Source organism: Oenanthe melanoleuca, chromosome 3 (genome assembly GCF_029582105.1).
Source record: "Oenanthe melanoleuca isolate GR-GAL-2019-014 chromosome 3, OMel1.0, whole genome shotgun sequence".
NCBI lineage: Eukaryota > Metazoa > Chordata > Aves > Passeriformes > Muscicapidae > Oenanthe > Oenanthe melanoleuca.
Genome location: NC_079336.1, coordinates 56,105,051 through 56,249,229, shown reverse-complemented (window position 1 = coordinate 56,249,229; position 144,179 = coordinate 56,105,051). Strand labels below are relative to the sequence as shown.

At 38.7% G+C, this 144,179-nt stretch overlaps 3 protein-coding genes across 6 annotated transcripts; all 3 read left to right on the top strand.

Moving 5' to 3' along the window:
* The first annotated feature begins 54,327 nt into the window (after window positions 1-54,327).
* RGS17 (regulator of G protein signaling 17) lies at window positions 54,328-108,008 on the top strand. 2 transcript variants are annotated; one of them, XM_056488008.1, is made up of 5 exons: window positions 54,328-54,608; window positions 95,199-95,342; window positions 102,475-102,564; window positions 104,390-104,624; window positions 107,664-108,008. In XM_056488008.1, exons 2-5 carry the CDS (start codon window positions 95,224-95,226, stop codon window positions 107,850-107,852), a joined length of 633 nt encoding a protein of 210 aa, XP_056343983.1. In that variant the 5' UTR covers window positions 54,328-54,608; window positions 95,199-95,223; the 3' UTR covers window positions 107,853-108,008. The 2 variants fall into 2 exon arrangements, with proteins under 2 accessions (XP_056343983.1, XP_056343984.1); XM_056488009.1 differs by having other exon boundaries at window positions 54,498-54,608; window positions 102,487-102,564.
* Window positions 108,009-114,044: 6,036 nt separating this feature from the next.
* Window positions 114,045-125,059, top strand: MTRF1L (mitochondrial translation release factor 1 like). 3 transcript variants are annotated; one of them, XM_056488004.1, is made up of 7 exons: window positions 114,045-114,536; window positions 115,791-115,870; window positions 117,048-117,231; window positions 120,712-120,875; window positions 121,789-121,906; window positions 123,650-123,786; window positions 124,396-125,059. In XM_056488004.1, exons 1-7 carry the CDS (start codon window positions 114,275-114,277, stop codon window positions 124,609-124,611), a joined length of 1,161 nt encoding a protein of 386 aa, XP_056343979.1. In that variant the 5' UTR covers window positions 114,045-114,274; the 3' UTR covers window positions 124,612-125,059. The 3 variants fall into 3 exon arrangements, with proteins under 3 accessions (XP_056343979.1, XP_056343982.1, XP_056343980.1); XM_056488007.1 differs by having other exon boundaries at window positions 114,456-114,536; window positions 115,730-115,870; window positions 117,073-117,231; XM_056488005.1 differs by having other exon boundaries at window positions 114,456-114,536; window positions 115,730-115,870.
* A 1,627-nt stretch (window positions 125,060-126,686) lies between these two features.
* FBXO5 (F-box protein 5) lies at window positions 126,687-132,394 on the top strand. Its single transcript, XM_056487360.1, has 5 exons — window positions 126,687-126,738; window positions 128,588-129,324; window positions 129,603-129,693; window positions 130,411-130,572; window positions 131,653-132,394. The coding sequence occupies exons 2-5, from the start codon at window positions 128,603-128,605 to the stop codon at window positions 131,902-131,904; spliced, it is 1,227 nt and encodes a 408-aa protein (XP_056343335.1). The 5' UTR covers window positions 126,687-126,738; window positions 128,588-128,602; the 3' UTR covers window positions 131,905-132,394.
* The last annotated feature ends 11,785 nt before the right edge of the window (window positions 132,395-144,179 follow it).

Genomic DNA, 144,179 nt, shown 5'->3' with positions numbered 1-144,179 from the left:
GCTGCAGGGATAGATGCACAATTTCCAGGCTTACAGTGAGCCAAGTTGCTACAATTCTGTGTCACTAGTGTCACTGAATAAATACCTATCACAAATAAAACAGCAAAAGAAGACACTTATAACCACTAAAATGAGTTTTACAGTCCTTTTTTTTTTTTTTTCCTTGAAGAGGGGAAAAAGCATATTAGTTGCAATGTGAGAAATTATGGGGTAATTCCTCTCGGTCGTCACTTATTGAAGCAACAAGGGAAAATTCAAGAGTGAGCAGAGGGTCAGTAGCAATAAGAGCAGGAACAGTCTCCTCCTTTGTCATGGTCATGTAGGCTGTTTAGAAAGGCTAAAGGGCAGGCCAGTCATCCACAAATACTTTGAACAGTTATATCGAACTGTTTACATCTAGTGGGATAACACTGAAATATCCTTTCAATATCTATTGTAAGGTAAAGAATGACAGCAGGACTAAATTTATTTTTAGTTTCAGAAGTATGAGGTGTCTCATTTTTGTTGCATAATTTTGATATTTCAATTTGCAAGGATAAAGAGCTCAGGTAGGAAAGAGGAAAACAAAAGAAACATTCATACACATCCACAGCCAGGACTGCATAGGTCACAGATTTGTCCTTATGGGTTCCTTCCCACTCAGCTTATTCTGTCATTCTGTGATTTTCCACCATGAGGCTGATGTGAAAAAACACCAACTAAACACAAGGACCAAAGTATATTTGTGGTGCGCTTCTTTCTCTCCTTCAGCCTCTGTTTCTCTCTTGTCCAACTTCTGTGGCACAATTTACACTTCTCAGTCCACTTTGGTGTCTTTGTTATCAGCTGAAGCTGGTATCTCAAGCTCTGATCCTGGACAGAGTGAGTTTGAGGGAAATACCAAAAATTTCAGATTTGTATGAAAACTACAGAAACACCATTAGAAAGTCCAAGACTGCTCTTACCCAGCTTTGAATTCACTTTTTTTCCCCATTACAAATAAAAATACTTTACAATTGATGGGATAGAGAAGAGAACGTGTTTCTCTCAGTGATGCAGAGATCACTTTCTTTTCTTTTATGTTACTAACACATTCACAAGATCTAGAAATGTTAAAGACAGATAACTAAATTGTTTGCTTCCCTACTATCGTTTTGTTCTGATATTGCTCTTTGATAAGCACTGCTTCAGAGCATAAGGACCATTTGTTACCCAATTTTCCAGTCTAAGACACAATACATACACCTATGAGAAAAAGAAATTCATCTAGTAAAATGCAGTTCAGCATAATTTTAAAGGATAAGATGATAAAAAGTTTTGGAACAAAACTCAAATGAAATAAACATTTCAATACAATCAAAAATCTTTTCTGCAGCACAGTTTCAGCTTCTCAAAACCTCAAGACAATGTATATTTAGGAATGTTAGTGTGTTGTTGATTGAGATCTTCAAACTTTCCTTAAGCAGTAAAGAAGGCATTAAACAATATTTATGATTGAAGATATATTATAATGTTGAAGCCTTTGGAATATTATATAGATAACATTCTCTGCCCCTCATTAAATAATATTTGACTTTGAATATGATTTCCTGTCTCTGTCCTCTTTGCATGCCCTAAAAAAAGTCGATATTGAAAAGATGACCACAGCTGTAACTACAGCAAAATATGTGGGCACAACAGCTTCTCTATAGCTACACACACACAAGTTCACACCCCTTCAATTTTACAAAGACAGAAGACACGTTGAAAACTGTGTGCATGCTAAAATGTAATGCCAAGTTTAGGTATTATTTTTGTTCTTATTCTTTAATAGCACGATACAAACTCTAGGGAAAAAAAAAAAAAGCTATTTTGTCTTTTGCTCATAATTACAAAACAAACAATAAAAATCTACTTTGAGAAGTGTTTCAGAAACTAGATTTAGGAGCATGACATTGTCACCAACTCACACAATACTCAAGAAAACACAGTTCATATCTACTAATAATGAAGTAAGTTACATTGTGTTTGTATTGGCAGTGCTGGCAAATGGACAAAGCTTTTTTTTTAATAACCATTTTGACTTGTCATGGATGTCTAGATGGAATTTACTTCTTGTTTTTTATTTCCTTGATAATTTAGGATTTTGGAGGCTTCAGATAGATAATCTTGTTTTATAAGGATATTCACCCAAACACTTCACGTATCTTCAATGACTTTGTTTATGAGAATCTTGTGGCTGGAATCAATATCTGCCTGTGTATTTGACTAAATGTGCAGATGCAGGCATCTAATTAACTGTAGTGTTTATCAGACATTCAAACAGCCAAGTTCTCCTCAGAAAAATATCATTTGATAGTTATAACATGGGCTTTGCTTTGGCATAGAACAAAGCACTGCTTGGCATTTTTTTAAGGCATGGCTCATCTTATTGTGTGGTTGTGTGAAACACAACCTTCTATGTGAGGAACACAGTTTCTCTTAGTGAGAGTGGCTCCCTCTGGGACACAAAGCCCATGTATCACTAACTCTGTACTCTTCTCCCCTTCCTTCCCTTAAACTAAATTGCTGAATTAATAACATATTTCTTAAAATGCTTGATCACTCTTTTTCTGTCTCCTTCACCCAGGAGGAAAATATCCCCTCAACTTTGCCAAGCTGTTGCTAAAGGACATTTGAAGAAATACATGAAGTCAACACACTATACAAAAGTGCTCTACATTTCACTTTCTCTGTTCCTGTGGTCACACTGGACTCAAGAGACAGGTGTGGCAAGCAGGTCTGACTTCACTCCTTACACCTGCTGCATCTTGTTCTGTGACTTCCCCACTGACCACTCTCAAGAGAGACAAAATCCTCTAACTTGCCTTTCACTTCCCAAGGACCTCTCACAGTGACACTCATTTACCAGGTCAAACAGACTTATCCTTTCTTCCTTGCTTTTTTCCCCCCTCACAATACAGGAATTCAAATGAGTCTCATTTTGCATGTGAAGATTAGAGTTTTATTCCAAAATGCTACAACACTGTGCCAAGAACCATCTCTGTGGCGATTCAAGGGAAGAAGACCTATGTGATTTCTTCTCCTCAGGAAGAATTAATACAGTCATTTGAAGTTAACAGCTGTGTAAAATTAGGAAGGCCTTTAATGTCTGTGAAAAGCAGGAATTCCTTGCTGTTCTTGACCTTTTAGTGATCTTCATGCCATGAAACTTAAAACAAAATATTTCATTAAAAACTACCACAGCTATGACCCAGAGAAAATTGAGTTACTCTGTTTTCTCGACAACCGGGTCTCAGAATCAGCAGCAGGAGAAAAGTAATTCAATGAAATAATGGACTGCATACAGAGTCTTAAAAAAAAATGCTGCTCTCTGACAAAAATAAATCCATTTATCAGTCAAGGAATCAGGATGTTCTTCAGAAGGCAATTGTAACTCCTTTACTAACAACAATGAACCATGGAAGAAAGGGACCATTAACTCCCACTTGTGAAGACATTAAGACAAAAAACTGCATCAATGGATAGATCCCTCCCCTGGGCTTCCACACAGCCCTCTGTTTTCATCTATTATCAGCAGCTAATTGAGACTTGTATCACTCTACAGCCTAAAAAAGTTTATAATAGTTCCAGAAAACCTCTTCCCTGATGCTAGAGCTCAGATGGTCCCCTGCGACTAAACACGTTGCCTTGGAGAAGTGTTTTGGAAAGGACTTAGCACTTTCATTATCACAATTGCAATTACATGTTCCTGATCTACATATTGCCAAGATAAGTACTTTATCTAGACTGCTATTATCCACATATCTGCCAAACTACTACATATGAGTCCTTGCAAGCTAAAGTAAATGAGTGCAGAAAAAAAGCGAATTATCATGTTCCAGGTCAATGCCCTGTAACAAGGAACTGCTGTAGCTTCTTGTCTCAGCAAACACCTTAGCTCATTTCCCTTGCTGCAAAAAGAGCCTGACTGTGTAATGCAGAAAATGCACCAGGGGATATTAAACTACCAGTAATGTTGAAAATAATCATTGCAAAGCTAAAGTCAGCAACCACTCCTAAAACTGTTCTAGAAAAATTTGCAGAAAATGCTGAAGATTTGGGCAGCTTACCTTGTACGAATTTCAATGAGTAGCTTCTTTCTTAAAAGAGGACAGTTTACCCCCATTAACATATTTTAAGGGCTAACCAAGTTTTTTTTTTTAGTTTTTTTTTTTTTTTTTAATTTTAGGTTATATTACTTTGTTTACACTGCTAGAACCTTTTTGTAATGTTCTAAGCCTCAACATGAACTACTCATACATACATGAATCTGTTATTTCAGCACTCTTCTTCGGATTAAATATATTTCTACTGATGTGTCCTCCTTTCCTCTTCATCCTTAATTGCCCTCCTTGAAATAGATCCTGAAACATAATGAAAATTGAACCTCAGCTTTTATTTCCCTGGGAAAAACAATAAACTTAAAGCTGCTGTTAATAACAGCTATTCTGTTCTCTTCTTTATTGTTGTAGATCTCAGGTGCTTCTGACATCTAAGTACTGATTTATTTTTTTGCCATATGTTAGCAGGATAGTATCCATTTTCACCCTTTTCTTGCATAACTCATATTAATCTTGTTCAAAACAGTGCCAAATGTCTTTTGGCATTTATTTTACTTTGTGTCATTTAGGGCTCTGTTGGTGGATGGCATTTGACTAACACATCACTATTCGTACTCTAAGCAGCTGTTTAATTTCCAAATTCCAACTGGCATTCTTGTTCATTCTACAGCAAAAGTCTAGTAGACTGCATTACTGAATTCATTACTTTTATTTTACTCCAATTCTGATGGCTGTCCAATTATGTAGAATTTTGATTATCACGTACTGATGATATCTTCCACATTTGCATCATCATAGTTATTAATACCTTTCTGTTTTTAATAGATTAAAGGCAGCATTTACTATTAGTTAGCTCATTTAAGTCAGTTCACTTTTCCTCTCTTCCTGGGTGAATCTAGTCTCACTTTTCACCTCAAATGATACTCTATATGTAGTGTATCTTCTACTACTAGAAGAAAATGCAGGGAAAGGCTTGATCCATCTTCATCAATGCCTATATTTCTATTTCTATGTTTTATAAGAGAACAGGATTTAAAGTCCTATTCAAACATCAGCAAAGAATTGGGATCAGCCTGGCTTTTTTTTTGAACAGCAGCCCTTTTCTTCTTCTAATTCTATTTGCTTCAGGAGAAGTAAATTTGTAAATTTGCTTTTACAAGAAAAACTAAATTTAGGTGTTTTTCATGCTGAAGCTCCTCTGCTCTCTCAGTAAATTTGGAAATTCTTCACAAAGTTTGTACTCTCATGAAAATATATCAAGTTTCTCTCCATTAGAGTGTTTGTAGAAAGAGCAAAGACCTGTACTTTATGATAAATGTGACACAGCTGTCTGCTGAAACAACTATACAGAAATAATCCACTGAGAATGCAAAGCAAAATCTTCGAAAATCAGACTCTAGAAGGATTAATCCTAAACAATGACTGAGCAATTCAATTATTAATGGGCCAGAAATTTGCATTCTGACTACAGCACAAGCATTTTTGCTCATCTAGACATTTTCATAAGGCACGCTGGATCAATGTTACAGTCCATTCCTTCTAATTTCAGCTCATCACACAAGAGAGTCAAGAGCTTTTTTTAAAAAATTATCTCAATGTATTTTTTATCATATGCTCTCATTTAAACTCAATAGTTGGAGCAAATAGCAGTACAACCTTTTGCTGCAGGAACAGGAATATCCAGATAAAGGCCAGTATGATGGAGGGAGGCAGGTTATCTTTCAATTGGCCTTTACTGTTTCATCAATGTGCCTAAAGCCATGAAGCTGCATCAGATTACATAGTTGTGCTGAGCAAGGGCCTGACAGCATGTTCATCAAACTAATTGGCTCCACTCTGTGGAAAATCTAAAATGACATTGGCTTTAAAAATACATTTTAGCATAAACTGACACATTTATGAAGAGCACTCCACATACTTATAGTTTTCAGGCATTTGTTTTGTATAGTTTGGAATCCTTTGGGGTTTTTTAAGTTGTTGCTTTCCTTTTTTTATTTTTTTTTTGTGTCCCAAATGTGTTGGGAGGTAAACATGCATGAAAGGCAGCCACTGAAAATCTTGTTCCAAAACCACATAGTTTGACAAAAATCTTGACAAAAAGCAGGAAAGTTTGAACAAAAGGGAAAAAAACCAAGATTTTAAAAACCTGCTTTTCATTAGATCTGGGGAAATGTTTTGGGTTTGGGTTTTTTTTCAATATTTTAAATCAATTGAATTAAGATATTTTTGTCCCTCGTAACACAGCTGACTTACTGCTAGTTTGAAATTGGGAGCATGGAACATACTCAACCCTTTTCAACCTGCCATTACCTAACCACTGAGGGTTCTTCACATGCCACCAAGAGAGAGCTAACATTTAATCTCCTCCTCAGCTGTTTCAATCTCTAGGAAGGAAGGAAGGAAGGAAGGAAGGAAGGAAGGAAGGAAGGAAGGAAGGAAGGAAGGAAGGAAGGAAGGAAGGAAGGATTATTAAATTATTTGAACTGGAAATTTATAATCTGAATTCCCTTATGAATAATACCTGGCTGTGTCACTGAGCTAACAGTGCCAGCACTCATGTTTTTTCTAGTTAGTTATTAAATGTGCTTTTACTCAAATGTGCTGTATGTCCTGACCCAAGAAATGCAAATGTCCAGACATTTTGTCTTTGTAAATTAAAAGAAAACAGTAAGAGAAGGAGACTGAGTTAAAAATTTCAAATAATTTAATAAGATTAGCTGCACATTCCTTCCATGATCAATTCTGCATTTCAAATAAAAACAAGTCATTGTGTGGAAACTCACAAAAGGACAACAAGCTTGCCTTCTCTTGCAGCAAGGTGTGTAGCATTGCTAGCAAAATGATCAGAAACAGTTCTCTGCATTTTTTTCTGTGCCTTGGCCACAGAAAAAAAGCCTGTAAGAATCAAACCTAGAGCACAAGAAATAGTTCAGTAGCATGACAGATATACTGGTACACTCTGGTGATTTCCTCCTCCATGGAAAACACAGAAAGAAAATACTGGAATATAAGTGTGCCCTTATTCATGCACACTCCCAAGGCTTAGCAGCCTCTCCTCTACAGAATAAAAAAAAAAATAAATAATGTAAGATCACCTTTGTTCTCTCATTCCAAATTCAAGATTAGTAGTAAAGGAGAATCAGACAGAGGTAGGTACTTACCATAGCTTCTTCTCCTGAGTATCAAGAATCTACTGGTATTAAAGGATTGTCTGGGAGATAAGAGGTTTGTATGTTCAATATATTGTCACCTCACTGTAAATAAATATCAGCTTTTGCAAGGATTTAACTCCAGACATTTCTGAACACCAGTCTGTATGTTGCCTGGAGTAAGTCAGCAGTGGCTTATCAGTAACTTCTGAATGATATCTCATGGATATGAGATCAGCTCTAAGTCAGTAAGCACCACATAATTTGATCAGTTATCATTGTATATATTTTTGTGTTTTATTATATTGAATGTATTTCTTCTGAATGCAGCCATTGTGATCTACCCTTGGTTCATAATTACAGGACATTTTTCTCTGTGCTTCACAGATGAGAATGTTTCAAAAATATAATGAGTTCTTAATATCACATTTAAATTTATTTATCATAAATTAATATTAAACCTATTTTTAAAAATTGATCTTTCCCTTTATTGCATATTTTTTAGCATTTTTTGTAATATTTATCATAAATGGCTGTTTCCCAAGGTTAAAAACTGCACAGGGGCCTCTTCCAAAAAGTACTGCACTGCTCATTGGGTTTCTGTGTCAATTTTTAATGTCAAAACTTTATGGTTTCTATCTTTCTTTCACTTATTTTGTTGTTGCTTTTTTGATTTTTTTTTTAACTAAAAAGGTATACCTTTCATATTTTCCTGTATTTTTACAATCTTGTCAAATTAACACAGGTCTTTGAGACTATACCATGTTCTGATTCAAATTACTTTTGTCACATAACTTCACATGAAAATCCTTTCAGTGCAGAATATCTAGATATATCTGTGACAGGTTTCACATATGTGATTGTTGCTCTTCATACACCATTGCATTTAAACCTCTTTGGGTATTTTTTTACTCATCACATGATCTGTCTTGAACAGCTGTCCAAGGTTGGCTGCTGTTCTATTTCTTTGTAAAGAAATCCACTGGGCTTTATGTCCAAAGGTGTTAAATCTTATGAAATGCCTTGAGGACAGCTGGTACCACACCACCTTGGTAGCATTGACACTGTCTAGAGAAAAACATGAAGAAAAATATTTTAGAGTCAATTACGATTTACTCAGCTGTTGCTAAAGTCTAACTTAAAAAAAGCAAAGTTTCATAAATTATTTTGGCAACGATTCTCCCTATTTTTGATCTACCAAAGCATCTCCAAAAACTCTCAGAGGCTGAGCAAACTCCATTGCCATTGGACACTACAGGCACTGCCTTTTTCTGGAAATGATGACGTGCCCTGATGGAGTCTTCAGGGTCTTTGAGCAATCCAAAACCAGGTTAGTGAAAAGGAAGGTGGAAAGATGCCATTTTCAGGAGTAATGAATCAGAAAAGAAAAAAAGCATTCTAAGTTGTATTCTTTATTCTTATCATTTCTTCAGTCTCTTCAATAGGGTATGCAGTCTCAGTGGAAAAGGGCAAAGACACATTCCCAGTATGGTCAAAGAATTGGACTAGCATGAGAATGCAAGGAAAAAAACCCAAAACTAGTGCAGAGACTTGAAGTTCAGGACCTCTACAAGGGCATATGTAGGATATAAGGTTAAAAAGGAACTTCTGAACTGGGGCAATACAAGAGTGCTGCTGTGTTTTTTTAATCATACAAGAGTTTGTTTATCAATACTCGAAAAAATGAGAACTAGATATTAATGATGGGCAGGAGAGAACAGAATATTTTTCGCAGTTTTATTTCCATTAAAAACATGAAGGAGGAGTAGATAGATAAAGTAATGCCCAAGAGAAATGGTGTGACTTTGAGGAACATGTGGCACCATGTAAGAGCTTTCATGAAGTCAGAAGCAAGGAAATGGATAACAAATTGTGACTAAAGCAGGCAAGCCACCAGATTCACCTTTTATGCCTATTCCAGTTTTGATGTGTGTAACAATGCACTGAGCTACAATGGTCAACAGACTCACAAACTCACCAAAAGCCTGAGTCTAGCTTGATAAATATATGGTGTTTTCACTTGAACACCTTTTCTCGTTTTAAAATTGTCTTAATTTATTGACATCTGGTTTTTTTTGTTCTTGTTGTGATTTTTCTTGCTATGGGAAGTTCAGCAATTTTGAAAACGAGACCCCAAGTTTTCAGTCTTTTTCCTTCTTAACATCAATGAGACTTATTCAGATAGCAAATAATTCTGTTAACATTTATACACATCCATGTGTATAAATGTTTGCAGTATCAATGTCTAGATATGAAAATAAAGGGTGCATATCAATTTTCCATCTACTGACTTCTAGTGCCTTTCAGAAACCTGAGATACCAAGCCTGGCCTGCAGTGTGGCTCCATAAAAGCCAAATTTTCTTGTGGTTGTATCTGGCAGCTCTGTGCTGATATCTTGAGTATCTAAAGATGCTGTATTGATTTTTGGCTGGGATATAGTTAATTCTTTTTTCATAGTAGCTAGCATGGAACTGTGTTTTCAATTTGTGCTGAAAATAGTGTGGATAACACAGGGATTTTTTTTTAGTCATTGCTGAGAAGTGCTTGAACCCATTTTTTGCAAGAGTCTGATTTATTTCCATTAGTTAATAACTGTTTTGTTATTATTCACCACTTAGAATTCCAATTTTAGTTCAGCACAGTCATCCATGGAATATAGAAAACATGGTTTTATTTGTTTTGTTAAGCTAAAAAATAATAGCAAAACAAAACAAAGCATAAAGTAGTTTTAGAAATAAACCACTCACAGAAAAGTATTTTTATCTTCATTCATATTTTTAAAGCTTCATTAAAGGTACCAACTTTCAATTTTTCACAGTTACTCACATTCTATCAGGAGCTAGATTAGCACTGCTTCATATCCTTTCAGATTACCCTTAACATCAGCAGTTGCAGCCTTTGTGCCCTTACAGTTCATAGCAGTTGGTTCCTAATGATTTTTTACTTCCTCAGGCTTCAAATCTTTACATGCTGATAAATAATGCATTTCTTTTCATTTTGTATTTTGGGTGCTGTAATTGATAATTGACATCTTTGTAATAAAATTGGTTCTTTCTCCATGGGCACAATTTCCATTGCAGAGACAAATGAGATGCTGTCAGGCTACAGAGTCTAAAAGGAGGATGTACATCCTTTTAGGCAGAGCAGCAGTTTCAGAACAGAAGCTATTCAAATAAGAGTTTGTAATGAGCTTCCTGAAGCTGGACTTTCCTCACCCTTGGTGCATGAACTTGCTTTGGACATTGTTTGTTGCTGGGTGGAGGGATGTGTCCTACTGTCAGATCCTGAATAAGTGAGGTCCTCTGTAAGTGATAAATTTAAGCCTAAATACCAGATAAATTTGAACTTCAAGAATAAGAGAAAGATGGTCTCTAAAACCTTTGCATTTATCTAAAGCCTCTGGTACAACATGGAAGCCATACCCATTGACTGAGAAAAAAAAAAAAAAGCCTTCTTTAAAGAACAGAACTCGAACTGTAGCTAGTTGATTCTTGTTCACAATGACTTGTAAACATTTATGGATGTCTTAGTGAAAGTGCTTGGTAACTCCATGTTTCAGAGTAACTTTACATCAAATTCTTTTACAACCAAAATATATTGAGACTGCACAATGAATCACAATAGCAGCACAAAATAGGCTAAAGGTGAGCCATAGAAAAGATGCATCCTATACTCTGATTGAGACAAGAGGAAGAGCACTGATTTGCCTCGTTCTACCATTCTCTCTGTATGGGCAGGAAAATAATTGCCACTGATGCTGTACTCCCTCTTTAAATGGTCTTAAAGTTTGGTTTTCTGAGGGAAAAGGGGGCCATAATGGTTTTCTAAGGTAAAGGGAGATAATAAAGACTAGATATGTTAACAGCTCTGCACAAAGCACCATTGCTATTTCTTAATTTTGTTTTAATATCAAGATTACTATGACTCATGATTTCTGCTTCACCCAAGTATCACTTGACATCTCCTTGTCTTTCATACAGTACTTTACATGAAGTATAGAGAGCTATGTCTTAAAACAGGGTGTGCTGCCTTTGTAAAGAGTTTTTTTCCACCCACTTTTTGCACACTGAGAAATAGAACATGAAAGCAGCTTAAACAACCCTGCATTACAGTGAGTCAGTGAGCACAAAGTTTCTTGGTGTCACTCTGTATAAGTATATATCTTTCTGAAATGCATCACTGCTGACTTTTGAATGACTTTCAAAAAGTACTGTTTTGTTCCTGTCAAGAATTTATCAAAAAACAGAACTGAAAGAGTAGTTGTAGGTCAGAAGTTCAGCTCCTGCCTCTGCAGAAGGTGACAAAGCCCCAGGTCCAAATGAATATTTGCAATGTACATTGACTTTAGACAGAATCTTAACATGAAATTGAATTTCCAGTGCTCAAATCTCTCATACATCTGGTATCTGTACTCTATAATGCCAGTGCTAAAGTTCCCAGCCACCTTAGGATCTTTACCTTTTGGTGTCTAAAGTGCAGACATCTCTTGACACCTTTTCAACCCCCCTGTCCCACCAAGAACCTGATGCTGTTCATAATATTTCAGGATTCAGGTTGAAGACAGCACTCTTAGGGAACATTTCATGAGACAAGTACAATACACAGCATCATCTTTCTTTTGCTGCAGCACTTCAAGGACTGATGGAAGGCCACATGGAAGACTGGCATCCAACCTGGTTTACAGCTTCAAGGTGACTCTCACTGCTAAGGAGATAATTAATGGTGCATTTATTTGATTGTTTGTGGGGTGGGAAATTCTGTTCAAATATTTCTTCAAATGTATATATTCAGAACATCACAAAATAAAATATTGGACCATTGGAGTCCCAAAGAATTTCAAATGATACATGTTTGAGGTGAGTGACTGGCATTTGCTCTAATTTGGAGTAAACTATACACCAATCCTTGTGGAATTTTCATGGGACATAGGCCTCATTCAAGTTGTAAGGATAGCTGAGCCAAGCTGATGCTTTCTGGATTCCCTGCAGGATTTTATCCCTGGGTTGCTTTGCAGGGAGAGGGTGATGAAGCAGGATATTCCATTTCACTGGAGGAGCCCTCCAGCCACATTTGGGGGAGGGAGGCAGCACTTTCAGCATGTCACTGATGTGGGTCAGAAAGCTTCCAGCATCACATCCCACTTGTGGCTTCTGAAATGCAAAGTATCAGGCTTTGGTTTTTAGAGGCATAAGCACAGACATCTGGCATCTGTCCACTCACAAAAACAAAGCTGGGCCCTGAGAGAGAGGGGCCTCAGGACAAACACAGGATGATTGAACATGCAGTCTAACATTTCATCTGTGACTGTTTCTATGAAAAACTGTATGAAACTCTTGCTGACATTGGTTTCAAAAGGATTAGCAGCATGATTATACTGACTAGAGAATTAATTAATCACTGACATTTGTCAAAAAAGTCATTGAAATTCTATTACTTCATTATTAGCATAATGAAGAGATTGTGTTTGCCCTCTCTGGCAATCAATCAAGCATCTGGGATGCACTCCAGTGTCAAGGAACTAAATGTAAAACCAGAAAGTATTTGATTTTGAAAAGGGGTTATTTTACTTGTTTGATGGATGCCACACACTATTTTTCAACAGTTAAGTATTTATTTTTGTCTTTCAGATGATAGCTGATAAAGGTCAGAGATCACAGATGGCAAACTGAAATGGTTTACCTACATGAAGGAGTAATTTGAGCTAGTGATATACAGGGTAAAACTAGTAATTCCTCCATGACTTTCTATCAGTATGTCTCAGGGTGTTTTATTACAGAGATCAGTATCCTTCCTCCCTGTTTATCAGTGATAAAAGAGACAAGAGAAGTGAAATGATGTGCCCTTAGATAAGTAACAAAAATAAGACCTGAAATCAGCACTCCTGAGTTCACTGCTCTGTCATCCGAGTAAATTGAGTCACTGCAATTTTCAAAATAAAGGGATGGGTTTGTCCCTCACTCACTACTAAAGAAAAAAAGTGTTACTTTATCACAGCACACAACAACATAAACATAGAAACCAGTATCTCATAAATGTGCTGTTTGGCTGCCAGCTAAGCTAAATACCTTCAGTCAGCAGCAAGGCAGAATCATCAGGGTGATTTCTTCTCTTGCTGTCTGGATGCAGACACAGTTACCATCTGCTGCTAACCCTCTCCTTGAATCACAATGCACATGTACTTAAGGCATAGCCAGGCAGCAAATCCTCCAACTCGAGGTCAGCAGTTGCTTCATCTGCTGAATAGCAAAGGCTCAAATGATCCTGCCCAACAGCATTCCCCAAGCATTCAATTGAAACTCTTTCCCACATATCAAGATTTCAGCAGGACCTTGTATTTTTTCACATAGCAGTATGATATAATTTATTTTTCTGGTCCCTCAGACACATGGAAAATCAGTGAAAACTTGAACAGAAAATAGCAGCTGGAGCTCCTTTACAAGGACCATTCGGATTAGTTTCAGGGCTGGTGTCTCTTTTCTCAATCTATGCTGACTGTGATGGCAGCAAAGATTTATAGTTTAGATATCTTTTTTGCTTCAACAGTTATATTGAGATGTAATTCAGGTGGTGGACAGGATGATAAAACTCAGCTTACCAATAAAGGAGGATAGAACAGATTAAATTTTTGACATGGCTCAATTTTGGCTTAAAATCAGATAATTTATGATTCAACATGACTAAAAATGACAAACTCTCAGATTTCTTTAAGGGCATAAGAGTAAACATCTTCTAGTACTGACAGGGTTTGCAGGGTTCAAACTTAAATTTTGAAATATCTATATCTGTGTAGATAGATGATAGATAGATAGATAGATAGATAGATAGATAGATAGATAGATAGATGGATGGATAGATAGATGATAGATTAGATAGATAGATAGATAGATAGATAGATAGATAGATAGATAGATAGATAATAGATGTGTGTGTGTGTGTGTGTGTGTATACATTCTATGTAAGACAGAAAGAATGGTTACATCATTATGAGAAATTTTGGTTTTTTCTTCCTAAGATATATTTGTAAATATATATATATAAAGATATGGAGATAGAGAGTCTTCTCCTAAGACTTTTGCAAAGATTTCTGGGCCTTTTTGAATATAGCAAAAAATACCCATGGCCTTCTGGATGACTTTGAACAAACTTTTTTTTTTTTGGTTCTGTTTTTCCCATTCTAAAATAGGGGAAACAATACCATCTCTGTCTGCAGAGCATGAGTGTGTACATCCACTGAGGTGGAAGGTATTTGTATCACTGGGATAACCACTTTGCTGAGCCACAGCCTTTCCAGCTCTGGGTAAAACAGCAGTTGCTGTCTCACACTGGCAGAAGCCTACTGCACTGTGCTAACAGTACTGAACAAAAATCTGCAGGAAGAGATTATGGCAATGGCATGGCTGAGCAGCAAACACTGGAACAAATCCTGTTTGATGGCCACGTAAGTGTTCAGGCAGAAGCAGCAGCCAGACAGCAATCCTGGGAATTTCAAGGCCCATTTCAGCAGCTCCTGGTAGCTCAGCTCTTCAGGCAGCTGGGATGGATGTCAGAGCTGGTTCTCTCTGAGGAGGGGTGGCAGCTGCTACAGCACCCATAGCTGAGCACAGCCCTGGAGCTGGGCCAGCAGCGTGGGCAGCAGGTACAGCAGCCAGTGTGGCTTGTCCCAGAGCAAGACTGGCAGCTCAGGGCAGCCTGGCAAATTATGGCTGACAGCAGGATGTGTGCTACTGCAGAGTGGTGTGCTGGGTACTTACCAGTCCTCAATTACTTGTGCAGCCTCTCTGCTGACTCACACTCGTGCTCATTCTGCCCTTGGCATGACATCTGATGCAGGTTGTCCCTTCCCCTAATGGTCTTTTTGTCCTCCTTCTCCCATTAGCACAGCTTAACCCTTGACTGAGTTTTGCAGGTTGCTTTAGTATGGTTTTCACTTCTGCAGTTTCATGACAAACAGAGGTCCCTATAGCCTGGTGGTGAAGAGGATTTTTACTACATTTGACCATTGCACAGTTCCGTCAACAAACAGAGATCTGCACCACCAGAAACTGATGTGAAGAAAGGATGAAATGGAGACCTAGTACAAGTTAATTTTACTGTTAGACTAAATATTATTTAAGCATTTCACATTTGCTTAAGCGTTTCCTTTGAATTCTAACTTTGCATTTCAGTTTCAAGCCATGAAATTATTTTTGTAACGCATTCAAAAGCAAGTAAGTAAATAAGCTTTCAAGTAAAGAAAGCAGAAAAAAATAACCCTTTTGTATTTCCAGCTTCTCAGGGAAAATTAGTCATTTCCTATTCAAAACCCCAAGTTTTATAGTTTTTCATTTTTACAAAATAAAATGCCAATTCTTTAAAAAAATCCAAAACGTATTCCAAAACAGAGTGATCACAGTAGTGATGAAAGTGAAGGGGGAATATTGCACATGATACAGCCCCAAGTTAACTACCCACTCATTAGAAACTGAGCAAATTTTCTTGTGGATAGCTGTAGTTACCCTGTGGTTATTGCTATCACTGCAATCCAACATCCTTATTAAACCCCATCTACCCACACTGCCAAATGGTCTGTGGTGGTAGTACATGTGATATACATAAACTTGAACTGTGAAGACCAATGCTACTTTTGGAAGAGATTTTATCTGTGTCTGCAGAGATTTAAAGGCTCTCCTTGTGAGCCTCTTCCCCTATTTCTACAAATGGTCATCAAAAATTATATTTCATACACTTATTTTAAAAATAGACATGTTTATTTACTATTTGTATTTGGTTTCAGTGTTATTGGTACTGGACTTCCTACTGCAGGATATCTAATAAAATCCTTGGAAAGACACTGCTGCCATCACCAATGGGTAAAAGATATGGTGTCCTGGGCAAGACCTAAGTTTCACTAAGTCATTCTTCTTGCTATTCACATCTTATTTTAATTTACTGCTTAACCCAGTATTTATTCTTCTTTGTTCAGAAATAAGGAAATGTTGTTGTCTTATGTTCTATATCATCAGTCTTGAAATAATTACAGGTTACCCAGCTACTGGCACTGGAACATATCCAGTGAGATATTTATGAAAGTTAGTTAGGGTTACCCTGAAACTGGGAGGTATTTTCCTTCTCTACTCCCATCAAGATGTTCAAACATTCAGCTTTAAAAGAGAGCATCACCAAAAAAAACCAAAAAAAAACCAAAACAAAACAAAACAAAACAAAACAAAAAAAAAACAAAAAAAAAAAAAAAAACAAAAAAAAAAAAAAAAAAAACAAAAAAAAAAAAAACACTTTATTTCTGTGCTTGTTATTCCCTGTTTGATAATTTTCCCTAAGATGTTTCTGCATTATTTTTCCACATCTAATTAAAATGTTTCTAAACCATTATTTTGCTTTGTAAACAATCACAAGCTACAAATTCTCAAAGCTTCTACTCAGAAAAATATGTTCTTTAGCTTCCTTCAGCTTTTCTTTTCCTTGTAGGCTTATTCACACCTTTATAGAGTTTAAGAAATTAAGTGAGACCCCATTCCATGCTCTAAAACTTGAAACAAACATAGCTAATTTTGTATCAATGCAACCACTTTATTGTCTCTTAAAATCTGAGCTTCTCTCTGGAAAAAAAATTAAGCACCAATTCTGTGAAAGAAAGATTTGCCAAAAATGAACACTTACTTAATATACATGTTTTTTATTCTTTTTTCTATATACTCTGAAGGATCATTTTAAAGTCACTGTATACCTCCAAATTAGTCTCTACTAAATGAGATATTGGATTTCAAATCTAATGTATCAGCTGTATACAGCTTTGATGTATCAGTGACATTTAGGCTTTGTTCATATGAATGATATTCTAAGTCTGTAATTCAGAAAATTCTCTGCTATTCTAGAGATAAATACAGGCTATTTTATCCATCTCTAAATTCTTATCTTATTTATCTCTATTTTTTGCTATGTATATATTTTGTCCCATTTCCATCTACCACAGGACAAAAAGATCTCATGACTATTGGAAGAAAAAAACACTTTCTTGTTTTTTTTTTTTATCAAACAAAACAGAAAGAAATACAACACAGCAACACTTCTAAGAGATGTGCCTTGCTTCGACACATTGAAACTGTCTGTAAAGTTTCCATCAGCTCCATACAGAACACACCTGGGACTTCTGACTCTGTGTCAGATAGTTGTGTCCAAGGGCTGGCCTTTGGGAAATCATACTGATTTATCTGATTGCTTTATCAGTTCGTGAAGAGGCTTGAAAGCCCCAAATCTCCATTATCCTCTCTGCTATATTCCATGAGATAAAGCTTCTTATGACAAGAATCATTTCACCTTCCTTTTCTTTTTAAAGAATCCAGAGCATTTTGGAAAGCTATAGAAACTATAGCAGATCAGCCACTTAGAGATATTGTCTTCTCCTTGGTTGCTTGCCAATCCTGTAGAGCAACCATATCTCTGAAGATTAATGTCTGAAATTCAAATACTTCTCAGTAATTTTCATCTGGACAGGTCCTGATTTTGTTGGACTCTTATGTTTCAAGTTTCTAGATTATCACCTCTCCAGGCTCTATCCAGTTATTTTATTTGCTTGATTTATTATAGACAGGGAATTCACACTGAATTCAGGCTGAGAACAAGTTTTTCTATAAATGTAATTTCATATTTTCATTTAATCTTCTGCTTTTTCTTTTGTGTTTCTCAGCTGTAGTTTCAAAAATATGAGCTTGCAAGCTCCCCAGTAGTCATTCAATAAAATCATAAGCCTTTTTTCTGTCAGAAATCTGCTGCTGAGACACAATTTAAGCACTGCCTTTTGCTGCAGAGATGAAAGGGAAGAATAGGAACTTGAAAATAGAACTCAAAGACAATACAAACACCAATGATCTTTATAAAAGGTAAAGGGAATAAAAAACCAAAAATAGACAGCTAGTAAAACAATAAAGATATGCTATGGATTTAAACTTGACCTATCCCTTAAAGACAGAATGTCTGTAAATTACAACAAAGGCTTTATTTCTCAGTCACCTAGTGAAGGATTATCCATCCAAAAGATGGAGTTTATTAATTCTCCAGTCATAACCAAGTGACACCTTCAGTTTGTCAGAGAAGGTGTAGAGCTGGACAGCACAAAGAGGTTCTATTTTGTAGGTATTTTTCTCCATAGCCCTGTGTGGGTAACTAAACTGGAATTAAAATACAAACAAACAAACAAATAAAATGTTATTTTATTTCCTGGTAAAGATTTGTAGAACACAATGAAACTTGATTTTTTTTCTTTATAGAGTTTGGATCCTTATATATTTACAATTTATAGTTATATATTAATAAAGAGCCTTTTGATCTTTATAGCCCTTGCAAAGGGAAAGTTATGGATACTCCTCAGTTGCTGGTATAACTAAAAAAAAGCTGGCATTTGTTGAACACCAACAGGAGCTTCATCAGACATTTAAGTTATCAAGTCCAAAATATGTCCTTGTCAATTGAAATATATTTCATGGACTCAGTGGGGCTTTTTGTCTTTTTCAATAGATATATTAATCCATTTACCCATTCTAATTACAGAACTCTCATTTCTATTCCTATTGATCTGAGCAGCAATTTCCCCATCAGATTTAATGGTGAAGTACAAAACTACAGAATCTCATCAGAATTAAGTGCCTTGATGCAACAGCTTTTATAAATTTATGTGGGTCAAGTATGGCAGGCACAACACCAGGGTCACAGATTCTCTTTCTAATGAAGCTGCATTTTTCATGTTTCTACTCAAAATTGTTCTACATGTTGGATTCACACCGTTTTCCTGTGACTACTTTGTCCCAACTTCTCAGGTCCTGGGTTACTTTAGAAACAAAAAAATATAAAAAAACAAACATAATAATCACATTTACAGAGGGAGGGTTTTTTTTTTTCAAAATCTCCAATATGTGAATTGTAGCATATGTAAAACATACCTAAGCATCAACATTTGTTTTAAGTGTGTTTAGTGTGAAATATATATTCCTTCAAGTGTTCTGTATACCTTATTCTATGTACCTTTTCTACTATATGCCTTAGTATTTGGGCTTGGGTATTTGGGCTTGGTATATAGCATTGCCTAATCAAGTCTATCACTTGCATTATATCACCATGCTGATGGCACCTTGATTTTCAAAGGATTTCCAAATTGAAATTGTACATATTAATCATATAGATTTATAAATGTAATTTATGATTTTGATGGCTGTTTATGATAATCTTGTACATCTCTGGGCATTTTTAACATCTTCCTTTTAGTCTGAGAAATTATGCTGTCACATGCCTATTCATGTCTATTTTTGTAGATGTCATTACTATGTTCTTTTTGAACATTATTCTCTAACTCAATGGAAGGCAGAGAAGCAGCAGATATGAAAGGCCCACATCATCCAGAAAACATGTACATACCTAGAGGTATCTAAAACACACAGTGGATTGAGTAATTTGCTTCAGGAATTCAGTGCACAGTAGCTAAATGGCTGCAATCCTGATTTTGCTAAAACCTAAAGGTAATTAATTAAAAACCCAAACATTAAGAAGTTTTAAAACAATCCTTGAAAGAGAAAGAGATTTCTGGGATGTTTGAAATTATGCATATCAAATGATGCATAATAACAACCAAAAAAAATGAAACAAAAATCCCACACAGAAAATATTTTGTATTGGTACCTTGTAATTGATAATTGGCATCAATCTGTCATTGTCTGCAATTTTGAAAAAAATTCCCAGGGAACAAATTTCTCCATAGTGAAACAGAGGAACATATTGTCTTCTGTCTCCTGGAGCACCACATACTTGAAACTTTCAGAAAAAGCTTCCTGGGTGGATCAGGCTGATCCAATATCACAGTCTCTGAACCAGTATTGGAATTGCAGCTTGATCTCTGATTATGTAATTTGCAGAATAAATTGACTTTGGCAACTTAAGAAGGTCCTGTCCTTCCCCTCCTTCCCCCAATATTTGATGTCTTTTCCTTACACCCATTCAATACCTTGCATTGGACAATTGATTTTGCAGGTCATTCAGAAAACACCCAATTTCTATTTGATTTTTAGAGGACTGTGCAAAATTAACTTCTGAATCCAATGTAACTTTTCAAATTTATAAAATAGTTCATGTTTGAAAGTACCTATGGATTTCATCTTGTCCAATTCCCTACACATATAAGCAGAATTCATGCTGCTACACATTGTCTGGAGAGATGCTGGACAGTGCTGCTGAGAGCTCCTGTCTCTTTGAAAAATTTTCCCTGTCAAGTTCATGTCGTGCATCACCTTTTCTTGAAGAGGTGATGCAGAAAGAACATTAGTCTGAAATACTTTAAACACGATCAGAGAATTTCTTGTGTTTCCACCGTCAGAGCAAATTTCCTTCAGTTTTTTGCCCCTTGTACCGAGTGCACTAGATAGAGGATGAGATTGATTTCATCCCCACATGCCTTGAGCACCAGCAGGGTAGCAAGGCCAAGTCAGATTTCTATTGACATATCTCCTTTCTCTTCTGAAAAAATTAGCACATGCTTGTCCCATGCTGAAATATCTGAGATACTTTCTGCAAGCCTGTCAATGTAAATTAAGTTGCTTTGATGGGAATCTCATTAGCACCCGCTGTTCTTTGAAGTGCTAGCACTTAGAGATTGTGGCCATCAAAACAATGCAGAACCACTCTTTCCTCACTGTTCTGCATCCCATATGCACCAGAGTAAAGAAAATGCAATATGAAATAAAATGCTATCACTGGTTTCATCCCCTTAAGCTCATCCAGATAGACTGCTTTGCTTCATCTTGTTGTGCCCCTTCTTCATTTATGGGGAGCATAATAGCATAAGACTTTGACCAAAGATGTTCTTGCTGGATAAATTGGTACCTCAAGGCCATATCCTCATACTGTTTATGTAAATTGAAATCCAAAATTATCCTATGAATGTTAGTGAGATTTAAATATGCTGCTTGTTTTTGCCTTGCTTTTACCAGTGTATTTAATTCTAAAACATCTTTATAATACGCAATAAAAAAATCACTCTGGTGTGCTCTTTTCCAGGCTCCATTGCTTTGTTTTTCATGGCAGTTTTTCCTTTTGGTTAGATTATCCAACTACTTGTGTATTTCCCCAGGGAAGGAGGCTCAGGGTCAGCTGCCTGCAGCTGGGCTTTTCTCATGGATCTACATGGAAAACCTGCTCTCCCAAACACAGCAGCACACTGAGGGATGCTTGCACAAATGTAAATGAGAACTAAATGCATGATGCACTGAATAATAGCTTAAGCAACACTTTATTCTTTGCTGTTAGCTTGTGCAGTGGGTCTGTCTGGAGGAGCATCAGTAGCAAATGCCTGTTAGACTGATGGATAAAATATGTAGTGTTTTAGTGCCTTCTTGTGCTGATGCCTAGAAGTGCAGGTAAGTGAAACGATGAATTTTGCTCTGCTCAGACACAATAAAGGAACAAACTGCTGCTACATTTTTCAGGTCTTTGCTGATAATACCCAATAACCTCAAATTTCTCAGATAAATAGATTTTTTTTTCTTCAGGGATATAAAAGCATTTTAACTCAGTCAGCACAGCAGCCACTGTAATAGTCAGCTCAAAGAACCCAAACAAACCAATTTTATACTAAAAATGCCTGTGCTGAAAAATGGTGCTGGAAAGGCATGATGCTACAGGAGTTGCTCTTGTGGAGTCCTTCAGACCCCACGAGTGTCTTGCTCAGAGTTGTACCCAAAGTAAGTCACTTGGAAAACCCTCCCTTTGCTGTGAGCTGGATATTTCAGGTCAGGGGTGTCCATGAATAGAATTTAGGCAAACTTCAAACCCACATAATCATGTGAGGGGAAAGAGTGGAAGCAAGTTAGAAGGACTAAGGAAAGGGGAGCTGAACTGAATGCATAATGTCACCACATTGCTCCTGAAAACCAAAGGGCAGCACCATTTCCCCCAGTAGGTCAGGATGCAGCACTTCATCCTCTCCTTGGGCATAACCATGACAGCTCCCAGCCTAGCTCCCTGCTTCCAGAGAAAGAACAAAACACCTTCACCTTCTTTCTGTCTGTCCAGATAACTGGGAAATGCAGAGAAGTTAGAGTTTTGCAGACTCATGCTTTCTTTGCAATATGAAAGCAAACGACTGCTTCCCTCAAATCCCTACCTTCTGGGCTCAGTATCCAGTCAGGTTTCACTCAAGGGTATAATCAAAAGGCTTAAGAAACAGATGGCAAGTAAGATTACCAAATCCATTCTCTTTGTAACCTACTTTGAAATTTTCAGGCTACACATCAACAATGTCGTGTCATTGTTCAAGAATTGTTTATAGTCTGCAAATGTATGTTTCTGCCTTTCTTATTATGGAATTTTCCATTTTCTCCTGAAATATGTGGCAGGGAAAAACAGTTGTGTTATGACAACACATCTGTCTGAGGTATAAGTCTGCTACATACTGCATAAAATAATACGAACTAAATTATAGAAAAGAAAATTCATAGAGAATCTGGAAACATAGATCAAATGCATGGTCTGTTAATCTCTGGAACTTGCTCGAAGAAAATCCCAGAGGAAATTCCAGCTCTTGAATCACTTTGAATGCAGTGGCATTTCAGAAAGTAGATTGCTAACATGTTGAAGATTGCTGAGGCTCAATTACCTCACAGGCCTATATTCTCAAGATGCCCCCGACAGCTGTCAGCCCTGAACACTCAGCCTGAGAGCTAAGGTACAGGCTTGATTATTTCCACTTTGCACACTGTCACCAGCCATAAAGATGGTCCCATGTGAGTTATGTCCCCAGAGACACCTGTGTCAGTTCTATGGCTTTGCACAGGGGCAGTTGATGGAGGCATTGGAAATCTTTCTTCTGCTGATCCATGAGACTTAATGGATCCTACAGATCAACTTCCCTCCATGTGGCCTCCCAGGGTCACAAGAAACAAACAAACAAACAAAAAAAAAAACCAGGAACACAGGGCCAGGGGTTTTGGTTTGGCAAAGTTTTATTAATTATTTTAGTTAGCCAAGAAAACATTTATCTTTTCATTAAAAAACAGCAAAAGGAATGAACTGCATTTCTGTGTGGTAAAATGAAACTATTTTTACAGAGCCACTAAAAATTACTCTAAATAAAATATCCTATGATCTTGCTTCACAGGAAATAATAATTTGTTCTCAGGAGATAGATATGAAAGACTTAATGCACATTTCCAAATCTAATTACTAATAAGTTCTCTACCAGTCCAGGATGTATTTCAGAAGATGTTTATAAAAACCTTATTTTTAATGACTGCACTTATTTCATTGAGAGTATTCTGTCACTAGTTTACCACCAGAACTCCAGCTAGCTAATTAACTAAAGCCTCTTTCAACAACAACATAAAGTACCAATCCATTTGGGTCACTGTGTGAAATAAAATTTCTGTGGAAATGCCTTTGTTCAAATGCAGAAATATGCTTCAGCCTGGAGCCAGTTTTCCTCAGGTCAAGACATCAGCTGATGTCAGTTTGAAGCAAGTCATTTTATTTTGCAGCAAAATGGAAAAAGATGTCAGTCATATTAACAGAATGATTCTCTTCCTGCTCCAAATAAAGGCCCAGCTACTGGCAATGCATTTCACTACTAATATTCTTAGCATTTTCTTCACCTCCTTTTTCCACCACAATAAGAAGTGGTTTCAAAAACAGGACTCAATCAACCACATTTTAACAAGTTTCAATGGAAGAAGTCCCTTTTGCCATTTTGATTCTCAACATATGTTTACACTACTATGAGGGCAACAAAGAAAAATTAAGAACTTACCATTTCAGATGCATCCTTACTCAAGATTATAGAAAAATTCAGAAGAGAAATAACATGTTGTCTGCTATTGACCAAGATCATTCTTAGAAAAGTCTGCAGTAGTTTGTTCATCTTAATTATATAAATATATATATATATACAAAGGACTGGCTATTAACCAGGTATGAGTACTCTGAGTAATCTTGCATTCCAACCCAGTAGAGGGCATTGCAAGTATATGCTCAAAAGCAAAGCCAGAGCTTTCCTACATCATCATTTGAGCTGCTAATTAATTAGAAAGAACAAGTAATATTCTCCCTCCTACAAAAAGAAGAGGCAGGCTATGGAGAAGAAGGGCATGCAGCATTCTCCCTGTGTGTTGTAGTTAGCATTGGATGCAAATTAAAGCAAAGTAAGTAATTCTTAAGCATAAGAAAAAGTCTTCTAAGTGCAAGGACAGTTCAGCATCAGAGTAGACTTCCTGAATATGGGATGTTTATCACAGGAGGTCTCTAAGAATTTATTAGGCAGAAGTCTGTAAGGAATGGGTTAGAGATCCCCCTTGGGAACAGTGTGGAATAAGCAAACTCTTGAGATCCCTTGCAGCCATGTTTCCTACTACTGGCTCCAGTACTAAGTGGTTTCTCAGCCACACCATAAACATTTCTTAAATAGGCTCTCAAAATAACCTCTACTTCTGGTTTTAGAGAGGAGTGCTGTCCCTTAGTAACAGAATGAGTATTACATCACATTAGAGAGACATCTCTATATAGGTGAAGAATAGTACCCATTACAGAAATGACATTTGATCTCTGTGCATACTTAGGTCAATAGGGTCACATTAAGTTTATGGTTACAAGTGGCAGTCAAGAAATTATTTTTAAAGAAAACAGAAAAGTACACAGCTAGGAAATGTATTAAAATTGATTTCATCAAAGGTTTTCTTGTTTAATCCTTTTTCTATGAAGTGCAAATTATACCTGACAGTTTAATAAAAAATTTCAAAAGGAGACAAGAATATCCTAATATTACTTTTTCTTTCAACCTGTACTTGTCCATGGGATTGCCCTGACTGAGGTGAAGGACCTTCAAAGTCTGGAAAAAAAAATTATTCTGTGCAGAATAATCTTAAAGAATCTTCTGGAAGTGTCACAACCACAACCCAAAGCCAAAACTTAGCAAAGTGGAATGGCAATCAAAATAGATATAAAATGATATATGCTATACTTAAATCATGGAGAAAATCAACCCTCCTAAAGCAGAATTGGAAAGAATAGAGGAAAATATATTTTGCATTTACACCTGGGAAAAGTCTGTTCTTCGATTTTGTGCTCTTTTTGCTTGTTGATATTCAGAAAGCCACAAATGTAGGCACAGTGGCAAAACAGGAGGAGACCTGAGGCTCAGAGTAAGATAAACTGAACAAGTGGATAGGAGAAAGTAAAGGGAAAATGAAGAAAACAGCAGGAGATGGAAAGCACAGGAAAGTATCTGGGCTCACTTTAATTTACACTATTCTAGAAGGTGCTCAAGCCCCTGAGGGAAACAGTAAAAGGGATTCATTATAACAGGTATAGCTTATTAATCTAGCCTTGGAAGAAAAATTGATTTTTCTTAAAGAGGAAGGAAAAAGTGGTTTACAGAAACATATCTCCATGGAATACAATTCACACATGGAAATTAGTGCTGCAGGCTATTCTACTGGAAAACTCTGCATGGAAAAAAAAAGTTCTGTTAAAAAGGTCAGCTTTGAAGCTTAGTCTGGTATAGACAACACTGTGATAGTTACCTGTGTTTTCCTTCATACTGTGAAGTATATAATAGTTATCAGCTATGCTTTTGAAGAGAATTATACAACATGTGACACAATAATATGCAAAATATTTGTGTTTCTGGAGCATTCCTCCACCAAGGGAAGAGATCAGCAAACTTAGAGGAACCTGGGACAGAAGCAGTAGTAGTAATGTCTTTGCAAACTTTTTCTTTGTTTACCATTCAATAATAGAATGTTTAGCATTGGCAGGGAACTTGAAATTCTGACCTGTTTCCCATGGGCAACAACACCCTCCTCTAGACTATGCCCAAAGCCCATGAAGCCTCACCAGGAGCTCTTTCAGGGATGGGGCATTCACAGCTTCTCTGGGCAGCCTGCTCTAGTGTCTGGGGATCTGTATTGCAGAAAGTGGTGTTCATCATATATGAATAACTTAAATTATTTGGGCATATCCCTTCACTGTTCAGGCCATTCAAGACAGTTATATCCCCTATTTTTAGACATATATATGTGGGAACCTAGTCTGAAATAGTTCTAGTTCTCACACCAGTCCAGAGAAGGAGATAGGCAGAGATTCTCATTCAGTCCTAAAACTGGTGGCTAAAACACAAGCAAAGCCTTTCAGCAGATGCCCTAATTCCTCAAAAGACTCTAGGGAGAGCTACAAGTGTTTTAGATCAGATAATTAACTTTTAGGCAGTTATAGAATCACAGAATTAAAGAATGGGAAAGTTTGGAAGGGACCACAGTGGGTCATCTGGTCCAATCTCCCTGCTCAAGCAGGGACATCCTAGAGCAGAAGGCACAGCATTGTGTCCAGATTGTTCTTGACTATCCCCAGTGAGGAAGACTCCACAACATCTCTGGACAATCTGTTCCAGTGCATGGTCACTCACACAGTAAAGCTCTTCCTCATGTTTCCTATTGTCCTATTGCTTGCCACCACAAAGAAAAACCTGGGCCCATCCTCTTGACAACATTCTTTCAGAAATTCATAGACATTAATGAATTCTTCTCTCAGTTTGCTCTTCTCCAGGTTAAAAAGGTCAAGTTCCTTCAGCCTTTCCTTGTAAGAGAGATGCTCCAGTCCCTTCATCATCCTCATTGCCCTCTGCTGGATCTGCTCCAAGTGCTCCATGTCTCTCTTATGCTGAGGAGCCCAGATCTGCACACAGCTCTCCCTCACCAGGGCTGAGCAGAGGGGCAGGATCACCTCCCTTAACCTGCTGGCAATGCTCTTCCTCAAGCACCCCAGGATGCCATTGGCCTTCTTGGCCCCCAGGACACTCTGCTGGCTCATGGACAGCTTGTTGTCCACCAGCACCCCCAGGTCCTTCCCTGCAGAGCTGCTCCCCAGCAGCTCAGCCCCAGTCTGTCCTGGTGCTGGGGTTGTCCTTGCTCAGGGCAGGACCCTGCATTGGCCTTTGTTGAACTCCAGACAGTTCTTCTCTGCCCCTCTCTGCCCACCAAGGTCCTTCTGAAGGGCTGCACAGAGCTCTGGGCCATCAGCTGCTTCTGCCAGCTTTGTGCCATCAGCAAACTCTCCAAGGAGGCAACTGTCCCTTTGTCCAAGTCACTAATATTAGTTGAATTCAAGTTAAGCAACACTGTGCCCAGTATAAAATATTGCAGGACACCACTATTGACAGATGTCCAACTAAACCCTGTGCCACTGATCATGACCATCTGGGATCTGCTGTATTTCAGTTAATTCCTAATCCACCCCACTGACCACCCATCCAGTCCACACTCCCTGAGTTGGCCAGTCTGGATATTGTGAGAGACAGTGCTGACAGCATTGGTGAAGTCAAGGTAAACAGTATCCACTGCTCTTCTTTCATCCACCAAGGTATTTGTTTCATTTTAGGAGGCAATAATGTTCATTAAGTGTGATTTATTTAGTGAATCCATACTGACTGCTCCTGATCACCTTTTTGTTCTTCAAGTGGTTAGAGATGGCCTCCAGAATGAGGCACTCCATCTCCTTTCCAGGGATTGAGGTGAGGCTGACTTTTTCTGGGTCCTCCTTGCCCTCTTTGAAGACCAGAGTGACATTTGCTTTCTTCCAATCCTCAAGCACCTCTCCTGACTGCCACAACATTTTAGATATGATTGTGAGTGGCCTCAATATAGCATCTACCAACCCTCTCAACACTTGTGGATGCATCTCATCACACAGACTTGTGGATATCAGGTTTGACCAGGCATTCTCTAACCTAATCCTCCAGACCAAGGGAATCTTCCTTCTGACATTCCTTTACCCTGGTTGTCTGGGTCAGAGGTTCCTGAGAGCTGGTATTGTCAATGAAAAACAATGAAAAAAACCCCAATCAGTAACTCTGCCTTCCCTGCATCCTCTGTCACCAAGGTTCCCCTTCATTTAGTAATGAGTCCATGTAATCTTTTGTTTCCCACTTGTTATTGATGTATTTGAAAAAGCCCTTTTTCTTGTCCTTGACATCCTTGGCCCAGTTTAAATCCAGAGAGGCCTTGGCCTTTGTTGTCTCATTTCTACTTACTCTGACAGCCTTTCTGTATTGCTTCCAAGTGGCCTGACCCTGCTTCCATCTCCTGTGTGTTCTTTGCTTATGCCTGTGTAACAACAGGAGCTCTTTATTCATCTTGTCCCCTTTGCCCAAGTCCTTGCTCATCAGGATGCAACATTCCTGAGGCTAAAGGAAGGGACTCTTGGATATCAACATACCGTTCTTCCTTGTGGTGCCTGTTCCCATAGGATTCTTCCAAGAAAAATTAAATAATTAAATTAAATTCAATTAGATCTCCAATTAAATGAAGATTAATCACTCCTTTAAGGTCACATTCTCCTTAGACACTGAATTCAATTTGATATATTTATTATAATATACAATGCTATGCACCTATATTTAATATATAACATACATACAGCTATACTATTTATATATGCACTATATAGCAGCTCCAATAAGAGAGAACTCTAACTCTAGCCCAGTGACATTTCATCTACTGTGCAAAAGTCAGGGAGATTGGGTGTTCAGGCTGAAGAAGCTACTTCATGTGGCTGTGCACGTGTGCACCCACTCGAGTTCTATGCAGAAAACAAGGTAACCTTGACTTCACTGCTTTCCTTGCAAGGATGCTTAGTTGAAGATGGTTGTTTCTTTTCACCATGACTCTAACAGTGTGGTAATCCCAATTAATACAGGGAAAGGAATAGAGGGACTTAGACAATTCATGCCATGACAATGACAAACAAAGGGATGACCTGTCCGTGGTGCTAAGTGCTAATGTGTGCTGCGGATGAGGCATTCAAGAGATATGGCACTTTCAGGAGTTGATCATGCTTCTGCCTGATTCTGAGTTCCTAAATGTGATCATGCAACATTTTATTGCATCTGTGAGCACACCTGTCTAATGACAATGATAATAATGACCAGCCCTACTTCCCTTTTGAAAAAGCCAAGTCCTACTTGTCAAAGCACTTTAAAAGTTTGCAGAAGATATTCTGAAAAGTTCCTGATATTCTACAGATGTTAAATGACCCCTACTCCATTCACTTTTGAACACAGTGTCCAATAGGATTACTTGATCACAAAACGAAGAAGGGTGTAGAAAAAGGAGAGAGGGGAAAAAATTGAAATTAGGCTCTCTCACAATTTGAATTTAGATCTGTCCCTAGATTAAAACTGGTCATTTATTAAAAAAAAATAAAATAAAATAAAAAACTTAATCAAGCAGAATAACCATAGTAACCATACCTCTGCTTCTCTCAGGAGGATAAGAGATATCACATTTACTGAAACCTTTCACTTTGTTTCAAGCATAACACCCACAGGAATATTTTATTCATTTTTAGTTATTTAACCAAAATCCACTGAGGACCAGAAACCAAAAAAAAAAAAAAAAAAGGTCCTTTGAAATCTTTTAGGAATTTAATTTTGCTCATTTTGTATGAAAGGCAACAACCCACCATGAGAATGGCAGCATATAAGAGTACATTACACCATAAGGAAAGGGGTTAATATATGAGCAGAAAGAGACCTAAAGTGTTTTCACCTGAGCCTACTTGCTAATCTACTCAAAAAAAAAAAAAAAAGCTTTTAACGCTTTTTGAGTTAATTTTCACTCAGCTTTAGTTGTAGCTTTGCTCAGCTTTGTAAGACACTTGAACAATTAGAGATAAATTTTATAAAAGTATGCTTGCCTTCCTTGGAAAAATGCTGCTCTTGATACTTGCAAGAACCTCTACACATTTAACTCCTCTTGAGAATCTCAATGGGTGCAAATCTGCATATTTTCATACTCAGATACTTGTGTGAACTTGCATCATAACTGAATTTTCCAAACCTGAAGGAACTTTTCTTAAAGGGACAGATTACGAGTATCAAGTGTTCAGTGTGAATAAGTGATTATTTTTATTTACTATCTTGTCCAGATCCTCCCATTCTTTTCTCCCTTCTGATTAAATATTTAAAAATTGTTAAGCAATTATTGTTGATTTAGAGGAAAACGGGCTTGTATAGTAGTCATGATAATTAGAAGATTTCATTCTAGAATACCAGGAAAGCTTTGGCACTACATGCACATATTTCTATAAATGAGAATTATACACAGGTAATTTTTAAGTCCCTATCATAGTGTCTCATATGACCCAAAAAGAAACCTTTAAAGTTCAGGACATTACAGCTACTGATTCAGGAGCCAAATAAGCATGTTGTACTTGGTGAAGTAAGCCAATTTTCATGGTCTTGTTATCTAAGGAATTCTTCTGTGTGACCCATTAAAAAACTTTCTCAATATTTAAAAGTATCAGGAGGAGAGTATATCGAGATCACTTAGAAATCTTGATGGAATGTTGTAAGGTAACTAGGGCTGGATTTCAAGAGCATCTCCATTGTGTCTACAGCTGAGGACTTGCTGAGATCATCAGAGAATTACAAGTACTCTATGGTACAGTTTTATAGCATGATAAACACTCTATGAAATAGTTTTAATTGGCACATTCCTTTACTTAAACATACTCAGTTGGAAGTGATCATGTTGTAATTTCTAAGACACATTTTCTAACCAGACAACTCTTTTCAGTGTTGTTAAAAAGGTGATGTACAGATAATCCTATCTGCCTCAATTTTGGCTAAGGAACTGTAGCTTTAGCCTGAAATATTTTCTTTTTAGATGGTAATAAACTAGGAAGTCTTATGTTTCTGTGGCAATTGTTAATTACTGTGAATATGTTGTGTTAAATAGTTTAGTCTTAAATTGGTCACAAGTTTTGTTAAATATGTGAGTTAATATCTCAGTTTTTATTTTATTTTCTTTTCTAAAATGTATATTTTAGATTTTTTTGTTTTTTCAAACAGATAAATTTCCACTTATTTCTATGACTAAGTGCTTCATGTATTGAAATAGGCAGTAATTTTCATAATTCTGGTGGCATTAACATCACTACTTGAGGCAATACATTTCAGAAAGTGTCTTGAAAGAGATGAGTTTCCACTAAACAATTATTTTTCTAGAATTTCGCAATAAAATTATTGAGAGAATTTATCTGCTTTTCTAATGGTAGCAATTAAGTCAATATGAGTCACATGAGAAAAAAATGGTTTACAGTTCTTAAGAATAATGGCCTGAAACTCTGGAGAGAGACATTTTCCCACTTAACACGGAATTATAATATAGTATAATAGTAGGCTTAGAATGTCTTAAGGATCTGGCCCAGAACTTTAATAATTATAAATGCTGATTTTTCAGTAGTCTTAGAAGAAAAGCAAATGCCAAAGATTTAAAAGAAAAGCAAAGTTCTTCCAATAACTGAGAAGTAGAAATGGAAATTTTCTGCCTAGTGATGGGGACTTTCAATGATTTTGTTCATGAAAACAAAATGGAACTGTTCAATCTGGACTGAGTTAATAAAAAAGGTTAGCAGATCAATAAATGTGATTCATTAAAAAAAAAAAATACAAGTTTTTATTATACCAGTTAATTTCCAAGAAAAGGGGTTAGAACTAGAAATCTTATCCCTGTATTTAGTAGTGATATGGTTGAAATACTGTTCTGTCCTCATTTTTTGACAGTTGCACTGTAAGGAAAGAATATTGCTTCATTGTGAGAAACTTAGATCCACAAAGATGGTTAAAGGACTATGAAACAAGCATTTTCACCAAGGATTAAGAAAAAATGGAATTAGGAGAGATAATACTATCACAGAGTAAAATTACCTATAGGCATTTAATAATAATGTTTAAAATAAATGGCAATAAATAATCATAATAGCAGAATGAGATATAGCAAAGCTTGGTGAAGAGGAAGCTGGAGAAATTCACAAACATGCAATAAAGAAAGTATCAAGAAATCTCTGAGCAGTTGTATTCTATTATTCATCACAGTAATTTATCCATAAAAGATATCTGTTCTGGTTGCAAACACATTAGTTACAGCATATAAATTGCTTTCATTTCATGGAATGCAGCATCATACTGTGCCTTTATCAACTAAGTCAATGAGAGTTCCAAAGTATCTCAGCTAATGTTGGACAGGGTCTACCCACAAAGTAAACTCTGTTGCATAAGGAAGGAGGAAATGGGATTAAATGGGATTTCACATTCTCATTTTTATAACATACATATGTATCCTAACTTCTGTCTTACACTCTCCAGCTGTATGATAATACTTTGTGCTTGCACAGTGCTTGACATGAAAGCACTGATGTTTGCCCCATTCACGCCACTAAACCCTCCCCTGAAGGTAGTAGGTGACTGTCTAGTCTATTGAATGACTCGTTTGGCCCAACAGATTGATTTTATTGACAAACCACCCACTTGCACAACAGTTGTCATTATCCTGAAGCCATATAGGGCAATTAACCAGTTTATAGCTTTTATAAATAAATGTGTCTCTATTATAAATTTGTGTGGTATTCTTATCATTGCAGGTGACACCAATTTAGAAGGTTAAATTCTATTTTCAAAAGTCCTTTACATTTTAAACCCCAAAGAAATTTAAATCTCCAAGAGTCACTAACACAACAGAGATACTCTGCAGTAAATACTATTACTTAGTAACTGAAATATCATACATGACTCTTGAAAATACTGCCAGGCCAGCTGAATCACTCTGGCAATATCAAGGGTGTAGAAACCATGATACTAAATTCTGATTTTCAATATAATAGTGAATGTTTATATATGAAGTGTCTGGTTCTCCAGTAACAGTAACTTGTCTTAAAACTATTCTTCAAACTGTAGAAAAGTTTGGAATTCTATGAAGTTCATGAACTGTATTTACTAAAACTTAAGGATTTGGTTCAGGGAATGCAAAAAAGAAATTTCTGTGTGATCTCATGAAGAACCATGGTTTTACATATCTGTAAGAAACCAGTGTTTGTAATTATCAAGTCCCCTATTGAACAGATGTGCAGTGTAATATTCTCATCTCTTCCATGTAGGAATTATGCCCACTTCTAAGTAACTTGCTGGTCTTCTCAGTCTCATTTCTCAAACAGCAAAGGCCACACTCTGATGTCCCTATCATTAGATTTGCATTTTAAGGATACTTCATAGCACTGCAGAGAAAGTGCCTGAAGACCATAGGACAGTCCTTGTCATTGATAAACTCATTACATCTAGCATTAAAAGATGCATTGATTAACTTCTAAAAAAATAAAGGAACAAATAAAAGAAGTCCTGGTACTGTGGATTGGATTGCAATCATAATGAGAAATACTTTCAGAGGAAGAATAACACTGCCTCAAGAGAAGCATATCAGATCACTGCTGATTGTGCATCTGTGGGTACATGCTGTTACCATCACCATACAGAGGGTATCTGAGTCACCTTCACTGGTGTGCTTCTCTGCTGAAGCAACCTTCCAGAGAACACAGAGAATAAATTGCTGGTTATGTAAAATTGTGCAGAGCTCCCCTGAAATGAGGAGCTCAGCCTGCTCAGGTAACCTGCCAGTGCCCCTGCCCTTGGTTCCCTGAGCTTCCATTGAGATCTTTGGAATAAGAGTTTGTGGAGAGGCATTCAGTCCAGTAATGCTGTTTTGGCATGATGAGGTTAATGATAATGGGGGCCTGAGACTGAGAGCTCCCTTACTGCACAGTTTGTGAGGTTTCAGAAGTTTTGTGCATATTATATCATCATGAAAGTAAAGCCTTCAGAAGATTCACTAAAAAAAAAAAAAAAAAAAAAAAAAAGGAATCATAGTGATGGCTCTACTTATGATCAAAAGGTTCATTTTTTCATACAAATTTTCTTCTTTCCCCTGGGAACAGACTGGAGACTACATGCTGAACTGCAAAGGAGTTTTCCCTTGAATATGTTACCAAAATCAGTGTCTCTAAAGACATTTTGTTTTCCATAGAACAGTGTTTAAAGATAAAAAAATAACATTTTCTGAAAGTTGTTTTGCCTGTTCACTTGATGAATTAGGCAATAGTCTTAGATACTTGGATAGCACAAAGCTCTAGATATGTCATGACTCTAATTAGCTAAAACAGAAAAATGTATGTAGAATTTCATAAGATTATGTTTTTAATTACTTCAGAGATAAAACAATATCAACTACATCCCTCTTTTTGGATTACCAACATCATTCAAGACTATCTGTCTTGCAATTAATTTCCAGAATTCTCAGAGGTAAAAACCTCAAATGAGATCCCTCAACTCTGTTTGGAGGTATGCTTATTCACCTGAAAATACTTCATCAGAGCCATTAGATTTTCCATGTGTTCCTTTTTCCTTATCTGCTTCTTTAAAATAGCCTGCTGTGGTTGGAAGTGACTGACAAATACAAATGAACTGGGTTTGTGTTTGTCATGATTTAACCCTAGATGGCAACTAAAAACTTGCTTACTCATTTTCCCCAGGTGGGATGGGGAGAGCAATTGGAAAAAAAAAAAAAAGGTAAAACCCATGGGTTGCGATAAGAGCAGTTTAAGAACTGAAATACGATCAAATGAAATGCAAGAATAATAGTAATTATAATATGAGTGGGTAATCAATCTTAGATCATACACACATTCAAAATTAATATTCAGTCTCAGATTGTTGAAAATATGTAGCAATATATGTATAGTAATTTGCAGTGATAATTTGGTAAAGAGGTAAAATTCAATTTTAAAGGAAGACATCTGAAAATATATTTAGGTTGCTTTTGTCAGAAGTCAACCATCAGGAAAGTTGGATCTTTCAGCAAGAAGAAAATTTGCTCTGAAATTTCTGCTCTCACAGAAATCAAATTAATGCCTATTATTTCTTTTGCCCATCCCATGCAATGTCATTACCACAATCTTTTCTACTGCATTGGTAAAATCTTTCTAGTAAACTGATAATTTTCCATGCTATTCTGAACAACTACAAAAGAACGTGTGATCAACCTTTGTACCAAATTGATCGGAAATTCATAATACAAATAGATTTTAATTAGTTCTTTCAATAGTCTATTTCTGAAATTTGCTACAGATAATCAGCCACTATACTGATGTAGACCAGCAATAATTAGCATTCAGCTTTCTGGCACTAATCACCGGAACCATGGCTTGCTTCGTAATATTCAGGGCAGTCCTTGAAAATAATGTGATAAAGCACTCAAGAGCGTTCAACCAATTAACGTGCTTGGATGAGTGAGCTTTCCAAGCCATCTGATTTTAAAAGTGGATGCCTCATGCTGTGGAATATTGTCTCTGCTGAATTTCCAAAAGACTGTTCCATTAAATAATGGGGCTGGAGAAGAAAACTGGAATCAGAATATATTAACCTGAAATGAAACTCTACTAGCTGGTCAAAGACAATGGATGCCACTCGAAAAAGAAAAAAAAAAAAAGAAAAAAAAAGAAAAAGAAAAAGAAAAAGAGACAAAACAAGGGGGTGAAAAAAAAGTAGTGTCTGGCAGAAAATGGTCTAGTTGTACTGGTGATTTTTTCATTCCATTTCAAAAGCCAGATTTGCATTATGATAGCAAGCATATAATGGGTAGGTAAATTATGGTTATGTTACTATGAGAATTAACCTTTCAGAATGTTTTGTGGAATCAAGAGGGTTACATTCTCTGTGTTGCTTTGCTTATGATTTAAGCTATTCAGCAGTTTCCAAATGCCATGTGCTTCTTAATTTTTTTTAAAACATTCAAATTTCATTGAGAAAACATTCCATAAGTTTCAGGAAAAATTCCAACATGTTCACAACATCTAAAAGCAGGTGAAAAGTCCTTTTGGTTAATACGTGCCATTAAACAAAAAAAATAGCTGTGTTTTCTGTGTCAGCTAAATTTGCACACAGCACTCTAAAAATATATCTGTTATGCAAAGTCATGCTGTTAATCAAAACCTGCAAATTATGATCTGTTTATACTCAGTTTTTTATTTAATTTGCTAGCAAAGTATCTGATCTATACATTTGTCTTCATTAAGTTTGTAATCTACTAATAACATAGTACTTAGCTAGAAAGAATCTCAATTAAAATACAATTTTAGTATTTTTTTCCTAAAGTGCCTGTAAATTGCTAATCTATGCTTTAATAGGGGAAAATGAGATCTATAGCATATTATTAAGAAAAAAATAGCAATTTTAATCTAGATGATAGAAAAAAACCATTTATTTGATGATACATTTGAAATAACATTATTTCTATGTTTTCTATGTTACATTTTAATAAGCTGTATGCAACTGTGAACTGCATTATTAAGTCCCTCCCATACTCATATGCCTTCATTTTCATGCAAAGAAAATATAAATACATGTCAGGGAGAGGAGCAACTGCAGAACACCTTGAAAATTACATCTGAACACAAGCCTGTAGACCCATCCATGAAGAGAATATTTTTTTCCTATGTTGACAAGTGAAAAGTTTCTAATAATACTTTGGTTAAAAGCTCCAGTATGCTTGCTGCATTTTCAGCATGAGTTGCTCTGACCAGCAGCATTTCCTTTAGTCTTTCTGCCCCTAATATGACATCTGAATTTCAAGAACTGTCTTTAATGTTAGGCAAGAGCCTGTTAGACAGGCTTCATCTTGTGGGAATCACAACATACAGGAACCCAGAATGCCTAAGTTGTATTCCCCAAATACATACACAAAGCTGAGCACTGATAGCTCTCACTATGGCTGTTGTGTCCACCACTGAATTGAATTAGCTGCAAAATTTCCTTAAAAAACAAAATAAACCCAAACAAGCAAACACAGGAAAAACAAACCCAAAAATACGTACACAATTAAAAAAAAAAAAAAAACAAAAAACCAAAAGTGCTAAAATTGAGTGGCAGCAATGGCTGGGAGGAGCTAGTATGTGAGATGCCTACATAGAGTTCTTTCAATAGATTTTGTCTTTCAGATATGGGGAAGGTCATTTTTTGCTTCTAAAAACCTCAATAGCTGCTGTGAAAAATAATTGAGATTAAACTGTCAAGGAGCTCCCTGAGATGTAGGAGATCAAGGAAAATGTGCTGAACATTTCCCATGTCCTGAAGACTAAATCTTGCAAGAAGTTAAGAAGAAGTTAAGTTGTGCATGCTCTTTCCTGAGCCCTTTTTGTGCTCACTCCTGCAGACCAAGGGGGGGAATGTGGTATGATGTCTCCTCAGTTCCCAACATAGTTCTCATTAATTTCTGTCCCTCATATGCACTTGTGAAAAAGAGAAACACATGGGTCTCCTTTCCTACTTTAATCATCCCAATCAAGTAATTCCTTTGATCAACATCACAAACCACAGTACACTGTATATTTTAGAGCAAATAGGAGAAAGGTGTGCTGTAGATTGATAGTCAAATGACACATAAAAGATCTGGAGCACAGATCAAAGAGGAGAATGTTGTGTTTGGGCTTCTCAGTTGTGTTTTACTGTATTACTTATGTCTTTGGTTCAGAGCAAGGGTTCTGAAAACAGGCTGACTCAACGAGCTTCTAGGGGAAAACTCACTTTCTGTTGGCTATTCAGAGAGCTATCATGCCAAACTTTTATTGACTCTGTTTTCTAGTGTGATTACAAAACAGCTGAAGAGGCATGAAAACATATATCCACACAAGGAATATCCAAAACCTTTATTGTGCTTTGGGTCAAACAACATCATTTTTCAGCCCATTAAGTCCATATAAATTGCTTCCATTATCATGGTGCTTATATATGGCTTCCATTATCATGCTCTCTCTGGCGAGACATGGAAGTTCTGCTATCCCCTTCACAGATGGGAGACCTGAGTACCTAAAGTTCAAGATCAACAATGAGCTTCTTTTGACCAATTCCCTCTACAAGATATGCTATGCCCTGAAAGCACCTCACATCAGCTCCCATTCTGTCTCTGAACATACAAATCAGCAAGTCTTTTCCTATCACATGGTTATCTCTTAGCAATTAGTCCTTTTTAACCTCTCTGAAAATTAATAGCATGGGTCTATTGTTCAGTTCTGTTCCTTCCAAAGCACTTCAAGTGTTAATTTATGCATGTGAGTATTGAGTTTTTCAAGTTGGTTTTTCTTTATTTTTAATTGTTACTATTGCTCTGGTAGGGGTGACATAAACACTTTTTTTTTTTTTTTTCCTTAATAAACACAGAATCACAGAATGGGTGAGAGTGAAAGGGACCACATTTGGTCATTTGGTTCAAGCTCCCTACTCAAGCAGGGTCATCCTAGAACACGTGGCACAGGATTGAGTCCCGATGGCTCCTGAGTATCTCCAGTGGGGAAAATCCACACTCTCTGGACAATCTGTTCCAGTGCTCAGACACCCACACAGTTTAGAAGCTCTTCCTCCTATTCAGGTGTAACTTCCTGTGCACCAGCTTCTGTCTGTTTCCTCATCCTTTTGCTTGCCAGCACAAAGAAGAGCCTGGAAATATCCTCTTGACAACATTCCTTCAGACATTCATAGACATTGATGAATTCTTTTCTCCAGGCTGAGCAGGTCAAGTTCCTTCAGCCTTTCCTTGTAAGAGAGATGCTCCAGTCCCTTCATCATCTTCACTGTCCTCTGTTGGATCTGCTCCAAGGGCTCCATGCCCCTCATGTCCTGAGAATCCCAGATCTGGACACAGCTCTCCAGATGAGGCCTCACCAGGGCTGAGCAGAGGGGCAGGATCACCTCCCTTAACCTGCTGGCAATGCTCTTCCTCAAGCACCCCAGGATGCCATTGGCCTTCTTGGCCCCCAGGACACTCTGCTGGCTCATGGACAGCTTGTTGTCCACCAGCACCCCCAGGTCCTTCTCTGCAGAGCTGCTCCCCAGCAGCTCAGCCCCAGCCTGTCCTTGTGCTGGGGTTGTTCTTGCTCAGGGCAGGACCCTGCATTGGCCTTTGCTGAACTCCAGACAGTTCTTCTCTGCCCCTCTCTGCCCACCAAGGTCCTTCTGAAGGGCTGAACAGAGCTCTGGGCCATCAGCTGCTCCTGCCAGCTTTGTGTGTCAGTGAAATCTCCAAGGAGGCAACTGTCCCTTTGTCCAAGTCACTGATGAGTATGTTAAGCAATCATGTGCACAGTATTGAATCTTGGTGAGCACCACTAGTGACCCTGTGCCACTGATTGTGACACTCTGAGATTTGCTGTGTTTTATTTCTCAGTAATTCTGTGCTTTCTTCCTCTTTTTTATATTTTAAAATCTACTGGCACAGATCTCCCACTGATATATGCAAAATTAACCAATGAAATAAAGTATTTACCAAAAAACAAACTTTGGTGTGCACATCATGGATCTCAAGAAATCTGTCTGTGGCTCTGGCTGGGTAGCTATACAAATGGCTGGCAAATAAAGAGCCATCAGACACTTCCCTTTCCTTGGTTTTTAGGAGTGGTCTACAACCCAAGGCACATACCTATTCAGTAAAAGAGAAGTGCAGGCACTTCTTCCTGTGCTTCTGTTTCTCAGATTGAGGTTTCGGAACGCTTACAGTGGCACAAGTAACTTATGCCAAGTTACAGTGGTTGTTTGTATTGTGATCATCAGGGTGCAAGGCAGGACTGGATGGTGATTCTCAGAATTAAAAACTCTCCTTTTCGTTGGAGTACTCAGTAAAGAATGAATAGCTAATTAGTAATTTGCCTTGGTGTTGTACGGTCAATGTAACTACCCTTGGGTTTGTCACTTCACTCAATTGGCAAATAATGGGCAAAAAAGCCTTGTGGGTTTTTTTGTTTTTTTTTCTTCCCTAATCCATTTCAAAGCCTTGAGCTCTTACACAGAGCTTTTTGGCATATCTGAATGCCTTTGTCTGGTCTGCTCTCAGAGAATGATTTCATGGGGTCATCCTTTCTACTGGGGTTTACAGAGACTTCATATGCTGGTAACAAGATGTGTCCTTCTTGAGATTTGTATCTGCTGATGATTGAGCAAATGCTTGTGAAGGTGAGATACCAGCATGCTCATCACCTTCTACTAAGCATATTTCTATATTTCACCAAGGCTTTGTAAGTACTTGGTATAGAAACAGCTCTATTTATTGGAGGTGCTTGTTCCCCAGCCTCCTGGGACTGTGCCCAGTTGCAATCACAGCAGTTCCTTCCTGTCCCTTTGATGCAGCATTTGCTTTTTGAATCCCTGCTGCTTTCACTCATTTTTCTCAGTCTGCTTTTTGGCTTGATTTCTGAAGGTACTGGGGCTCTTTCAGGGACAAAGCTTTAATAGGGAGCGCAAGTTTCTCCCAACTCACGGTTTTGTTAATTCATAGTGCTAAAGTTTGAGCTATTTAATAGCTCAAACAACCTCTACAAGGACTGCAGAGAACTGCAAGGACTACATCAAATAAAGGATCCACTACATAATGCCTAGGAGAAGTCAGCTCTAATAACCAAGAAACCGAACCCTGTTTATTTCTCGGTTTCTCTCCTTACTCCCTTAAATTACTGCAGGGGTTTAAAGAGTTTCAGGCTCTGGAGGAGGCACTTGGTCCTTGCAGGATGAAACTATTAGAAGTCAATTGCCTTCCATCAAAAACTGTTAAGAGCATCACTATTTAAAAAAATGAATGGACTCTTGTATTCACTTTCATGGTCCAAGAAGACTAAGATGCAGATGGCAAATCTGACATTAACACCAAAACTGAATAGGCTGTAAAATGTTTTGATTTAGCCTGTCCAAGCTGTTTTATATAGTTACAAAGCTTGTTTTTACATTTTATTTATCATAAAATTGGCAGAGGTGTTATAGCTCAACACATAGATGTTAGAAAACAGCTGGCATTTTTCTATGTACACAGGGGGAGAATGAAGATATAAAACCCAAACTGAGAGCAGAAGGCATTGAATCTAGTATTTTATCCCTAAAGTTAGTGTGGCTAAGTTCTAGCAAAATATGTACTCCAAGTATATCTGCTGTACCTGCAGTGATTTATTTTCCTTTACATAACTCTTTTAAACCAACTTATTTCCTTTTTTTATAAGCACAACATGTGGGAGCTCAAGATTTCACAAACAAATCTACTCTGAATTAATAGCAGGATTAAAGTTAAGTGTAAATGTTTTTAACAGACTCAGCATTCTTATTATTCTATATGTGAGCATTGTTATATCCTCATTCTTGGTTAAGAGACTTACCTTAATGCTTTTTTAAATGGAAACAATACTCATTTCCTTTCAACATATCCTACCTTCATAGGATCAAGTTTATAGTCTTACTCCAATGAAGTCTAGTAGAAAAAGGATCCAAGTTAATTTTAGGAACTGTCAGACAAAATTTGCCCTCAGTTAGACCCTATGGACTTTTCTGAGAGTAAGAGGGTGGCACAAGAATCAAAATTACTCTGCTGTCCTTTCCTATTCATACTGCGCCAATCATCACAGCATCTGAACACTTTCCCAAATTACGACTAAACAAAGAAAACTAATGAAGACTAGTGATGGGAAATTTCCTCTCTGTTCCTCCTCAACAGAGAAAAGTTATGTGAATGTTGTGTAGGAGGAATGTTGTGATGATCACATAAACAAAAAAGGTAAATGTATATTTTAAAAATAAAGAGAAAAAACAGTAGACATGATTATTTACTGCCTGCTGGGAAAGAAAAACTTACATAAATGAGCTTTATAATTGAATGAGAAAGACTTCTAGTTTGTTGACATACTGTTCTCTGAAACAGATTTTGAAATTCCAGACCTGATTTTCACTTACTGTAAACTTTCAGTAATGAAGACTGGGGTCAAGATGGGAGGTCTACCAATGTGGACCTAACAGTAAGTATCAGAAAAATATAAATGCATAGGACATCTTTTAATAATTTGAGTTATTTGCTAAAATGTATGCTGATAATGTCTATATTTATTTCATAAATTACAAAAGACAATCAGTGATCCACAGGACAGTGAAACTTCAGCATAAATTCATTTTGGGGGTCACCAATATCAATGCAGATAAAAATATTTTCAGTTATATTTCAAGCCATCCATCGTAATATTTGGACTTACACAACCCTAGGCCCAGATTTTCTGCTGATGTTAATTAACCCTGTTTTAATTAATCCCATGATTTCAATGTCCTTGTGAATCCATTGGCTGATATCATGGTTGCATAGAGATATGCAGGCATTTGATTTGCAGGCTTGCAGAAATGTTGTGGGTTCAAGGGACAACATTGCACAATAAGGAGAAGACAATGCAGAGACCAGAACATACTCCAGGGCAGTACACATAACCAATCAGATCATCTTACTCCTGCATTAAACATGGAAAATGCAGGAACATTTAGATAGAATCTAGGCTAACACCTAATCATACTGAAATGGCAATGCCTTAGCTAGGCAGAAAGCAGGGATGCTACAGAGTTCCTAGAGAACATCCAATCCAGCCCTTTCCCTAGGCATAAACTCTGCACTCTGCCTGGTTTCTGTGACCACACTTACCACTGAACTGATAAATGCTGGATACCCTGATTCCAGCAATAACTCCAGTAACTTGTCTCCACAGGACAAGCACTGATGTGCACAGCTGTCAGTCCTGATGCTCTATGCTGGTTGCTCCTTGGGCTGGTTTTAGATGGGGTAGAGTTAATTTTCTTCATAGCATGATTTGGACTTTTGCTGAACATAGGCCATTGATAATACAGAGATGGCTGAGCAGGGCTCACACAGAGCCAAGGCCTTTTCTGCTTTTCATATTGCCACACTGGCAAGGAAGTTGGGGGTGGCTGGGAGGTTGGAAGGTGACACTGTGGGGACAGGTGACCCCAACTGACCACAGGGATATTCCAGACCATATGCCATCATGCTCAGAATATAAAGTGGGAGGAAGAAGGAGGAAGGAGGAGATATTTGGAGTGATGGAGTTTGTTACTTCCCAAGTAACCATTGCAGGTGATGAGGCCCTGTCTCCTGGAGATGGCTGCCCATGGGAAGCAGGGAATCAGTGCCTTGTTTTGCTCTGCTTGTGTGAGTGGCTTTGGCTTTCCCTATTAAACTGTCTTTTTTTCAACCTATGAATTCAGTAGCTTTTACCCCCCTGATTCTCTCCCTGATACTGCTACTGGGAGACTGAATGAAGGACTGCCTTCAGGGCTTGACTCTTGGCTGGAGTTAAACCATGACAGTCCTTTATACAGAAATGCTTAGCTCTTTGCCATCAGCAAAGCTTTGTCCTCAGCTTTTTTTCCTTTTCTTTTTTCCCCCGTCTCATCAGCAAAATTATCCCACTCCTACCTACAATTGTATTTCTCGTGTGTTGATAAGGTTGTTATTCTCTTAAATTGGATGTTCTCAACCCTTGCCTTTTTATTTACTCTGAAATGCAAACTTCATTTCCAATTCCAACACAATAGTTCTACAGAAAAACCCAGGGGAACTCTGAGTGGGTAAGGAATAACATACCAGATTCACTTTAGACATATATATTTTATAAAGAAATCACATACAATAGGCTTTGATTTAACAGTCAGGATATTTTTATATTCTCCTACATTTAGACTTGCTCCATCCCTAGAGCTGTTCAAGGTTAGGTTCCATGGGGCTCTCAACAACCCAATCTGGTGAAAAGTGTCATTGCCCATGGCAAGGGAGCTGGAATTAGATGATCTTTAAGGTCCCTTCCAGCTCATGATTCTATGATTTGACTCACAAAAACTGACAGATGGGGCCAGGGCTTAAGAGTTTGGTAATTAAATGCTTGCCTGCCATTTTCTGTATCCACAAAGAGATTACACGGTGATGCAGAGGTTCTAACATATTATAGTCCAGTTGTCAGCACCACCAGAAAAGTCAGACACCTCTCCTTGTATTAAGTTTCATAATAGGATTTGATCTAAAAACCTCTAAAAGGTGCTGTTGAAGGAATTGCTCCCAAGCCTGGTCGGAGCTGAGCAGGTGGGGTTTATTGTAAATTATATGAGCTCTGGGAGGCACAGGTGAGCAAATCCCAGGCACAAAAGCAGACTTATAAAATCAGTTTGCTTGGTCCTATGTAACTGAACTGCATCTTCACCTACTCTTCTACTATATGTGAAGGAGAATTGAATTTGACTCCCATAGTGAGCTTGTATAACTGAAAGAACAACTTTACCCAAGATCTGAATTTATAAGGGGCAATTAAAAGAATGACCTGGATAGTTGCTCGAGCAATTTTTTTCATCAAAATGTTTTCAGAGAAAGCCCATAGCACTAAAGGCATTGTGTGTGTGCATGCTTGTACAGTAGCATTTGTATTATATTCTCCTACAGCCAGTGACTATATATGTCTCTCAGAGGTTGTTGCTGTGTGTAACACTGTGACAAACAGAGCAGAAATAATTTTTAAAATACACAGGCACTGCTTATACTCTTTTTTTACTCTTATTACTGCTTATTGACAATATCAATCCTCTACTAAGAAAAAAAAATGATTTTATGTTTCATTGTTGGTTTTGTTGTTCTGTTTTGTTTTTTTTTGTTTTTTTTTTTTTAATGTTGTATGCCAAAGGTCCTTTCTTGAGTTATGTTCTTATCCATTAAGGATTTATATGAAAAAGAAGTGTTTTCATATTACCGGCTATGGGACATAAATGTCTTGTGAATTTATCTTAATCTAAATTAAAATAGCACCACTGTTCAATGAATTCTATTAAATTAGGTGGTGATGGTTTTTAATTTACAGTCTTTTAACTGAGATCAAACTATGACCATGATTTTAATAAAAGAGTAAGTGAATTAGAGGAAAAAAAATTAAGATGTTTCTAGAAGGTCAGCATTAGAAAAACTCAAGAGCAAACCACACTTCTTCCCTGTCCTCTCTCTAAAAATGAGAGGCTTTGTGATGTCAGGTTGTTGAGACAAAATAACTAATAATTTCTGAAATATTATTATTTTTAATGTTGCCAACTTTATCTACCTCATTTTGACAACACATCAGCCATGAGAAATATCTGGATCTCTTCAATAACAGTTGTTCTGTTTAAAAAAGGGCCTAGAGTATAAGGTACTTTGATGTTATTTCATTTTATGTCCTTTGATTTGATTCATAAAGTGGTGGTTAGGAATTCTTTGTAGTATTCCTTAGCTCAACTACATTTCCAGATGCTTTCCCTCCACTATAGCTCTGATTATTTCTTGGGAACAGTCCTTTTTGATTAGAGGGTGCCAGTTTTAAACATCCATTTTTCAGGCATAGTTTGTTGTTCTGGTTCTGGTCTGTTGCCTTCTGGGCTGTGACAAAAATTGCTCTCCAAAAACAAAAAATTCTCAAAAAGATCCTCTTTTCTCTTCTTTCTTGTGTCTGAAGTATTTTATTGGGCAATATCAACCACACGTAGTTTTTTGAATAATTAGACTTCAGAGAGATTTACCAAAGAAAAGGATTGATCTTGAAAAGCTTGATTTTTATACTGGCAAACAGTGGTGCTATCCACAGCACGTTTATAGCATTATCTTCTTAGTTTTGAGCTGAAAAGGTGTTGGTTTTCATTGTGGGGAAGAAGAAGAAACTTGGTGAGCAGATTTTGACAGCACACAAATTTCCAGAGTTTATCAATCATCTTTTATTGTAGAAGATGTAATGAAACCTAATTTACCACACTGTCATTCTGGATTGTGTTAAATTAAACAGTTTCTAAAGATTTACAGTAATATGCCCTAGATTAGATTCTAAAATTTCAAAAGGGAGAAAAGGTTTTGGCTGATTTCATTTTAGGAGCTTGCAGTGATTTTTTACTGGAAAAAAAAGAGAGTGAGTTCATATTTTTCTGTACAGTGTTATTGGGTCATGTTTATAGATTAAGTTCATCAAACTGCACAATATTAAACAACTGACAATAGCAAGCTCTTTCCCTTTTTTAAAGTGCTGTAGGCATATGTGTTAGAAAATAAAGACAGAGTCTTGTTTAAGAGAAATTACGTGAATTCAAAATAAGAGTGACAGAAGAAGAAAACAAATACAGAAAATTTTTGAGAGAGATTGGGTAAAAATGAAATAATGAGGTGATGTGGCTGTCTGGTTTTAACTTCAGAATTGCTTTATGATTTTTAAATAAATAAAGACCCATCCAAAAGTCCATAAATAAATGAAGAATAATCCAAGGGTCTACTTAGGGAAGTGAGTTTTGACTGATACATAATAACCACATATGAGTAATAAGCATATACGAGCTTATAAAGCCTGTTGGCTTCCAGTCAGGTGCTCAGCTCATTGAAACACAATGACAAATTTGGGTGAAAAATTTGCAAGCTTTCTTACATTTTGGATTGAAGTTGTAATCGTGATATATCCAAATGTTTTCTGTTCTGCAAGGAAAGCAAACACCTTTCTCCTTTTCCCTCTAAATGAACCATAAGTTTAGGACATAAAATATTACTTAAAACAATTAGGAATGAAGTCTTCAGGATTTTGTATCATTAAAAATGATATAAAGCTGAAATAAAGGATCACTTCCTTTACTTGTTAGTGAGAGTGCAGTTCCCACTCTTCCAGAGTCATAAAGCCAGAAGTCCATAAGATTGCAAGATTAATAACAAAGACAAAAAGCTAAACAAGTCCAAACTGAGCCATAAAAATGCCATTTTGCACAAACCAGCATATTTTCAAATTAGTTCTTTAGAAATCACTGGATTTACACCCATTCCCTATTCTCCTGTAAATTTCCAAAAGCACTAGGCATGCTGTTTATCCAAACCTGATGCAGTTTACAACAGTGATGCTGGGAAAGGAAAGCTTGGTAAAAGTCACGACTTACCAGCTTAGGATTGTCACACAAAAGTGGCAATGGGAAAGAAGAAATGGAACACATCCTACATCCCCTAACACCTGCAACTGAGAGAAGATACTGAATTGGAAAAAGCAAGCTATATAAAAGCATTCAGAATTTATGCTAATTTTGGGCTGAGTGCAGCAAAACTGCACAGGCACTGGGATGTTTCAAAAAATTTTAAATGGTCTTTAATATGAAAGTTTGAGAAGCACCATTCTCTGATCAGCTGCATATGTCACTTGGAGGTCAACACTATTCTATTGTTCTGGGAGAAGAACATTGATGTAAAAAGTGTCCTGATCTCTCAGCCTTTGTATTAAGCCATTTCCTTGCAGACTGAACAATAAATTTATCATGCAAGAAAATCCATCAGGGAGATTGTCTCTTGATTTTCAGCAGAGAAGTTCAGAAGTCAGGAAATTGCCACTAAGTTTCCAGTGTACTACAGAAGACTTAAATTGGAAGAAAAATAATTGTTATTTTAATGGAGATTTGACAAAAGCTTCTTTGTATTGGCTTTGCTATCAGTTATTCTCAGTCAAAGCAAAAAGAAGAAAAAAGCGGTTGAGGAACAAAAACCAAAAAAATACAGGTCCAATTTTTTTGGCTGATAATTGCAATGAAAGCCACAGTGCTTTCAGATGGCATTTCCCTTCTGTGAGGGGAATTAAACTTACTGAAACTATTCTTGCTCAAGTAGGTGGAAAACATATTTTTGTACTACCTGTGACCTTTCACCAGGTCAAATCCACGCCCATCTACGAAGTCTTTTGTTGGCTAGCTAACCTGTGGGCTGTACCCTAAGCTAAATGAAGCCATTGGTTTTTAAGGACTGATGGAGTTTGCTTTCATAACTTTTATTAGATGGTTATTTTCAAACAGAAAGAATTAGTTTTTTGTTATGCAAATTCACCATTGTCTGGCTAGGGCAGTAGCCAGTTCGTTGTTCTTGCATCATACACAAATTTTGACACGACACTGTTTTTCAAATGTTCAGACAAGTGATCAGAGACAGCCAAAAGTAATTAGTGAAGAAAATTACTCAAGAAGAGCTTCAAATTTCCTTGTGGCTGTCAGACTAAATAAGCCCTTGCAGTACATTTTGAGGTCATTTGTTCTGGTTTTATAAAAATACTCCAATTGCTTTTGTCAGTCTTTATTGACAAGTTCTTAAAACACACTACATTATCAGAAGGTATTTGTATAAGTGCTTACATGACAGAAGATTAAGTTCATATTTCCATTTACTATTGGCTTGAAGAGGGGATACCCCAAAAGGATAAGTTACAAAATACATGAGGCATCCTCCACAAGGTCAATTTAATGATATTGGTCTGTTTTCTTGGCTACATCTGCTAACATTGCTTACCTAAATCACCCTGTATGGACTCTCTGTGGCTGTGCACCATGTTACTTCAAAAAAGTTTCACCTTATACAGCACAAAGAGGAAAAAAGCAAACACTAACCAGAGAACAGTGTCTACATGGTTGCTTGTGTGCAAATAAAAACACCTTCAGAAAGATTTGGCTTTCTCTAAAGAGGAATATTAGAAGTAATTGACTGTGTTGCATCATATGAATAAATTTTTTGCCCCCACATGGAGGGCTCTAAGTGCTCAGGTAGAGCACAGTGGCCAGGTCTCGAGAGGGAGAGCTCTGCCTCCATCTCTTGGTGATCAGGAGGAAGGGCAGCCAGAGGAGACTTCTTCATCTGGATTCTTCATTGGCCCCAAAGCCAGGTGAGCAGATGCTTGAAGGGAGAGGACAGCTGTGCTCTGAGACACAGGGAAGCACTAGTAGAGATTCAACCACGTAAGGCTGCCTCCCAGGGTCTTCCCACCACTGCTGTGGGACCCACCATAACCGCAGTCAGAGGTTGTGGTGCTGATCCAAGAAAAGAGCAAGAAGGTATCTAGTTTGAGGTAAGGAATCTTTTCAAATTGCTAGCAGATGCTGATTCCCAGCCATTAAAACCCATAGGAACTTGGCAGGATTCTTCGATGCCAGTGACAAAGAGGGAATCAAGAACAGAGAAATGCCTTTGCAATGGGATATGGCATTTACTGCAGAAGCCAACAAAGCTGGCAGCAGAAGGACCAAAGATGAATCCTGGCTGCAGAGCTAAGGGGTGCAGCTGCAGATGATAAGCACAGGAGACTTCCCAGCTGCCTGGAACTGAGGCTGCCCCATGTGTCTGGAGATGGTGGGAGCACACAAACCCCTGGCACCAGCCTGTGGCTGGCACCAGAGCCAGGTGGGAAAGTTTCCTCTCCGATGCTGGTGGGCTCTGGGCTGAGTCAAAAAAACTGTCAAACCTAGTGTGGATGACTGACAGGGTGATACACCATCCATAACACAGGGAGCTGCTCACCCTGCTCCTTTGAGTGTATACTAAAACTTCTGAGGCTGAGAGCTGTAAAACCTGCCTTACGGGGTGCTGAGGAAAGTCTCAGATCAGACCCTCACCGCCTTGTCACCAACTGCATAGCATAGGCAGAAATATACAGGATTAAAACCACATGAATTTCAAAAGCTTCATGCTAAATAACTTTTAAAGATATACCATGACCCTTTATTTCCATAACATAAATAGTTGCTATGGTACATTATGGTTTTTCTCCTTGAAATAAAGCACTTGATTCACCCCGAAAATCCAGCTCCCAATCCCAAGTCTTGCTGCTGTAACCAACTATGGAAGAGGAATTAAATACATTTCAAAATTACAAATTAAAACAAATGGGCTCACTTAATTACTAGACATAAAATTCATTTCTTCACATTATACTGAACACATTGCCTGTACTTATAATAATAGAGAACAGATACCACCCAAACTCACAAACAAGATAACCAATTTTATTGCAACACTTCCACCTTGTTCTACATTTAGTTACAATTCTTCACCTGAAGTATTTGCCTCTTTTGAGAGGTGGGCTTGTATTCACTCATATTCTGTGGTTTCAAATGCTCAGAGTTTTAAGACAATCCAGACCACATTGAATTTCAGCACTATAAGCTCCTGTAGGCACTCTTATGCTATGAGGTGGAGGGCATTTTGGACTTTTTAACTACTAATATTTATATTCTGATCTTTGGCTTCAGCTTAACTAAGTTTTTCATGGAAATATGAAGTAGATCAATTAAGTAAAAACAAAGTATAAAGCATAAGTCTTCGTTATTTCATTTTACCTTCAGAAAAATATATGACATTATAAGCTAAGTAAAGCACAATGAAAATTACAAACTTCTTCTTGAGAAAGTAATCAATGTGGTATTTTTAAAAAATTTCTTAAGTATGGAATTACCACTAAATCTCTATATATGTCTCATATACTGAGAATAAGCATGTGCTTAAAGGCTTTCTTGATTCAGGATCAATTCTTAAAAGTAGTTATTTACTGATAAAACCCAAAGTTTTAGAGACATCACATTACAATAATCCCATGACTTCTAAGGATAGGGATGATATTGTGGGTGTCAACATTAAAAAGAAACATTAAAAAGTTTGTGGATAAGCAAGCTAAGTAGAAACTAGCATGTCATTGTTTAACTTTAATCTTGATAATTTATTGTGAATTTGTCAAGATTCATAACCTTGGGATTATCAATCACTAGAAACAGACATATACCTATCTGAAGTTCCAAATACTTCATGCTAAATGTCATTTCTTGAGAGATACAAGTGGGGTTTATGACTCCTAAAATCTTACTATTGATCCTTTCTGTTTCGTGCCACTTAAAGACCAGAAATGTTTTGCTGCAGGCTGCAAAGATCACCTGATTACTGAAGCAAATCTCTATCTCCTGCTTTTGTGCAATGAAACATTTTAAAATCTATTCACTCTAGCTGCTAAGGAAGCGGAATGAAATACATTTAGTTTTAGGAATGGTGCTAAGAATCTTTGCCTAGCTTGCAATGAAAGAATACATTTGGTGAAATGGTAAAATGATGCCACTTTACTACTGAGCTATGATCAAGAGACCACCAGGGCACCTCAAGCCCATATGAAGCCATCTCAAGAATTAAAGCTATAGTTTAGTTTGGTTTAGTAGCAGTGACATTTTTCTTCTGAGTCAACAGACTTTTGGTTTTTGGTGGCTTTTGGCACATAACACCAGCCTCTGAAAGGCTGGCTGCTCAGCCAAAGTTAACAGAAACAGCTGCAAAACAAGATGCCATTCTCTCTGAGTCTTGCTCTGAGCAAGCTACAAGAGCACTGCCATCTGTAAAGAGCAGTTCTTTAATAAGGGGACTTCTGAAGCCTTTGTTTCTGCGTACAAACAAGCCAAATCATAAATGTTGCTTGGGGAAATCTGAAAGTGGACTCTCAGAGACAGACTCTGTGTTTGCTCAATTTGCTGCTACTAAAAAAAAAATAATCTCCCTACCACTGAGATGCTGTGGCTCTAATCACATTTACAAGCAAGCCAACAAGAGCCAACTGAAGATGACCATTTCTTCAAGTCATTTGCTTTGGGACAAAGAAGAGTTAGGTGTGGGGGCTGTTAGTCTTTTTTCATTTTCATGTTTTTATGTATAACAGCACAGAAAGGTCTATTTAATTATTTAAATGCATCTTAATAGTGTCAAGTAGCTTTTAGACAGTCTGATAGTTATAAAAAAATCCCCCATAGCTGAAAAAGAACCATGGTATTGTACAGATGTATTTAAGAAGGATTCAAGATTCACTTCTTTTGCATGAAGTAGACCATAAATACATCTCTGTAACAGCAGGAGATTTTTCTGACCCATTTCCCAGCTGATACTACAAATATTAGTATCTTTAAGCTGTTACAGTACTGCTGCTTACAGTGAAAAAATATGTATATGATCAGTGCTTCAAACACATTTTAAATATTTAATTTTGTATCACATTGAAGTCATGCTGGGGCCACAAAAGAAGACCATGACTTTATGATCAATATTAGGTCTTCAGCTATTGAGTTGTTTTAATGTTAGCCTTTGATTTCTTTTACATTGAAGATATGCAGGGAATACTATTAACTGACTGTAATCTTGCAGAGGTCATGACAGTGACAAGTTTTAAATGTCTGGATTTCTACAGGTAGAATATGAAGTTGACTGAAATTATATAGCCAACTAACAATAGTGTAGACTTAATACCAGAAAATAAGGAACCTAGCTTCATGACCATTAAATTCAGTAGGAATTCTACAGAAATTTAACCTTACAATGTTGAAGTAAAATGATTTTATTAGATTTATTTGGACTCTCTGTTCCAGAAGACCTTCTCAAGTGCATGTTATAGATTTTCACAGGTTCTTTTATAATACATTTCTCTATCCATTTCCCTTTTTTCAGAAGACAGTGACAATTCTCTTGAAAAATAATGCAAATACGTTTTAATTAATTTTAAAAAAAGTCATAATAAGGAAACCATTTGGATTAAGAAATGCAAAGAAGCACGGAAGAAAACCCATAAACCAGGGAGAGAGGACAGAAAGGCCTGGAAAAAAAAAGTCATTGAGAGCAATTGCAGGGCTCTAAAATAGGCACAAGGATTAGGCAGTGGCCAGAACAGAGCAGCTGAACAGCTATTGAAAGGAAGTGGGTTTATAAACAGGAGTTCAAGCAACAACGAGGAATGGCTTCAGTGCAGGAAAATATGGTAAATAGGAATGGCTGGGCCTGTTCAGAGCTGTGGGAAACATTAAGAGAGTGATAGAAAGTAGAAGACTTTTATTCATTTAAACATTTTAAGCATGGCATTTTCAAATTTGTAGAATTTGTTCTTTTTCTGATATATGGGTAAAATTACTTTCCTTCAATCCAATCCATTACTCAGCCTCCCATTACTGTTTTTCTTTTAAGTTGAACATCTCTATGTAGATACTAATCCTGTAGGAGAAGACACTTGCTTTGATTTGGTTTCATAGTTTTTGTCAGTGGAGCAGTCTTTTGAATATTAAGTATGAAGGCTCACAGTCTTTACTGTGAAGTCATTAAGCTTCAACATACGAGTTTAAAGTTAAACAAGTCTTGAGATTATTTCCTAAATATGGAGGTTTTTCCTAATTGAGGCCTCAGAATAGCACTGGCTCTCTTTAAAGCTGTAGAAAGATACTCAAGAAATATTTTAAGCACTGCAAGTAACTAATAAAAACACTGTTAATGCTTTAGAGATGTATTTTATCCTTTACAATACTCTTTTGAGCACTGTTTCTAGAGACAGGGAATATAACTTAGATTTCCATAAAGACTACCGAACTGTCATGCCAATAACCCTTGGTAATCAGGCAGAGTTGTGGCTTCCAGTTCAAGGACTTTTTCTCCACAAGGATCACGATCAGAAGAAAAGAGAAGCCGTGGTTTTATGGGGAGAGACTTTCAGGGAGATTAACACTGACTTTAGTCCTTGTGAGATTCAGAATTTGAAGCTTCTATCCCAGAAGACAAAAAGTAAGCCAGACAACCATGGCTGCTACTTGTCATGTTTTAAAGTAGCTGTTTTGAATACAGATTCCCAAGAGCCGAGCTGGTTTTGATGTGCCTAAGCTCTTCCAGCTCTTATGCAAGCTAGCCCTTACAGACTGCTTTCAACCCTTTTAATTTCAGCCCCACTAACATATGCACGATTTTGGCTTCAGTTTTTGCAGCACTCCACTTTGGGTTCCAGATGGGATACAAAGGTGTGTTGACTGCCTTTGTGAAGAGAATTGATACACATTGATGGCAAGCCACAGAACCACTTAATGCAGCCTTGTACCTTTTTGTACCATCTTGCCAGACTGTTTTAGTGAAGTGGTAAAAGTAGCGATGCATCCTGAAATATTAACATTCCTGGACTCATGGCATGATTGGACAGGATCCAGATGCCAAATATGCATTTTTGCAGTGCTCTTACCTGGAGGCGTATCAGACTCCAGATTTTTAAGGTGCAGAAGGAAAGCTAAACAACGTTCTCTGTTGAGCCAAAATTTGGCAACTGGGGTTTGGAAAGATGGGACAAACTACCTGGCAAGACCTGGCGGGATTCAGGTTTCACAGCCAGACTTTCAGAGCATCCTGGTCTCGATTCTGATGGTTGACAGATCCATGCACATCCACTCTGGTTCTTTACTCAGAAATTGTGCTTCAGGTGCCCAACACCAAAAAGTTACTTGGCCACCAAATCCCTGCCTCTCCCTCGGCTTCAGAGGAGAATGAAGTGTTGGACAGTGATGTACGGAGTTTTTATTTTTCAAACCCATTTGGACACACCGACGTGGGGACCAAAGCCCAACCAAAACCGCAGCCCAGCACCTCCCGCGCTGCCCAGCCCAGCCCGGCTGCGCGTCGCGCCGCTGTCACTCGCTGCCAGCGCACAGCGGGGACGCGGCCGCTCCGGCCGGGCTGCCGGGGAGCGCTGCCGCTGGTCCCTGCGGCGGGGCCGGGAGCGGGGCCGGGAGCGGGAGCGGGGCCGGGCGGGCCGTGACTCACCGGCGGGGCCGGGCGGGGGAAGTCCCGCAGCCGCCGGGCTCCGCCGCCGCCGGCAGAGCGCATGTGCGGGGCTCCGGCTCCGCGCCGCTCCTCGCACCCTCCCGCCCTCCTTCCTCTCCGCCGCCCTCCCTCCCTCTGCTCCCGCTCTCTCTCCGTGTCCCCCTCCCTCCCTTCCTCCCTCCCCGCCCGCCTCCCTCCCTCTCCCCGCCGGCTGGGTGCTGAAGTTGGGCGGATGGCAGCGGAGCAGCTGCGCTAGGGGACGAGCCGCAGCAGCCCTTCCCGGGATCGCTCAGCGCCAGCCGCACGCAGCCGGGCGGGGGTGGGTAAGGCGCTCCGCGCTTATTTCAGCCCGAACCGTGATAAACGGCACCAAAATGTCTGCTTTATAGTGATGCAGAGGGTGTGTGCGGGGGAAAAACCACGCCGACCAAAGGGAGGGATGTGGGGGGAAAGAGGAAAAGGAAGGAGGAAGACTAGAGGATGGATGGATGGATGGATGGATGGATGGATGGATGGATGGATGGATGGATGGATGGCAGGCGGTAGAGTGCAACAGAAAATGTATTCACGGGGGGACAGGCTGTGTGTAAGCGTGCCCGTGTGTGTGTGTAACAACGGGCGGCTTGGGCGCCGAGGTTGCAAGGTGGAGTGTGTGTGTGCGTGTGTGTGTATGTGTATGTGTGTGTGTGTTTGTGTGTGTGTGTGTCCTGCCCGCGATGCACAAAGGGGTGTGCAGAGGTGTCGCCGGGCTCTACCCGCGCCCCCATCTCCGCCGCCCCCCGGTTTGTGCCGGGGATGCCGCGGGGTATCCGCCGCGCCGGGCGATGCTGCCAGCCCGGGCAGGGGAGGGATCGGGCCGCCCCCGGGGAAGCCGGGGGCACGGGCTGCCGGTGTGACAGCCGCCAGATCGGAGGCGAGGCAGCTCTCCTCCTGTCTTTCCTCTTGACCTTCCCCTGCCTGTAACGTGGGTCTGCTTCGCGCGAGGAGAGGTGGTGTGATTTTTATTCATATTATTGTTGTTGTTGTTATTATTTCAAACCGAGGAGCCGGCGGAAGGTGAGGGTGAACAAGCGAGTCGTTGCTCTAAGATCAGGAGTTGCTTTCCCATCCTTCCCTCCCTCCCTCTGCCCCCTTTCTCGGCTGCCCCACCGGGCCGGGCCGGGGAACCCCCGCGGGCAGCGGCGGCGGAGCCCCGGGCGGCACCCAGCCTCCCCCGCCCGCCGTGCCCTGCGGCACCGCCATCCATCCATCCATCCATCCCTCCCTGTGCCTCGGCCTCCTTCCCGCCCCTCCCCTGGAAATGCCGGCGGGGAGGAGCAGGTGGCGGGGCAGGGATGCTCCCGGTGCGGCGTGCCCGGTGCGGGCAGCGCGGGACAGCGGCGCGGCCGCGGGCGGAGCGGGGCTTCCCCGCCGCTGGGAAACACGGCGGCGCTCGGTGCGGCGGGGATGCGGAGCCGCTGCCCCCGAGCCGCCGTGTGCTGCTCCTGCGGGGCTGCGCCTCGCCTCGGCATGGAGCCGCCCGCATTCAGAGCGCCGAGGCTGCCTCGCTCGGCTGCCAAGCTAGCATTCGTCTCTATCTCTTCCTGTTGATTTAGAAGGAAACCTTACTGGTGCTGTCATGCTTAGAAACAGCAGGGGTGAAATTTATGGTTTTCCGTATTCGGTTTCTTCATTTCTGTATCTGGGTTTTCACCAACGCGTGTCATAGGTTTGCAGCCAGATGCTTTTGCAAAATGGATGAAATCTGAAATACCCTTCTAGGTAAATATAAGTAAGTTGCATATTGGCTGGCAATACTATTATGGATAACAGGTGAAAAATAACTTCCTACAAATGTAATACTCATGCATTAGAAATGTGGGGAGTTCTATAAAGGAAGTTGATTCTTTTTCTCATCAGTGGATGCTGGTGTCATCATCCTTACAGAAATCACTGGGAAATTTACCTGTGGCTCAAGCCATTTAGGCAAACAAACTCTTTAACCTTTATAGAGAAACACTGTTGCACACTGTTATCGCTGTTATCAAATACATTTTTTTATTCTAGCTCATACCCAGAAAAAACAAGGTCCTAATAAAAGATGAGTGAGCCCCACCCCACTAAGTTTATGGCCTAAGACGCAAATGCTGTGATACACACAAGCACTTGCCTCCCTGAAATAACGTGAGCATTAAAGCATTTAAATGCCTTTCTCCATCAGGGCCTTAGATCCTTTTAAGTAGCCAAAATAAGAACATAATTTAATTAAAAGAATACGATCAAATAAATTGCTATAGTGAGTTGAACATCTAGTCCAATATCCTGGCTCTGACTACAGTCATTAGCAGACGCTGGAGGGAGAAAAACGTAAGAAACAGGACTGGCATACAGGGATCTTTTCCTGGCATATCCTTTCAAGTTTCAGCAACACATAGAACATGAATTTCTTAAACTGGAGTTTGCTCTCAGACCATCATATTTAATAAATGTTGAGTTTCCCTCCTCCCTTTTTAAAACTCTGTTTATGCTTTGGTCTCAACCCCATTCTGTGGCAATGAGCACCACAATTTAATTATGATTTGTGTGAAAAAGCACTTCCTTTTGTTTACTATGAGCCTGCTGCCTGATAATTTCACTCAGTGCTCCTGAGCTTTCGTATGTGACAAGGAGCACATACTGTGTAAGGTGCCAGGAGCATCCTCTCAAGCCAGAGCAGGTACAGCACTGGGATGTCAGGTCTCTTTATTTTGCCTACCACCAGAGGCCTGCCTGGGAGTGTGAGGCTGTACTCAGCCCTTGGTCTTTATCTTGAAATCTACAGATAAGAATAGTTATTCTTCTTCTTGTTATGCAACATGGACACACATACACAAAGAATTGCCCTGAACCCATGAACTCCTTTCCAGAAGGCTACTGAAAAGCTGTCTGCTGAAAAATACTCCCTGCACTATTGATTTGAATTGGAATCTGACTGACAGCTTGGTGAAAAATTCCCTACCCCAATGCAGTTTTCTAACTACCCTGAAAAAAAAAAAGAAGATGGAATATTTTATTCTTAACTGCAATTCTTGTTTTTGAACAACTATATTAAATACAAAATGCAAGCTATATGTCAAGGGACATACATACATATATACATCTACATCTATAAATATAAATATATATATGAACTCTGTACATTTGAAGTAGCATCATTTTCTAATTGTTCTGGGTAATGTTCATAATAAGGATGTCCATATTGAACAACATGCACAGTTTCAAAAAGAAAGTTTAAATGTCCCATAAAATGTAGCTGATTTTTAAGGAGCTATAACACAAATTCTTCTTCAGAAGAGTACTCCTGATTTCAGTCCTGCTTGAGGAGCATTGATCAGACCAACACTGCAGAATACCTCCCTGATCTCAGCTGTAGCCCCTCTTTGATTTTTATAAGAATAATAAAGGAATAAGAGATCAGAGAACTACAAAAGTACAACCTGGACCCAAAGACACAGAAGTTCTCACAGTTTTAATTCAGCAGCAGACACAACTTGGAGCAATACAATCCACATCATAATGTGATGAAGCAGAGAAGTGCAGAAACCCATGAGTTGTGAAATTCTTCACAAAAAATAAAATGCTGAAACCTCAGATGTGTTAATCCCCATCTCCCAAAAGACTAAGAGAAGGAGAGGCAGAGATATTGTTATGTGGACAGGATAGGAGGAATGTCAGCCAGTCTCAGACTTAAGCCAGTCTCAGACCAGACAGGATTTTCCACTTACAAATGGTGTATATGTCTGTGTGTGTATATCTAGCAAAACATATATATATATATGGGTAGATATATATATATGTGGCACATACATTTTTGTTCACTAAAAATACATTATCTTTAAAAAAATTTTACAATCCTAGTAGTTTTAAATAGCACTTTCTTCCTTGTATGCTTCACATGCATGCCTTTAAGTATGAACATATGGAGATTCTTATGAGTGCGCCAGAAGTGTACTAAGTGAAACAGTATTAGATCTTACAGGGATGTTCATTACAGTTCCATTAGCTCCCTCCTGATCATGTCTTCGTGATGTCAGGGATTAACTTTGCACTCATACCAAGATGTCAGCTTTTTTAGTGAAAAATATATCCCTAGCATACTGGTACTGCTTAATTTGTGAATACAGGATGAGTTTTCTAGGAACATAAAATTCGTGTGCTAATTGGCTTGAGTTAAAATTCATTTAAAACTAAATCCTTCACAAAATTTAGCATTTCTGTTGACATACTCTTTGTTCTAATTAGTTTTTAGAGTGAAATAATACAATTAAACTTTCCATACCATTAATTCATTAAAAGCTTATGCATAGGGTATGAAAACAAATGAATAGATTAAGTTGTAATTAAGTTTATCTATTCATGGTTATAGCTAATGGCTATGGCTACACAGGCTGTATGTAGAGTTGTGTGAATTGCTTTGCTACTGACTCCTGGGGGTCCACTGAACCCTCCAAAAAAGCCCAGCCCTTCAGCTTGGCACCTCTGCAGGTCTTGGCTGCAGAGGGTCTGAGGAAGTGAGCTGCATGCCTGTCTCACTCTGATTCTCTGGGAAGCTGACCATTTCAGAGAGATCTTTTCTGCAGAGATTTTGTGTCTCTACTTGGAGCTGGGTATTTGCTCTCAAAAGGCTTTCCTTGGCATTGCTGCTGTCTCTAGCATGTGCAGAGGGAGCAGCCAAGCAGTGTGACTGTGGCAGGGACCTTGGGGAATGCTTAAAGCACACAAATAGATGAACTCAGGGTCTGCTCTGCTCCACCTGCCCAGCCACCATGTAACCTTGTAACCTGTGCCTCGATCAAACCAGCATAAGGGGCTTGATTCCCTAGTGTGCTTTCTCTGATTTGCACTGCTCCAGTGCTCTAAAATAGATGCAAACTGAATTTAAATGACTTGTGAGATTTGAAAAATGTGTTTCGTTCTGGTATATTTCATGAATCTGGACTGTAAATAAAGGTATTTTAATCAATTTAAGGTTGATTCTATCATATCATATAAATATTTTGAATCATACCTTTGTCTTTATGTTCTTTGCTTATAAAATATAAATGAAATGCATCTTAACTTCCATACAATAGAAAATTTTCATACATTATTTACTTGCAAGCAAATGGCAGCAAGTTCTTAGAAATCAGTAAATACCTAAAAAGGATGTCTGTGGAAAATTGCAGGTAGGGAGATAGAAAAAAAATTTAATAAAATCTTAAATCCAGCAGCCAAGCATTAAAAACATGCACACACCTTAAACACTTTATCTGTGCTGCATAATCTTTCTCCATAGAAATGCAGTATATATCTAGCCTAGGTACTTCAGTGAAAAGGGGTAAATTAGACAGTGATGCATTAACACTGTAGCCTCTGCTACCAAAGCAGTTTCATTTGAAGCAGTTTGGCTGTTCTCTCCAGTGATGCCAGCTCTGTGCTTGCTGAAATATGAGAGATCACAAACTGAACCACTGCTTGTAGCCCATCTCTGTACATACAGACTAGCAGAGAGAATGTCTGTCATGCTGTCTTTGAAGGACACAGCCACTCTGTCTCAGATCCCTGATTAATTGATTATGCCACCTTGCTAAGTTCAAGTCCAAGCAAGACTTTAGGTCATATTTTTTTTGTTTTGGTTTATTTTAGGAAGGCTGAATATGGTTTGAGCAGTTTTGCTATATTATGTTTTTGCTGTATTACGTTTTGCTATGCTGTGGTATGCTGTAACAAGGTCTTAATTTATCAGCAACCCATGTCAGTTGAAGTAAAATAATCCTGTGAGAGAAAGCAATTAAACCCCAGGAAGCATGGATGAGGCTGTCACGGTCTCCTTAGCACAGCACTTTTATACCTGCTTCCAAGACCAGGTTGGACATGGCTTTGAGCAACCTGGTGGGGGGGTTGGAACTAGGTGATATTTCAGGTCTGTCCCAACCATAACCACTCTGTGATTCTGTGATTCTCTGGTACTGTAGTTCAGACAGCTTTCAAGAGAGAGATCTCAGAACAATGGGCACCCTTAGAGGTGGTGTTTTCTAGGCACGTTGCAACTGTGGCAAGGAGCTGCAGGAATTCCTGACATTTCTCACAGCACCACTGCCTGATCCATATCACCATATATATGCTGGTCTCGTAGAAGTTTAAATTTGAGGGAGGTCACAGAATGTCTGGACTGGAAAGGCCACTACAGGTATTTTAGTTGCAGTTTCCCTTGCCATGGACCAGGACACCTTCCACTAGACTGAGTTGCTCAAAGGCCCATCCAATCCAACCTTGAACACTTCCAAGGGTGGAGCATCCCCAGCTTCTCAGGGCAACCTGTTCCAGTGTCTCACCAGCCTCGTAGTGAAGGAATGTATACTAAATTTTTAATACCATCGTTACTGTTTATGGTTTGCTTAATGGGAACAACCTTCTGAAGTAAGGAATTTCTTATCCAATCTGCCTTAATTTGACAGTACTGCAGACAGCACATGCTCTCTGATATTTACATTGTACCAGACCTTTGGGTAGTGTGGATTCTGCTCTCTCAATGATTTGCATCATATAAAAATTGAGAACAGTGAATAATAACTTCCTGTACAAGAGCTTCACAAGTAGCCTTGATTTAATGAATGTAGGTGGGAAGTGTCATCCTAATTACTCAGTGTCCAAAAGGTACTTTTATTTCCAAGCCTCATTATCTTCAGAAATTACAAAGTTCTACAATATTAATCAGATGCTCCATAGCTTTCAAGATGGGTTTGGGAAGAGTGTGATGTAAAAGTTTTTTTTTATCATTCATGTGGAATGGTTTAAAAATATATCTACTGTGTTGTAATGCAGTTGTCTTGTAATGGTCTGATAATTTAACTGGTACAGTTTGATATATCTGATAACCTGGTAACTGGAATCTAATGTGTAGAATTATATGTATTACATTTGTCCAAGTATTTTTATAAACACTTACTGACCCTCACAATGTAAAAACCCCAGATGGTGTTAATTAACAGAATCTCAGCTGTATGGTAAGCAATGTGCTGACCAGAATAGACAAGGCTGTTTTCAAATTTTTGATTATTTGATATATAAAATTAAGTCACAGAGAAACCACAAAAGAAATAAGTACTCATGTGGTGAGAATCTTGAAAGGATAGAGGGAATACCTACACCCAGTGAATGCAACTACTCAATAAACTACAATGTTAGGAAGGCAGCAGCTTTGAGTTGATAGCTCGTGTAGGACAGTGATTCTGAATACAGGAATCTGACTGTTTATTGGATTTTTTCTCAGCTCTCTCTGCAGAAGGACCATCCCATATGCAGTATCTGTCTCAAAGCCTATGCCTACAGTGCTAATTGAGGTCTAGGGCAGAGATAGCTGGCAAAGTTCAGACACTTGAAAAAGTCTAGTTAAAGCAGCACTAACAGGAAAGTTACCTTATTCTACCTCTGTATGTTATCTTGCATCCTGCAGTACAGACTACTCAGAAACTGAGACATACACTCCTGAAACTTTTCTATTTTTAACCTAAATGGCTCCTGAAGACATTTACCACCAAATATGTTCCATCCTCCTTCAACTGTGGTCTTAGCTCTTCTTAACCTGCTTCAGTTGATCAGTAACCATCTAAGGAAATCACAACTGTTGTTTCAATAGCAGTCAGTGCTAAAATACAGAAGTAACATGGTGTTTATGTGACTGTCTTAAGATTTCAGCTTTATGTAGTCAAGGTAGCACAACTCCTGTGGGTGCAGGATTGCACTGAGCACTTCTTCTAATTGCCAAGACTCTGTTTTTGGTTAGGAGTCTTAGGCTTTTTCTCTGCAAACTAACAGAAACCTGAGCTTTTGCACCAGAACTTGATTGTCTATGTACTGTGCTCTTAGAATGGTCCCAGACCTGACTGGAAAGTTACCACATTCCAGGGAACATTCCCAATAAAACACTAATATAAGACTGTCCTGTTATGCAGAGCAGGTCACTCTAATTGTATGAATGAAACTAAATTGCCCATTTAGCCTCAGAGGCAGAGTTTCTTTCCAGTACAGGTACATCACATCTCTTCAGGAAGGCCTCTGACTTTGGCCTTCATTCTTTCTTCTCAGGAATATGATATTAACCAAAGGAAACCGTGTTTGCTGAGATTTACTTAACAATGGATCCAGATCATCTCAAGTCAGTAACTTATTTTTGCTAGCTTATGTTGTTCCCTTGATATTTGCCTACCAAAAGCAGGAACACTGCAGATTTTTATGGTTCTTTTTATGTTGTTCACAACAGAGGAGTAGGTTGTCAGGTTGTATAAATGAACATATGCTTGAAGGATCTGGTTAGTAACACACCTGCTTAATAGTTATTCCCCATGTTTAATTTCAGACCAAGATTCAGCTTTAATACATTTAATGTTTATCATGTTGACTTCTACCATGTTTATTCTAGAATCACAATGTTGTGTTCATTAACAGAAGGGAACATATTTATATTGACAATACCATCTATTTGGCAATCTGATATAAAATATTAATATATCCATCTCGTACCCATCTCAAATATACATGGCTTTAAAAATTACATTTAACATAACTCATATTGAATGGCTTTAACTATACTGAGCTCACTCAAGTCCTTTATCTGTTTATTGCTATTTATATTATATCAAACCTGTGGGACAAAGAGGTTATGATTTATGTTCAATATTAATTTTTTTTTCATGCATAACAGGAGAGAGATATGTTTGAACATATTTTTAAAGAAAGTGTAAAGTTTAGGAAAGGTGAGTGGCTTATATCTGTATGTGCACAAGGTAACAGGAAAATTATATATCTTGTATGATCTTACTTCTGCTGAGCATTTTTCTTGGTCAGGCATATAATGCTGTGGCAAATACAGTGTCCTGGTTTCATACAATGTGACCTTTCAGGAACTTTTAAGAAAATAGAGAATCCAGAAAGATGAAAATAGTAAAAGAAGAGGTGACTACTCATCATATTATTATTATTCTGAGAATCTAGCAATTTAGCAAGCATAAATAAAGAACACATTATGAAAAGACTATTCCTGTCCTTCCAGATTTTTGGGATTTAGATCCAATAAGTGCTTTTTAATCGTTCCATCCTGCTGTCTTTTCTACAAGCTCACTTTTCAAACAATTACTAAATTACCTTTGTATGCTAAGACAACAGCACTACTTTTCACAGAACAGAAATGCAGATACATATCAATTAAGCAATTAGAGGATCACACAGTAAAATAGTGGCAGATGCAGAAATTAAACATATGGGGCAAAATTCTTGTTGATTTCAAGGGTTAAAATCTAACATTAAGAATCTTGTCTCCTACTCCAGCTCCCTTATTACCAAAGTAATGCTCATTTATAATCATCAGAGAGAGCTTAAGGTCCAGAAAATCTCCAGATCCAGACAATTTCCAGGACAAAATTAGGAATTTGCAGCTGAATGAGAAGTTAGTCTTTCTGATCAAGAGTTCTTACTCATTTGATGTGACCAGGATGACCAGGGTAAAGCCTCTCCAATATGCTCCCTTGAATATGTAATCTGAGTATCAATATGAAAAATATAAATTAGGGCCATGTTAGAAAGAAAAATTGCTCCATAAGCAAAACACTGCAAAAACATGAAGACTTTGGATATTTGAGCAATGTAGATCTGCATTTAAAAAATGAAAAAGAGAGAATGGAAGCATATGGCAAGTAGCATGGGATACCTTCTGCATAGATGTATCCCATAACTCTCAGCTCATTAGTTCTTTAAAAATACATGGGATTTTGGGGATCCATTAAACTGCTGCCTCTAGATCTGTCATCCTCATAAAAAGACTTAACTCCAGTATAGTCAACTCAGTCCTGTTCATAAAGAATAGCACCTGTGCTAGCTTTAACAAATCATGCACTAAAAAATCTGTGCCCATTTGTTTTAGCTTGGTTGTTTTTTGACATAAATTCCTGTAATATCAAGGTTAGAATACAATAAAATATTTTTGCAGGTAACAAAAGAGGGTGGACTAATAGTCAGTGCATACCTAATTCTAATAATGAAGGCAGTGTACAATTTCTAACCCCCAATTACTCTGAATTTTAACAATATTTCAATCTTGGATGCAATCAGAACTAGGGGAGATGCATTACTCAGTCCGTATCAGCACATATTTTATATATGCTTATATATATTTCTTTGTAATTTAGCCTCAGATACTTTGAATTGAATACTTCTGGTTATCACTGTGAGAAGACACACCCATGGGCTGTGGCATGAATTACCTCCAATCAGCTTCTCCAGCAAATTTCCTGTGAAGTATGCTGATGGCCCAAGCAAATGCAATTTGGTTTATTTTTTAAAGAAAAGAAGTAAGTTACTGTATGTCCCTTGGAAGATGGGGGAGAGGTCTCCATGCATTCAAGAGAATATGGTCTAAAAGTGCTTTCATATAAGACTAAATTTTGGAAAGTGTAATTGATTGCAGATCCAGCTACAGATAGGAGACAGTTCATAAGGGTTTTAAGACTCCAAATAATTGAATTGCTATTAATGTTCAAGACATTTTTCCATTAAATTGAGTGGACTTCTATGGCAGAAACTATTCTTACACATAGTCATCATTCACATTTCAAGCACGGGATTTTAAGGCTCTGTTTAGGCTTTGTTAAGTAGAAATTGTTCTGATGGACAGTGAGATCATACTCAACAAGGGGACTGAATGCCAGAGGCACCTTGATTTTGACTGCTTAATATTCAGTGAGGTACTATCTGGAATAATCTAAAGACAGTATTTTATGTTTTAAAACTAAGTTGGGTACTATTCATACAGCAGACTGACTTTTTTGTTGGTTTGTTTCTACATTAAACCTTGAGCTATTTAGGTGAGATACTGTTTTAAATTGTACTGTTTTAAACAGTCCTGTTCTCTGAGGTGGAGAGTGTATCCAGCAGGGTAGGAAGGAAATCAGCTGCTATTGAACCAGGCAGGCAGTGCATGCTCAGCAGCACTCTGGGTTAGGCTGCTGTTCAGTAGCATGGCTGATTCCAGCAGCTGCCACAGAAGCAACTTTAAGAACATTGGAAAATAGGAAGGTATGCTGAGAGAAAAACCCTGGCTAATTTAATCCCAAACTCTGTCTATTTCTATCAACCAGTTCTCACTTTTTATCTCCTTCTCTTGATCAAGTTGATATTAAGAGCAGGAAGTCTTTTTTTGTTTTGTTTTGTTGTTGTTTTGGGTTTATGGGGTTTTTCGGGGGTATGAGAAGGAAGGAGATTGTTTGGGTTTTCTTATTTCATTTGGTTTGGTGGGTGTTTTTGGGTTTCGTTTGTTTGTTTTTTTACATCTATTCTTACCCAGAGGCTGCTCCAGATCTCCTGTTGAAAACCTTTTTCTCATTCCCAGCCACATTCACTCAAAGACTGCTTATTCTCCATTTGCTCTTGTGCAATGATCCATATTAAATTGTTCTCCCTCCCTTCCATTTGTTCACCTGACACATTCATATCCCTCCCCTTTAAACATTTGTCCCAGAAACTCTCTTTAGATCAAATGGGCATGAAAAAATGAAGAGAACACTCAGAATGCAGAGCCCGTATCTTGTGAAACAAGGGGGCTCAAATATCCTGGCAGCACAGTCACAAAACCCCTCCTCCAGCCTTTTCCCTTCATAACTCATCTGTGGGGCTCCCTGGAGCAGAAAGACAGTAAAGCCTGTGTGACTGCTCCATGAGCATTCTCTCCTGTTTATGTAAGGGCATTCCCTTGATAAGGAGTATTCAAGGTGCAGCTTACACCTGAAGGAATCTTAGAAGTGTGCTGCTTGAATTTCAGTGCTGTGTGACCCAGCGAATGGTGGCAGCAAAACACATAAGGTCATGTGTATAAGAACAGATTTATTATCTACCTACATAAACTTTGGGGCAACCTAAAGGGTCTTTTTTTTTTTTTTTTTTTTTTTGGTCCATCATCAAAATACATTTCCATATTGATTTGTATACAATATAGCTTCAGTATTATTATTCAGTATAATTTCTGTTCTCAGACAAAACACCTCTTTCAGGAAACTCTTCTGTATCTTACTTAAAAATTCTTCTCAATCTTGGCATCCTGTGGAGCTAGATAAAGATGTAAAATTTTAGTATAGACATGTACTAGTCTAGAAGGGAAGGATTCCAGCAATAGCAACAGCATTGCAAGTGCATTGGTTCACCTACATGAGATTGCACAGGGCAAACAAAAATGTCATCATTTTCTAAAGAAAAGTCAGCTCACAGGAGAAAATTAAACGTTTGTCGAGGAAATGAAGAATTTGGGTCACTAAGATGAGTTGTTGATTGTTGGTGATTGTTCTCAGACTTCAGTTCTGTTATGTTGACCCACTTGCAGACTTGAATGGAGACTGATCATTCTTCTCTGTGATTTTTCAGAGTCGCATCTAAAAAGTTGTTTTTAGAGACAAGGAGAGGTTTGAACTGACAATAACCACACCATATCCTTTATTCTACTTGTTAACATCCTACCTGTTACTATGCACTCTGAAAAATAGCACTATCTCAGGACAGGCACTTCACTAGAAAAAAAAAAAATTGGCTGCACCCATTTGGTGGCTGAATAAGGATCAAACATTTAATCAGCAAGCAGGTCTGCCTCCCACGCTCTCCTGCAATTATAACGTTCAGTTTACTTTTTCTATTTCAAAATAATTGTATTGTTCAAACAAAAATAAAACCATTCAGAAAATGTCTAAATTTGGCTTTCAGACTCAGATTTTGAATGCCTGGTCACTGCTTCTGGGTGATGTATAATGGAAATGGAAAGGTCAGTGCTATTAGCACATTATAAACATTTCCATCCACATCTCCTTCCTAAGATGTTGCATGGATGAAATACCAGCAGGCAATGTGTGTCACGTGTATTATCTATGTGTGTCAGAAAGCTGTTCCCTGACCAGAAGGAGCAGCCACTCTGAGGTTGTAGGTATGCACACACTATTTATTAAAGGCAGTATGGAGCTCAGAGACTCCCAAAAAGCGTGTAGGGACAACACTGAGATGGTCTGGCTGCCCAAGATTAGCACTTACCTTTTGAGTGTCCAGTGGATGGTCCTCCATCAGGCACTGCACATCCCACCTGAGTGCCTGAGCCTCCCTGGCCCTGCTGCTGTTGTGATGCCACACACAGGCACAGCTAATCTTGTCACTTGTTCTCCAGAGAGAAAAGGATTCCTCAGCACATACTTATTCTTGCTAGGACTCTAATCTGCAACTCCCCAAAAAGAAAATTTCAGGTGTGTATTTCTAAGAATACTGTTGGCAAGGATATCTAACCTGTCAGTCTTTCTTCAGAAGTCATGGGTCATACCACAATTATAGCTGCAAGGCTGTAAGTTAAAGTGAAGCCAGAGAAAGAAACTTCCAGGAGTTTTGAGACATCTAGACTGTCTTTGAGAAACATTTAAAAAATATTCTCCATGAAAGTATCTCAATACTTGCCTACAGGTCTGCCCCAGTGAGGAAAGACGTTAATCCAAATCAGTTATTGCAAGGCAAAACTCCTTCCTACATTTCCCCCCAGTGAAACAATAAACATGAACATAGGCATTCACCCTAGCAGAAAAATCTGCAAAATCTTACTTTGTGACCAGACATGCAGGTGGTTCAATTTAATTCTCAATAGTCCTTTCCACAAAGCTAAAAAAAAATTCCCTGAAGGAAGAAGTGCTTGAGTCAGCTCCACAGAGAACAGAAGTTTATCCTATTCACTAGCTGGGATGAATCTTCTATTGAGATGCTAAGTGTTGTTTCATTGCTTTCCATACAGCCTTTCCATAAGATCTAAAGTACTTTTTATACCACATTTATATTCATTGTGAGATTTTTGCCCCTGGCTCTCCAGCTGTTTTCTTGCTTAGATCCTGAGGCAAGAGCTGCTGAACTTGGGGAGCAGGAAGACAGAGTTATTGACAGGGAGAGACAATTTTAGAGTGTGTACACCTCAGAATTGGCTATCCAGATGTTCCAGGTGAAGGGACAAATCTCAAGAGCAGAAGTAATAACCAGCACAGACTGAGAGAACACATAGAAGTTGAAAAGGACCTTTAAAGTCTGTAGGGGCAAGAAACAGGCATAATAGAAAGTGAGACTGAAATCTCAGCAGATAGCAGTGAAGGAAACTGAGTGTAACATGGATCTGGATGCTAGTTAGTGAAGAAAGAAGAAATTAGTAAAGAACAGATGAATTAAAAGGCTATAGTGATAAAGTCTGGAAGTATGGAATAGCAGAGACAGACTCTGAAAAATAAATGTAATAGTCACTTTTTAAAAAATAAAAGCTGATTTCTAATAGCTTTCGATTATAGCATTTGAAGAATTCAGTCCTATAAAGAAAAGTTTGTTCAGCCTGATTATTAAGAAAGATATTACAGAAGTCCTACCTTAAAAAAAGTGTTCACATTTAAAATCATTCCATTATGTGCAATAAATAATGGCATATGGGCAACAGCAACAAAAAACCCACACTAAACCCAGGTGGTTTTCTTTTCCTATCTGCAGCTAGAATTTGCTTCTGAAACACTCAAAACTATGTGCCATTCAACTAAACCTCCTTAATCTAGAGACAACAGGAGATAAGAGCCAACAATTGGGTGATGCTTCTTTTCCTGCTCCTCCTTTCTGATCCTACAGCATGGTCAAAATCAGTGAAACGCCTCTGGCTAAACAAGAGCAGATGATCTTGCAAAGAAAGATCAGCTTTCCCAATGCTGTGTTCATTGGATCTGGAGATCTGCACGTGAAGAGGAAAGAAGGCAGACAACTTTTGATGGCAATGGAAGGTCACAATGTTTGCTGCATGTGTCAAATCTACTTGGAGGCCTTTCTTAACTGCAGCACACTTACTAATACAAGACTATGGTCCCAATGAGGAAAGTACTGTTTAGTCAACTGCAAGTCTCCAAAAGATTTTATTGCTGTTACAGATAATTTGAAATTTCATTGTATCCTGATCAGTACCCCTAGCATTTAAAAACTATTTTTATTTAGTTGAAACTATTATTTATTATTATAAATATTATAAATACTATTATAAATTATTATAAATATTATATATGATTATAAATAATTATTTATATTACTTATTATTTTTAGTTAAAAACTATTATTTATTTAGTTTTTGCCTTTTTTTAAAAAGAGGCAATTTTCTACTAAATAAAATTTCCCTAAAATTATTTTCAGCAAGTCTGTTTATGGAAGATGCATAAATATTAGAGTAGCATACTTATTGGCACCATTAATGTCCTCTGGTACACAGAAAGTGGCCATTTCAGTAATGCCAAAAATATACATTCAGAGATCAAATCTAAGAACTCCATAATTCAGAGGATACAGGCATTTCTAATAGCCATCTTCTTGAGGAAAGCACTGGATTTAGATGAGAATTTAAAAAAGCTATTAAAATATTTCTCTTAATTTAAACATTTTCTGTAGATCCTTCTTCCATGCAGCCTTCCAGGGTGAAGTATTTGTGCACAGGTAGAACTGGCCTAGCATAAAGATGAGCAAGGAGGAATTTTTCTTCTTTACTGGGATGACAGTATGCACCTCCACCCCAAACTGCTACATACAGTAGTCATCCAAACTAGAACTTAGTTGGCTTTGAGTCCTCTAAGAGGACTGAGTTTTTAAGAACACACAACATCCCATTCCCCTCTCGCCCTTAGGTACCCAAATTTCCCCAGTGAAGTGCACTGAGTGCCTATTACTCATGCTTGAAACGACATCCTGCTAACTAGGTCACAACCAGCTCTCAGCAGGGCGTGTTGTCTGCCAGAGATCTCAGAGGAGCTTGGTCCAGAAGACACACTGAGAGTGTGCTTCCCATTTTCGAAAAGAGCTGAACTCATCACTAAACACTAGACACAAATGAACTGTCATTCCAAAACACAGCCAGAGAAGGGGGCTGGTCAGATGTAAGGTTTGGGGTTATTTCATCCCTCCTGCCCTCACCAAAACTCTTGCCATTTTCTTAAGTTTTCTTTCATAAAATAAAGGAGGAGGGTCAGGTTCAGTCAGGATGTGACACACCTGGGTTCATCCAATGTGAAGCTGAGGGAATCCAGACCTTCCCCTAAAAGTCTGCCCTAATCATCAGTTTTGAAGTTGCTTAAAGGCAGAAACAGTCTCCACTGTTACAATTGACTCTATGCTGTTTTTCAAACAAATTTACCCAAAACCCCAGCAAACAATTAAAGAGAAATTAGCCAGAGAGATAGCAGAGCATCCATCATTACAATGTTCACTGAGGAGTAGGAACACATTGATTCCTGCCTTTTTCTAAGCACTAGAGAGTATGGGCACCACATTATTTAATCTTTGCAATACAGAATAGAAGCAAGAAAGCTCATCCACCATCTCATTTTACAAAGCATGTTCTAGTCCATAAGGTGGGTTTTTTTTAAGGAATGACTCAGGGTCCTAAATCTAGGTGAGGGCCATGACTGCAAATCTCAGTCATTCTGCAGTCCAAGCTGGGTATCTCCATCCAAGGATGGAGGCAAGGGCAAAGCACTCTCTTGGTCACCAATCCTTTGCTCCTAGCTGTGCAGCATTTTATGCAAGTCTAAGCCAGAACTGCTGCCTGTCTCTCCCTGCCATGAGTGACTGCAGTGAATCAATTTGGAGAGTTAATCCTCCTAACAGCTCATCATTGCTTCTACAGATCTAGCTTTGTGCCACAAAACCTACTTGATTTGTGTTACCACGTGGTAGAAACACATCAACCAGAAAACAGGAGTTGAAGGACTGATGGCTTGAGCTTTATTGGATCAAAGCTGCCAGGGAGCCTCATGCTTGGGATGCTGCTTCTTGGAATTCATTCTGAGGTGTCTCATGTTGTCAAGATATTGCAGATGCCCAGGTACTTTACACAAGACTATTCTCTTCTACAAGAGGGAAAAAATACAAATCCAACAAAAAACTTACAAAAATATACATGCACACCCCTCCAAACCCCACAAAAACCACTCTAAGAGCAAATGGCTCATAGCCTCTCTGCACCCAGAGCTGTCTGGTCTGAGTGGGAACAGCTTTGGGGAACCAGAACTTCTCACAGTGCACACTAGAAGCAGAAGGAGCATCACACTGGCTTCCTTATTTCCTCATTTTGGTAAAAGTATGCATGTAAACTGATTTTTTTTTCTTTTGGTGTTCTATTTATTTGGCTCCAGTTATAACTTTAATTATTATGCTTGTGTTTAATATTTTTTTATCTTATAAAAATACGGTCATATGCAATAGGACTAACTTATTATAAATAACCAAATCAAAAGCTAAATAAAGTGGTCAATTTACCAAATATTGCTCAAATAAACAGGAAAATGTAATAAGGGTGCACATTAAAACCAGCACAGTCTAGGTGCCTACATGGGACAGAGACTACAGTAAAAAACCTACAGTAAATGTTGCTTAGAACAGACAGTCTACCAAGTTCTCTTCACAAAACTGGACATCCTAAAAGGTTTTTATCTTTGCATAGAAGTTTGGCAGCTCTATGGTTATCCTAAACCTGTTGTCCCATAGCTTCTTGCTCTTTTCTGTTTACTAGTTAAACTATAATCAAGTCTTCTGAAACTCCACCTGGGTGAAAATACTCACCAAACCTGGATGCTGGGTGAACTGAAGGCAGACATTTTCTAAGCATTTCATCTAACACAGTTTTTGGTCAGGGCAAAGATGAACTCTTCTGGAAGTTGTGTCAGACAATTGTGAAATTGTTGTTTTCTGTAAAAAAATACCTTTTCTTTTAAAATCTTTCAAGTGCTGTGATAACATCAAACAAAACTGTAAGGAAATAACTTCCTGGTGTCAGGACCCATGCTGATGGAAGCAGAGTGTGGATGGATGTAGAAAACTCCACTTAACCTTTCTGAATTATCTGTCAGTCCCTGGTTCCAGAGACCCGTGGAAAAGAAAATGTTACCCTAGTCCATGAAATTATCAGTATGACAGGTGTCATATATGGGAGATAAAAACTGTTGTTTGAAAGTGATTGTAGGACTGAAAGAAATAAGGTACATCAGTTTTGCTAATTCCAGACAGGGCTTCCTTAATACAGGCAGGTACTGCCCACAGAGCAGCTTAGAGAAGTAGGAAATTTTTTAATAGTAAATTTTTACGAGCTAAAGTTTTTCTCTTGCCTTTTACATTTCTTTTGTATCTGTCATTATCATCTTGTCCAAGTGCCTCAGAATCTTAAGGATCTGCTCAAGTCCATAGCTTTTTGACTCTCTAATCAAAAACAAAAAAGCTGCTTTCTCCTCACTGTCAGTCACTGATTCTTCCACCTGGTTTTAGAAAGTCAGGTTCATGATGAGCAGAAAAGGTGCTTACACCTACATCTCTTGCATCCCCTGTTAGCTTTGTACCTGCTTACAGCTACATCCTCTTTGATGCTGCCTACACACAAGGGAGAAGTCTGGAGCCACTCACTTCAAACCTGGAAAATTTTTAAAATCATATATATGTTTCATTAAATGAAAAAATTAAATTTTATGAGAATACCTGAAATATATAATTACACAACCTCTACTGTCCAAATCCTATTGAAAGAAGTATCTTGCTAAAAGACAACAAGCAATGGTTTAGTCAGGCTTCTTGAATTCTAGGATAGTCCTCAGCTACTGGATCATCTTTCCAGTTTATTGACTATCTCTGATCAATATGCTATGGGCACAAGTGGAACTTCCTTTGTTAGCTGTCTATTAAAGTTGTGAATAGCCAGCTGTTCTGGAAAGTTTGATGCTTATGTTCTTTAGTGGAATATGAACACTTGCTCTTGAAATGCTTCTGGCTTATCTATGGAGACACTGCCAGATGTGAAGGGTTGCAAAAACTGAGAAAGTGTTCACATCTCCATAACCAGATTTTCTATTTAGTTAATATAAACATTAACTCTATGTTACTGGATTTTTTTTTTTCTCCTTGAAGTAATGTCTTGCTTATACACTAACAAATTTAGGATATGAGAGAGCAGTGAAGATGAACACTGAAAGACAAATCAAATAAAGAACTGTGTGGTCTGTTAGGGGAATGCAACAGCAGAGAACACTGCTAAAACCAAAGTGCAATAAGTGAAAGGAGTTTTTATGGCAAATTAAACTTTAATTATAAGGATTGCACCAGGAGCTCAGAACTTATTTCTTCAGTTAAAAAGCATGCAAGCATCTTTGTGTGAGTCTAAGAAACAGACTGACCAATTTTGTGAAGGTTCTCATGAAAGTGACACAAATGGACAGAAATGGGAATACATGAATAAATGAGGAAGCAATATTTCTATCCATTGCTACAATAACTTAGATGGAAAAGGACACACCATTAAAAGAGAAAGAGTGATAAAAGCCTATCACTAGACCACTAAGTTTGGCTTGCACTTTGTTGCAAAAGCTAGGGATCATCAGCATGAGTGTTCTGAAAGCTTCTCCATTCATCAGGACTCAATAAAGCAGTTCCTTGTTATGAGTCAAGCCAGCAAAATGTTTTTAATGGGCTTTCAGGCTTGATTTTGGAATTATCATAGTGTCACTTATGGTAAAACTAGGAGAAATAATAGCATCTGTCTTGAATATAGCCATCTTAGCCCCATTACACCATAGCAATGCCATTAGAAGCAAACTGGTTTTCCTGTCTTCTCTGCCTATTAAATTATCTTCCAAAGTGATGGCATTCTTACCAGGAAAATTTGCCAAGCATCTCTAAAGAATGATTAACTGTTTATATATTACTTCAATTTCTCCATCTATTGCAGCTTCTGATTTCCTTTCATTTATGTTTTGAACATCACATCCAGAAAGTAATTTGTTGCCCCCATTTGATAAAAAATACCCTCTGTATCTGAAGGAAAATAGTGTTCAACTTGCATCTAGGTTAGTATAAGATAGTTGGGAGATTATGGGTCAGCGACTCCAAATTTAAAGAAATTCATATTTTCAAGAACCTGTGGCATGTGAAGGATATTGCTGGACTTGGGGTTGGGGTTATGGTGTTAGGGTTTATTTTAGACATGGTCATTCAGCCTTTCCCAAAGGAAGCATACTGAAGTAACCCATGTAAACTGCAAGTGTGAACACAGGGTAACTAATGTCAGCTGTCACTGAAGAAAATGTTCAAGTGTGCAATGGTGTAGAACATTCAGCATGAGATGGAAAACTGAATCTCTTTCATATCATTTTGGGGACCAAATATGACATGGTGCTGAAGAGCAAGGTATTGTTCTCTTGAACTGAGTATTGCTCTCTGCAGCTGATCCTTCATAAACTCCCTTGAACTAATGGACTTTGATAGCTAAACTACCAGAAAGGCACAGCTTCAGCAGGACACCAGACTGAGTGCTCTTATTCCTGAAACATGAGGTCAGTCTGTTGTGCCTACATGGCTGCTGAACCTCACTGACTCAAATCAGCTTCCTGACATGGTAAAACATAAACCATCTTTCTTTTTGCCAAATGGCTGTGAGCTGCTCACCAGAGCCTCACAGTAGATATATATCTCTGTGACTGAAGCATAAGCACTCACTGGATAACAAGGGAGGACAGAGAACAGAGAAAGGGACCTGAAAAATCTGAGGCAGCTGGCAGAACTGCTTTTGTGAAGGAAAAGAAAGGGAGCACCTGCAAACCCCTGCATCATGGCACGTGTCATTCTCTTGAGCAAGAGTGGGGAGTAAACTGTACTCTGCACTTGCCCAGGAGTAATCCTGACTCATTTAGGAGACACGGTTTTTCCAAGTTATTACTTGGCTTTTGCTTTTGCTTGTTCTATGGCAATTTGATGTCTTGTTATCAGCCTTCTTGACTGTCAAGAAAATAAGTCAAAAATCTGAGTCCTATGCCATTCCCTCTTTTTTTGTAGGAGTGAAAAATTCAAGTAAAAAAATCCATCCTATTTTAAGAACTTTGTCACTCATTCCTCTGACCGAAAAAAAAAAAAAAAAAAAAGAAAAGAAAAGTGGGGAAAAATCACCAAAATTTTCATTGTATCCAATATGAAGTATATTCAGTTATATCCAGGGACCTTTGGGGCAGTCAGGAAAACCTTGTGTCCTGAATACTTACTTGGTGATTTCCTGTATAACTCTGCAAAATATCCTAAAAAAACCTTATGCACTTGCTTTTATGTTTAGATGGACAGTGTCAGGAACCCCAAACTCCACTTCCTTCTAGGATTATTTGGGTTATTATATAGGGTTATTGATGCTTATCTCATGTGTTTGGAATCTAATGGAAATCCTATGCAAATACATAAAGCTCTTGTCTTACCAGAATGTGTCTTTGCAATGGCTAAGATGGAGTTAAACTAAAAATACATCTGGGCAGCTTTATTGGGTCACTGGTTGAAAGGATTATTCTTTGATCTACACTACAGCTGCTCTTTAAATTACTCTTCTTCTCCAACAGCTCATATAAGCTTTTGCTCACTGTTCACTTTCTCATTTTAAAATACCAGTTTATATAGCTTTTCTAGTTTATAAGTAAAGGGATGGTAAATGGTGCCTAATAAATTCTAGATGTAGTTATGATTCAGCAACACTAGAAAATAGTTAGGCAAATAACAGATATCTGCCTTGTGAAAGAAATACCATGGTAATTTCATAATCTTTGAACCAGAACTTTTCAGACACCAGTCACTTTGTATCACTCAGGTTTGCATCCCTGATCCATTCAGTTGGCCAGAGAAGAAACCTTTCACCCAGTTCAAGTGCTGAGGTGCAATCAGGATGAAATATCATGTCATAACATGAAGTAAATATGCTTATAGTCACTCTGTTGCTTTATGGATGAAGAGGAGTAATTTTTGTAATCTTAATATAAGATTTTGTTTTGCACAGGTTTACCATGAACATCAGATATTATAATTATTATAATATATCAGGTACTATATTATTATAATACTATATTTCTCCACTTATTTATCGACTATTTGAAACTACCTGACTGTGTGAAGCTCTAGCTTTTCCTCTTCATTATGCTCAAAGTGTTCCATTCCTTCAGTTCAGTCATCTACTTGTCTACTGGTGCACTCAAAAGGAATTAGGCTAATTAGCAGAGGTAGCCTGAATGTCTGTAACAGAATAGATTAGATTGTTTAAAAGTTCTAAATATTGTCTTTTTTTTTTTTTTCCCCTTATTGTGAGACACTCAGAATAACCAATTTACTTCTAGCTGCCATTATTTGCCTTTGCCTTTTTTACATACTATTGGCATTCAAGTATAATTGTTTTATTAAGTGGAAAACCTTTGATAACCTAAAAACTTTCCATTAGTACTCATTCTAAGCTAAATACTAAGCTTGCTATGGGGGAATACTTCTCTCCTGTAAAATAACCAGGTGTACCCAACTGAATCAGTAACAATCAGCTGATTAGAGACAAAATTAAGGTATTTATTTACATCATACAAAGCAAGCAAATAAGGTTTGGGTACAAGAAGAATTCTCAATGTATTCACTAAGTATTGGTTTGGCTTTTTTTCTTAACCAAGAATTTATAAATTCTATACTTGAGCTCTGCTTTCTCCTCTGAATTGTTTGCCCCTTTTTAGCTATACTGCAGCTGTTTTCACTATTCATGTGGAAGCACTGAGGGTGTTTTCAGCACAACTGCTTGAAAACACAATCAATTGGATTCCAGAGGAGAATGAAACTTTTAAATCTAGAAAATTATTGGTTTATAGGCAAGTAGGAAATGGATATTATCATAAACATTTTGTATTGTACTTTTCACTTGCTGGCATCTCTAGGAATGTGTTAACACAGAGTCCTGAATGATTCCATTCTAGAGCCAGAAAGATTTGGCTGTTCCATAAGCATATGAATATTTTCAAAACTGTTTCTGCCTTGAATAGTGAAAAAAGTCTTGAACATAACCATTCTTCATACATGGGAAAATGTGGGTATTTGGTTGGACTTATTGAAACAAGGTTTTGTTATTCCTTTATTTCAATTCACAATATAAATTTATTAATTTTTAACTAAAGATTTCTTTAAAATAAAAACTGCTCTTCATTAATAAAAAACAAAACAAAACTAACAAAATTATTTCAGTGAGATATTTTGGCAACTTCCAAACTTGCTATAAAAGATCTTTTCTTAAGACAACATCTTTAAAAAACAATTCTTTCAGCAGTCAGTTTTGATTCTGACAATTGTAGTTTTTTCTAATAAATATTTAGTTGAAAAATTCCTGACTGTACCTCTACTAGATTGATATGGAAATTGTCTAGAAGTTGGCACTGTGCAAAAGAAATATGATATTTGTGTAATCCAAGGAAAAAAAGAAATCTGGGGAGTGAGGGCTTAAAAATTAAGGTGATGTTATCTCAGGCAACTTCTTTCCCAGGAAATCTCATAGTGAGGAGAAAGCATTACTGACTTTGTTTGCTGTGGCTGCAAGGGGAAGTAGCATGGTCAGACTGGGATTGCTTAATGCCCTGGAAAGCATCTGCACAGCTCTGCAGGATATAACATATCAGCATGCACAGTGCCAGTAGTTGAAATTTCACAGGAGGCTGGTGTCATAAGTATCTCTTTTTTGATGAAAAAAGATTAAAACCTAGATTTTCCTTTACTCCATGGAATAGCTTTTGTGACAGTGATGCCCAACAAAACGTTTACATTCTGCTAATTGCAGGGCTACAGAAAACTGTACGTGAACAGTGTTGCAGAGCTTCCTGTTCCTCTTGAAATACCTTAATAGAATAAATACTTTGCCAATTATTACAAATTAGCTCTGCTTGTAAAGAATCCTCCCCATTTTTAGTCCAAATTTTCATGGAAAAAAGGGGTTGTTCTTTGCTGCTATTGCACCTCCCAGCAGATTTATTACTGCTGCCTGAGCAGAGGGGATGGTAAGGTGCACTGTCACAGACAGCAGTGGTGCTTGCAGCAGGAGCTGTACCTGTGGGGGTGGAAGAAGTGTAGTCATAAGAACAGTGTCAAAAGAGTTGGGTATGTGTAGGATGAGTTGGAATTCCTGCATTCCTAGGATGAGGAAATGAGATTCTGGAGAGATTTCGAACCTTTTTATTCCTCCAAATCAAATCCTCTTTTCTTTGATTCTTTGTTCTTCTAGAGTGCAGCAGAAGAATAGTGATTACAGTCTCCCTGTGCAATTCCATCTTTCTAGCCACAGATATTTGGGGGGAAGATATAATTAATCTTTTTCTTGTGCACTTGAGAATGCCTTGGGATATTCTCCAAGTCTCATCTTCAGCAGACACCTTTGTTCCCCAGGGGGAATTTATTCACTGGCACAAATCACTCACTTTGAACATCCTAATCGATATGTTTCAGGAGAGTTTGAATAAATTATGCTGGGAATCTCTGGTGAATAATTCTTCATCTAAAAGGAAACAAACTGTCCTTGAGAAGGGATGCATCATATAATTCCAGAGGAGAACTGAAGAAATGACAGAGATACCTGGATACCTGGTTCACTACAGCAGCTACTCTTCAGTGTGAATTTTAGGCAATAATAAAACAAAAAGATAGAAGATACTCAGGGTTTTAGTGTAATGGCAGAGGTTGGTCTTTCAACCATAACAGCAAAAGTAGTCTCATTTGCATAGGCCTTGCTGACATTAAAGCCCTGGATGAACCAAAACTATAAGAGATCACTTTCTCAGCCTCAATAGGTAATGAAACAAAGTCTGCAGTCTTGAACTGCTGAATGAGAAGTAGGTGGAGACAGAGACAGAATCATCAGAAGTGCCAATGTCACATTCCTGATTAGTGCAAGAACACCCAGGCTCTCCACACCTCTGCAAAGGAAGAACACCTACAATAGACTCAACAGAGTAGTTGCATTTACTACTAAGTAAGAACATCAGAATTTGGCCTTTTGTCACTAAAATGTCAATTCATTAATACAAATAATAGTTTCAATAATGAAATTAAAATAATGAGTGATGAGAATAGGAAAGGAACCACTCCAGTAAAATTATTCTTCTGGATTAATTTGAATTTGAAAAGAACACAAAGCTGATAGAAGTGACAGTGGACTTTTTAAGCATCTTTTCTGGCTCTGTAACATAAATTAACTTGCATAAAAATTACAATTTCAATCCAACGGTAATCTGCCTTACTTAAGTATTTGTGTTAATTTCAGATATTGAAATAATTCTGCAAAACTTCTGACCTTTAATTATAACAACTCCAGTCAAGTATTTCAGGCATCACTTGCAGAATAGCACCTTTCCATTGCATCAAGATCTTTTCTACCTGCTGTTTCCTGTGAGGCACTTCCAGTAATGGGACTTCAGTGGTACATTGTGGGGTTTAGGCAATGAGGGAAAAGCAGTACATCAGAGGAGACAAATCTTGCAAATGCTCCCAGCATTCAGGAAATTGATGAATCATGGCATCAGGGACAGAAGCAGTCTGATGTTGAACTGAACAAATCTGAGAGGAGGCAGGGAGAGGGGAGAATTCCCCCAACCAGAAATTTAGAACATAACTAGCAAAATCTGTCCACCACTACCACACCACCAGAAACCTTTGGTGTTGCATAAATTCTGTTTTCCAGCAGTCTCAGGGAAACTTTGATTTGTCCTTGGCAGAACATTACATGTTGTTCAGTAATTTGCAGCAAGACACAACTGTTTACTTCTGCAGTATCTTTTGTAGATTTTGAACTATCTGCTATGAGCAGCAATACTTAATTTGATTCTTTTTTTCTGAGAAAAGTGTGCAGTCATAGTTGTGAGTATTATTGAGTAATTCACAAGTGTTTCAGGATAGGGCAGGTTATTTTTGAAGTTTTGTTTATGGATAAATCACAAGTAAGATACCTGGTGAGTTCACAAGAACCTGAGCAAGAGTGTCCAGAAACATCATCTGAATAATTTTCATAAGCCATTTTTTGTTTCAGCTGAATTAGCTTTCCTGTCAGAGCACATGTTACTAATGGAACACGCAACTTCCAGGTTCTTATCATTTTCATTAACTAGATTCAGATTATCTGTAATGATTAATCAACTTGAAAAGAACTGCCTGCAACATGCCTTTAAGCACTTCCTGCTTGTGATTGAAAGCAGTGTCTTGACATGGGAGGGAAGGGTGGTAGATGTATTTACATAAAAATAGGAAAAAAATCTCCTCATCTTGTCAAGTTCCTGCCTCCTGCAGTAAGAATTGCTTGTAGAGTTGTCTCAGCCCATCCTGGGGGACCTAATTCCTGCAGTTCCCTCTGTGGAACAGCATCCTTCTGTGGGCTTGAAGCAGGGATGGAGCCACTCCTGGGTTTGAAGGAGGGAGGACATGGAGGGATCTCTCAAGGGATGTTGAGCTCAGCCAGGCACCAGTCCAGAGATGACAAAGCAGTAATTGAAACTGTCACCCCAGCCTTAGGGGAAGAAAGGAGCAGGTCATCCTCCACTGAGAGCTGAAAGTCTGGAAATGGGAAAGGCTCATAGAGAAGTTTTAGATATTTAGATATTTTGACAGGAGTCAAATTGGCTGTTTGAAAAGGAAGGTAGGCAGAAACATTATATTTCCAGAAGTAGATGGTACCAAAGAATCTGCTGGGCTTTGTTATTTTTAACAACTCAAGTAGGGTGGCTAATGACCTATGGTATGCTCAAACTAGGAGCAATGCACAAAAAGGAGGCCCAGAAACAACAAATTTTATAACAAGATATTCCATGCAAATACAAATGGAGTTAAGGACTGGTCTAGATTTCAAAGGTAATTTGAGGAAGGTGAATTTAGACACAAAACTCCCCTAGGACTGCAATTTGAGACAAATCCCTTGGCTTACTGAAAGATCCAGAATTGATTCTTACCAATATGTTTAACAGGCAAAGGAAGGGCCTCTGCCTGAAATTTTGAATGATAAACAGGACTTTGACTTCTGAATGCCATTCTACTTCAGGTCTGTTTCCAAATGCATTTGATTTATGTCCTCATTTTCCACAATGTCAAAGTCTACCATGAGCAGCACCCCACAAACAGCATGAGTATGCCTGGCCAGTGTAGAAAAAAACAGAGGAACCGTGTTAGATTTTGTCCTTAGGATGACTCTGCAAATTTTAGGAAAAGCAATGAGCAGAAGAATGCTTTGTTACAGTCCAAGACAGCCCTGAAATAAAAGATGAATGGATTATGAACTGCAGATATATGGAGTGCTCCAACACTGAATGCTGATGCCCAGTTAGTGCTGACAGTATTTTAGAGAGAAAAGCAGTAGATAGTAACAAGTAACCAGAAGCAGAGTTGTCCAGGTGACCTTTCCCCCACAAGAGGACAGCTAGATAACAAACAGAAGAGGTAACTAAAACCTGCAGTACAACTGGGGGAAGTATCCCTGTTAGGGATCTGCTATATCTGTTATCTCTTTTCTTTTTGTCTGTGAGCTGTTGTCCCTTCAGAAGAGGCTTGAGGTGGCCTCCAGTGGAATGGTAGTCCAGAGACCTCTGCCCCCACATGCTCTATGGGTGTCAGGAGTGCCTGCACTATCAGCCTCATTTCTTCCAATCTGTGAGCTCCTCTCTACAGCACAGGGCAATTCTTCTCCTCAGGTTGTTTCCAAGCATAACCAAGTAGTTCCACTGGGATTTTTTTGTTCTCCTTGTCTGTATGGTGGAATGAAGCCACTCCAAGAGATGTGTATTAGAGCTAGCAAGGACTGTCAGAGTGGCATTAGGCATTCTGACCTGTGTCAAGTGTGCTGGGAAGAAATGCTGTGTTGCTGTTTCAGTTGTGCATTCACTGGATGTACTAAAACTTTGCAAGAAGTGTGAGTCAAATATAAAACATAACAGGGAAGACCAATTTCATTTGAGAGCTCTTGAAACAAAGCAGTAGTCTCTTTATTGAGATATATTTTGTTTAATGTCCCTCTCTGAAGCCTCTGTTCTTACTTGTCATTGCACTTAGTTGCACACCATTCAGATATCAACAAGGAAAGACACAAAATAGAACTCTGAGGCTGCACAGTTGTGTTAAATATTCCTCTTTTGTCTCAAAGGGTAAGGATTTATTTAGCTGTAGCAAATGTAATGTTCTTTACTTTGTGAAAAACTACAGTGTCAGCAGATGCTCTGCTCCACATCATGAAACCTTAGAAACCACTACTATGAAACAACCTTATGTCTAACACCTAAAACACAGATAGCTTTGCAGTAAATAAAATTAATTTCATTCAGCTTTCTGTGGTTTATGTAATTTTTTAGTTTCTTTTTCTAAAATCTTTTATGCCTAAGGTTTTTAGAGTATATTCAGAAATTTCACCTTCTTCAGAGTGAGAGCCTCATCTTCACTTTGCTTCAAATGAGAGAATTTTTTAAGATTCAGTACAGAAAGTACTACAATAATATGGATATTTCTGTAAGTCCTATCATACAGAACATGTTGTATTTTTCATAAGAGGAAAGGTATGTCTTGGTCCATAACAAGCTCTGCTTGCTACAGTGCCCTAATTTCCAATTTGCTCACTCAACTAAAGCTTCATTATTTTTTTATTATAAAGGGGTTTAGAAGAAAAAATGCTAGAAATTGCTATGGTAGATATTTTAAAGCAACTGATTCCATATTGCATCTAAATGTAGAACATACTCTACCTTTTGACTCAAAAGGATCAGCTGAGGCAAGTTAAAACAGAACATAAGAATTTTGACCTGAAATGAGTGCTAGATAAGGCACTTCAGATGGAAAACTTTAAATTTTTATGTGTTATGTGACTAAAAAAAAAACAAAGACTGAAGAAACTTTTTTTCTAATTTTTGCCTTTTTTAAGAAGAGGCTTAGGTAGTTTCTAATATTAAGCTTCCTCCACTGCAAAGCTTGATAGCTTCAACCATATTTTCTAGGTTTTTTTGCTTCTCTATCCAAAAGCACATGATGAAATGGCACAATTGTCAGGACTGAATCTAGGCTAAATAATCCTGACATAGGGAAATAAAACCACAGCTCTGCTAAACTCAATGCAGCTGGGCTGGAAAGTGAGCACTATTCTCCTTCCACACCCCTTTCCAGCAACAGCCTTCCTTCTTTGCCTCAAGGACTGAAGTAGCTCCTGGATCATGGTTATGGCTGGAAAAACCAGAAATGTGTTATTTGGTGATGGGCTATCCAGAGCTCAAAGCTCTTCACCATTCATCTCGTTTCTGACTTTTCATGTTGATTTCCCAACAGATGATCCTTGCTGTGTCTGCCTTTCTCTCTCCCCTAAATTCTTGTATGTCATTCAATTTCAACCAAAGGACAGGTCACACTTTCAAAGGCAATCTCAAAGGCAGAAAATTTAGCAAAAAATCAAACAACCAAGTAGAGGAAAGAGGTCCTACTAAAGCTTTTGTGGAGAGAATCACAGCTGAGTATCTGGAAGAGGGCAAATTGTGGGGAAGGTGGAGTTGCAGATAACTGGACGGGTCATATCTGCCCTGCCCATAGTTCTTTTTAATCCACTTAATGCTGTGCTTAAACATACAGTCAACAGGCTTTCCAAAGCTCCTCTTGCACTGCTCTTTTAAGTTAAAACACTACCTTGTCATCTTATCATTGCAGACATAATTTTTTTTAAATTCAACAAAATCCCCCTGCCTAAGTATTCACTGGCTAGAGGATATTTAAGGATACTTCTTTCTACAAAGTTCTGTAAATTTTTTTTGTTCCTTACATTATGAAATGTTGGGTAAAAAGATGCCTCTGAACTTCCCTCTGGAATCTGTCATCTGTGCAGCAGTAAACAAGGACATCAGGCTGTCCTGCCAGTGGGCAGAGCTTTTATGGGAGGGAGGCTAGACCAGATATTCACATTAAGCTCCACTCAGGTGACAGCAGTGTTTTAAGAGTTCTCATCTGCTGATCTTCAAAAATGCAATTTTTTTAAGTTAAGTCAATTCACCTTATCTCATTGCATACTCTGGTGGAAGAGCTACTTTAACACCTTGCTGTGCAGTAACAGTGATTGCAGTCTGAGCTAATGCTCAGCATAAGAGCAGAGAGCCTGTAAATGTATGGATATGACTATAGAAATGAAACTTTCATACAAAATTTACATGTTCCCAGAGATTTCGAAGATTTTATGTTTTCACAGCATGTTTTCTGTCCCTTGTGGTTCAGCAGATATTTTTTTACATTGGAATAATAAAAAGATTATGAAAAGAGTAGTTTTAAGTTCCATCCTCTAAACTTTATAAAAACAAAGTATTGAAAGTAAGAAAGTGTTTTATGTAAGACTCTTTTATAATTCACTTATAAGTGGTATTCAAAGGGGTATTCTGTGTTTGGATGTATTTTGCTCTTTTCTGGTCATCAAATAATTTGCAATTCTTTTTCTCTTCTTAAGCTTTGAAAAAATGCAGTAGCACCACAGCCTTCCTTAGGCACTTATTGCTTCACATAATCATCATAGAAAGAAAAGGGGGAATAAATTAAATTCTAGAATATCACTTACTATTGCTATTTGTCCTTCAAAATGAAATATCCTTTCTGAGAAGGAAAAATGATGGATTCTTTCTATCAAATTTTTTTATTTAGCATTTTTAGAAATTATAGATAGAATAACTCATATGCATGGTAGGGTAAAAAATGAGAGAAAAAAAAAAGGAATAAAAACTCCTATAATGTTTTTTAATATTAAGTTTTCTGTACAGCAATAACTGTCAGATTCTGCAGGAAGACATAGTTTTTCTTTACTGTTGGTGAATATGAAAACACATGCACAGCTTGCTATAAAAAATCTGTTTACTGAGATGGTTGGCATTTTGTATTTTCAAACTGATGCATTAAAAATGACCATAAGATGAGAAAAGAGAGGAGAAGAAATAATTGGGTTTTGTTTTCTTTCTCTGAACCTCCAAGCATCCCCTCCAACACACAACATGCTAAGTAGTTTTCCACAGTGGTTTCAGAGCATCTTAAGCTCCCACCACACAGAGATATATTGGGCTATGGGCGTGGCTTGTCTTTTCCATGAGATCTAGGTTGACTTTTTATATATTTGACCATATAAATGTTGTTGCTGGAATGTCCACTTTGTTAACATATAAATATAGCTCAAGACACACAGTAGCTGAAGGCTGTGTGCCTGATCTTCTGTGGATTAAAAAAGCCTCCCATTAGAAGTTTGGCTTTTCAAGCCATATAGTTTGTGTTGTCTCAGACATCCATTCTAATTTGTTGCTCCACAATGGTTCTGACCCAAGATTTATTCAGGTAAATTCATGTTTTTTGTCTTCCATCCTTATTTTTTCACTCTCTTCCTGTTTTCCCACTCTAGTCAACTACTCTTTTTAATTCATGCCACTTTTTCCTGGTAACTTGCAGAATAGCAGAAAGAGATACAAGAGCCTTTGACAGCTCCTCCCAGTGCCTGTCCTATGCTGATGGCTGTGATCCGTCTCCCAGCTCTCTCTGCACTGGTGAAGCCCCAGCCATGTCTCAAAACCAGCTGTAAGGGACACAGACCCTGGGGAAGGGGGAGCACCAATTACAGCATGTAGCAAAGCCTTGAGGGAGTGTATGTCACAGCACTCACTCCAGCACATCCACACACCCATGAGCCCTTCTGCTAGTAAAGACAAAAGGCCACATTCTTTTTATAAGTGGGAAACCCTCACATGTGATAGACCATGAAGGAAGGATGTGATGCTTAGAACCAGCACATGGAAAAATGAGTGTTGCTATGTGCAACATGCAGGTAAACAAAACAGCATTAAACACAGAACAAGCAAGCACAGTGAAAGATTCAGACAGAAATACAGGATTTCAGACAAAAAAACCCCTTCTCCAAGCATGGTAGCCATAGGTGGTTCTATGTGCCAGCATGGTGGAAAAGAGCACATCCCTTGCACAGGGTGGAACTGGTTTCTCACTTCCTCAGACCAGCAAGCATCAGCACTGTCTATAAAAGCACAAGCACCAGGAGTTTGCCATGAGTTTAACAGAAATAGCACAGCCTGTGGGAGAGAAGTGGAGATTCATTACAGGTGGGTATGCAACAGCCTGGCCACTCCCTGCCAAGGGCAAATATTTCTTTAATGCTATGGTTGTGAAGTTGATAGAAACTGTAATGTGAGCAGAACATGGCACCTAGACAAGCCCTGCCCCTGCCTTTCATTCTGGAAGCAGCCCATCTGAATCTAGTGCTTGCATTCACCTTCTCGCACTGTACCAAGCCATCAGAAAGACTTTAAGGCTGTTTGTACTTCATGCCACCTTCTGCTCCTCTCCCTCTGTTATACCATATTAACCAAATACCTTCTCTACACCATACTAATATCTTATTTTTAATACTTATTATTATATTTTATTTTTTTCCTTTTGAGGGTGGCTGGGGAAAGGAGGGCTGGAACACACATAGATCATGTCAGAAGATATCTCAGAAGTCAGTCAGTGTAACTGAAATCAGCATGACTCCCAAATATTGAGTTATTTCAGAAAGCCTATAGTCAGGAAGCCTTTTTGAAGCTCCTTCTCTTCAAATTTGAGACTTTCATTTTGAAAAGGAAATTGAAAAAATAAAAGGCCTTTGAAGTAGAGGATGCAAGTCTTCACCTTACAGTGAAAATGTGGATTCTGTCATTTCAGAGACTAGAACCATGTCTAGTGTGGTTTCAGAAAAGCTCTCCTCACATTAAAATAATTTTCCTAATCCTTTCCTTTGTCTTTCAGGCCTCAGTAGCATGTGCACCATAAACAAAATTTATGTGGACTTCTTTGATTAAAAGCTGCCATTTCTGCAGATGAAAATTTTCTAGAATGGTCTTACCTGCAGAAAAGGTAGTTCACCAACAGTAAAACTTTTTTGACACTTGGATCACACCTGCAAATCTGTTTAGCCTATGCTGGCTGCAAATTCTTGTGCTATGATTATGACTTTTTTCTTAAATTTCTGATGAAATTTGTACAGAATCTTTGCAGTTCACATAACCCCCAAATGACAGCTAGCTTTTTATACAGAGAAAAGGCTTTGAGCACAGGAAAACTTATTTAGAAATTACAATGTTAATGCATAAAATAAAGCTCTCTGGGCTCTCAAGTGTCTTCTTAGTATCCTCTTCATGAGGAATGTCAGAGACTTTAACAAAACACTTCTTTTCAGCAATATGTCAAGGTCTGTATTTCCCCACTGTAAGGAAATTATCTTCTCAGCTTTCTAAAGTATACTGGCTTCATGTGGAAGCCATGCCAGCCATAATGAATAGGTATATAGATGTCATGCAAACAGGATTCTTAGATGTTTTTCAAACACATATGAATAAAAACAATACACTTAAAATAAATAAAAGGTTTCCTGATGAGTTTTACATTTTCCTTTTTATAAAATATTCCTGAAGACTGTAAAGTGCTCTTAATCATAATTTTAGTGCAGCTTCTTAAAAACCACATGGAGCCATCTCTAACTTTTCAATAATGCATTAATGTCAGGTTTAATGTTTTGTTACTGAACAGTAATGTCTGATTCAGAAGCACAAATGCATATCTACTTGATGATGGAAAGATTTAAGCAAGGCTTCTTCAGGATACCAAGTTCATGATAACATAATAAAAAGAAATCTTAGACATCCTTTATGTACAGAGTACAGAAGGTGTCTGGTAAAGTCATAAAAAGAATATTACTGCACAAAAGACAAGGATTTCATAGTGTTGAGCCAAATTGCACAGTTTCAATTTAAATGAATATTTTGCATAGGAGTATTCTACCCTAAATAAAACATTTAATGTCTGAAACTTTTCTGCCAGTTTTCCACTAGATTTTATTTTCTTTTTATTCTAGCTCTATAATGGATAGAATGTCCACTTTATGACCTTCTCTGGGCTTGCTGTGAAAGACTTTAGAAAGAGCCCTACATCTCTAGGCCAGAAGACATGACAGGAGAAATATGTCTGTATGGCAGTAGTAGATCACATGAATATTTTTTGCTCAGTTTCAGTAAGTAATAGAAGAGCAAGATATTTTGCTGTAGATACTCAAATCCTCAGTTCTCCAAAAGCAAAAGTCAGTAGGTGCAATAACCTGTGCTCTGAGCCAACAGGTATTCAAAACCTATGATGTCAAAAGTTCAAAATAACTCAATTGCACTTCTTCTGGAAGATTTCTTCTTCTCCATTACTTTGTATGAATTTATTTGTGAAGTAATGAATGACTTTCAGGGTTTAGTAACATAAAGAGAAGGTACCTGTGTCGAGGTGTCTCTTGTGCAGAGTAGTATGAATGCAATTGATGTAAGTGGTCAGCATCACTCAAAAGGGTGGTTCTGCTGTCTTGATTTTGCTGCTCACTCTGCATTGCAAGGAGTGTATGGAAATCTTGGTAGCTCAGAAACATCTGGTACAGTCTTGTGGTCTGTCTTCATTTAGCTTGTGGTACCTTTAAAAGACTCCTTCAGATGAATGAAGACAGCACAAATAAAAAATCGATGTTGTGTTAGGGCTGTCTTTGCATTGCAAGTGCAGCACATGCATCAGTGGTATTATTTAACTGGCAGCTGTATCCAGACTGTGTTGCATGGTTCTGTTACTCTAGAATGTCTGTTCTTAAAAAACCCTGTCAGTTTAAAACAAAGAGCCCATTGCAGATCATTAGCTGTGTCACATTGCAGCATTCCCTGAGGGTTTTTGCGTAGTGTTTCAAGTTAAAAAGTGGTCTATACATTAAAAATTGACTGACTACTGAAAACTGACTATTTGAAAGAAAAAGAATTCAGGATTATCTCTGTCAATCTCCTTATGACTATTTTAGGAAACCACAACCCAAGCAACCAACCAAAATCTTGTAAAGACCATCCAATTATCCCCAAACAACTCATTAAAAAATTCAAGGAAGTGTTAATGTAGCTCTGTTCTAATAAACTTTGAGATTTTCCCAATATATGGAATGTATTCTAAAATGGTAGTTTGAAGCCTTAAATCCACAGGATACAAAGCTGTCCTCAGTGTACATTTTGGTTCTCACAGTGAAGCCTGGATGGGTCTTAAATGGATATTGCCTACCTTAATACTTAGGTTTTAAAGGCTTTCGAAATCCCTAAACTTAAAAACAATCCTTATTAGGAATCAAGAGAATGCCAGTAAAGACAGTGCAAGCAAGTATGGTTAAGAGATTGATAGAGTCACATCTGGGTCTGAAATAAACAGGTGTAAGGTATGAATTTGTACAAACTACATGGTTGAGGTTTTGGCCCTTTATTTTCAAAGTCAAAAGAAGTAAAGCAATGTGGAAGAACTGATGTGATAGATCACAAAAATATTTTAAGGGCCAAGTTTCTTGCCTGCAGAGTAAATCACCCTACATATCCTTCAGTCATTGACTGCACCTTTCTTTTGCAAGGTGATCTTTCTTGCCTATTGCAAAGTTTGAAAAAGGACAGATTGCTCTACCTGATTCTGCACCAATTCTGTCCTGAAATCTTAGCCATTATGTGTCCTGCCTGCAGCAAAAGACAAAAAGCCACTTCCTTGCTGTATAAAATGGTGCGTGTTTATCCTCACCCTTACATGATCTCTCTCTCTCAAAACAGCCATTAGATAATGGTTCCAGAAGATAGGCTAGAAACTCTTTTAAATCCCCTGTGGAGGTTCAAGATTTTTCTCTGTTTCATAATGAAGGAGCTTCTCCAGGGAATGCCTTCTCAATTCTAAGAGGGGGACAGAAATTATTACAGGCAGATCATGTGCAAGGCAAGGCCCCAAAACAAGCAAAGAGGGCCTGACTGGACAGTGCCAAAGGTTCAGAAAATTGTAGTACTGTAATCACAGCCTTTTGAGGCCAGGGGAAGAAAAAAGAATAAAAAAAATCTGTTCATCAGAAGAGAGACATCAAATTAAATTATTTAAATGATGCAGCCTATATTTTTTGCCATGTCCAATACCTAGGAAATCTCTGGGGAAAATGCTTTAAAACCTATCTAAAACTTAGTACAAATCCTACAGGAGGTGGAGAGTCAAGGAAGTGCAACAATTCAGAAATTGCCTTCTTTTCATTTTCTAGAGGTACTCTGTGGAATTTGAGAGGACTGTAGTCAGTATTCAATAGGCCTTCCCAGGTATAAATGTAATAAACCAAGTAATTCTTCCATCAGTTATTTCTTTAGAGCAGTCTTCCCAAGATAGTGCTCAGTGCACAATGGGATTTCTGTAATAATTACTCCTGGGAACCCAGTGGAATTGCCTACCTTAATAGGTAATAGGTAATTACACTATCTAAACACAGAAATAGATCTTTGTGCCATTGGTTCCAGAACTAATAGGAAATCTTACTCCAAATTTCTAAGGGTTTTTTTAGTATTCATAATCTTCCAGCACTGCAAGATTGAAGATATACACAGGGTCACACAGACTTTCTTGCTCTGCAGCTTATAAGAGCCACCTGTCTCATAACTGGTATAATAAACAGTTGCTGTACCCTTGGGTTCCTTTCCTCAGCTACAGAGTAGGGCTAGCAGATGTCCTGCAAAATGAAGTCTTCCATGATTATGGGATTGCTCAAAGGGCCATAATACCAACACACCCCCAAGAGAATGAGTCAGTCAAGCAAGCTCAAATACTTTTCCTATTTCCTGTCAGTACAAATGGAACTCATAACACAGTTAGTAAACCATGCCACCAAATGGAGGCAAAGAACCAGATGTAAAAGTAGCAAAAGAAATTGATACCTGTGATGTGATGGTCTGAGAGATCATATGTAGTGTACCAAAGAGAAAAATCATTCAGTTGGACAAAAGGCCCACCTTCACCACCTGGTATTTTTGCCAGGTCTCAGGAAGAATGAAAATGATGAAAAAGCTAAAAGGAAAACAGATCTTGGAGACAGTGTGTACTATTTGTACTATTATTCTAGAAGATCTACTCAGAATCAGTTCACAACATTCTAGTCCTTCACAATTATGTACTAACTTTCACACTTAGGAAAAATTGTTCCTCTCATCAGAGTGACTTGCTGAATCAAAGATTCTAAATTTCTTTTTTATGCCTTGGACCAAGGCACCAAATATAAACCCTCTGTCTACTCAGTCTCTAAATATAGCCAAGAATTAAGATATTCCTGCCTCTGCATCCTAAATAATCTAATGGAATCAATTACTGTTTTGCGTAGATGACATCTGGTATTTGCAAATAAAACATGAAACATGAAATCCAACCAAAATAAACATGAAACTGAAGTTTCCACCCATCCAACTACATCCTCAGTAAATGCAGTAGTTTTGCATCACAGGATGGGTTTTCATTATTTCTTATAGACTTCAGCTTTAAAGCTCTTTGAGAGAAAATAACACAAACAGAAGAACAGGGCTGATGGTTTTTACTTCAGCCATTGCATAAGCTGGTGAACACTTCGTGTATTCAATGAGAACACTGTTCCATTGCTTGAAGTTTCAGCCCCATGCTTTTATTGAGCAGAGCCCCAGACGTGCCAAGCAAAATCATCTTTCTACCATGAGACACAGCAAGGTTCAGCATGAACACCAATGTCAGCTGTGGGAAGGAGAGAATCTGAAATGGATTAAATGCAAATTTTCCCACTGTGCCAGTAAGATCTTTCCCCATTATATTTGGAAACTATAGTCCCACTATATAATATCCATGTTTACAACCCATTTCAAAATATGTTCCATTGCAGCACTTTGCTGGCATTGCAATTAATGCATTATTGTGCTAGAGCCAGAATCTCCTTGCATGTACATACAGGATTTGGGGATGTTGCTCGCTCTTTCTTCCTTCCCTATGAAAAAAATTCTTTATTGTGAGAGTGGGGAGGCACTGGAAAAGGTTGCCAAGAGAAGTTATGGGTGCTCCATCCCTGGCAGCTTTGAAGGCCAGGTTGGATGGGGCATTGAGCAACCTGGTCTAGTGGAAAGTGTTCCTGCTCATGGCAGGGAGAGTGGAACAAGATGATCTTTCAGGCCCTTCCAACCCAGGCCATTCTATGATTCTGACTCTACTATTCTTTTTTTTCTTTTACCAGTTTTCTTTTTTTTTTTTTTTTTTTTTTTAAATACAGCCTAAATAGATAAATGTAACTTTATCTGCAATCAAGGATGACTTCTTCCTTCACCAAATAATGAATAATGCATGGCCAGAAAGGGGATGGGTTATGTGCCTCCCCATACTCTAAAGCTGCTAGAACATAGCAAAGCAAGCAGCTCTGCTCTAAAGACTGGATAGACTGGCCCTGAGCAATCTTGGAGGAAGCCATTTTTCCTGAAATGCTCTACAGTGGAGAGCTATATTTCTTCACAATTCTGTGTCCTGCCAGACTTGCAAACCTCTGAAACATTGGCCGTGGTAGTTCATACCAAAAGATGAATGCTGGAGACTTTTCGGTGGTTGAGGTTGCTGGGCAGGATTGAAGGTGTGAACCATCCCTGTGAAACCCCACTTCTAACTGTCCCTCTCTGCCATATTCTGTGCGTTGGGAACTGCTGTTGCAGATTTTACATTTCTGCAGCTGCGTAATTCCCACACATTTCACCATCACTTGCTGACAGTGTGAGCAGGAATGGAAGAAAGTGGTCCCCACATTCTCCTTGCCTGCTTGATGTTCAATTTTCTCTCCTGCTCTGTCCAAGTGCTCACATCTCATTCTCTTCCCGAGGTAAATGAGAAAGTCTCTTGAAGCAAGTTAAACCTATTTTTTTTCTTTTCCCTCTAGATTAAATTTCAATCATGCCTACTCTTTTATCACATTCAACAGCTACCTGTACAAACGCTGCTGCCAACACAGAGAAGGGGGACAGCTCAGGTGAGGGAATGAATGACTGTGAGCTGTGCAGGAGAAAAGGGAGAGGGATATTTATTTTAGCAGCAGCAGCATCTTGTGGTGTGGTAAAGTTTTTGTGAAACTACAGCAAAGTAACCATTATCATCATGTCTGAATGGATAAATCTTCATCCTGTCCCCTTTATTTATAGTGCTACATATTCCAGCCATAGTAAATTTATATATATTTATATATAGTTAAAAAGGTGAAAAAAATGCTTGACTTCAGGTACACAGGTGGAACAAATGGAATTACAGCCCAACAAATGCCTAAATATGAGTAATTTACTGGTTTCTGAAACTAATTTTGAGGGGGTTTTTTGTTGTACAAATATTTCTGGAATCACTATTTAGTTAAAAGAAACAATAATTCCATTTGAAAATATCTGGCTTTAATTCCTTTAACCATATTCATTGCACTTGCTGAAAAAACCCCAATTTACAGCATGACACAATCTATCTATGAAATAATTTAACTACATCATGCACAGTCAGCAGAAGTTCTGCACTGTAATTTCATACTGTCACTTACTCTCTGAGCTACATATTAGCCTTTAACAGTTTTCCTTTCTTTCTATCTTTCGAAAAAATATGGGCAGTTATCTGATTACACCAGAACATCCCTTGTTAACACCAGAGGTTTGCATTTGGCATGAAAAAAGGTGTGGGTTTTGTTGGCATGTCATTTTAATTTTCAAGAGCAGCTATAAACCATAAGTAATATCAATAGCATAAGCAGGTGCACCTACCAATGATAGTTAAATGATTCTTCATTGTTTGACTTGACCAAACACTTCAGAAATTACTTGATTCTACGCAGTGACAGTATACATGGGAAAGGTAGCTATGCAAGAAGCCAAAATAACTGCCAACCTTGAGTTTTAGAGCATGAGTTTGAGTTCTGAAGCTTGGTATCCTTGCTGTGTGTGGTTGTTTGTAAGCTGTCTAGAAGGACACTATTGCAGAATAAAAACCTCGGGAGTTTTAACAACCATGTAAATGAAAATTCTCACAGTTGCTGCTTGAGTGCATGTAGAAGTGGCGTGTCTCTTCTTTGTCTGTGCATGGTGTACTCAGGTGGCAAATCACTCAGATTTTGCCTTTCCCCAGCACTCCTGGTTGTTGCAGGATGCCCTGGGAGTGTGGAGCACAGTGCATGCTGCTCACATCAGGCCATCTCTATCCACTTCTGTTTTAAACCAAGCTCCTCCCCACAGTAATCTGTTAGTACTTTTTCAAAGGCAAAAGTACTAAATTTTATTCTAATTTGTACTAGCCATTACTCTGGGAAACTTACAGTTGTTGTTGTACAAAGATGTGAGCCATTAGAAGGACCCTGACATCTAAGCCTTCCTAAATAATGTAAATTAGCAGTAAATGTTTAACTTCTTTTGAAGACTAGATTATGCATGGTATACTACTTCCAGTTGCATATTTTAAGTCACTGAGAGGAAAAAAAATATTGGCCTAAAAAAGATCTTGGCCTATAAAACCTAGGAAAAAATGGCAATGAGTAAAGATGTGTGTCCAGAAAATAGTCTCAAAGGTGGAAAAGTATTTTATAAATACATATTTGTTATTAATTTTATTTAGCAACAATAACTCTCATGTGGCAAGCCTCTCAGTTATGACATAAAAATCTTGGCCCTTACCAGACAGCTGCCCTTGATATAATATCATTTAAATCGGTTTCATTGGTCCAGCATAGACTAAAGAAGACAGAAAGTAAAAAAAAAATCAGTTTCTAACTCATGTTTAAGGTGAATAACCATCCTGCTGTATTTTTAACTGTATATTTAGTACAATGAAAACAGCTGTGATAGTCCTATGGTAAGGAACAAGCCAGTCTCTCCCAAGTGCTACAAAAGCTGTATGGCTTGCTCTTAAAAACACTGATAATAAACAGCTGTTTGAGTCCAGCCACAGCAGTAAGAATGGGCATGATTCAGCAGCACAGGAGCATAAGTGTGTCGCTGAGATTTGGTCTTCTGGAAACTGCTTTTAACACAATGGAACTATTTCTTGGCTGGCTCAGTTGATGGTCACATCTGGTCACATGATGTTGCTTCTGTTGCCATGAGCTGTGAAAATCAGTTGCATCAGACATTGCTGTAGAAATGTGAATGTAATTTATGATGGTCTGTAGTAATTCTGTACATCTCTTATGTCTGTGTTCTTGTAGCCACTTGGGCACTGAAGTAGCTGAAATGAGAAAGAGGCAGCAGTCACAAAATGAAGGAACATCAGCTGTGTCTCAAGCACCTGGAAACCAAAGGCCCAACAACACATGTTGCTTTTGTTGGTGCTGTTGCTGCAGCTGTTCATGGTATGTCCTGTAGTATATTTACTTCCACATCAACCACAGGTCAATTATGAGAATGGAAAGCACTGGGGACATGTTCTGGGAGAGGAGACACAATTTACCTTTTCACTTAAAAATTTGTTTTAAATATTCCCTAATTTGGTTGGACATGTTGCATGTCCATGGATGAACATCCATGAATGGGAAGAGGAAAGAATAGTAAATTTAAGCTATATTTATCCTACTAAAGCCATAACTAAATAAGGAAATTTCAGCTGTAAAACTTATATTTGTGAGTGAGAGACTCAGTAATGAATATTTTATAGCTTGAATTGAAAATATTTTTTTCTGCTTCTACTTTTGATAAAGTAGTTCTCTGCATTTAGAAGAATAAAAGGGAGTTGGTCATAAATGTGAATATGTGGTGTTACTGATATAAATTCTGTGAATATGAAAATGTGAGCCTTAAATTCCACTTTATCTTTTAAATGGAGTAGCATAATTTTAGGGGCTATTTGTCCCTTCCTCAACAAAGAGTTCACTTGTAAAGTCAATGATTTAAAGTCAGTTCCAGAAATAGCTTTAAATTCTCAGTGTCTTGAGATGCATGAGACCTTTATTTCTTTGTTTTTCATGAACACAGTATTGAAATATGAGGTAAATGACATGCAGTACTGTTCAGAGCCCATGCCCCATATTAACCAGACAGTTCAGCTTTTTTGGAGTGACCATTCCTCTGTGTATCTGTGTTATTTTCACTTCAATCATCCATCTGGCCCCAGTCTAAAATCTGAGGCTATTTGCTTCAGTAGATTTAAAAATACATACCAGCATATATGCTCTAGGTACCAAACGGGACGGGTTTTTTTCCATGATGCTGCCACATCCTGGAGGCTGTAGCAGGGTGGACCTGCCTTGCCTGTTAGTTCCAGTTTCACCTGAAGGCAGAGTATATTTGGAGCAAGGATGAGCCAGAGCTCATGTTTTACTAAGTTACTTTGCAATGTGTTCAGTAGAGAGAAATAGGTGAAAATGTATTCAACAGGAAGTAAAGAGAGAGTGTTTTTCACTTTTGTCTCTGCTCGGGGACAAGGGCACAATACCAGCTACAGTGTTACAGGCCAGAGATTCATTTACCTCAGTATCCTATTTCAGGAAGTGACCTTTATCAGACACCACAAGATAAGGATAATAGATAGTAGATATGCACCTCCTTTATCCACAGTAAAACACCTTACAACTACTGTCAATCTGCAACTTAGGGGTTTCCTGGCCCAGAGTTCCTTTCTGTGTGGTTTATAGACCTTGGTGGAATTTTCATTCCTTAATTTGTCAAACCATTTTCTGAAGCTACTTCCTGAACTCATCTAAACTTTTGGCATCCAGGGTTTGCTCTAGCAATAAATTCTACAATGGGCTTGTGCACTCCATGAAGTATTACTTATTCCCTCTTGTTTGTGTTAACCTGCTAGAAAATAATCTCATTTGATACTTCCTTGTCCTTATGTGAAGAACCGTGACTAATTGCTCCCAGGATGGTCAGGATTTTACAGAGCTTTCAAATATCTCCCTTCAGCTGTCTTTTCTTCCACAGTCTTCTCTATTTTTAATCTCTGTTATACAGAAACGGACCCAGACCATGATTTCTCCTTATCTGTCCTATTTACTCACCTACCTTGGTCTCTCTATGTACCTTTCCTATTTTACTATTTCCCATCTGAGATGTGTGACTAGATCTGCTTTTGTGGTTGAGGCATGGATGCACCATATTTTCTGTTTGCTCTTGAGTTTTGTTACTAATTCCTAGCACTCTGCTTATTTTTTAACAATCCCAGAGATGCTGTTTTCATGGAATTATCCACCCTGAATACAACATCTCTTTCCTGAATGAAGATAAAGGCCATCACTGTGCATGTACAGCTAGGGTTGGCTTTTTCCTTGCATACTAGAATATGAATAATATTCATATACTATCAATAGTATTCATATAATATCAACAGTATTCAATAAAATAATGTAATTTCTAAAACTTAATGACAACTGATTTCCTTTTTAAGCATGCTGCAACTGAAGAAGTAGTAAATTTGACAATGAAACTGTTTTCAAGCTCTTGTGAGCCTTGGGGTGCCTCCAGTCCTTAGAAGGCAATGTCATTATATATGTAAATAGCTTATGCATTTTAAACCTACATTAGAGTAATTATTGATTTAAAACATAGCATGTACCTTCAGCTGCTCTAGTAATTGTTTTTACTGTCTTTCAGGGTTTTTCAGGGCTTGAGACTGGGATTTTTTTTGCAAAGTAGATTAGACAGAGCATGGAGAAATCCTGTTAGCTAGTTTTCAAGATTTAGTCAAATAAGTGATCAAAGGAATCGTTACATCACTCATGTTTGCTAAAATCAAAAAGACAGAAAAGGTGATGTAGTAAGTATTTTCCAGCTTTAACTTCTATGATTCTGCAGTGGAAATTCCACTTCCAACTTCTTCACCATCCACAGAAATGGGAGGAGTATGGGCAGATTTTAGTTTAAAAAATTCCAGTTTTACTGTTCAAAGAGTTAGTTCAATAGTTCCTGTATTCAAATAAATCATTAGAATTCTGAAAATATCTTTTGTGACTCTTGTGGTGCTTATTTTCTTCTGTTCTACCCCATGTTAAAATCAGAATAGGCATTAAGTCTTCTGTTTGCACAACATCGTAGGCAAATATTCACACCTTTGTTTGGGGAAATAGTATCTTGCCTAATAGAAACTTGTTAAAGGCAAAAAATTAGAGAAATTATTTGGTACATCTTATTGAAAATTTTTTTTTGTTTTTCTCTAATATATCTTTCTTAAAGATAACAACTATTTGGAGGACTTCTCTATTGTTATGGAATAATGCTTGTAGGAAGCTCAACCTCAAGCAGATGCTTACTCACTCCTCACCAGCAGAATGGAGAGGAGAATCAGAGAAATTAAAGCAATAAAACTCTTTCATTGAGATAAATAGTTTAATTGATAAGGCAAAGCTGTGTGCACAAGTAAAACAAAACAAAAAATTCATTCACAGCTTCCCATCAGTTCAGCCATGTTCTGGAAAGCCATGGTCCACCACATGTTACAGTGACTTGGGAAAACATGCTACAACTCTCAACTTCCATCCTCCCTTTTTCTTCTGCAGCTTTTATTGCTGATCACAATGTCATATGATGTGGAATATCCCTTTGGTCAGTTGTGGTCACCTGTCCCAGCTGTGTCCCCTCACAGCTTTTTATGCACCCCCAGCCAGGCCACTGACAAGGCAGTGTCAGAAACAGAGAAATCCTTGTTTCTGCACAGTGATTGCTCAGCAGCAATAACACATTCATGTGTTATGAACAGTGTTTTGGTCAAAACTCCAAAACATAGCACCATAAGGATTCCTATGAATTCCATCCGAGTCAGACTTAGTACATCTATTGGCTTGATAATCATCAGGATAGCAAATTGCTCAGTTTACAGGGACAAAGCTAGACTTTATTAATAAGCTTTGTTCAGATTGAAAAAGAATGGAGATTAACAGGACTATTAAGATAGCTATTTTATTTTAAAAGGTATGCTTATGACGTTGCCCAACTAGTTTAAGCTCTGAACTTGTTTCTGAGTACAAGTAGTGAAGGAAACACTAGTCCTCCTCCGTGAAAAAAAAAAAAAGTGCTTCTGAAGTTCCCAACAGGAAACACTTGTCCCCTTACAGCAGGAGCAGATGATATATCCCTGTGAAGACCTTCTATAGAGCTTCCTCTTTTCACTGACCAGATGTAGACCTTAGGCACTCCTTTCAGGAAGACTGCCTAATTAAAGTAGCTGACAGAAAAGTACCAGTCATGTGCCTGTGGTCATGAATCACCCCACGTCTTAATCTTCTGCAAAGCTCCATTTCAATAGAGGAGAGAAGAATGTGCTTCCTTATGAGGCATGATTTCAATGACTTGGGTAGCCTGAGACCTGCAAAATTTGCAGTAAATCTTCTGACAGTCCACTTTCTCCAGATAGTTGCACATTTCGTACTTAGAGCTGTGACTTTATAGTTTTGAGCTCATTTTGGCAAGGCTAGAGGAGTAAGCCTGCTATTTCACCTCCCCAACCTTACTTAGCAATCCATTACTCCAGCTCCCCGAGCAGACACGCAACTAGTTGTTTTCTTCCAAACACTTGTAAATTACATTCTTCAAAAAAACTCTTCAGGCACTAGCACAGGGAGGTTGGCTTTTCTGCCAATTTTATTTTGCTTCCTCCTTTGTGTCCTACCAAGAGCAAGAGTCATGTATTTTTATCCCCTCTTTCTTTCATAAGGAGCTCAGTGAATTCAAAAACTGTGGGGCACTGACACCCGATAATCTCTCTCCTTTAATTGTACACAGAAGGCTCAGAAGGGATCTGACATCTACCCTGCAAGAGATCTTTGCAGTATGGCAGTCAGGGGGGACATGAAAAAGCTTCCAGGGGATAAGTGAAGATGATCACTTAGCTTTACTTGTAGCTCAGCTGAAGTGAGTGAGCTCAAAGGCCTTTACCCAAAAATGTAACCAATTAAAACTGCTGAATATTTGTGGAAGAGAGTTTTCCACACACAGGATATTCCAGGGGAGATAGGGTATTTGCCATGTAGACAGGACACAAGAGTTGATCGTAGCAAGAAACCTCTCTCCTCAGTTCAGGATTAACTGATCAGCCTAGGGTTTCAGCTACAGCTAGGGTTAGCGTTATGCCTGGAGCTGGGGTTCAGAAAACTGCCAAGCCCTGAGGATCTGGGACTCTGCCACTACAATTGGCATGCCAAGGAGAACACAGCACTGCCATAACATGGCTCCCCCCAACATTTCTGCGTGCCTCCAGCCTCACCCCAGTACAGCTTTAACTGCTCAGCTGAGGGTAAGGGTAACACCTAGGGTTAGCGTTCAGAAAACCACATAGAGCTCCAGCAACTCTGCAGCTACAAAAGGCATGCCAAGGGGAAAACCAGACTGCCAAAATATGCCTTCCTTCTCACACCAATACAGCTTTAATTGCTCAGCCCACAGTTAGGCTTACACCTAGGGTTGGGTTCAGGAAACCACCAACCACAGGTCTCCAGGGGCACTGCAGCTGCAATAGGCATGCCAAGGGGAGCACAGGGTGGTTACAACAATGGCTCTCTCCACACTTTGCTGCCTGGCTCCAGTCTCACCCCCATGCAGGTTTAACCACTCAGTATAGAGCTAGGGTTAGGGTTATGCCTAGGGTTAGGGTTAGAGTTATGGTCAGGGTTAGGGTTAGGTTTAGGGTTAGGGTTATGCCTAGGGTTAAGGTTCAGAAAACAGCAAAGACCCGAGGTTCTGAGAGTCTACAACTACAAAAGGCATGCCAAGGAGAACACAGGACTGCCATAACAAGGCTCCATGCACACATTTCTGCTTCCCTCAGGTCTCACCCCCATAGAGGTTTAGGCACTCAGCCTAGTCCTAGGTTTATGCCTAGGGTTGGGTTCAGGAAACCCCCAAACATTAGAGCTCCATGGACAGTCCAGCTACAATAGGCATGCCAAGGGGAGCACAGGACTGGTGTAAAAATGGCTGTCTCCACACTTTGCTGCCTGGCTCCAGTCTGAACCCCCATGCAGATTTAATTACTCAGCCTACGGTTAGTGTAACGCCTTGGGTTCGGGTTTAGAAAATCACAAAGCCTAGAGCTCCAATAACTCTACAGCTACAAAAGGCATGCCAAGGGGAAAACCAGACTGGCAAAACATGGCTCCCTCAACATCTATATGCTTGGCTCCTGTTTCACCCCCATGCAGGTTTAACTGCTCAGCCTAGGGTTAGGGCATAAATTACGGTAAAGGCTACAGCTAAGGTTAAGGTTCAGAAACCTACCAAGCCCTGAGGATCTGGGACTCTGCCACTGCAAAAGGCATGCCACAGAGAACACAGGACTGCCATAACATGGCTCCCCTCACACATTTCTGCGTGCCTCCAGCCTCACACCAATACAGTTTTAACTGCTCAGTCTAGGGTTAGGCTTACGCCTCGGGTTAGGGTTCAGGAAACCACCAACCACAGAGCTCCAGATACAATTGCAGCTACAATAGGCATACCAAGGGGAAAAACAGACTGCCAAAACATGACTTTCTCAACACCTATATGCTTGGTTCTAGGCTCACCCCCATGCAGGTTTAACTGCTCAGCCTAGGGTTAGAGGATTTTTTACTTGGTTGCTTGTTTTCTATCAACCGGACACATAGCAAACACCTGATGAAAAGAAATTTCCATCTCCTTACTACATTTCACTTCTTAAGCTTAATTATCAGAACCAGGTTTTCCATATGAATGTCTATGTCACTCAAAACACTTTATTTCTGTAGTTGTCAGGAATTGCGGGTTTGCTGACAATACCATGTTCTTGAAGATTCACAGAGAACACACAGAGAGGAAGTCTTTGCCACTGCAGGAAATCTGATTAAAAAGATATTTGCAGAAAAAAAAAGTGATTCTAATTAGCAGTTCAAAGAAGAAGCAAAAAAAATCCCCATTTAAAACATCCTTGCATAAAGGAAGTCTTCCTTTTCCTTGCTTGTGTTAATATGAGGGTAATGGATGCCTTTCTACTCTGAGGCCAGTATGTTTTACTTTTTGGAATGGAAAACAAATTTAGGTCAGAAGAGGAAATCATAAGGAGCTGCCACATGCTAAGTTCTGTATCTGAGCCATCTACTGGACTGTATCTTGGAGAGAGAAAAGGGAACATTCATGAAGACTGAAAAACTATCCAGAACTGGTGGGGCATCAAAGCCCCATCAGTATCCAGTTCAGATATTCATATCCCCCTACTCATACTGTTGTTAGTATTCTTAGTTAACTAAGCAAAATTACTTCAAGAGTGACCTCTAAGAATTCGCCCATCTTTGAGTGGATAAACTTCAAAAAGCGGATAAGCTTCAAAAGAAACCTGTATGTGCTAATAGCAACTGTAAATTTATATTCATCATAGTTCAGGGGAAAAGTAATTATAAGAATTTTTCTCCACAATTTTAAACACAAGAGTGAAAAATTATACCCTATATAGGTCTATATCTTTTAAAAGTTTGCATTACTATAGTCATTGTTTTAAACTATCTTTCTCTAGACAAAATAAAGTGTTATACTACATTGCAGCCTCACTGTTAGGAATGAAGATAGAGGAGACAATGCAGGAAGGCCAACACATACGACCAAACTGGAGAGTATTCAGGTCATAGAAGAATGGTAAGTTGGTCAAACTGTTATCTAATAAGTGTTTTGTCTTTTACTAATATCAAGAATTGTCTTGGGTTTCATTCTTTGGGAACGTCCTTTTAATTGCTTTTCCTCCAAAAAATTCCATACAAAAGGAATCAAAATCTGTGCTGACAATGAAATTACAGCAGAGACATTCACAAGTCAGGCTTATTTACAGTTTCTTATTTGTGGGGAAGAGCCATGGGGAGAAATGAAAGGTGCATGGACAGTTCCATATGTGAGTTTCTATGAGAAGCCTCTGCTACCTGTGAGAGCCTTTTTTCCTGTCTATCCAGACAAGAAAAAAAAATATACTCACAAGTGTTCTTCATGACCAAATTTTTAACAGGGCTACCTTTCATAAAACAGCTTGAACTATGTTTTCACTGGAATTAACCAAAAAACACATACCTTGCAAACAAGGTTAAATACACTGAAAGTCTGAGCTTCTACTTCTGTCTAAAGCTTGGACCCATGTTTATTGTGTGGGGAAAATTGTAATCTGTCAGGGGCCCTGAGTTCTCTAATCTCATAAGAAGGAAATTAAAACTTTAAAGGATATATATGATGGTAAAAACAGCCCAAGCAACTCATCATGGTCTTTTATGAGAAGACAATATCACAAATTTCTACAAAATACGATAGTGACGAGAGCTTCCCAACAGACAATAAGGGAGCCCAGGTTGTTTGTCAGCCCCATCCACCTCAGCAGGTTCTTTGCACTCTCCTCAGCGGAGAGTCCAAAGTCCTAAGAGGATGGTTCACCTTAAAATATGTGTTAAAACTTTTTCATTCCGTTTACAATTACTTTGCAGTTAAACAGTTTGTGATTTATCACAAATAGCTTCCCATCATCCAGTCTGCCTTGCATGCAGAGTAGGAGTGGATAAATTGACTTGAACAGATGTTATATAGAAAAATGTCACTTATTGTGCATCATGGTAACACAGAAGGTAAGGACAACAGCTAGTAAAGCTCTTGTATTGAATCAGGAGAGAGAAGGCAAGTGCTCAAAATTAAGTTTGAAACTATATTTAATTGCTGCTAAGTAATCTGGAGAATTACTTTCTTAAGGTATTCATTGGTACATTAATGGATTAGTGATGCCAGTAAGTCTGGTCACTTACCCAGTGCATCCACTGGTAAAAGTCACAAATAGTTTCCTTCCGGAAGTGGAAATAAGGACTTTTCCCCATTTCTTCTCTTTCCAGTTTTGCCAGCAAAAGCCATTACATCTCAGGCCAAAAGATCATCATTCAGGTCAATAGCATGAAACAGAGGGAAGCTTAGCAACCCTTAGGTACAAGTACAGAGAAATATGCTAATTTAAAATCTCTCTGAATTACTACTTTGTTTGGCCTCATTAGTATGCTTTTGACTGCCAAGAGCTTTTTGTTTTTCTTGTTCTTCCTAAACCAAATCATGTACGGAGATCATCCATCAGAGGGAGGCAGGGACATCAGGTGTCATCTAAACTCCTCACAAAAGAGAGTCTATTTCCAGATTCTTGGAATCTCCTTTAGCTGCAGAGGCAGGAATTCAGTGCTTTTGAGCCACATGGCTAAGAACATCAGCAGAAAACTCATAAAAAGTGAAGTGCATTTCTCATAACATTAAAGACATTTAGTGAGCTATTGGGATAATGAATGCACAAGTGAAGAGCAAACAAAATTCCCCTGTTACTGCTGAAGCCTTGTTGCTTCCAGTTTTCCCTTTGGACTAAAGTGCAGTTGAAAGGAGAATTTTTGGATGACTGTATGAAAACAGTGTTACAAAAATAGGAGCATATTTGTAATGATATTTGCTTTTGCAGCCAAAACCCTACTGCAGATGAAATTTTGTCTTGGGCTCAGAATTTTGACAAGATGATGAAAACACCAGCTGGGAGGAACCTTTTCAGAGAGTTTCTCAGAACAGAGTATAGTGAGGAGAACCTGCTTTTCTGGCTTGCATGTGAAGATCTAAAGAAGGAACAGAACAAGAAAGTTATTGAAGAAAAAGCAAGACTTATATATGAAGATTACATTTCTATACTATCACCAAAAGAGGTAAAGCTGTAAATGTTACATTTGCATTTACTGGTATCCCAGAGCAGAAGTGTTATACACTGGACTGTCAGGTGAGGGTCTGAAAGTCTGTCAGATGTCATAGTATGAAGATTAAACCAGGAAAGGAAGGGACAGAAACAGCAGGCACTGGGCCATTTAGCATTACCAGCCACGAATCATCTATAAGGGTCAAGAAACTCAGTAAGACAAGGCTGAGAAATAGGTTTGCTTCTTTAGTAATGCTACATGTCTGACAGAGAGAGGAAGCAATGCAAATGGATTTCTGGAGAAAAAGCACCATAATTAAGGGATTTAAATCAGAATCTTTATAGATTTATCTGCTGCTACAATTGTCTGGGAGAAAATCTGAATTCCTATGTGAGTCCAGGAATGAAGCTGACATTTTATCTAATGAAATGTATAATATCTAGGGAATTATATAAGATTTTATTCAACCCTTTAACTGAAATAGACAAATTTTGAAGTCATCTTCACGTGTAGAAAGAAAAATCATCCCTATCAAACCATGTTTTGTAATACAAAGAAATATATAAATATATAAGCACTATAGAAGAGTTTTTCTTAGGCCACATCATGTACCTTTATCATCTTTGCCTTGTCTTTGTGCATTGCATTTGAATTTCTACTCAATGGCATTATGCTAATTTGTGCTCACTGTGGACCTTGCTTCCTACATTTTACTTCTTCACTGCATTCAGTAATAATTTGCAACTTCATTCATATGAATGAAGTCAAAAGTGATTTATAGCTCCATTATCTTCTCTTGTGCCATAGTATCTGCTTTTGCTTTGGAGTGAAATACAATTGCCGATAGAACAACTTTTTCTTCTAATACTGTGTTTTTAGCAGATACATATGTGATGAATGCTCAATTGTCTTTTTAAGCTAAGACCAATCAGCATTTAGGATTCAAACACTAACTAAGCATTGTTTGACTTTGAGTTTAACAAAGCTACTCGTGAACTTAGTGCACTGGATGCATACAGATCTCATCAATCCAGTTGCTCCTTTCCATACTGGAAATCTTAAGGAGGCAAACAAGAACTGTTTGCAATGCATTAGAACAGCATGGGAACTGAAAAATTCATGTTTATCCAGGCATCCCTTTCCAGATGTTACCTTTTGGCATAAGAACTGAAATATTTAGCATGACTTGTTCAGTAAAGAAGTTATTGAGGCAGAAGGTCTCAGATACTTCATATTCATCTGTTTTCTGCAAGAAAATACCTTTAGTAATTCCAACTAGTTTTGCCATCTGGCTTTAGTGAGTCATGAAAAAATACAAAGCAAATTAATGGTTCCATAATTAATTTTGGTTTTTGCATTCTCTAAATGCAATTAACTTTTATTATGCTCAGTGGCTCAAAACCCTACTACCCTACCAAATTTGAGGGTTTTCTTATCCCAGCTATTATGTTTGATATTGAAGAAACAATTAGCTGTACTAACTGGTTTTGTTGACATAAATGTGGGTGCCTGCATGTCAGGGGCAGAACTGCTTAAATCTTAGTGTGCCATTTCTATGTAATGGTCTGGGCTTGTAGAGTTTTCAAATACATTCTGAAGACACATGGCTGCAACACTGCCACTCAAAACTAGCATAGCACTGTACTCCTGCCCACACTCACTGGCTGAGCAGCACCACTGGTCTCCTATAGTTGTGCCTTGTGACTGATAACCAAGTGACAGCAAATACTGGAGGAGAAAGAGCTTGTCTGCTCTGTCAGTAGCATACTCCAATATGCCAACAAACCAACAATGTCAGATTCTACAGCTGGTACTGAAGATAGAATGAAAATATATATTTTGTTCTCAGTACTGCACCGTACTATACCACACCACACCAGCATATTTCAAAGACTTTGTTTCACCATGTATGAAATCACAGGCTCACACATCCAAACATATTCTGAGTTTTCATCTTGGTTAGCATCCTTCATGTAGCAAGGTATCCTAATACATGGAGCTTTCCACGGTTGAAGTCAATCCTTCAGACAGTATTCTATCTTTGTATGGTTGCAGAGCAGTAGGGTCAGGTTGCAACTTGGTGTAAATAACAATATCTTAACTGATATCTTCTTGGCATTTATCTACTCAGGATCGTAGCCCTTTTCTTCTTAGCTGAGTAAACCCTTGCCGGTGTCAGTGGGCTTTGCCACTACTGCCATTTCATTTAATCCAGAATGCATTAATCTACTAGGCTTTAGAGCATTTGTGGGTAAACTGTAGATTCACTCAAATTTCTAAAGGATATTCTAAAATCATATGGGCATTCATCCCACGCATAATATGTCCTTTTCTGCCTAGGCACATGAGTTCATCACAAATGGTAAGTAAATGAGAAGCTAAAACTGAAATTTGCTAACAACTTCAGTATGGATATATGATCTCCTGAAAGTATGAATTACCATGATGTTAAAGAGTCCTGACAAAAAGAACAAATCTGAAGTAGTTAATATTAATGGGGAGATTAACACAATAAAAATGATAAAAATCCATGGGTAATTTGTAAAGAACAAATGTAGTGCCTAAAAGAAAAAAAAAATAAACCCAGGAAAAAAAACCTTCTAGGGCAGCCAGGTAAGAATAATGAATAGAAATCTTCCAAAAGTTTAAACACAAATGCTCAGAAAAAAAGCCAAAACAAACCTGCAGCTCTCTAAATGAAGGTAATTCAACATTTATTTCAGAGAAATAATTTTAAATACATACAAATTATTTTTTAAGTTAAAAAATGTATCTTGGAAAACTTCAATAGCACTGCATTTAATCTGCTATACAGTTGCATTTCATTGTACAGATCTTAAGATGGATGCAAAGACCAAGTCAAAACTCAAATAGAATTTACAGTCTTAGTGCATTACAAAGTAATTGTGTGAAGGTGCTGAAAGAAGCACAAAGCATTACTTGAATAACTGATCAACTCAGCATGTTCAATGGAGCCCTGAGAAATAAAGATATACGTATTACAGCTTTTCCAATATTATTGTTTTATTATTCTGTGCTCATCTTCTTCAGGTTAGTCTTGATTCCCGGGTGAGAGAAGTTATCAACAGAAACTTGTTGGATCCCAGCCCTCACATGTATGAAGATGCCCAGCTCCAGATATACACCTTGATGCACAGAGACTCTTTCCCAAGGTTTTTGAACTCTCAGATTTATAAGTCTCTTGTTGAAAGTATTACAGGCTCTACTTCTGAAACTTAGTTATAATTTTCAAAAAAAATAACTTGATTAGTTGGCTTTTTTGTTTTTGGGTGGGTGGGATGGAGGAAAAGTAGTTTAATAACATCTGGAGCTGGGTTCCTGGAGAACTACAGTTTAGCACTACTCAGGCTACTGTGAAGAAAAAAACAAAACAAATTATGGTCTCTGTCTACATTTTTAACAAGGCCCTCCTTGCTCAAGATGGCGTAGGAGCGGATCAATGGATTTGCCAAAATACATTTGTTTCACACTCCTTTCACCCTACTGCAGTCAAGATTGCAATGATGTATTTGTAGTTTTATGAACAGTCCCCTTGTGTATTCTCACACTGCATGTGCAAGGTAAAACTGCTTCACTTACCACTTAGTTGTTGCAATATTTAATCCAATAACATAAATTATATCTGTATTTAAAAACTTTTTTTTTTTGTGCAATACAGTCCTATGGTACATAGAAACAATTGCAGCAAACCAGAAAGAGGCTTGCATTTTTTAACATCACTAACTAAAAAGCCAATTTTTAAGGTGTAGCATTACTCTACATGCTCTACTGAGTACAATACACTGACTTTTTGAAGCCAATATTTCTGTACAGAGAAAAAGAGCTATTTATCACTGTTTATTTAAAATAAATCAAGCAGAGAATTCCTCTGGTTGTTCACTGCCAAAACTGTGGCATTTTCATTACAGAGTTTGCAATGTCAAAGAAAAAGAAAAGAAGAAAAAAAGCACAAATCACTTAAAGGGATCCATTTCTGGGTGACACAATCTATGCGCTGATATTGTTTAATTGTTAAAAGAACAAAGATTTTCAATGTACATTTCAGATGTCAGATACTGTAATTGATTTATTAAAGACTGGCTATCCAGTTCTAACACTGTTGTATAATGTTATGTAATTCAGAAAAAAAAAAAAAAAAAAGAAACAAGAAACAACACACAAAGCTTGATAATTTAGTTTTTTGAATAAAGAAATTTAATAAAAGATTGCCTACATGTAGCATTTTAGAGCATTTTAGAACATTTTGATGAACTGCATCTGTTCTGTAAGATATTTTTTTTGAAAGCTAAATCCGGTAAAAAATGTTTTTAAATGAAGTAATGTTTTACGAGGTGGCGGGTTAAAGAAGACTTAGCTTCTAGCCTCATTGATTATGAACAACTCCTTGAAAACAAGGGGTTTGGAGAGTAATATTAAACCAAACTTCAAGGGCTTCTAAACCCACAGATCTTACCCAAGCAAAAGGCCTACAGAAACACAATGGGTATCTTTCCTGGGTAAAGATTCCTGTACTGAGCCCTTAATCTGAGCTAAGGCAGCACAGTACTCCCATCACCAGGCTGCCATGGTGTTTTTAATAGTGTTTGCTTGGCCTTTTTATCAAAGAATGTCCAGTTTCAGGACACATTTTGATGTTTAAAGAGACAGTGACTTGGAACTTAAAAAAACCCCATCTTCATACCTATCATATACAAGCAAAATGAGTGTTAGCATCCCTCATAAACTGCTAAAGATATACCAAGAAATTGCTCCGAATACTTGTTAAATATATATATATATATATATATATATATATCTATGTGTGTGCGTATGTGTGTTTGTGTATATATATATATATATATATATATATTTAATATTGACAACCATACTAAGACTTGAGGCAAGGTTCTTCTCACATACATAGGACTAAATATGGCACAAGCCCATCACTTTTGATTGGCCTGGAAGGTCTGGCAGTTGTGTCCTTGAGTGGAATCTGGCCTGGCCACAGTTGGCTCCAGCCCCTCAGTTACTTCCTGCGGGCAGCCTCCGGTGCCGGCTTTGGTGGGAGCTGCTGCGGCCGAGGCAGGTCTGCTGTGACACCCTAACTGGGAGGGTGCAGGTCTTAGTTTATCTTCTGGGGCTTATTTTTTTCACTTTGTTTTACTACCTCTCATTTTCTTAATTTATTGAACATGCTTCAAATAGCAGGTTTGGGGAATTTTTTAGTCATTCTTTTTACTTGAAACCTGTGTGCTTTTTTTGGATATATATATATATGAACAATTTAGCAAACTGTTTCTTAAACTCATTTGGTTTTGTAATTTATATAGAATTCAGGAGATGATTAAAAGGGCTATTCTCTATTCCCTATGCAAATATTTTAACTGTTGTAGTGTTTGACAAAATGGGATCTAAAACAAAAATCTGCAAAGTGGAAAAACAAATCTGTTTACAGTGGCATTGCTGACTATCCTACCATATTCAGCACTTTTAAATATTGTTATTTATGAAAATGTAGTTTAAAATGCAAGACAAAATATTTATAAATGTTTCTTTTAATAAATACCTGTTTTGTCTGAAAGTGCTACCGTGTTATGACAACTTTATTCATGTTGGTTAGCTACTTACCATTATGAATAAAATATTCAATTATTATACTGATAGAATATGAGCTATGATGTTTACAAATCCTGAGGGGGGGGAATTCAGTGAGAAAGGACTGCCTCCTTCTACTGTGAAATGCTGTTAGGAAAAAAAAATAAATTTTCTCACTTTTTTCTTAATTGGAATTTAACTATGGTCCTACATATGTCTAGTATCATTTGACTAGTTATATTTACTTGGTACTAAACATATACAGCATCATATATGTATATATTTATATAGTGTAATTTCAAGTTGTTGGTGTTTGAGGCACAACACATTTAGTGCACACATCTAAGCAATGTATAAGAGATAAAACTGCATGCATAAGTCTTGGCAAATGTAGACTTGAATTCTTAATGTTACTATTTGATGGTGACCTGCTAATCATAAGCTATCTTTATAAGATATTTCACACAGGTAGAAGTTCTTGTCAACACAGACAAGTCATCCTTTCAAGACAGTTTTAAAGCTAGATGTGCAGGCCCTAAAATATAACCTTGATTTCTAGCATAAGATTCCAAAATCTGTACTTGGAAACTGTGACATCATTTTGAAAAATATTACACCAATCTTCAGTGTAATACTGCAATGAAATCACGTTCAAAATTTATTGTCTAAAATCCTCTATTGGGAGGGATGGAAAAATTGAACATAACATGTAAAGTTTCTTTCTTGGAGCAAATGCTCATATTCAAATGTTTAATATACATTTCGTTTACCGGTTTGGGTTTCCCAAATTTTTTTATGACAAAAATGGATGTGGTCCAAATGGACAATAAGTAACATGATCTCATTGCCTATCATACAGTTCTTTGAACACAAATTGTAAAGAAGTCAAGCTATTAAACTGATTTATTGTGCATGCAGTGTACAATACACTTTGAAAAACTGCCTAAATGCACTTATTCTATAGCTTGGAATAAAATAAGTATGTATTTAACTTGTATTTCAGTTTTTCATGACAATGTATATAGCAAGTGCACTACAGAAAGTGAGTTATGCTTTTGTCACTTTTGCCTGGTGTTTTAAATTCCTTTCAAATAGAGCCTAATGCCGAAGAGACAAAAATAAGCAGAGCACTTCTGTGCCCTCCTGTCCTTTAGGTTGCAAAGAAACTGAATTTATATTGTGTTACACATGTTCAACTTAGCTGTTTACAACCAGCTTTCTTATAACTGAGCTTAAAGTAGTTTGGGCTACCCAGGATGGAGCAGAACACACAGACAGTATCACAAGCATTCAGATTAGACAGAAGGCACATGTGGTATGAAGGAGACTAGAGGTTTGATGAAGGCAGGTCAGTCACACAGGTGGCTGAGCTGCAGGTTAGAGAGCTATAGCACGGTACTGTGGAAACGTGGTCACAGCACGACCAGGTCCACTTGCCAGTCCATAACTCACTTGAGTACCTGTGGAGTCCACATACTCCATTTGCAGGTCAACAGAAAGTGGACACAAATCAGACTTCAGTTAGCAATAGCGATTTTTAAAATTAAAAGCATGCTGAAGTGCTGCTGGGCTGGTCTAAACCGAGCAAACAAAGGAGAACTACACTCTAGCTTAAACAGCCAGGGCTTAAGATGTCATCTCATGCTAAACTTGATTCCCTAGGCAGGAAACTCAATTACAAGGAGCACATGTCTGTGGAGCCAATATCTAAAATCAGGCAGGGGGCTTTTTCAGTAAGAGCAGCTTGCTGGACTGACCATGCTGTGAGCCCACTCAGGAAGCCACTTCCATATGCAAGAAGTGGTTGCAAAAGCCATTTAGCAAAAGCATTCCACAAGACCAATTCAAAAGCAATCAAAGCAGATACAAGAAAGTCTCTAACTTCAGCAACTCTGCACCATGAGCAGTAAAGTCTATATTTCTGCAATGTCTGTGAGCCTGCTCCTGGCATTGTTGACCCGACCAACAGAGTCTGCACCCTTATCAAAACCAACAAAGCAAAAAATTAAAGTTGCACATAGACAGAGTTGTACATAGACATCCTGGGACTTGGACACAGTGACAAAAGTCCCATGCTGTTCACCAGTACACTGAGTACATTTGCAGTGACAAAGCACCAGCCCTGTTCGAATATGTCCTGAATACTTCTACCAGCAGTACCAGTGATGTTGGTGGGATGAAAGAACAAAGGAGTAATAGTGCTAAAATCAGTTGGACAGACTTGACAGAAACAGTGTCTGCATATTATTTTAACTTTATACCAAGAGCCTGATTTTTCCCCTTCCTTTATCCATGAACTCACCCTGTGGAAATCCACTTTTCTCATTTAAAACATGGATATGATTTAGGTGATGCAAAGGCTGACCATTGACTTGGATTACTATTTTTTTCCCCTCAAATGCTTTATCTTAAATGACCTCTTACTCTAAGTTTCCTGAGTTTTCCATAGGTCTCTTCACAAGCTGGGCTCACACAGCAGTTAGATTCTCTTTCCTTATTACAGAACATCAAAAGATTTTTGTCTGTTAAAGCATAAATTGGGTAATTTTTCCTTTATGCTTCTGGAAGAAGACTTCAAGGAGCTTCATGGTCAGGCAGTAGTGGCTGCAAAGGAAGCTTTTGGTGGGTGAGTTTTCCTAAGTGATGGCCTGAGGTTTTTATCAGTGCAAGACAACTCACACAAACTGTACATTCTCCACAAAGATCTTCCAGTGTGACTTTTACTTATAAATTATTGCTACACTGTATTTTGCCAATACACCTTATCCAAAGTTGTGGACTTAGAATCATAGGAAAACATTTTTATCTAACCATTAATTTTAATGTTTAATATTTTAAATAGCAAATCTGCACTGATTTCCATCATGGAACAAAAATTTCCAAGTTTTCTTTTCTGACTGCTAAAACTACTTGGGTTTTCAAGGATTACTCTTGCTTTTGATATTGCATTTGTGAAAATAACAATATACTAATGTTTTATAAGGAAGTAACTTTATTCCAACACTGCAATTTAGTTGTAAGACATGATTGCCTAGTCCTGGTAAGACACGACCAAGGACAGAAGGAAGACAAGGACACAACTCTGCCTCCTCCAATGATTGTAATATTAAAAACTGACTAATAACATTTTATGAATGCACATGTTTATAATAAAATATATTCTTGAAACTGTTTTGAGCTTAGCCAAAAATCTCATTAATGTTATTATCTAAAACAAGGTAATATACATTTGGACTGCATTTCAGAAGGGATATGCCCAGATCATCCCACAACATACAGTTCCTAAATGGCTGCATCCTCGCTGCCTTCCCACTTAAAACTCACATGTAAAACACTGTCCTCAGATCTGTTTTCTAAATGGGTTTAGTATCACCACTAATCTCTGATGTGAAAGCACTTTGAATTGTCCTTTTTTGCTCCTCTGACAGTTCATTTCTTTTCCTCTAAATGCTTGATTTTACACCTGCTTTCAGTGTGGGGCATCCTTCCACAATATTTGCATGTTCCTTCTCCTTTAATTCTGAGGATTTCTTCTGGAGGGAGAAGGTCTGAAAGAGTAACCTGGATATCCAAAGCCCCAGCTCACACTTCCAACCTACCTCACTTTTACCTCTGCAACCTTTAAACCGCCCCAGTAGAAACCTCAGTACCCCCGAGGCTCTTGCACAGAAGTCCTGCTATAAGCTTGAGGAACGGAGGATTCGCTGGGGTTTGAGGCTTTCTTGGCTTTCTTTTGTTGTTGCTCAGAATGACTTTAAACCGGGTCCCTCCCGGGGCCTGCAGAGGGCGCTGGGGGCGCCCTGCCGGGGCCATGAGGCGGAGCCCCGCCCCGTCAGCGCTGGCCAATCAGAGGCCGCCAGCCTCACCGAGGGACGCCGAATCCCTTCGGCTATTTCCGCCACCGGAGTCCCGATGTTTTCCGACTGCGCCCAAACCTAGTGCCGAGCCTCTTCGGCAACTTCCGGAAATCCGGAAGGGAGGCTGCCGAGCGCGTTCGGGCGTCTCCGGCACGGCAGCGACGCTCGGGCGACAGGAGGGCGGCCGCGCTCCGGCCCCAGCCAGACATGCGGCTGCTCTCGCGGGCCCTCCGCGCGGCGCGAGGCTACCGAGCGGCCGCTCTGGCGCCTCGGAGCCTCCGGGCGGCGCCGGTGGCGTGGCTGAGCGGGCGGCCCGGCCTGGAGGAGCTGTTCGCCGCGCCCTCCCTGCGCCGCCTGCTGGAGGCGCGCGCGCGGGGCGAGGGCGGGGCGGCGCCGCAGCTGGCGGCGCGCGTGCGGCGGCTGCGCGACAAGGAGCGGGAGCTGCGCGACACGCGGGAGCTGGCCCGAGGTGCGGGACGCGTGGCGTCACGGGGCGGGGGTGCGGGTCGGTCGCGTAGGCGGGCGCGATTGGGCGAGCTGCCCCGGGGGGCGGGGCGGAGGCCGGCGCGTGGCGGCGCGCACCTGCGGGGGCGGCGGCTGCGCGCGCGGGGGGCGCGCCCCGGCGGCGGGAGAGCGGCGCGCGTGCCGCCGGGCGGGGGAGGACGGGGACACACGTGTCACCTTCCGCTGGGCTGCGAGCGAGGGAGGAACGGGCTTCTGCCGGCGTGGGAAGTGCCGATACTGCAACCTGTTCCTTATAAAACAAAGAACTAATCGGGAACAGACAAGTTTTGGTGGTTTTTTGGGTTTTTTTTTAATCCATCTTGTTGCCAAGACAGCCCAGTTCGCCTGCCTGTCTCCGTTTGGACAGTCAGCACCTGAATGTGCTGTCTCCAAACTGTGATTTTATCTTGTTCTGTGTCAGTAGCTGCACACTTTTATTGCTGCCAAAAAATGGTTTGTTTGTTTTTTTTACCCAGAATCGAACTTTATTTTGATAGCAGTTAAAAAACTAAAATGTTGAAAAGGAGTACTTTATATTCAGTAAACATTGGTTAGATGATTAAGTATTCACTAGAACTGTAGTATTCAGATTTTTGCATACAGTGATAGGGGTGTAAGTCCTTTTAACAAAGAGTGCCAGTTTAGGAGCCGCTGTGCTCTTTAAATCCTTTTTGTTCTTGCCATGCTGCAATACAGAAAATAAGTTTTTAGAGCCACAGAATGGCTGGTGTGGGAAGGACCTCTGGGCATCACCCACCTTCGTGCTCAAGCAGGGTCTCCCACAAGTTGCTCAGTGTTTTGCCCAGTTGGGTTTTGAGGATCTCCAAGGATGGAAATTCACAACCAGTCTGTGCAACCTCTTCTACTCTTCGGCCACCGACACAGTAATCATTGTTTTTGATGGCTGTCTTTGATTTTATTTTTTGATGTTTTAATAGAAATTCTTTTATTTCAGTTTTTTCTCATGTCTTATACCTGCAGAGGATTAGAAAACACTTAATATGTACTTAGGACAATCTTCACAGACCATATTAGTCATATGATTTTCTGCCTGCTTGGTGTTTTGGGCGAAGGAGGGGTTATGTGGTAATTTGGTTTTGGTTTGTTGGTTTTTTTATTTTTGTTAGAGTAAGTTCTTCATGTGGTTATTTTTTTCAGAAGATTTTCACAGAATGGCACTGATATGATTCTGAGGATTAACAATACTCAAATATTTCAGATGAGAATGAAGATTTCCGGAAGCTTGCAGAAACAGAAATTGCTTCCTGTGAAGAAGAGATAGCTGAACTGAAACAACAGGTTAGATCACCTAATAAAGCACCTGTTTCCTTGCCATTCTAAAATTAACAAAGCCAGATTGTCTTCTTGAGGGTGTTGGAACTAGGTGATGTTTAAGGCCCCTTCCAACCCAAACCATTCTATGATCCTTATCAAGATGTACGTGGTAAGTTCTTCTTCTCCTCCCCTCGGTGCTAGGTATAGTCAATAACTATAGTAATAATAATATTATAGACTGTTGGCTAAAGAAAATAAAAAAATCAGGTGCTATAAAGACATCCTGTATGCAAATGCCTGTTTGTCTATGAAAATGTTTCAATCTAAGTATCTTTTTAAGTAGGTGCTATAGTTTGCCTTGTCTGAGTGTATCTTTATGGATGTCAAACCTACATAGTATCACTCACTGATGGTTTTGAAAAAAAATTAATACTATGTAACTACTATAGGCTGCTACTTTATATAAATTCTACAGAGTATCTATGTTATTTCACAAAAAAATCTTTCTGTAAACAGACTTTTAAGATTACTGTTGAAGCTGCTATTGTCACGTTCTTTATTCCTCCAACAACAATACAACAGTCACTTTATAAATATTTTTTGTAAATATGATTCTGCCAAAAGAAGTCATCATCTGTGGAAGGAAACATCACCTATTCTAGTAAAGGAAGAAGATTTAAAAGCATTTGCAAATAATCCAGAATTTTGGTCCAGCATGCAAAATTGTGATTGTTTTTTTTGGTTTTGATATATCTTTCTTCTGCAACTCAGGCTCTTCTTTTTAAAATAAATAAATAATACATTTGTTCTGTTGTTGAAGGACTGTGAACATCCATACATTCTTAGCTCTGCAGTTGAGATGGAATTCAAAGAGGAATCTGGGTAGAAGGGAGATACTCAGTTGTCTTGCAAGAACAGGGATGTGGTTTATCCTCACAGTGCTCCTGATGGATTAAAAACTTCTGTGAAGTTCTGTGGCTCTCAGGAGAGGCCTGTGTAGCTCCTATGACCATGAAGAGACTGAGGGAGCCTTTCTGCTATGCAGCATCACCCTTTGACACCTTTGCCTGGCTGAAGGCTGTCCTTGGGGCAGGAGAACACAGCCTAGATCAGTCACAGACTTGTCTGGCATTTTACACTGTCTCAGGTGTGGGTGGCAGTGTCAGAGAGGAGTCTTAGCTGGGTGCTTTTGTATTCACAGATAGTGTTGCTTTTGATTCCTTCAGAAGAAACAGATGAGAGTGATCTTGTCATGGAAGTAACTGCTGGAGTTGGAGGGCAGGAAGCCATGCTGTTCACCTCGGAGATATTTGATATGTATCAACGATATGCTGCTTATAAAAAGTGGAAATTTGAAGTATTAGAATACTTTCCCAGTGAAATAGGTCAGTAATGAATATACTATAACTTCTTAACTCAAGTTGAAACACTCATTCATATGACATTTTAATTTCCTAAGTAAAGGAAGCTTATTTGCACTATCTTAATTTTAGGACTGGAATATTGTTTGAATGTCTGAGTACAGTTCTCCTCAGGTTCTGTATTTGGGCATGAAACTCCATTTCAGAAAAGCTATTGAAATACCAAAGTGCTACAAAGAAAATTTGTCTTTTAGTAATTTCATTTCTACATTTTAAAACAATAGTTTTAAAGAGAAGTGCTTGGCAGAAGGAAATTTAGAAAGTGATACAGATATGTTGGTTTAGCTTTTTTTTTTAATAAAGATTGTGTAAGTTTTATTTGGCTACACTGTTCTACTTAGTTATCTAATGTTTTATTTATTGTTTATAGATTAGGTTGGTGGAAGATTGAAAAATCATATTACAGATCTATTGGCATAGAGGAATCAGTTTTCTTAAAAGAATCCGTGGAGTTTAATCTAAAACATCTTAAATTTATTTGTAATACCATCTCATCTACAATATAAGGGAATGGGATATTTGGATATAGCTCATCTGTAACAGCTGTTAAAATCTTTATTGAAATCTGTTTCTAAAAAGTGTTATATTTGTAAACTGTTCAAATAACTCTCTTTAGAGTTCTTTGCAAGTATCTTATTTCAAGTTGATGAATGTGAGCTCAGGCTCCCTTCTAGAGTGGCTCACTCCCCTCAAGATTGGCTGCTAATGATTCAGTTAATATAGTTTTAAAAAAATTTATGACACTTGAATTCCTTATTTTCTGTTATCTAGATTTTTTGTATTAATAAACTACTTGTATGGTTAAGAGCTCATGTGCCAAGCAAACTGTTTTTACAGTTCAGGTGGAGATGAGGATGAGAAGCTTCATATTACAGTGCATCTTGTTGCTGAAGGAGCAAAGTCATGTTCATCCCAATTCATGGCCAGTTCAGCCTTCAAAGCCAGCAGAAATCTGTTTATTTTCTTTTTTTAAATATTTTTTTAAAGTAAATGGAATAAACATTGTACAGGTTAGATGGGTGTAAACAGAAAAGAAGGGTCTGTGTTTTCTTTTTTTCACATACTAGGGGGAGAGTTGCCCTTTCCATTGATGCAAGACTTGGATTGGGTGAGCCCCAGCAGTCTTATACATTTCACCTTCAGAGCACAGTTTCAGTCAGCTTAAGCAAGGCCTTCCAGACAGCTGTATGTTTTTTATTTCTCAGCTCTAGCAGTTTTGAGGACACTGTGCTAATTGAATCAGTCCACTGATTTGGCTTAAAAGCCCTGTTATGGAATAGTTATGGAGTAGTGTGGAATATAAGTCAGGTCTCACTCAGCTTACAGTCCTGTGATTAGGAAAAAAGAGAGTTAGGCTTGGCTAGCCTTTTGGTGAAAGCTCAGTCCTTGGACAAGGAGCCCACACACTCAAATATATCCTCATTAATGCCTTAAATGGGAAATTGAACTAATATGTTAACCTGGTATAATCTATCCATATTTTCTCTTTGAAAGGGCTAGCTTTTTTAATGGCTGTATATTTATTTCAAAGTCTGCTTTGCTGAGAGTTTGTCTATGCACCGAAATTAATGTTGAGAATGTAAATCTTGGGAAAATAAAGGCAGCCCTAGCTGTTGTCAGCCTCTTGCAGGTTATTTTTTGATTTTTCTTAACCACATATTATCAAAACAGATGCTGGAAATAAATTGGGAGGTAGGAGCACTGTACCTGGCACAGCCAATGAAATGGATGTTTGAACCCTCAGGTCCAAAGTGTCCATGCTGTGCTGAGTAAGAGTGGGGCTAAAGATGCTGGTGACACTAGGCTATTACATCCTACCCACATTCCATTTTTATTGATCACATGAGCAAAAAGCAAGGTCCTGTGTTAAAATGTCAAACTCCCTCGTTTCAGAGAACTCCTGAATTTGAAATCTGAAGGTGAGCATGTGTGAACAAGGTGAATGTTAAATAAAGCTGCAATAAAATACAGGTTACAGTCCACTCTTAAATTACTTTATTGACCCATTGTGCAAGAATAGCATGTTGAAGATTCAGGGCACATGTTGAAGCATAAATTCACATGTCATTATTTATCCACTTTTTCTCACCCTGCAGTGGCAGGCAGAGACACAAATGTGGGGCTTTTCCTTAATCTAAGATGCCACATAAAAAATGAGTACAAACTTAATACCCTTGTTCTGAGTAAATCCAATACCAGGTTAGATTGGGGCATTTTATATGACAGAGGCAAACACATAGTTATCAAGAGTTAACTATATTTGACAAGCATACAATATGTTTGCCAGGGTAAAAGGTCTGTCAAAATTTCATTAGATTTGGCTACAATTCATAATAAACCTGTGTTGGTAATAGTCAGCTTGAAGCAGTATGATCTAAATACCTGTCACGTGAATCAGTTTCTTGGTCATCTTATTCTAAACACTGTGGGCACACATATCACTACAAATTTTAAAAGCAGAAGGACAAAAATTATGTGGAAGAGAAAGCCAAACTGCCTCTTCCTATCTTTCACAAACATGACTGTAAAGCAATATATATTTTAATAAAGCTATGAGTAAATGAACGTGTCCATGGAGGTGAACAACTGGGCCTGTGTTCTGGTGGATGATTTCTTTTCCTGCTGTGCAGGTCATTTTCAATTCCATGTTGTCTTCATTTTCCTTTTTCAAAAGCTGCTGTCTTGACCTTATGGTTGAGTTCCTGAGTCTGAGAGATAGCCTAAACCAGTATTTCTGAGAAGTGTGTGCCTCTTCTTTTCCACAGCTGTGGTTTCATATTGCAAGGCTTGAAGAGCAATACTCTTTCAAGGCCACCTGTGTCTTCTTCAGTCATTCCCTTGGCACACCATCCACTGTGCTGAGAATGGCACTTGGGAATTGAGCTGCATTAAAAACAAAAATGAGTGAGAAGTTTTATATTCATTTATAGTGCCATCACTTCTCTGATCCTTCACTTACACTGCACACCAGCAAACACAGAAGACCAAGAATGTCATGAACTAGTGGAGCAGCGAACTCTTGTCCCCAAGCTGTGATTGCTATAGGCTTGATTTCCAAGTTCCAAGTTGTTCAATGCTTGTAAGATGTTGCTGTCAAATGTTTTGCTGGAGGTATTGGTAAGAGGTGCAGGAACCTGTGTTCTGTTTGCTCCAGGAAAAAACGTATATAAGTGTATTTAAAATGTATAAAAAATGTATATAAAATTAAGTTGGACTCTATAAAAGAGAATTTTACAGTCCTTTCCTTTTTGAGATAGTGATTAAATATGGATGGCTTTAAGATTTTTCTTGCATTTTTGGTGTGATTTTGCCCAAGTGTGTAAATGGTAAATTTGTCATTTTAAGAAAGAAATGCCAGTGGTGTGTAGGTACACTGTTTGAAGTATAACAGCATAGTACCAGCAGTTCTTAAAGGTTTACAACTGTTTTTCTTCTCTGTTTAAGGTGGCCTAAGGCATGCAGTAGCCAGTATAGCAGGTGCTGAGGCTTACAAATACATGAAGTTTGAAGGAGGAGTGCATCGTGTTCAGCGGGTGCCAAAGACAGAAAAACAAGGACGCATTCACACCAGCACAATGACTGTTGCAATATTACCCCAACCCACTGAGGTAATATTCATCTTTCAGTATAACAGACATTACCAGGAGCAATATTTAATACCAAGTGTTTTCTGCCTCTCTTGATATTCTCACACAAAGATTTTTTAAGTCTTAATTTTAAACTAGGTGATATTTGTTAATTTATTTTTATCACAGGGATAAAATAAAGAATTTCCGTCTTTTTTCATAATCCTAAGCTCAATAAAGTCACTGACAGTTTACTTGATTATGACTTGAAAATTCACAGTGACTGTCTTTCATGTTTTGTGGAAAACTGCATTTTCTGCGAAGTAGCAAAAGACTGAATTATTTTACCAGGCTAAAAGATTACTTCTTTTAGCACTTCCTTTTTCCCATTTTTGAGTATCCTCACTTGCACGTTCTAAAGTGTACCATAATTCAGTTTTGCTACATTTGCTTGCTTAAAAACAGTGGGCTAAGAAAGCTTCATTTTGATCTTAGTTTTATGTTGACCTAGCAGATTGTCAAAGATGTTACTCCTTCCTGAACTTTCTTGAAATTGTCTTGCTCCTTCCTCACAGAGACTATTGCTCCACTCCAAAGCCAAGAAAAAGAATGTCTGCCATTTCATTTAAAAAACATCTAATCAAGCTTAAATATTGGTTAACTCTGCTGGAAGAGGATGCAGAACTCTCAGCAGAGAGGAAAATTAGTGCTAAGCAGTGGTTGTTCATTAAGTTACTATTTGGCTGATTTCTGGGGTTCCATTGTGATGCATTCCAATCTGATTACCAAGATTTCTTAATATGTTTATAATAGGATTTGTCTAGTACCCATAAATGCTCAGAAGTTTGATGTTGCATGAACATGCCTTCTGAAATAAACTGACTGCATATTTGATACCTGGTGAGTAAAAAACCAGCATAAAATTATTTTTTCCTTCTTCTGTCTCCCATGACAGATGAGGCTGCAAATCAATCCAAAAGATCTACGGATAGAAACAAAGCGAGCTAGTGGAGCTGGAGGCCAGCATGTCAATACCACAGACAGTGCTGTACGGATAGTTCACATTCCAACAGGTGTGCTGCTTCATTCTTTCCTTAGTGCAAGATCTACATTCCAAAACTGCTGTCAGAATTTATTTTCAAACAATGGTTTTATTTTCAAGCCTGGGCAGTAGTAGAGCAGAGGTTTTATGTAGTTCTCATATCTGTTTTAAATGCATCATCTTGTGCCCACTCCAGTTTTTAACAGTGAAGACTACTGGCTTCAGTAGGTAAGCTAATTTTGCTATTAAACATGACATTCTAAAAGCATTCAGATCAGATTCTGTCAAGAAATTATATTTAAGCTTTCAAATTATGAAAGTGACACCAAAAAATAGAGTAGGTTGAAATCTGATTTGAATTTTCTTGATGAGTCTCCAAAAGAGAGATTGTGCTATTTCTGTATTAAAACATTACTTTTAATTGCAGAGTCTGCTCGGGATGCCAGCTCCCATTCGTCTGCTGGCTTCTTTCCTGTAGATGACACACATAATTAGGAGGCCCATCCCTCTGGCTCAGGTTAGGAAACATAGCAGGGATAAGATACACTCTCAAACACTACCTGATTTAGCTGTTGTGTGGGGGCTTTTTATTGCTATTCCTAAGCCTTTTACTTCCCTTTGAGCAATTCACAACAGCCTTCTTGACTTTCATTGCATTTTAACTTTTCCTCTTCTCTACCACAAACATTAGTCAGGCTTTACAAGGTTTCAGGATAATCCCAAGCACTCTTTGTCTTCATGTATCCAGATTTTTGCCACCCATTGCTTTGTATCTGTTTAAAACATCAATCCATTCTGCACTTATTGCATCACCGTAGTAAAGCAGAAGGCAAGCAGTGGAGAGGTTAAAATTCACACTATGGTGACAAAAAATACCCCACATTTAGGATGTTTTGAATTGCCTGTATGTTTGGATAAAAACACAACAAACTAAAACCAGCAATTGATCTTAGTTTTTGCTGATGGCAGTTTTTAGGGCATCTTGTAGAAATCTTAAAGTGTATTGCAAATTTTTTGCAGTTATACACGGTTAACAGAGAAGTTCATACCTCACATTAGCTCCTGACTTTTTCCTGTTCCACCTTTCCCTTCTTTATTTCTCTGATCTCTCTTCCCTTTAAATTGTCCTGTTACTTCTTCTATTTCTCTCATCCTAAGTCTTTTTATAAACCTTCACCGCGATCCAAAATGTTGGTTATAAATAAGTCTTTCAGGAAGTAATACTATGTAATCTTATAAAATCATCCTCTAATATTACCAGAGCTACTTAACAAATCCAAATAACAACTCAGCTTGTATTATATTTCTTCTCCCTGCTTCTTTTTTTTGGTTTTTCTTTTCTTACCTCTAATTGTGTGTTTTGGGATGAGAAAGCACACCCTTTTATATTCTGGTCATATTCTAAGCACTCACTATCTTATGTACTTTAGTGTTTCTTAAATCCTACCTTTCCTGGAACTGTGGCCAAAATTTACAAGGTGTCTTTTATAAGTCAGATCACATCACGTATCTTTTATTTCATTATTCATCTATTGTCCAGGTGAAATAAATTTCCACTGAATTAAATTTATTGTCTTATGGCTTAAAACACCTGTACAACTCAGCCTATACTTCTCTCCCAGAATATGTCATTACTCATTAATAAACCTGGACTTCTACATTCCCAGTCCAAATGTAACAGCCTAATGTAACATATAAAAAATCTTCCAGAAATTGCAGAGCTCTTTTAGTATGTGTTAATCTTAAGTGCTAAATGTCACGATATTTTTGACAGGGATTGTGTCTGAATGTCAGCAAGAAAGATCCCAAATTAAAAACAAAGAGAAGGCTATGCAAATGCTATGTGCTAAATTATACAATGCCAAACTAGAAGAAGAAACCAAAAAGAGAAACAGTGCTCGAAAGATTCAAGTAAGTTTCATTTAGTTGTGGTGTAATTCTGTACAAGCATGTGTTTTTTGGGTAACACCTTTGTTGAACAGCTAATAGTAAATGGAAATATAGAGCAACAGGAGCACAGGAAGGACTTATATGAGGCAAAAAAAAAAAAAAGTCATAGAATCATAGAATGATTTGGGTTGGCAGGGACCTTAAAAATAATCTAACTCCAACCCTTCTACCATGGGAAGGGATGCTTTCCACTAGGCCACTCTGGAGAGCAAAATTTGTGGAGTCCCCAAAGTCTGAACAACAGCATTATGTTTTACTTCAGCAATAAAGTTCATATATTAACCAGGCTTAAAATTTCAGTTGTATGTAAGTCCTAAAGATCCAGTGAAACAAACTGGATTGCAGCATGAAGAAACAGAATAGTATTAGAAAAAAGATGCAATAAAGTTGTTCTTTTACATGTTTGAGAAAAATCACTGCAGCTGTTGAAGTGATCTGAGTACTATGTAACTATAACAGATTTTGTATAGTCATATGAGGAAGGGAAACCTTTTGCTTTATATGCCTAATCAATATTTCATCATTTTTGTAAGATGATGATGGTGATAAATGATTCTTCTTGTTCAATAGGTTGGGACTAAAGGAAGATCAGAGAAGATCAGAACATACAACTTTCCACAGGACCGGATTACAGACCACAGAATAAGCAGATCAGTGCATCATGTTGAGTCTTTCATGCTAGGGGAAGAAATGCTAGATGAAATGATACAAACTCTGAGAGAATATGCTGATTATGAATCTCTAATGGAAATTATTTCAGAAAACGAAAAAAATAATTCCTCCTGAACATTGTTCTTTCTCAGGCCATTACAACAGATGTAGACCTTGTTCTGCAAAGAAGCTTCTTGGAGCACCACCCAGAAAATGGAAATTCCTTTCAGATCATGAAGAACATCACAACTTGTTTCTTCATGAATATTAAACAGTCTTCTTACTTACTGGGTAAAAGACTTCATTATCTTAACATAAGACATTTTTGCTGCAGTAGTCCTTTTCAAAAGTTTATTTGACTGCACCAGAAGTAACAGCAGTTTTTAACTTTTTCTACTGAGAACTGATTGACCACTCTCAAAAGGTATGCCTGCATTAAAAAAGTTCCAGCTTTCTGTTCAACTGTGGCTTAACCATCACACAACAGTGGAATAGCTTACTTGAGTGAACAAAAAAAAAAATCCTGTTGTTTGAGTGACTGGAAAAAAGTGATAAATAAATGACCCCACTCTTCCTATCTACATATTTATTAATCACTTATTTGTGTCGTGGGAAAGGGAGTCAAAGTGTATCTCTGTCATGTTTTCAGGACTTCCTGGACCTTATTTATAAACACAAAAGAATATTTATAAACACAAAAGGAATATCCCGCGATTGAGAAAATAAAAGCCAGGCTGAATGATGAATAATATGAATTGGTTTTGGAACAAATATTTCTGTTCTTGAGTCAAAAATGAAAATAATTATTACAATATTGTTCAGCTGATATTTTCATATCCCTTTTCCTTTATGGTTTTAACTGACTGTCCAAGTTATGTGCTGTGACCGGCACTTACTCGTTTTGTCTGTTTATTTAACAGCATTTTAAAACATTTGATGCCTTTATATAACTTTTGTAACTCCATACTGAAGTCTCCGTTCTTACCAGATCAGTATTGTAAATGGAGCACTAGAGAGCACTAGTGTCAGTCCTGCTGACATGATTTAAAGCCAGGCCTTCTTATGCCAAGTGATAGATGGAGTTTGCTGTTCAGCTTCATATTCTTCCAAATAAATAAGGGCCATCAACCAAGTTCATGCACTGGACTTCTGCATGAAACTTAGATACTTAGATAATTGTTTAGGTCTTTGTCACCCTAGACTTTCCGTGATCTTCCAGTTTGTGTCCTGTCTGGCCAGATCCTGCCTCCCTGTTCTCATCTGGCTCTTGAACAAATGCTAAATGTGTTGTTGCCTTGCAAGTGACCAGGCTCTGATCAGTGTGAGAAAAAGCAGCCATCATACAGTTGTGGCAGGAGGCTGACAGAGGTTTTCCAAACCTGGTGTCTGACAGTGCTGTACATAGGGGGACCTTGGCCTGTCATGGCAAGCTTTACTGTGTAAAGACTTGAATTCCCATGCTTGCCCTGTATTAATTTTAATGCGAGGGAGGTTGTCTCTGCAAATGCAGCCTCCTTGAGCTGTGAGCAGATTGCCTTTCCAGCAGGGGTTGGGATCCCTGCACTAGTGTCCAGTCAGCCCGGTCGTGTTCCTTCTCACTCTGCAACCACTGGTAGCATTGGTCATATAAAATAAATACAGTTGTTTTATGGGGAGGAGCCCAGATCCACCACCAGACTTGAATGACAGAATGGGCCCGTTGGAAGGGACCACAGTGGGTCATCCGGTCCAACATCCCTGCCTAAGCCTGGTCATCCTAGAGCACATGGCACAGAGTTGCACCCGGGCTGCTCTTGAGTATCTCCAGTGCGGGAGCGAATCCTTGCCCGGCAGAAGTTTCGCACATTGTGAGCGGGCCAGAGAGATGGGAAGATGGCAGGCACGTCCATTTAAACTAGCAGATGCAGCTGGGCGCCAGGCTGCGCTGAGGCGCGTGTCAGTGCCGGGAGCGGCACCGCCGGCTCGGTGGGGGCCGGAGAGCGGGAGGAAGGGGCGGGCGGGAGCGGCCAGCGCGGGAGCGGCGGCCGCGCCATCGCGTCCCACCCTGGCGGCCGCGGAGGGAAAGCGAGCGAGGGGCCGGCCCCGCCCGCCGGCCCGGATTGGCCCCCGCCGCCTGCCCGCCGCTCATTGGCCAGGCCCCGCGCCCCGGCGCCCCGCCATTGGCTGGCGCGGTTTTGGATACCAAATTTAAAGTTTTTAAAAAGCGCCCGGCGAGAGCGGGACGCACTCACTGCCTGCGGCGGCGCTGGCGCGGCTCTGCAGGTGAGCGCGGGGTGGGCAGCGAGCTCCGCCGGGATCCGCTGCGGGGCTGCCGGGGCTGCCGGGGCCGCACGGCCGGGGCTCCGCTGCGGGGCGGGCTCGGGGCAGCGCGGCTCCGCGGACAAGGCTCGGCGGCTCGGGCTCTTTGCCTGGGGTGGCGGGAGCAGCCGGCGTGCGCGGTGCGGGGCTGTGCGGTGCTAGCGGCGCTGCGGCGGCACCGGATGGATTGGGGATGGGGGTTCCTGGGGCCGCCCTATCCCACTGCTCTCCTAGCCTAGCCCCCCAGCTATCCCGCCGGCGGGATGGGATGGGACGGGACGGGGCGGCGGCGCATTGGCGGGCAGGGAGCGCCCCGATCCCGCCAAGGAGCCGCGTGCGGGGTGGTCCCGGCTGCTCGCCGCGCCGGCGGGGCCGCGGTGCGGATCGCGGGCGGGCCGGGGTGCGGATGGCAGCTGCGCTCCCGCCGGCGGGCCGGGCGGGGAGGCGCGGTGCCGCGCTGCGCTCTCCCGCCCGCCGGCCACGCCGTCGGAGGGGCATCCATCCCCGCGGCGCGCTCTGCCCGCCCCGCCGCCCCGATCTGGGGGGAATCCTCCATTGCGGGGGAAAGGGGAGGCCCCCGAAGGCGCGGGATGAAGTTCCCGGGCCGTGGGGCACGGCGGGGCCGGTCTACCTGCAGCCATCCAGCCGGGCCATCTTGAGCGCTGGGCGGGAGAGCCTGACAGCGCCGCGGGGCCCCGCGGCTGAGCCCGCTCCGCCGGGGGTCGGGACAGGCCCTGGTGCGCCGAAACGGGATGTGGGGACATTTTCCACATCAGCAGGGTTTCAGCCCCAAAGCTTCCCTGGTTGTTCTCAGGGAAAGGGGGAAGGGGAGGATGATGTTTAGGAAGGGTTTTGCATCTCTTCCCCCAACTCACACTGCACAAAGCCTTAAGCATATTTGCTCCTTTTTCCCACCAAACGTAGGTACAAAGAAGGAACTTTTTCTCCAAGTCGGTCATGTAACGCATTTTTTCCCGTGCTTCTTTCCAAAACTGCTGGAACTGCTTAAATCGTTTAAAATGCTTACTCAAATCGGGGATCCTCTATTTCCTACGGATTGTATAGCATGTTGAAACTTATTTTCCCTTTAGATTTAACTGGGGAGACATGACCTCCTTCTCCCCTTCAGGCCTCGCCCATCCCCCCGCAATTGTGAATATAGATAGCACCACATTTCGCGGGGGAGGGGAATGGAGCAGGGCAAGAAAAGCTCAATTCCCTATGATATCTATCTACCTCGACCCTCTTTAAATCATGCTTTATTTCACTCTGATCATTGTTTAAGGATGGCCACCTTTCTTTGTATTTTACTCACACGTGTGAGCACTCAAGCCTTTCCTGTGCCACCCACCCTCCTCCCTTCTCAAAAATGCCAGATATCCGGCTGCAGCAGCAGCATTGCCTCTGGTTTTGGATGCTAACTTCAGGCTTCTCTGGCCTGCGGTCACTCATGGACCCTCTGCCCCTGGTGACCCTTGCAGGGACCTTGAGTGCCTTGGATATGTTGCTACCTTTATGGTAGAAAGTAGAAGCACTGGTGTGTCTCATTTATGCTGATGAAATGGTGACCAAGTTTTCTTGCTCTAGTTATATCCAGCATAAAACTAGTTTTTGGGAAGGTCTTACATAAATTTGATCAGTGGCTGTTCAAATGCTTAGTTACACTAGTTCTATTTTAGACACTAGATGGTGTGTCAGATAAAAGCATAAAATTCATAATGCAGAAGGGAAGCATGGTAGTGTCTTTATAAGAAAAAGCATTTCTGATCTAGTTTATGCTATGTTTTCATACTGCCCTTGTTGTTTCTTGCAGAATTCAATCAACAAAATGAAATCAAACAATAACGGCTCTTGCAAAATGAAATGTGATTTTGATTGCGCCTCTCTGCATGCTGGGTTTGCACCATTGAAATGTGCTATGGAGAAAGCAAGACTGGAAAAATCCTGCCCCTTGAATTACAAGGAAGGCTTTTGTAAAAACTGTGCAGAAGAACATCAGAAAATCCTCCTTAGTGACTCATACCATGCAGCTACCAGAAATCTAGATCTTGAAGATGGAGACAGACCCGTACATAACAAAGAAAACAACCAAGTAACCCAGAGACTTGATGAAGGTATCTGTGAAATGGAGGCAATGGAAAGCAGTAAACTTCATGAGGACAGTGGTTATTCCTCTATGTTAGGTACTCACTATGCTGATGCAATAGAACATGAGGATAGTTTGCCCTTGGCTGGGAACCTCTGTGGTACACCAAAGCATTGTTTCATGAAGAGCCAAAACCAAGAACAGTTTTCAAAGAAGACACTGTTGCCAGTAATCCATTATGAAGAAGTGATTTGCTCAACTTTGAAAAAAAGTGGTAAAAGAAATCTCAAGTCTTGGGCTGCTGTAGACAGAATTGTTTCTAGGGGAAAATTTGAACTTTGTAACTTAATTGGAAAGAAAATGGGGCTGGATAGAATAGACATTCTTGCTGAGCTCTTCCAAAAGAACCTGAAGCATATACTAGCAAACATTTTAAGGCATCTCAGCGAGATGGATTTAGTAAAGTAAGTATATTGATGTCATTGTATTTCATTAGGAAAGAAAAAAACCTAACCAGATGCCTTAATGTTTTAGATATGGGGCTTGTGACATTTATGTGTTAATATATTAAAACATGAACTGACAATGTAAATCATGATACATATGGAGAATGTGCCTTTTCCCTAACTACAACTGTGAACATATTCTATCTTTACGTAAAGGAAAAAGATTACAGTTATTGTTGCTATTTAATAAATCCCTTTCCTAGGAGACAACTTATATGTTTGTATTTTTGTTGCAGTTTTGCCAAAGTCAGCACAACATGGCAGAAGATTCTACAAGAAGATAAATGGATTTTCCAAGTGTATAGCAGAGCTGTGAAAAACCTTTCTGTAAGTTTCTGCCCTGAACCATCAGTGTTTTTCTTTTACTATTTCAGGTCTTCTATGCTTAAGAGATCACAGAAAAGTTTCTTAGATTGAAAACTGTCGCTGGAGTTTGTCCTGTTAGGATGCCTTGTCTCAAGTGTTGCTAGATACATCAGTGACTTGGGGTACCCCAAGGAAGGTTGGCTGAGAGGGTGACCCAAGGAGGGATGCAGGTGTTTTTAAGAGCTTCCACAAGCCCTGTGTTACAGAGAAAGGCAGGAAGGAGAGAAGAGAGCCATTGCCAGCACAACCCACTGGGCAAGCCCTAGAGTCTCCCAGCAGGGCTTGCTTGCTTCAGCATCCACACTGATCCAGAAGGCAGAGATAGAAGACTGAGAGAAACCACTCGGCTGGCTCTGTGAGTCAGACTCTCTGTTTATAGCAGTAGGCTTTGAAGTCCATCATGCCTGCTATGGAAAAGTGAAAAGCATTTTGCACTATGAGCTACTCCTAATGCCTCTGTTGTATAAAAAAAAATACTAGATCCATCCACACTAGACTAGTGTTTTATGATGAACAGGTTACATGCTCTGCCTAAATAACTGTTAATATGAAAGTAGGATTACAGGAACTAGGGAGCTGTTCTATGCATTTATAACAGAAGTGACAGTGAAAGGTATGGTAAAGTCTGTATCAGGTAAGTTCCCTTCCCAAATTTAACTCTGTTTTTCTTTTTGTTAGAATGTCACTAAGGCACCAGACCATGCTGCAACAAGAGAGTACGTTCTCTACAGAGTGTCCTTAGCTTCCATTCAGAAAGCAACCCCACCAAAAAACTTGAACAACAGATGTACCAGATCCAAAGCAGCTAGGAATCACAGCAGGCTCATGGAGTTTTCCGAGGTAAGAAGTGGAGAATATCGATATACTGAGATGTCCTACATCCTTCTTTTACCTTCTTAAAAATTTCACTTTGTAAATTTTTTTTGCTCTAAATTTTGTCTTGTCACATATGAAAAAATTTAATGATTTCCTGTTATTTTCCATGAGTTTATTATGGATCTCATGTTTTCCAGTGTTTACCAGATATATCACTAAAGCAGTCAACTTTGCTTCAAAATTGATGGACAATTAGAAAAAAAAGACCAAAGTCTTAATAGTTTTTAGTTTAAATGATTAAAAGAAATAAACATTGCTAAATTCTTAAAATAATCTATGGATTTTTTTTGCCAACTAATTACCTGGCATTAAAATGAATTTTTAACTAGATATTTATGGTGTGTCACAGATTTGGAGTTGTCACTAACTGCTAAAAGCCTGTTTCCCCTTCACCTTATTTTTCTTAAGCCTTTTTTTTTCCCCCCACACACTAGCAATGTAGACCTGCACCTGTATCTTATAAGATTTTTAAAAAATGCTTATTGAAAGTTATTGCTTGTTAGTAAGCAAAATATTTTCGTAACTAGAAAAAGGTTTCATGCTCAATTCTTATTATGCCAATTAATACGATAAGAGAAGATGATGAAATTTCACTGGAAAGTATAATCAAGATGCTGTAATACTACTGTATAGGACTTTGTAGCATTAGGAATGTAAAAGTACAACTGTTCTGTAGCTGTTTTAAAATTTAATTCCTGATACATGTATCCATACACAATTATATCACTGCTCTTTAATGAGGTTTGGAAGATTCAGGAAGGCTGTTCTCCTTACTGCTCCTGGTTTAGCCTGTCCTTTAACTTTTAAATTTAAAGAATTTAGAATTTGATGCCTCTATTCCAATAAAAAATACCTGCAATTATAGACCAATTATTTCTCTTCAGTCTCCTTCAGAATTTGATGCAACAAGAATTAGGCTAAATTTTTAGTTTGTCTCTGCATTAGGAGAAGCTATGTTTTGTGGCACTAAGATAATATCAGGAAGCATTTGGGGATTGTGTTTACCCTCTCCTCATGATTTTCTGTGTGTGCTTTTTCCAACAGGCTGCCAGGAACTTGAAAAACACTGAAAGCCTTAAAGTCTGCCATCGCTGTGGCTCCCCTGCCAAGTATGACTCCTACCTCCAAAGAGCAACGTGCAATCGAGAAAGTTGTGGCTTTGACTTTTGCACTAAGTGCATGTGCAGCTACCACAGCTCCAGTGACTGTGTCAGCAGCAGACCAGTGAAACACAGCTCTGCATCAGGGCCACTTCCTGGGACTAAGAAAAGCAAACAGAATCTAAAGAGATTGTGATCCATCCCTCCCCCCAGTACAAATTGGCAAATGTCCCATGAAAGTTTTTTTTAGTCATCCACCAAGAGAATGCTCTCTGCTATTCTGTATTCATCAAAATGGTTAATTCTGTTATCTCTGTGCTATTTAACCATCCTGCTCAGAAAGGTTTTAAAAGCATTTCTAGTGCTGTCCAGTGAGGTGAGTGAAGTCCCTTTTAATGTGAAAATATGAGGGAGACTAGATTTTATGGTTTTTTGACGCTTTGCCTTTGATTTTAAAATGTGGACATCCCTTTCCTCTGACAGCTTATGTGAATCTTAAATTGCTCTTCCTTCATTTCTTCTTTCATTTCTTGAACCTTTTCCAAGTTGAAAAAAAAGTACTGTATGTTGGCTATACTGCTAAAAATACTTTGACTTTTTTGACATCAAGAGCTAATTTTAATATTTGTATATATTTGTAAATATTATTCATATTTGTCTTGTAAATGTGAAAATAAATGATTATTCTCAACAACTTGGTTGGCAAATCTGGCCTTCCTGTTTATCATCCTGAAATGTTGCTTCTCATGCTCTTTTGCAGGCCTTCTAGTATGTGTTTCTTTAAATTGTTGATTTAACAAAGGGCAAGTCTTCCTGGGTTTGTGTAAAACCTATGGAAACCATTGTCATGCTGTATTCCTGCATCTTACCTAAAGGCTCTTATCAGTAATTACTTGCAGTGTCAAAAGTACCAACACTTCCTTTTCATTGCAATTGAAATTTTTCCTTTGCCTGGATTTATGCTGTTACCAAACTATAGCTCAGTCAGCAAAATATTCCTGATCCCACAGTAAAGAAAGGCAAGCTTTTGAGAAATAGACCAATAATTTTGTGGAATTATCTGGGGTGGATTTTTTTCCCCTTTGGTAACTAAATAACACTGTTGGTCCTGCTTCTTGAACTGTAGTGCATGTAGTGACAGGACAAGTGGGAATTGCTTCAAAGTTAGGAGAAAGTAGGTTTAGATTAGATATTAGGAAAAAATTCTTTACTGTGGGGGTGGTGAGACACTGAAACAGGTTTCCTGGAGAAACTGGAAATTGTTTATGGAGCTTTGAACAACCTGGTCTAAGGAAAGGTGTCCCTGCCTGCAGCAGGGGAGTTGGAACTAAAATCTTTAAGATCCCTTCCAACTCACACCATTCTATGAATCTGTGATCCTATTATACTTTATTCTAGTATTTAGACAGTACCATCTTGCTATATTATATAAAATCACAGCAAGTGTTAGGCTGAGCAGAGATAAGAAATGTTGCAAGCAACATTTGTTACAAAATTTTCATCTGTGTCTACTGAAATTCCTGAAGAGTGCAGATAATGTGATCTGGACAGAACTGCTATTTCTTATAACAGTTTAAAGGAATTTGGCACAGGCATTTCACTCTTAGACTGGTGTTGCACTCTAGAATACATCTTGAATTAAAATTGTGTATTTTCAAGCTGAATGTGGTAAATCAAGTTTACCTTTTCATATTTTTGAGCTTATTAAAGGGACAGTGCACTTTCTAGTAGGCCTATCAATTTGTACCCTGAGTAAAGCACAGCAGTTCCTTTTATTCCTTTTTTTTTTTTTTCATTTTTAGCTGTAGAAATTTATTTGTTCATGAAAAATTCCTTGTTACCTCCAGATAAGAGAGAAGAAATGGAGATTTTTTTACTAACTTCTGAGTGATAAGGAGCAACTACCATCTTTCTACCTTTAACCTTGTTGAAAAGGTAAAATTTGACTTAATGAAGCTTTGGCCAAGTTGTAATGGATCTGCTGCAAGCCATTGTGGCTGTTTTAACTTGCCCAATCATTTTTTATTTATATGATGCTCAGATTCTTGCCTACCAGCTTTAGTTTTAATCCAAACAGACATTCAAGATTGCAGCCTTCAACAGGTGGGTGACATCTTCTTAAGGGCCTTGATCCATTATCAGCACTTATAATTTTCTTATGTATAGGATCTGAGCAAGAAGCCTGAATTAAAACCATGCATCTCTCTGAAAGTGGTGTAGGATGTTTGGTCTCCTCATAAATAGTTTCAGTGAATGGTGAGCTGTAGAAAAAACGGATGGGCAATCAGTCCCCACCCAGCCATGCTAGTATCTACTGAGGGAGAAAGCAGGTCCTACTAAAGGAGAGTGATTTGTGTGCCCAAGTGAAGGTCGCAGATGCAGACTGTGTTAATGTCTCTGCCGAGCCATCTTGGCCATGCTTTGATATGCAATCGGTGTGAGTCACAGCCAGGCCAGAGCACAGCCCTTGCCAGATGGAGATCAGTACTCAGGTACTGCAGCTGCTGTCAAAAGCCACTTCCAGACTCAGCAGTTGGCAGCCCCGGTGACTTTGCAGGAATGTGATAAGCTGCTTACCCACACTGCATACGCCTTTCAGATCTACAGAGGGTGATAAATAGCTGCAGGCTGCCAGAGTCTCCTGCCTGCCTGGTGCAAGTTCAGATTTCTTCCAGTTCTTACTTATCTCTAGCAGTGGCTCTGCATGGTGAGGGAGGGTGGGACGTTTCTCTGCTCTGTAAATTGCTGTGTCTAGCAGCTGTTTCCCCCAGCTAAAACAGCTGTGAAGCCAGATTATCCCTTCATCCTCACCCTAGCAGGGAGACAGACAAAGACAGACATTTAGGACTTTCTGAAATCAATATTGAGTATCTGCTTTTTTCAGGTCTTCTTTCTTGCACTTATGATGCTGTCCTAAATAACCCAAGGAGCTGCTTGAGGTGCTTGCACCTTTCTGCAACTCATTAAAGGCAATTTCAGCTCTCACCACAGCAAGGAGAGAAGCTGAAGAGAAGTGTCCCATAGTGATGATAGTCACTTGTATAAACAGGGACCAGTTGGGATGCCCTTATCAGTTTTAGTATATCCTCCAGCAGAAGCCTGTATGCTCTGAGGACTGTGGGACATGTTAGAACCAAACCAAGAAAAAACAACCCTCAACTCTGCAATGAATGTCACCTTAGCCCAGCTGGTCACCCCGAAGCCTGGTTTCTAACATGTGGCAAAACTGCAGCATGTGCCAGATATGCTCTCCCTAGCCAAAGATTTCACTTCAAGGAAGCAAAATTTTAACATACTGGATGTTTGGGTCTTTTTTAAAGTATAAAATCATAGTTTTGCCAGTGACCACTCTCAAAAAATTCCATATATTTAGCTCTAAAAGATAAAGTCTGCCCTGACTTAGAGACTTTAAAAAGAAGGAATCTAAATTAAGGTTCTAAATGAGAATTCCTTTCCCGCCTCCTAAAGCCAAGGACTGACAGCCCTTTTGAGGAAATTATGCTGTAGTATAGAGATTGGTTTTTTTTAATTAAATCTGTTCTGGAGAGGGAAGACCACGAGATGGTGCTCTTGACTCACTCACTGCGTGAAGCTGGATTCATTTTGTTCCTTTTGCTGTGCTCACAGAGTGTGTATTCCATCACCCTTTAATAACTGTAGCTGTAGATACAGTTACTACAGTCACGAGGAATCAGGTTAAATCCACAACTAAAAGAACAAAACCCAAGCCTTGAGTTCAATTACTGATTTTAACATTTGTTTCAAACATATTCGTGTAGGATATGTACACATTTGCTAAACTTAAAAATATGCAGATGCCTTTCATAAAAGCTTTGTTGTGCTGCAAAATACATATGCCTTCTCAAGGAGTGTTTAACTGCCCTAAACATGACATTTACTTGCACTCCAGCTGTCACTGTGAGGCACAAAGTGGGCAAAGTCACCACTCCTAAGCAGTGGGTGCAAGCTGTCCTATGAAGCCATCAGCGCTGGTCTGGAGGAAGCAGCAAACAGAGCTTTGCCTGGGACTGGACTGATGGAGGTTTGGTGAACACCTCAGCAGCACAGCAGCTGTGGTGCCACCTTGACATCTCTTCTGGCAGAAGCTAATGGTGCTGACTTGCAAAATATCCAACAGGCACAGCATGCATACGTCACCTCTTGCCACCACTGTGTTTAGGAAGGGCTGGCATCTTGAGCTGAAGTGCCCCTACCTGAATGCAAGGATGGACCAGGCCATTACTGTGGTAGATACTTGATTTTTTGAGACACTTGCCATGGTGAAAAGATCCCCCTTCTAATATGTTTAAAATATGGAGTAGAGGATGAGGAGTTACAAAGATGGACAGCTCCTGGATTGTGAGTCTTTACCTAAGGATATACAAATTGTCAGGTTAGCTCAGTTTTAGTGTAACCTTGTCAGAATGGTTTCTCCTCTGAAGTAGTCCATAGGAACTTAAGGATAGAGGTCAAAACAGAGTGCTGATATTCCCAAAACAGAATAAAAGCAGCCAGGCTCTACAAGCCTGCTGGCACAGGCAGAAATTGTTGCAAGACTCAGATGATGGAACAGACATTGTTGTAGGGGCTGCTGAGATGGTTCAGCTGCAGCTGAGGTTTTGTCCCTTAAGGTTTCATATTGTTCTGCTTTTTGCATTCAGAGCTGCCCTCACAGTACCTCAGTCCAGCACTTGAACAAGCTGTCAGCAGCCCTCAGGCAGCTGCAGTGCCGGGGCCAGGCCATGGCCTGAAGAACAGCCCTGAGGATGTCTGGGAAGAGGGAGGGAACCTGCCCCTCCACTGCCCTATTTCCCACCTCACAAGTGCTGGGAAGTGCCAGCTTTTGGGATGTGCCAGTAGTACTGTTGCCCTTGGCTAATCTAACTGTGCCAGGCTAGGGCTGAAAAACTCTGGGCATTTGATGTTTCCTTGTAGCCAGACCAAGGCAGTAATGGTTAATGCTGGTTTGGGGTTAAAAAGCCTCTCTGGCTTCACCAGGCTCTCAAGTCAGACTCACACTGAGAGGGTGGGGGTGTCTCTAACTTACAGTATTTGCTGTGGGCATATAAAGGTGGGGCAGCCCCCGGCTGCTGTGCAGAGGGACTGGGCTCAGGGACACGTGAGTGTTTCAGGAGGAGGTACAGCTCTTCCAGGGCTAATGCACAGCAGCTATTCTTCACACGAGGGACCTGGGGTGGGTACAGCTGTGGTGGCCACCACCTCCCAAAACTCCCCTCTGCCTCCTGCCCGTGCCAGCTCCGTGCCCACCAGAGAGCGCAGTGCCCCTGCCCAGCAGGGATGGAGGCTGCTTCCACTTCCAGAGGCTCCACTGCAGCTGCCTGATGCATGAATCATAATGCAAACATGATGACACCAGAGCTCTGAGACTTACCTTTTGTGTTTAGTGTCATTTTCTGAGGGTCTACCTTGGCTCAGTTAATTACATTGTACAACAGATTTTTGTTAGTCATATGTAGATCTAATTTTCAAGATTGTCCCTTGGTACCAAATTAGCAGAGAAAACATCAACTGCAATTTGCTTACAAACATACTTTAAACACCAGCTGCTTGTAAAAATGCATATGATGTTTTTAAATTAAAAAGCTCTGTGCTCCTTAAAAATACTTCCAACAGGCAGCATAACATTTACTCTCTGCAACATATTTACTTATGTACTCAACAATAAAAAGTCTGTGTGCCAGTAGGAAATCCAGAAAGTTTGAATAGCTTCATGTCCCTTTCTTTGTGGTACAGCATGGTTGTGTAAAAAATTGTGATGCTAAACTGTAGTAGTAGTAAGAGCCCTCTGAAGCAGGGTAGAAAAACATGTAAGCTCTCATATGTTTAAGATAAGTAAATTAGTAGGAATATCACAGCACTTCCAGTCTCGCTGTGTACACTTTAGCAATGGTTTTGGCAAAATAAGAGGTTTATATTTGTTCTGACCTCTTCACCTCTGCTAAATAGCAGTTGTATTCTCAGTATTTGTATTTGATAAACAAAAGTAAAATGTATAGAATAAGATGTCTCAATGCTTACACCACTACCACAGCCCCACCACTCTGCCTTGAATTGGCCGTGTAGTAGTTAACAAGTACACTTTTTAGTATTTCTATTTATACTCTCAGCATGCTAATACTCATAGAGTTATTCTCTTATCAGTACTGATAAGCTTCACTTTTCTCAACACTCTTGTAAATAGCTTACATCCTGAAGGCTTACTTTCTTAAAAAGATTAAGACAACTCTTTTACCATTTAACCTATCAGAACAGAAGACATATTCTTTCCTTGGAATTACAATCAAGAGCAAGGTTTTCACTCCTCATACGGAACACTTTATCCTCACTACAGCAAGGTTTTCACAAAGTTTCTCATGTAGATGGTAATTCTATATATTACATTATGTATACATGCCACTCTCAAATATTATTAAAATTCTTCCAGTTTTCCTATCCATACACATTGACACTGAAGAAAATTAAATGCCTTTTTTTGTACTTATTTTACTGCATATCAATTTCTTAAATTCTGGTGACTAAAATCAAAGATACCAGTTGTGCAGGTCTTAGTAAGATTTGTATTTTGTGTTACCTGGTGCTCAAACAAGAAACAAAACTTCTGGGAAAATGAGGGGTTGTCAACAAAAGAAAGATTACTGGTTTAATTAATTGATGCTTGAAATTGGGTTATTTTATTGATTAAATAATATATATGGATAGAGTTACAGATTAAAAAGAGGTTGTATGAAATGATAAAATCAGGCTCAGCTCATGCCTCAAACACCTTTGAGACCAAGAAAAAATCAGAGATAAAAAATATATTTATTTTTCATTCTGATATGAAATTCACATTTAAATCAACTTCTTACTGCAGATAAGTGATGTACACTTGTACAGGCCTCCTAAGTCTATATCACATAAGTCAACTGCTTATACAGCTGGTAAAACCAGAAATTTATTCTCCTGTATAGAACCAGGATAAACATTTATCACTTCTAACTGAGCTGAAAAAGTTGTCATTCCAAGTGGAATTAACTGTGACCTGACCAGTGGATTAGGCTTCCAAAATTTAACAGATGATAATTATGGAGAGGATGGTAGAGGGTAAATATCGCTTTTCCTTTACTATCTTTCCTGAATAAATTAAGTGTATGATTTACTATGGTCTTACAAGGACTATAAGCTAAAAAGAAAAAGCCACCAGCAATATTGCTATTTATTTCTGTTCCTTTGATCTTAAATTAGTAGATTCTTTTTCAGAGAAATCTTTAAATAAAACTGTAAAGTTCAAAAATGTTTCTGAATGTTTTCATTGCCATATGAACAGAAATTCTTTCCTACGAACCAACTAAATTTTTATTCAGGGAATAAGGTTCTCCTATTCCAGAGTTATCAGTAAACTTAATTCCAGTAATTATTCACAGAAAATTTATTCAATTTAAAAAAAAAAACATTACGCATAGAAATTTGAATGTCTCTGTAAACTACTGTTGTAGGACTTAGTATTAAGTGGAGACATTATACAATAAATTTTTTAAAGTACTGAGTTTAGTTTTAATTTGCAAAATTTTAAACTTATATTTTTTACCTTTTTTGACTCTTGACAAGATGTAAAGTGTGTTTCATTCATTTTTTTAAAATTTATAAGCTTATTAAAGTATATGAAGAACATGAAGGATAATTGCAGGAATATATTTTTACCTGATAAGTTGCATTTTTGAATGGGGTTTTAGGCTCCTTTTTTGCTTTTCCATTACCTCAGATCCTTTCAGAGAAAGGGGGAGAGAGAAACATTATGCCAGCTCTTTGTTCATTCTGTCTTTCACTTTTACTAACATTTAACAGAAATTTCTGTGAGAATTAGGTTGAAAAGACATCACGGTTATAAACTTGTTAAAAGCAAATCGTGAAAGTATGAAAAATCAGATATGTATGCCATGTCTTTGTTTCTCATGCAAAACATACAAACTCGAAATAACGGGATTTGTCTTTCAATTTGTAATTCAGCTTCCTGGGGTTATAGGGGAAATACATGGTTATTATTTATTAAACAGCTTAGAATAGTTGAGAAAATGTTTAATACAGTATCCTAAGAGGTATTTAATTTAAAAAATCAGATTTTAAATTGGTGAGTAAGTGAGAGTGTTCCCTTTCAGGCCACCACAAGTATCACAGTTTGCTGGTAGTGAGCCATACACCTGGTAGAAAAAGTTTGAAGGATATGAAATTTAAGGAAGCCAGCAAATATTTTGGCTACCATCTCCAGCACTTGTTCAAAGCCAGCAAGAAAGCACATAATTTTAAAATTAACATGGCAGAAAACGTGATCCAAAAGGCTTCTCCTTAAGCTTGCCCTTAAGGGCATGAAAGGAGCTCAATACAGGACTGTGATACACAGCCCACAGGCAAGAAATTGATCCATAAATCTTTGTAAATTAAGCCACTATTTGTGTTACTGAAAAATGGATTTTATCTGCTGGTGAACTCAGAGCACTCATAGGCACGATATATCTTCTGTGTGAGCTTGGTTTAGAGATGCTGCTATATTGTATTAGAAGCTACTGAAAAATTGCCACAAAAACCTCTACTGTATGCATTTTAAATGTCATTCTAGTATTGATGTGTTTTGTACATAATAAATGTTAACTCTGAGAACAATGAAAAAACATCATGATAATTTTTGTATTAAACCTCAGTTAACATGACTAAATTTTAAATTCAGAGTAGTAGAATGTTTTTTTATTTGTGCTAAAATTTAAACACCATGAAAAGTAACTAGAATATATAATTTTGGAGATCTGAGAGATCATAGAATTTAGTCTAGAGAGTACACGACATGTCTATAATGAGATTTTATTTTCTTCTTTACATGTGCTGTGTAGTTTTAAATTTGTTCATTTAAAAGGTTGTCGTCTTAATATTTCTTGATTTTCATCACCCTGCTCTTGCAATGTTTATGATGAATTTCAATACTTTTCAGAATATTTTACTGTCTTTCAAGCTAAGACTTTCTGAGTCAGCACACTCAATCTTTCACAAGGTCATCTTACACAATGATGACTCGTGAAAAACTCCAAAAGAAAAAAGATTTATTTCCAACAGCAAAGAAAAATTTTAGTAAACCTTTCTGCATCCTAGAGAATTCAGAAATGATGAAATGGAACAGAAGTTGCCAGCTGGAAATTTGGCTTTTGTTACTCGGAGTCTGCTGGTGTAACGCACAAATCGGGAACACTTGTGACATAAAACATGGTGTGGCTTGAAGGTGGCATGAGTTGAAGCCTGGTCCCTCCTTAATCAGCAAGGGCTCATCCAAGGGATCCTTTTTGCATATAAAACTAATCCCAAGATACCTCTTTTGCTTTCAGTATGAGTATGCAATGAGGGTGTGCCTGTAGAGCCTTTCTCTTCTTGATTTTCCAGACTTGTGATTTCTCTGCCTACGCTCTGAGCGAGAAGGTGGCATGGGGTTCTATCCAAAACCAACTGAGTTAGCACCATCCTGAATGCAGGCTGATGAGCTCAGGATTGCCCCTCAGCAACTGATTGATGAGCTCAGGATTGCCCCTTTGCTCTTTACACTGGTATGACACGGACATGGGCACCACGTGCGCCCCATTTCTCCCGTGTCCCATTTTTCACACATGCAGGTACTGCACACACATCTCTTCTGCTGTCAGCCTACAGCACTCTAGCATGCAAAGCTCACAGCAGGAACACTGAAAATCATTTACTGTTATTTTAACCAAAGACAGGGTTGTAGTAGGCTTGGTTCTTCTCTTGGGCAGAATCACATTCAGAGCAAACAAAGGCTGAGGTTTTAAAGAAAATTTCAAGTACTTTTGTACTCCTCCATTTCTGGTCAGCCAGAGGCAGGTGGGAACAGGCTGACAGGGAGTGGAGCTGTTTTCCAGCACTGTATAAACATTCCCACAGCAGTGCTTCACTGCTTGGGCCACTTCTACCCTAGCAGTGTGGAAAATGCAACCAACCACCTTCACACCATTGGAACCATGGTGTCCAGCCCAACTCCTGAAGCAGCTTGAGACTACATTTTTAAATTTTAAATACTTAGTATGGATAACATCTTAAAAAAAAAAAAAAAAAAAGGAGCAAAAAATATTCAGTGGTTTAACATAAGAACAGAGAAGACAGAACCATCTTCTTACCTGCCTTCTGAATGGATGTAACAAGCAGGTAAAAGCACATGCACATACAGTTCTTGATCTTTTGTGATTTCCTTGGGGAAAGCTCTAACTTGTACAAACCTACAGAAATCATTACACTAACACAGTGATGCTCTTCTTTCCTGCTGTGAGGTGGGCTATAAAAAGTGTAAGAACTCATGTCATCAGTGCCACCCTATATCCTTTGTGCTAAACTTGGCCACAATTTCAAGTTTGCTATCATGTTAATCTCTCTGTGGTGCCAACAACCATACCAGTGCCCACACATTCCTCTAAAGTAAGAGTCCTCTACAGAAGAGGAGGAAAGCAAAGAAAACCTCACAAAATAAAGTGTGTACCAAATATTTTTTCCTTTCATTAGATATTTGTCATACATATTTTGCCATGAACTAAAGTACAGTGTTCCTCTATTATTTTAATTTCCAAAAGTAATGTCAGAAAAATATCAGAGTTCAACATAATACAATTGAATGTATCTGTTTATTGATGCATTCATGAGTGTTGTTTAGAACACACATATTTCTTTAGTTACTACCTTGTTTTATAGTCAGTGCTGTTTAGTATTAAATTTTACTTCACTGAAGTTATTTCTGATTCTATCAATTCTTAGTGCTTCCTATCTTATTAAGAATGTAAAGCCATCTCTCTGTATACAGACTTGAAGGCATGATGAGGTGGATTCAAAGTTAATGAATCTTCCTCTTAATTTTAACCCCTGAATACAGCCATGACCTTCTCCTCCTACATTGTTGAATTATAATGAGGCTGGGGGTGGCTTAATCTATTGATCCTGTTGTCCATGACAGCTCTGCTATATTATTAATTGCAGACACGGACTACATGTGCATACTCATCCCGTAGTTCAAGAAGAGATACTTCTCAATCTTTATGTAACAGAGCCAATCTCGGCATCTAATTAGCCAGTTTAGGCATTCTGACTGCATAGTCTTAATTTGTCAAGGAATGCTAGTCACCGTAAGAGCAATATATACTACACTACAAGGCATTCATAACATAACTGTATTTTAGGCATCAAATGTATGATATGTTACAGAGGTTTAAGAAAATATTTGGTATCTGCTGAGTGTGGTAACAGTCCCAGGAGCCAGTCCTGGTTTTCAAGATGCACTTTAGTTTAAAGGCTATCCAGCAGTGCTCAGAATAATTTTTTCTGCTTTGCAATATGAGTGGGTTTAGAGCATGCCCACAGCCATAAGCTGGCAAAATAAAAGCATTCAGAAATGTTTACCATAACTGAGGCTGACTAGTACAGAACAGCCCATGTCTGTGCTAATGAATCCCCAGTGCCTCCAAAACAGCTTGACTACGTGCACGTGACCTCTTTGTGGCAATGTCTATTCAGTGTTAATTTTTGAACAGAACAGCAATCATTTAGGAAAAAGATAGTTGGTACATGCTAATAGCATGGCTCTAGCACCAGAAGATGGAGTTTTCCTATGCCCAGGTAACTCCTCAGGTAACTTATAACCTGCTTGCATAAAGACAGCCACAGTGGACTAGCTGAGCTGCTGTAACATAATCAGCTGAGGTTTTAGAATACAGAATGATCTTTATTGAAACGATGTCATTTTAAACGTGATTGGAATTTGGCCCATTTGCATTTATGGCAGTGAGATAATTTGTTGGGTAACAACTGGTTCACATTCAGATCCTTAACCAAAGGGGTCAAGTTTAGGGAAATCTCTGGAACCTAAGCAGATCAATGGAGAAAATACCAAGTTGGGGTGTTAAGACAACTCCTGGCAGTCTGTGTCAAACTGTCTCACCTTATTCCTGTTTCCAGTGACTGAATCCTGCATAAGAGACAAGTAAAAATGCACTGACGTTGTAAGAAATGTGTGCAGTTTCTGTTGTTTCCCAAAGGATAGTACACCTATTAGATAGATAGATAGATAGATAGATAGATAGATAGATAGATAGATAGATAGATAGATGATAGATGGATGTAGATGGACTGTAGGAACTTAAAAACCAACTATAGTGAATAAATTACTGTGTGTGTATAGATCTGACCCCCTCTTAGGAAAGATGCAGATCTCTAACAGTGCCATGGAAGAAAAGTGCAAGAATGATATATATCCTCAGACAACTGGGCTGAAGGGATTCTGTTTTACTCCTGGAAGGAGTAAAAAGAGAGATATGATGATAGGAGGGCAGGGAAAAAAACTTCCAATCCTGAGCAATTCAAGGAAATGGAAAGTAAGTATTTTTTCTGAAATTTCTGCTGCAGGTTAGGAAGAAGATGTGGCTAAGAACTGAAAGT

Excerpts from the sequence above, each read along its gene's own strand:
- MTRF1L (XM_056488004.1), top strand. The coding sequence starts at position 114,275 with ATGCGGCTGCTCTCGCGGGCCCTCCGCGCGGCGCGAGGCTACCGAGCG. Across the intron at positions 117,232-120,711 it reads ATACTTTCCCAGTGAAATAG|GTGGCCTAAGGCATGCAGTA; the intron begins GTCAGTAATGAA and ends TCTCTGTTTAAG. Across the intron at positions 123,787-124,395 it reads ACAGTGCTCGAAAGATTCAA|GTTGGGACTAAAGGAAGATC; the intron begins GTAAGTTTCATT and ends CTTGTTCAATAG.
- RGS17 (XM_056488008.1), top strand. The coding sequence starts at position 95,224 with ATGAGAAAGAGGCAGCAGTCACAAAATGAAGGAACATCAGCTGTGTCT. Across the intron at positions 102,565-104,389 it reads ATTCAGGTCATAGAAGAATG|CCAAAACCCTACTGCAGATG; the intron begins GTAAGTTGGTCA and ends TTGCTTTTGCAG. Across the intron at positions 104,625-107,663 it reads CTATACTATCACCAAAAGAG|GTTAGTCTTGATTCCCGGGT; the intron begins GTAAAGCTGTAA and ends CATCTTCTTCAG.
- FBXO5 (XM_056487360.1), top strand. The coding sequence starts at position 128,603 with ATGAAATCAAACAATAACGGCTCTTGCAAAATGAAATGTGATTTTGAT. Across the intron at positions 129,325-129,602 it reads AGCGAGATGGATTTAGTAAA|TTTTGCCAAAGTCAGCACAA; the intron begins GTAAGTATATTG and ends TTTTTGTTGCAG. Across the intron at positions 130,573-131,652 it reads GGCTCATGGAGTTTTCCGAG|GCTGCCAGGAACTTGAAAAA; the intron begins GTAAGAAGTGGA and ends TTTTTCCAACAG.